We start from the raw sequence: 144,179 nt of genomic DNA, 5'->3' as shown, positions 1-144,179 counted from the left end.
AGAGAGCAGGGTGATTAGACACAGGTGGAACTAATAAACTCATGGAACACAGGTGTAGTGGAAAACACACAAAACAACTGTAGAAGCAGGCTGTACAAGGCTGAACAAGACCAATGCATTTCAGCTTGTGGCCTTCATCATGAAACACACATAGCCAGTGGTGTATCTACAAAGGTGGGCAGCATAAATGGTCATGTGGCTGCAGGCCAGTTTTAGACTGGCAAAGAGTCAAGGGGGCGTCCAATGAGGGAGCTGGGTGACAGACTTGTGCTCCACAACCTGGAGACTGATTTGTTGTTTTAATTTTTTTCTTTCTCCATAACTAACTGAATGCAACAAGGAAAAACTGAAGACCCGAAACCTAGAAAGCAAAGTACTCATGATCACTGAACATGTAAAAAACAAAAACAGGTACTAATGTAAGCAATTAAAAAGATATATTGTCAGACAGTCTGAGGTTCTCTGGATGTCTCCCAGATGACTGCTGCTGACAGTCTGCCACGTGGTCGCTACCTTTTTATAAAGCCCCAGCCTCACCTGAGCGCTGTGGGGGTACACGCCCATAAACATCACAAACACATAAAATAAGAAGAAAATAATAGCATATTTCCAGAGGCAGAGTCTCTGCAGACAAAATCCACCATCACACACCTCTAGTGGGTCATAAGTGATGACTGAGAGGCATTACTTCCTGTATGAGTCTATACATTGTTTTTTAGGAAAATCGTGCTCAGTATATCTTGAAACTATGTCTGAAAGTTTTTCTTTTGTTCTCTTTAAATTGTTTCTCACTTTCAGTCCAACACTAATTGTATAGTCAACAATATCCACACATGAAAGACATGCAGGCCAAGGATTAAAATTCTATTTCCAGACCCCATCTGTTACTTTCAGTGCAGTTTGGCATCTGCCTGAATAGTTTTTCATCTGAAGGAGTTGCAGACATTTTTCTAAATGAAGTGTGTGCAGTAAATATTTTCTTAATTAAACCTTAATGTGGTTCCTGCTGCTCACTGCGTCAGTGAGTCATATGTACCAAAAATAAGCTGTCATAAAGTGCAGATGTGCAGTTTAAATGCTCCCTTTACTGTAACTTGTAGCTGCTCAGGTGATCATCTTGTCTCTATAGAGACTCGGTGCTGGTGCATCGCCTCCAGCACGAAAGGAGTCCACATAAACAGGCTGTATTGGGACTAATGAATGAATTACAGAGAAACCCACAATGAGCATCTGGCACAATATTGATAAAGAAAACAGAAATTACATTTCTCACTGAAAGAACAAATTAAATTAACATTCATGAAATTCCTGCTCTTCGCCCAGTGATCCATTTTTCCAAGTGATGATTTTTCTTTCGCACTCACAGGAAATGCCATAATGCGACCAACAGATTTCATTTTCAGCACCAGCAGGTTCAGCACCACGGACAGCTCCACATCTCATGAGACGGTAATAAACAAAACCGAGGAACAGAACAGAGCTGCTCTGTCTCATTTGTATATTCCAGCTCAACCTGCTTGCTGTGCTTTTGCAAAATGTTGTTGTTCTCCACACGAGCCAATTAAAATGTTGCCTTTATCCCAGCCGGTAAACTCAACCTTTCCACCAGCTGCCATGTTTACACACATAGCAAACGGCCTATAGAGTTCTTCACATTTGCAATTTGAATAGAAAAATTCTTGCATATTTATTTATATCCTGACTTTAAATGTGACTTAAAAGATGCTATGCTGAGTTGGATTCACCAGGACACTTGGTGGAAGGAGCACAAATAGATCACACTGAGAACAGAATAATGCAGAAAACAGGGCCACACACAGAAAAACAGTGCAGATATGTATTGTTATTGACTCAGCAGCAACACTGAAAGATCTCGTCAGACTTTCTCTCAACGTTACCTCTGAGAGAAACACTGACCTTTAATCATAGTATTCAGTTTTTTCAGTAATCTCCTCACTCTTATGCTTTCTGATAAAATTGGCCCCTTTGCTAATGTTGTATTTTCACCACAAAAAAACATGCTGCATACAAATGGTTTTCAATCTTTTCATTCAAGGAACCCCTTTTCTACCATTAACTAAACTGACGACCCCTCACGAAGTGATATATTTTATGGATATTTTATAATATATTCAGTGCATGATAATATCAGTACAGAAAACTGATAAAACTGTACTATTAACCCAACAGTGAACACAACAACTGCAGGAAGTTTGTGTAAAACAAGAGCTTCGGGTGAACTTTAAGCAGGTCTTAAACTTCTGAGATGATTTTTCCTGATATTTGTGGGAACTTTTTAAATGATTCTGTCAATATTATGTATTTTTTCTTTTCATTATTAAGCTGTCATACACACTTGCTAGGCTCCTTCTTCTTTTTTGACAAATCCAGAGTTGCCTACTCCCTGACACTTGGCCATTATTCTACCAGCTCTTTTGTTGTTTACCTGGGTATTTTTCTAATGCAGGGCAAGGCTGTTCAGCAGAGAGTGTAGGCGCTGTGAATATAGCTTGTGTTCAGGTCTTCACTGTGCCTTATCCTGTGAAATTGAGGTGTTTATGTTTTGAATAATAAGCTTAAGTTGCAAAGTAACTATTCAATTTAGTTTTCTTCACAGAAAAGGATGGAATGCTGAGATATAAGCTGTATGAATATACTGTATGTTTTAAAAAAAAAAGGTTTTCTCATATCCCTTAAACCAGGGGTGTCAGACATACAGCCTGGGGACCAGAACTTCATGTAAAGTATACTTCATGTAAAATGCTGCCTTGGGGGCTTTTCCACTCAGACTGTAATACAGTTCCCTGAAATAACAATGAAGACATACTATGTACACAAATGTAATGAAAGTGAGTTGTAGACTGACTGAATGTGGAAAAACTGATACATACTGTTGAATTTGCACATATTCTTCTTAGGATATCACGGGCTGTTCATCATTTGTTTTGTAAATGGATGAGCATTTTCAGAATGCACTTGTACTTCCTTACACTAGAAAAGGGGAACACATTTTGGGTGGGGGTTTATTCATAGGTTATTATGCAATGGTTTTACTGGTCCGGCCCACTTGAGATCAAATTGGGCTGTATGTTGCCCATGTACTGCAGTGAGTTTGACACCCCTGCCTTAAACTCAAGCAGGCCTTGTGTCCCTCAATGATGCTTTTGCCACCCCTATGGAGATGGGGTCAGGGCACACCACGACATGATTGCATTATCTGACAGCATTAGCAGAGAGTAATTCTACATATTGTCATTGTCATAAAACCAGTTTAGTCACATCTTCAGGGGCTGAGGCTCAGACTGTAAATCATTTTACTTCCTCAGAGTGGAAACTCCTGATTACTGAGACACATCTTAGGATTGTAAGATGCATTCAAGTGTGGCTGCCCGTGTCAGAGACAAATCCCCGAGTTAAGACCACAATGCTGTTGAAATGTCATTTTCATAGCGATGTATTTGATCATATAATTACATTATTTATTTAACTATTGGGCTTTAATGGGTGTGTTTCAGTGACAAGATCAGCAGGTGTCTCGCAAATCACATAGTGGTTTGTACAAGACACATTTAAGGTCACACATTGAAAACATATTGACTACACCACAGACATTCAACTGAAATGTCTGGCAAATAGTTATCATCGAGTGGCAACCTTAAGGGCTGAAAAATAAAGCCAACGGGGAAGGGATGAATAATTAAGGGCGAATCGCTTTGACTGACAGGTTGCCTGCCGATAGTGTCCTCAGCTTCTCAGTCAGATCCACCCCTCGCTCCTCCACAGCGACAGCCTCTCACCCAAATATGGTCACTTCTGGCTCCAAAAAATCTAGATGGCAAAGGCTGTAATGCCGAACTAGAGGCTTCGAAATGGGAGTCCACAACTAACAGGTGACGTCACAGCAACTATGTCCATTATTTTTAGTCTGTAGTTAACACTGGATGATTAAAGACAAATAAATATCTATTTGAAAATACTGGTTTTTCATTTGCGACATGTTCTTCAACAATGATTAACATTTATACACAACAGTAAAGGGTCCAGTGTGTAGGACTTCAGGGGATATATTGGCATAAATGGAATATAATACAATTAATACATTTTCTTTAGTGTGTAATTACCTAAAATTAAGAATCAAAGGGCCAAAAAATGCAAAAAAACCCACCATATAACCCACCAAATATCACCATATTGGTCCATTGATCCCAATTACCATCATTTCATTTACTGTGTATCCCTCTGCTCACCAGTTGAATTTAACCAATACATTTACTCAAGTACTCAAGTACAAATTTGAGGCCACTGCAGTTAGCAGCCCCTTCACGACAAGCAGTGCTGGAAAATACTACAGCGACTCCCACTAAAAACCTGAACGTCTGGCTCAGAAAAAGGTCAGCACACATTAGCAAGTGCTGTGACAAGCCGAATAGCATACATTTGTAATTTAAAACTGCTTCATTCAGAGTTTTTACATGTTTAAATCACCTGGTGTGTTTGTTTTGAGGAGGGAGAGATATCTGCAGATAATTCCACTTCTTGTAAAAACCTCCTGAACAATGAATGCTGAAGGAATTCTAACATAGAGAAGTTTCAGCTGGTTGCAATCTTCAATCCTCACTGCTAGGTGCCACTAAATCCTTCTAAATCTTACTTACTCCTCCTTAAAATGGACACTTACCTGCACTTCCCTAAAAGTTTGGGACTAACAAGACTTGTATTAAAAAAGCATAGTAAAAAATCTGTGCAGCAGATTACTGAGTAACAGAGCCAAAATTATCCTGATTTTTAGTCCCTAGTATAGGTCAAGATCCATAAGCTAGAAACTACAATTCCCACAATGCTACTTAATAGTGATTCTCCCTGCATCTCCCTACATCTTACAAACTCCCGCCTTGTAACACAAGCTTTCTGTTAAGAATTTAAAGTCTCAGAGGCCATTAAAAATGAAAAATAACCCTGACAAACAACTTCAGGGTTATTTTTTAGACTCACTTCAGAGCTACAGAAGGCACTCAATGACTGTTTTCATAGCCTGAGAAGTACTCTGCGAGGAGTAAACTGATCTTGATGAGTAAAAACCAGCAGATCAGTGGCCCATTTAAAATGGTGTTATGTAGTGTGTGCATGAAAAGAAAAAAATATCCAAATGCACATTATTTTTTTTAGATAATATTTGTACTGCAAGCGAACTAATGTATTGACACTATGGTAACATGCCTGTTTAGCCCTCTTGGGAAGCATAAGTTATTAACATGAATGTGGTAGCAAAGCTTATGTTAAAACAGGCCTCTAACTCAGAAAGAAAAGAAAAATTGCTCCTCATGGCAGAAAGATGATAATGGGCTGAAGATGAACTTTCTCTATGATGGAGTGGCCACAGAGCAAATCCTGTTTGCTGCACAGAGGAACAAGGCTGGTGGTAATTAGATACTGGATGGGTTCTGTTCCTTCAGGCATACAGAATGTAGGTCGTCAACATTTGTCCGAGGCTGTTTCTTTGGTGTGTGGCCACTGTCATTGCTCCCTTGTTACTGGGACACATGCACACACACAGTCCACACTATGTGATGGGCCTCTAATGAAGCCCACTATACAGCACATGTTCCAGTAGTCTGGAGCTGGAGCTTGATAAAGACGGCCTGAGCAGAAACCAGAACAGCTTGCTGGCTCGATAACGCTGACAGATCCAAACCTAGGAAGACAACTCCAACTACTTGTATGTAACAAATGTCACCAAAAACAAAAACATACTGTAGCAGTACAAGCTCTGACATATGCAAACTGCACATGCAGATCCATCTTTCTTCACAGCCCAGTGAAGCAAAGCAAGATGTTTAGATTTGTGATTTTTTTTTTCTATTGGGATAACAGCTTTGAGATCTCATCTGAAGTCTTCAGTAACCAAATAAAGCTAACAGCTGTGGCTGCAGAGGAACATCTGTTGGCTTAACAGAACAAACTTATCCAATTACTCCCATAAAGATTGCCTCAGGCATATATGCATGGGGAAAACACTGATGTGCAGTTAGATTGTTGAGGAAACTTCCCTACATGTGTTACAGACAACGCTATTAATTTATTCTTTTATTTGCTAAACTCTGGACAGACTCCAGTGATGTAAAGCTGCCTCGGCTGGTGAGAATTAAATCTCTGTGAGCTAGGTGTTAGAAAAGACAGAGGTGTCCATTTGACAGAACAACCTCCATGGGTGTTGCTGTGGAGATGTTCGAGATCACAGTAAGAGTGGCTGTACAGTAAATGTCCTTGATTATGTAAATCTATCACACGGCCCCAGCCTCCACGGCACAGCACGATTTGTTTGTCTCCTAAGATGCCCTTATTGTGGTGCGCTTGTTACCAAGGTAACTGCTGTTTTCACAATGGGAATGTGTAGGATGCCAGAAGCAATGCCAGAATTTGGTTCAATATAGATAACCCAGGCTTTACTTGCACATTGCAACAGATTTGTAAAAAATGGATATGAACTACAAATGGCTCCAGTTATAGTAAGGACATGCAGCCAAGTCAGTTGACTTGTGAAGGAATTTCTGCTCAAAACAGATCAAAAAAGGCTGCTCTGGCTGCTTCTGTGAGAAGAGATGTTGTGAATAATGAATTAGGATCAGTATGAGACTGTATATTGTATGCGCTTGGACAATCTGAACCCCTGGCGAAAATGCGCCCCTTCTGAAATGCTGATGTTACATAAGCTCCATTGGGTCATGAAATGCATTTTTCCCAGCAAATGTAGAATAAATTGGAAAATGGCAAAGATTACAAAGCAGTCCAAGAAGTTGACATGTAATGATTGCTTTGTTGCACTCTTTCCTGGAAGTGTTCATGAATTATTAGGACTGAGGAAAACAACAATTGTAACAGTGATTAAAGGAACTGGCCTTATTATGGTACAGCCCAGAAGCCATAATATGGTGCAGATTTAAATCATTTACTTATTGTTTTACAGACTTCTTTGTGCTGCTGGGAGCTGGAGCCTATCCCAGCTGACAATGGGTGAGAGGCAATGGCACACCCTGGACAGGTTGCCAGACTATCGCAGGCCTGACACACAGAGAAATTCATGCTCGCATTCACACCTATGGGCAATTTAGAGTTACCAACATAACCTCCATGTCTTTGGACTGTGGGAGGAAGCCGGAGTATACCGGAGAAAATCCACGCTGACCTGGGGAGAACATGCCAACTCTTGCTGTGAGGCGACAATGCTAATCACCTCACTGTGCTGCCCGCAAGGCTAACAGCTAAGTTAAATTAGCTGATCTGACTGCCTCCCCAGAGAGCAGCTTTGCTTGAATCAGGTTGTGGGTTGCCAGATTGCCAGGTTGTGGGGAAAGATGGCTTGAAGTTAATGTGAGGGTTGTGTGAGTAGATTGTGTTTCACTGACAGTCCTGCAACTTGGGTGATGTCAGACATACACAGAAAACTAATGGATCCATGTATGATAATTATTCATAATAAAGTTTGAGGGCCCTGCTACGGGAGTTTCTCGGGAGAATCAACAAAACAAGAGGGCCCTGGGAGATGACATTGAAATATGGGAGTATACTTTTGACTCTTGCCTTAACTGTGTATGCTTAAAAAGATTCCCAATTCACATTATCCATCTGTGTTTACAACCCCTTGGTAACAACACCAACCACTGACTAAACCACAGCTACTGCAGCTGCCGATGTAATCGCATAGACTCAGGCCTGCGATCCAAATCAACAAGCAGGTACCCACAGAGGATGAGCGATTCACTGAATAATTCAGCACAATCAGGCCAGTTTAAACATTAATGGGTGAGTGGGAGTTCCTCTCGGCACCTCCCTGGGGACATACAGTAGTTGAGGAGACGCTCTAATTGCTAACTCTTGTCCAGTAGAAGTCTTTAATTAAAGTGAGTGGAGAGTGCTGGAGCTTCCTGGGCGCTCAGCTTGTCGACCTTTGGAGAGTGACAAGCAAAGTGGTCCCCCCTTGCCTAGTCTCTCACAGCCCTGTTAAAATTACATGGAGGGATACTGCCCTTGACTACATTAAGGCATATTAACTGTCAGCTCCGATGTTTGAATCCACTCACACCGAGTATTCTTGTGTGACATGCCACATGTACCCACAGTTAGTGACAACCTAAGGTTGTGTCTACCATTATATCTGCCTCCTTAGATTCCCTTAATAGCAGTATATCTTTTCAAGACTTCCTGTGATGAAATAGATCCATCCTAACACATATTTAAAGTGGACAAACTATATGAATGATGATGAACGTTTTTATTTTGTATTTATTAAAACATTCCCAACAACAGAGAAAAAAATACATCACATCCTCATTAATACAACTGAAAAAGACCAGTAGTTAATGAAGCAACAACAGAATCTGTACCTATTAAAGCCATGATGCAGTTTCCTATTGAAATGTATGGTGCTGGCATGCAATGCAGGCCTGACTGTTGGGGCGGGTGATACCACAAAACCTGGTCATGATTTGAACACAGTACAAAAGACGCATACATCCCAACGTCTAATGGAGTGGGTGCTGGACCAAAGAAACATCTGGCAAATAAAAAACATATAAGACACACACCAAGTAGCTTCCGTTTAGAAGGCTTTTAATGCAGAGTGATGTTTCGAGCCACACACCTCTTCTTCAGATTTGTTTTATACTTAAAGATTTGAATAAAGCTAAAATCAATACAAAATACATCCTGTTATTAAGAGTGGCTAATGAACTATCATGTTGGAAAGAGCCATGTATCATAGTTTATAGAGATATGAATGACGAAGTTTTTATTAATGTGTCATGCAAATAATTATGCCCAGCCTGCACAGGCTTACAAGACACTATAAAATCAACTAAACCAGGACCAGATTCTAGCATGAATATTTTCAGAAAACATTAATTGATGGAGGTACCAGAAACAGTAACAGTGGTTTTTAACAAAATGTTAATTCCTACCTGAAGAGGAACTTGAAATCATGTGTTTCTGAATTCCTCGAAATGTATCTAAGTGTGGGAGACAAAGCTTAAGAAAAACACCTCAATGTCTCACTGCAGTGTTGATTGACAGATAGATGCATCATCCAGTGAATATCTAAAGGCTAAACCGGGTTACATCTTTTAAAAACCCATTAACAGCACAAATCACAGCTCATAAATTAGCATCCTAAGCGAGACAAATGAAATGGCAATTTTTGCTGTGAAAAAACCCCATCTGGTAATGGCAAATCAATATACCATCTATTATCTCTATACACGGCTGAAACGGTATCGATGGTTGCAGGATGTAACTAAAGAGGGGTAAGAGTTGCAGTGGAAGGCATTTATCAAACATTTTTACTGTAACAACGTATCACAAATATGTGCTACTTTGCTAATTAGAGGAAGCTGTGTTGGAGGCGCTAAATAAAAAATAAATGAGTGATAGGACTGTCATGGCAGGAAATAATTATGGGGAACTGAAGGGAGCATAAACTCCCTGTTCAATCCTACTAGTCTTAGCTCCAGATAGATTTTATGCAGAATATTGTGAAATAAGATGAATGTTTCATGTGACTTTCATATATCACATTACCATAGTCCTATTACTAAACCAAGAGCTATCTGGATTCCAGACATTAAGCACCAGTTGGTAAAAAATATTCATATTTTGCCCAAATAATTGAAATGCTTTTGCTTTTGACATTTTCCTCGTGAACAGATCATTTCAGGTAATGGATTATGTATTCCAAAGTCATGCAGTATTGCTACAGTACTAGCTAACTTTACTATTAATATCGAATTCATGTCACCAGCTTGACTTCACAGCAACTAGACCACCACATTTAGCATGAAAACCTGAGTGCTGGTTTATGTAACTGTGTGGACTAACCTGAGTAATCATGCCGTGGAGTCATTATTAAACTGACACAAGTGCAATGAAGGGCCCTCACACCAACCCTTCCCCCTCCTGAAAAACCATTAGCACCACAATCACCACCTCCGCTCCACAGGTCTGCCTACCATCAGTTCCACTCCCCACCCACCTGCCCACCCACCCCACACCTCCTTGCATTTTTGACCTCGCCAAGGTCAGCTGTTTCCATGGCAGCGTACAATAAATTGCACGTAACCTGAAATCTATTGTTGGGGAATCTATTGATCCCAATCACATTTATCCTCACATTCATCATCATCATCACCACCATCCTCTTCTCTTATTCTATATGTGGGCTTAAGATGACACTCATCTCCTGCTGTTTGTGAGTGGCCACTTTATTATGGGCAGATCTGAGAGCCTCTTGTGAACTGAGAAAATCATCACCGAAAATTGATGCTTGGGAGCAGCTTTAGAGCCCTTGATTACAGATGCCTCTCCAGTGGTACAGCAGAGGTCACTGTGAAGGGCCGCGGAGTCCCCAGGTGGTCCAGTGTGCACAAGAGGAACCGGAAGAGTCGTCCAAAATAAATGATCATTCCTGAAATGAGATGTCCACCTACGCATGAAACACATCAGTGATTGCTGATGAGATTATGAACTGCTGTGTATGGAGATGTTTGTTTGTAAGAGCAACAGCAAATGAAAACTGGGCAATAACCACTGCTGACATTTTTTGATGTAGTTTACTGTGATTAACCTTCAGCAAAGTCAACCTTTACTTCCCTAGATCTCTTGGGTTAGGAGGGCAACGTATATTACCTTGCTTTGAATTTCACTTTGTGGTGCACACTGTATCTTGTGTGGTAAACAGTTTGTTTAGTCTTTCATCTGACAGGGAATAATCAGTGGCAGGTAAAATAGATTGTCCAACGCTGAGTCTAATAAGGTCTCAAAGGTCAATATTTTGGGGAATATGTCTGTGCGTATAGTCAAGGTGATTAGCTGAGCATAAATATGACTGGTTTAAAAATACACTATGTCATTGTGAGCTACAGTAAAACACTAGTGGTGTGATTAAGATGAATATAGCCAGCTAGAACTCTATCAGTGTACTTACATGTACATGAATTACCTGTTTATTAAGAGGTTGTTGGAGTATCTTGTTCATATGTTTGAGCATGTCAACTTCATATCCTGTTTACGAATCTAGCTGTTACTTTGGTTACATGGTAACAGCAATGGCAGCGGCAAAAGTGTCTCATTTCTGCAGCGACGAGTAAACAGAGTTTTGTGTTTCTTTGATGAAAGACTTAAATATAGTTAGTAGCTTGGGTGGTGAAAGGGATCAAAATGCTGACCCATTCTAGTCTATAGTGCAAATTTTGTCTCAATTTGAAATCAGTAAACTCCATCATGACAACTCCGTCCCACCAGTCACAGATGCGGATCTTCATCCACTGCTTCCTTGCTCTGTGCGATGCAAGTAAAAGTGACAGGCAGACACCAGTCCACCTTGAGGACTTGTCTTGTCTTCCAGGTAGAGGAGCCAAATATGTAACACTGTTGGTATGTAACAATGCCAAGACAGATAAAAGCAAAGGTAAATTCATTTTAAGCCACAGTCAAATTATTTTAACAGTTAAAGGGTGTAAGAATGTCAGATTAACAGTTACAAAATTGCCAGTTTGTTTTGTAAACAGCAAAGTACCTGCAATGCAGTAATCAGTAACCAGGATACTAGTATTTATCATACAATCATCATATGAGGATTACTAATAACCTGATTTCTCTGTGCTCATGTAAACACCATATCCTGAATATGATCATAGTTGGAATTAGCGTCATAAATGGGTAATTTACGTACATGTAAATGTGCTGTATGATGTCATTGTGAGCTACAACAGAACACTAGTGAGTTATTGAGATTAACCCTACTGATGAATTTAGCTACAGTGGAAGTCCAGTGAGTCACTGAGAGGTAAACTAGAACATCAATGACATAGTTGTGAGCTCAGTAGAATACTAGTGAGTTATTGTGAGCCAAAGTAGAACTGTAGCGATGTTACGAAGAGCTGCAGTAGAATTGTCTATTATCAAGAGGTAAACTAGAGCTCTAGTGATGTCATTATTCAACGTCATATGATATCCTATGAAAGCTGCAGCTGGAGCAGCTATGTGACACGCCCACTAGCTACATGGCTTGCCTACCATACCTACACCTCATTCCACCATCAGCCCCCTTTGGTGTTTAAACCTTAAAATGGAAGCCCTGACAAAAATGCTAAGTTAGCAGTTAGCTAATGAATTATTAAGTTAAAGAGAGGGTAAAGGAAGGGTAAGGATAATGGTAAGGGTTACATCTCGTTACTTATAAAGTGAATCACATCTTAATGTATAATGAATTACAAAGTGGATTATTGCTACTTTTGGCCTTATATTAATTCACTACAGAATCACGTTGTTGCAGGGTTCAGATAACCGTTTTGTGGTGGGCACAGTTTGTGTACAGTAGAAGTGGAATGTTTCTGCAGCTATACATGTCTCTGAATTACTGGCTCATGATTATGTGGGATAAGTATGAATTTGTGTGCATTACTTTTCACAGGAAAGCATATGGACAGTTAATGAGAACAGCCTGCATTGTAAGCTTCAGTAGAAAAGCAGTGACTTATTTTGAGCTGCAGTAGAACTGTGGTGATGTCAGAGTGAACTACAGAGATATTAAGATGCTAAAGATGGTCAGAGTATGTGCATTGATGTCATTGTGTGCTACAGTTGAGCTTTAGTTATATAAAGTAGAACTGTCGAGATATGTTTCTGAGAACAACAGTAGATTTACACTGATTACCTGAACTGAAAATCTGACTAGATTTTTTTTTTTTTTTTTTTTTGGTTTTGCTCTGTGTGAACCCATGGCTGTGCTGATCTTTGTGAGTCCAATCAGTGACTGCGGGCTACTTATTACACAGAAATTAAACGTGGAGGAAAAATTAAAAAGCAACATTTCAGAACGAAATTGTACAATAATAAAATCACCAATATGTTGAGACAGACAGACAGAGCAGCAAATAGTAAAAAAACTAACAGAGTATTTACAAACTGTTGTTTACCTGCACAGAGTCCCCCGCTCCCCCAGCAATGAAGGAGGGATGCAGAACCTACAGCACAAAAACATTATTTTTTTTGCTATAACATGAATACATTTAGGATGTCTGTAGGCTTTTTTTTTTAACTTAAGAGAGAGCCTGTTTTCTTTGTTTTATGCTTAGATGAACTAAGTCCCTCTTGGCACCAGCTCCATACTTCATGCACAGACATTAAAGAGGTATTGATCTCATCTAACTGTTTGAAGAAAGTGAACGCACTCATTTCGGGAAAAGTTAAAAAGGTTTTTGTTTTTTCCTCAGATACTTCAATAATCCCAGATTCCCTGATAAATTCAAAGCATTTAAATAGTAAATTACTAAATACATCATCCAAAAAAATAAAAATAAAAAATAGAACAAGTGTATTCATGCTGACCACCCCCAGCTTTGCAGATCTGCCTTATCAAACAATGTTGTATCTGTGTCAAGAGGATTGGGTTGCAGATTCTTCTATTGTTATATCATTTCACACACGGAACAATTGGTTCTCAATGAGGCTTGGTTATCACTTTTAAACATAAACCTGAAATAAAAAGAGGCACTGGGCACTGTGTGATGAATCATGCCATTTTGAATCTTGGATTAAGGACACAGTTAAAAATGCAGCCAAAATATTTCAGTGGAGGGAGGGTATTTAGAGTTCTTATTTTTCAGCAAATGCACCATCCATGTCCAAAAATACACTAATCTATTAATGAAATACTAAATGGATAGCATCCAAAACAACAACTCAAGTGGTGTATTCATGCAGCCGTGTAATTTTTTCATCCACCGTCTACTGTTGTTTTTTTAGACAGGATGTTATTAGTGTACTCTGCTGTGCATGTGCACAGGCGAGCTCAACGCAGGAGACTTGTTTTGTTCATTTATTAATAATTTCATCATTCAGCTGTGTTTTTTTTACTGCCTGCCATAACTATGGCAACCAGCCGCAAAGTCTTGAGGAGATTCTGGGTCTATTGTAAGGAAGGAAAAAAAAAATGTTTTCCAATGTTTTCTTGCAGCAGATGTTCACTTGTGACTTTTGGCTGTGTAAGGCAGTCCATCTTCCCAGTCAATGGAGAGCCTCTCATCTCCTTGAAAAACACTTACAGACAATCTGCCCACAAGCAGACGTCAACCACATCTCACCACCTACCAGCTGCTTGTAATGCAGACACTGTGTGGGGTGCAGCGAGCAGCAGGCTAGCTCAGGAGGCTTAATTCATATCCCAGCTCGCTTTCCACTCACTATTACAATGTATCTCATCTCCCTACGATGTCAATTTTCCTGCTTCTCATTTCATGTGAACATTCCCACCCATTCACCCACTGAGTTGTTACAGGACTGCAGCTGTTTTTTACAGTGGGAGTGAACATGCTGAGCACTTACAGTGCGGTAAATGGTTCCTGAACTGTTTTACCAGGTGCATGCCCAGAGGTGTGGGGGCCACTGACCCCCTGGGCATGAGACCTCAAGGAAACACAAAACAACTACTGAGAAGTGCAAAATACAACAAGGGAGATTCAAAGCAACCACAAAGTTGTGTAAAAATGACCACAAAGAGATGCATTACGACCACAAGGATCATCTTAAACAACCACAAGACACAGAATGACCACAGAACGATGCGACACAACATAATGTGATGCAAAACAACTGCAAGGAGATGCAAATTGACCACAAAGAGGTATAAAGATGACCACAAGGATCATCTTGAACAAAAATGAGACAGAGAGGAGGATGTGACGTAACAATAACGTAACGCAAAACAACTGCAAAGAGATGCCAAAAGACTACAGAGAGATGCAAATTGACCACAAAGAGGTGCAAAACAACCAGAACAAGGTGTACAATGACCACAAGATCTAAAACAACCACACAGAGACAGAGAATGACCACTGGAGGATGTGACATAACAACAGTGACACAAAACAACTGCAAAGATGTGCAAAAAGACTACAAAGAAATGCAAACTGGCCAAAAAGAGGTGTAAAACAACCACAAAGAGGTGTAACTGTAGTATCTGAAGTTCCATATGGTGTTTGACATCCTGGGTCTGATGTGGCCAGTGAGGGGCCCAGGTCAAGAATTGATTAGCTAGGTTGAAAGGTTGAATTTTAACTAGAGTGTCTCGCTGTTATATGTTTCATTTTGTCTCAAAGTTCACAAAAACAACCAACATTTATAAGCAGGGTAGTTGGAGCTGTTATTAACAGAAGTTCATATTGGCTTCGAACCCTCTCTCAGGCAATCCTAGGTGCTTGATTTGATGCTGGACTTCTTGTAATAAACCTTTCTATATACAAGCAAGACAGTGTCCAACATAACAACCATAAAGAGTCACATAGTGACCCAGGGCTGTGACAACTACAAAGTGAGAGTTACAAAATGAGATGCAAAACAATTAAAAGAGACATAAAAAACACCACAACAAGGCACAAAACAACTACAACGACACACAACTCAAAGAAACTCAAAAAGTCTATAAAGAGACACAAAATGACTGTAGATGCAAAGTGACTGAAAGGAGACAAAAGAGATACACAGCTGCTACAATGTGTCTTTGTAGTCATTCTGTGTCTCTTTCAGTCTGAGCGTCTCACTCTAGTGTAGAAAGGACGGGAGGCCTTTTGTCTCATAATATGTCCATGCTTAGAGGGGTCTGGTAACATTCAGCCACTGATGCACATCAGAGCTCTCACAGGTGGCAGGGGGTCCACTTGTCGAGAAGAGAACCTCCTGGTGGAATTTGTCTGTCAACATTTGTGCCCCCAGTTTATACCACACAAACATCCTTAGAGGCTCAACGCAGGGAGGTTCACCCAGGATCCAAATCCCATACCTGAAGACAGCACCCCCTGTGGTTGCCATTTGTGTGTTTGCTCATCTTAATAGGTCGCTGGCATTTCTCCTGCAGGGTTAAAAGTGACTGCACTGATGTCAACAAATGTATGGAGTGCAGATTTGGAATATAATGTCGGGTAATTTCTTTGCAACAGGAAGAGTGGACATACAAGAGACATAAAAATATGCTGTTCTGAAATTATACATTATACCCAAAGGTCAAAGCAGAGTGGGTGGTGTATGCAGTGATGCAGGTTAGTGCAGTGCCGTGTGACTCAGATATAATCATTGTTGTTTTACTCTCGTTAAACTCAGCCTCCACCTGCCTCATCAATATTTATTTTATGTTAAATATTTTACTATTTCTTTTCAAACAAATCTGTTTTTTTAGCTGGAATTTTGCTGCAACAGTGAAACAAATGCTCAAATCCTTATCTCCTGCCCACGAGTCTGGCACTGTCTCATGAAAACAATTTTCCCATTAGTCTTAGGTATTAAACAGGCAGGATGTTTTTTTTTTTTTTTTTCAACTTAAGATCTGGAGCCACTTGTGTTTTCCTCATTATAAATGCTTGTGGTTTACATTTTAACAGCTTTAAGCTTATTATTTCAGAGAGTTGGATAAAGGAGTTAAGATGCTTCTTCATGGTTTGGCGTGTCTGCACTGTGTGTCTACAACACTAGTACAACATGCTTTGAAGAAAAGGTTTAATATTATTCTGTTAACACATATAAAACGTGATGATTACAGAAACACAACAACCCACACTAATCTTTTTCATCAGTTCATCTCTTTTTGCCTCTGAGGTAAAACAAAAAACGGAAATTGCACGTGATCGCTGGCATTAAAATTTCATGGTCAGCATCTGTGTGGGGTTTAATTTGCTGGCTTTATTGTGATATTGCATTCCTGATGTCCCACACGGTGAAACATTGGCAATGTTTGAGTTCATCTGTTGCTAAATGTTTGCATCAATATGTTTCCAGTGTGCTGTCATGATCTGCATTTCCCCAGTGCTGAGCAATGTAATAGACAAACAGTGATTCAGCAGATTACTCACAGGATGTGACTTGTGCTGTGAGCAAAAATATGTTTGCAGAGAGTGGCGGGGCAATTCTTTTCCCCACAACACCAACACCAGGCACAGAGCAGCTGGACAGCCCGAGGGGTTAACACCATTTGTGACCAGAAGACGAAAAGCAAAAGAAGACCACAAGTCAACTGGGTCTTAATATCAGCAGAACAGTAGTGACACTGAGGCTTAATATAGATTCTGCAAGGGAGCTCGGATTCAGAAAAATAAGTGAGGTGATGTTGTATGTTGGTGTTGCATGCACGGCTCATGGCAGAAATAGATGAGGAAAAGAGCAGAGCAATAGGAAGAGATATACTGGATAATAGATGATGTTTCCCTGAAGAATGTGTGATAACATTGCTGTATTCCCACAACCTGCATTATGAATGCATTTTGTTCGGTGTAGCTTTAGCAGATCCTGAGGTAATCGCCTGAAAGCAAGCAGAGACAGCCTTTGATTCTTTGAGAGAGAAAGGTGATGATTTTTAGCCTTCTGATAAATAAGATCACAAATGTCTCACCCCAAATTCACCAAAACCATTTCTTACAAAACCTTGACAATAATCATTTTATTCCTCTTCCATGAGTGGAGGTGTGTATGTGTGTGTGCGAGTGTGTACATGCACGTCTAGCCACAAGGTCTGTTTCTCTGATATTCTCAGTGGGGAGCGCTCTGAGGTCCAGTGGGTCTCTACAGGGAGTTAGTGACTGACACTGCTCACCCTGGGGCTTTTGCTAACTAAGCCATTGTGTTCTCCGCTCCCTTGTGCTACAGTCTCTGCTCTCAGTGATTTATCTTTCTACTGAGAGGAGATACAAGGCTGGTACACGCCTCACTTAGCACACGAAGGAACAGCGCGCGAGGTTAAATGGGATCAAGACATCGATAATTATATTCAGCATGACGGTGGGGACCGTGATAACCTTACATTTGTACACTCAGGTGGAAAAATGGAGGTACTATTACTGGCTATTAAAGGCAATCATACATAATTATACCGTGTCAAGAATTAACGTCAGGGCAGAGGTATCCTGTTGTGTGTTTTTTTAAAGCAGTCAAAAAGGCAGTTTTATGTGACGGACAGAACACAATAAGCAGCTAAACAAGCAACATAACCTGCATGGTCAAAGTAACAGTTATCAAAAAACTGTGTCAGAGGGCTGATTGTTAGTCACTACCACTTTGCTCTGTGTGTGAAAATACTCAGGAGGATTTCATAAATGTTACATGAGAATTTAAGAGGTGGGTGGATGGTGTTTGCATGCGCTTCTCTTTACCTACAGTTAACATTTATATATTGATGTTTCCAATCATGCTCACTGTTACACTCACAATTTTTACTTCCTTTTTTTTATGACGTCTTTCCTAATACACACACAGTCGTAGGCGTCTTAATATTACTTTGGCCCTGGGGCTATGGTCAATTAGAAGGCCGTTTGCTCCCTTTACAATACACCACAGTAACATTTATCCAGAAGCAGCTGTCACATAGTGAATAGAATATTCTAATCAGTAAACAGAATATGAAACTCATTAATTTGAGACAATACATCAACAATGAGTCGAGACAAAGCGAGGTCATCAGCCAAGAAGGCCTGTGTGCACAGCAGCAACACAAGGAAATCAGTCTTTTTGATTAAAAAGCTTCAAACATTACAAGTAAAGAACCAGCATAAAGCTCGTATAAAACCAAGGATGCTTTCTCCTGGTCTTCTTCACTGCAATCTCCTTGTTAGCCCTTTAGCTGATGCTATGGCTGTCTGATTTGTGATTAGAGATATTACAACACAGGGATACATTTTGTTGTACACTACAATGCACTGATCATCATTGCTATACACAGAAAACCTATGTGAGCTCCCTGGCCCCAGTGTTGTTCATGCAAATATATAATATTATATAATTTTGAACTGGCCCCTGATACAGAGGGCCAGGGCCCAAGACTTGAGTCCCGGTAAGCCTGTGCATGTCTATCACAGACTGTTTTAAATATTGAACATGGCTACTGTGACATCACCCATCAGTTTTTTGGATTTGCATTTTGAAGCCTCAAGTTCTGCATTTGGGTCGTCACCATCTTGTTTTTTTGCAGCCAAAGGTGACTAACCCCCAAATTCCACCAGATGCGTGTTGATTGCGTCTGCGCTCAGGAACGGCAGTGGAGCCGATCCGTTTCAATTCTAGTCAAGCCCTCCGCAACAGATACGCAGGACTTCTATTTTTGCCGGACGCCGGAGCACAACGCAGCAATTCAGCACAGAGCAGATCGTGCGGGGCAGGAAGTCGTGCACAGAAACAAAATAAAACATCCGGTTAATTTTCAAAATAAAGTACACAGTGTTCACGGCGGATCATATTTCCCTGCACTACACCTTGAAAACGTCATAATGGGCGGAGGCAGGCCTGAAGTCAACAGGTCAGAGGTGACACCATGACAAGGAGATGTTAATCATGGAGGTGCACCGAGATGTCTTCCTACTAGTCCTCTGGTTTTGTGGTTCTGTTTATAGAAACTACATCTTGTTATATCGCGCGATTATGTGTGAATTCGCAAGATGACGCCTGCTGACTTGGGAATAAAGCAAACGTCACTTACTGAGTTCGCCTGAGACAAACAACAATCTGGAGAACTCTGCTGTTGTTACTTTGCAATGAACTTTAAAATTCAAATAATTGTTTCGATTCTAACATATTACATTTACCACCATGAAATTACATCTGCATTTCTCTGTCATTGTTATTTTTATAGTTATGTGCTATTGTTGTTTGTGGTATTTATAATTATTTTGTTTACTTAAGTTAGTCAGTTATTCTATTACTATTTAACTGGTCATCTGTTTGCAGCTCATTCGATATGATGTACCGTCCACTGTGCAGAGGACTGTGGATCAGAATAGCCAGAAAAGCATGCTGGCTTGCAACTGCAAAATGGGACTGGATGTAGTAGTACATCCTGTTTTTTTGGCATACTGCATTTGACATACTTTGGACATACTTAATCTTTTTCTGGCATATTATATTGTATGGTAGTATGGGTATTGGAACGCACAGTAAATTTGGACAAGAGGCTGGAGCCATGGAAGAGCGAGGGGTGGATCTGACTCATCTGTCAGTCAAGTTGCCCCTTTCTTAAATTTCTGCAACTTTAAGCCTTAACAAATGTAAACAGTTGAGTTATTTAACAATTCACCCCTACACAGATTGTTAAAATTAGCTATAAAGACAAAAAACACTTTGTGCACCAGGCTGTAAAAATGTTTATTTCTGCTGTATTGTATTTGGACATTTCAACATGGCGGTCTGGTTGGGACTATCTCAGTTTTGGAGCCAGCCTCAAGTGGCCATTCAAGGAACTGCAGTTTTTGACACTTCGACATTGGCTTCATTTTTCAGCATATGTGGTTGCTGCATCTCAAAATTATTGGCACTAAACATTTTACAGATTTGTACAAAATCCCTTATCCACTACCTTTCTCTTACAATGTATTTTACTGCAGTGCCACTGTTCACAAACACAATCCATATAGGAGATACTGTTGCTGAACACATCATCCATCTTTCTTGGTTGATTCAGTTTTTAGCTCTAAATATTCTTGCCCTCTGCCAGCTCCTGCCCTGTAGGGTTTCTGTATTCTGGAGAAACACGGAGCTACACTATCTCACTGAGACATTTGGCTGGAGGGAGTTTTGAGTTTTACTGCACAGTTTGCTGAGAGGTAAACATGCTGGACGGAAGAATCGCTGAGAATGCACAGCAGTTAAGACAGGTTTCCTCTTCCTATTGTGGATTACAAGCAGATGTGTAATGAGAGTCGGCTTTATTTCCCAACAATGTACACACCAGACTAGATATAGGAAATATACCTGCCCTGTGGGTACGTATATTTCCTTTTTCCTGTTGTCATGGGAAATATAACATGTCTCAGTCATGTCTTTTTTTTTTTAAAAAAAAAAATCCAGTTTATACTCTTTGTTTTTCACATGAACTGTGTGCTTTTGGTGAGACTACAAGACTGTAAAATCCGATACATGGGAAATTCATTGCATAGTTATGTGTGTTTGACCTGGGAGGTGTGTTTGATGTAATCTCCTCTCTTCATGCCGAACTCTAAGATCAATGTGTTTGAGCCAGTAAAGGTTTACTGATGGAACAACGGCACTTCATCTCAGCATGCCTGGCTGCTATTGGATGATATGCATTTATAGATAGGAAATCCATTGTGAGCAGGCATTGTTAGATGGGTTGTGGCAAAATGAAAGATGCTCACTGCCTTAAAAATTCAATTTCTCTGATATCTATAGGAATACAATAAGGGATTACTGCCTCTTTTCTTCTCTCACTCTCAGTGCATGTGCATGTGTATGTGTGCAAGTAAGGATCAGCAATCAAGCTATCTGAATCGCACCTCAAGGGGATGTGTTTGTGAAATTGGATTTAGCCTGTTATTTGATACATTATCTTCAGCGCAATTTGCTCGCACACTGATTCCACTTAGGGCCATATTGAATTTGTTTAAGTATGAAATATGTGCTGCGTGACGAGGTCAGTGCTTCCCAGAACGTCCAGTGTGAGCTGAAATGCATCCAAAACAATCTGCGCACACATATTTATGTGTTTTACCATCTGTGACTTCTTTTTAATGAGAGTCATTAGGCACTGTGGGATGCTGAAGATAAGAAGTACAGCAAGTGTAGATAATCCAGCTCGACATGTAGGAATCATTTCTGCCCCCTAGAGCTGTCAATAAAATCACCTATCACTCTTAGCAACATGCATCCAGTGTTCACCCACCTATCACCAAGATGGCTGACAGCTATAGACCAGTTGGTGAAGGGGGATTGGTTCTCCAGCTGCTGCAACATTATTGGAAGATGATGGGGATAAGGTGCTGATCCAGTCAGTCTTCCCCACCAGCTATGGACCGTGGCACGTCATACCACTGAAATATTCATAAGTAATCCTGGAAGTTGGTGAAAATTCCTGTTTTTCCACAAGAGAATCATTAAATGAGGATGTGACAAAGGGCTGAGGGTGCGCTTTAGTGTGAGAGTGAGAGTTGAGGGGGGTTGTGGAGCAAGAAAAGAAGCCACAGCGCTTGCAGCACAGATGAACATCTTTCCTCTCTCAGGAATCGCTGGTAATTAAGAGCACAGAAAGTGTCCTCTTCTGAGGTCAGCTCCTCTGCTCTCTGTTTCCCTCTCGCCAGTGAACCCCTCCTTATCTCCACTGCAACACATGCGGGGAGACTCGCTTCTTAATAACTGCATCTCCCACAGTCTGTTGTGTATGGACTCTATAAATCCACGGAAGATTCATTTGCTTATGTTGCTGTAAAAAGACGATAGCATCACTGTGAAACCTTTGAATCTCAGCAAATCCTCACCGTGACTTTCTAACTTGTTAAAAGGCCCCTTGAAAATATATAAATCTACAGTCCTCTTTCATGATTCATAACATCCTTTATTATGAAACCCATGCAGTGTCTCTAACAAGGACTGAAATGACGATCAGATTTTAAATGGGTGAAGTGACGGTCATGTGTTAGAGGGAAGGCGCTGCATTTTAAAGTGACATTTATACTCTCATTCTCTGTTCCCCCATCCCCCAACACCCACCCACCCACTACCACCAGCTCTTACACACACACACACACACGTGCACGCACGCACGCACGCACGCACGCACACACACACACACACACACACACACACACACACGTTACTTTTTTCTTCCTGTTCTCTTCATGCTGCTTTCCTCTGTGTTCTCTCCTCTATACGCTGTGGCGCGGCATTGCGTAAATGGAGAGACCAGTCACAAAAAAAAATTGTGACACAGTTCAAACAAGTTTTATTAAAAGAGCACCAGATGGCTTTGACAGAAGCTAAACTCTCTCTGCTGCTCAAGTCTGCTGGAAGTAGTTTGCAAAGTTTTGGGGCTGATCCACCCTGCACACACACACACACACCCACACACAGACAAACATGCACACAGAAACCGACCTTTAATCTGTGGGCTAATTGTTTTCACTGCTGCGTTCTGTGTACTGTTTGAGCGATGGATAGCATCATTAACGCAGATTTCATAAACAAAACAATGCCTGTAGGAAGTATAGACAGCAGTTGATCTTTGACCCTTCTTCCTTTAGGATCTCCTGTCTCACTCTCACCACACTCATCATCACATGCAACCATTTTTTATCCATCGAAAACACATTGCATGAACATTCACTGCAGGTACAAAGATATAAAGAGGAACACATCAAAGTCAAGGTTGAGAGCATTATACAACCAGGCTGCCTAGTCGCATGCAGTGGTGACAGCCTATCAAGATGCTGGATCCTGGATCCTATTCTCCAGGTTGCCATGGTTGCATCATGAAGTTGTGTCATCCATTCTGTGATCATTGCATTTACTGTAAATGTTGACGCTAATGAATCATCTCTCATGCTGGTATATAAACATTAAGTGTGCAATTTGTCTTGATATACAAACTGGGTCACAAGACTTGTATTAAGGCTTTAAATGATGCAAAGTTTGTATGTAAGGTCAGGAAACAGTCCTAGCTGGCTGAAGGAAAGGAAGAGAGAAAGGGAGACAGAAAGTGCCTAGTAAGCTTCCTGGGCAAATATTTTATTGTGAAATGTCATGAATAACAATCAATACAATATTAGATCTTTATGGCATTGCATCTAAAGGACACACTCATCTACATTCAGACTTTTTGGTTTGTTTAGCCCCTTTACCTGTAGTAAATAATCTCTCTTCAAAAAGATAAGAAGTTAAAAAAAATACTTTTTGGAAGTACTTTTCCTAACAAGCTAAACTTGACGCTATCATTTATCATCACATTTCTCTGTGCAGGTTATCATTCATTTCAGATAACTGTCACTCACTCTGACTCTTCCTCATCTTTAATGACACTTTCTGGCAGCACATCAGTGGCAGCACCTTGATGTGAACGCTGTGTACACCGCATGCAATTGGACTTTGATTCACAAAGACGTAATCGCCCTCCGTCTGAAGAAACCTCCGTCACTGTGCAAAACAGACGTCCAAATTGCACAAAGCAGTGATAGAGTTGCTCTCACCAGTTTATGACTTATTGAGTAGGTGGCTTTTTATTCCTCACTTTTGATCGCTTTGAGAGAGCTTATCAAATAACGTTGTCATGGAAACCATCTGTCTGTGAGCCACCTGTGTTGGAGAGGCGGCTGTGATTCAAAAGTAGTTCACAGTAGGGCAACTCGGATCATCCCACTATAAATTCACACATGACCTCTGGTATGAGCCAAACTGTCCTACAGCAAACTTTCTGCATATATGAGCTGCGTGTACCAGGGTTTGATAACAGGTTTGGTTTTACGCTGATTATCTTTAAAGGACAGTTCATGGCTAGCCGACCTTGTTACAGTCAGTAATAAGTTGTCCCTGCCCTCCAAGTAAAATCAAAATCTGACCTGTCACATCAGTGTTCATTACACAGCCTACCGAACATGATTTACGCAACAGTTTTATATCCTCTTATGTCAACCCCACACTAGATGATAATTGGGCAGTTTTGGGTCCAACAGACGTAATGTTAATGTTATCAACTGGAACAGAGTCACCTAGATTTCAAATCGCAAATGTCACACATGTTCATACCTTGGTTACACCATGGAATCCCGCAGTGTGAGAGAAGAACAGTGGTGGAATATTGAGCAGACACCTGCAAACCCAGTGAGAGCAAAGTGACGGGCAAGCGTTTGAGACTAACAATTAAACTTTATTTCGAAATCACATTCAGCCAGCGCTGCCATATATATAAGCCAAACTGATTCTGTCTTTTCAGCCATGACTTCATCCACAGTGTTTTTGTTTTTTTTGTACTTTGGTGCAAGACACAGCGCGCGCACAAGTGATACCAGCTGACAGTGACAGCCCGTCTATATGTTTTTTTTCTGAAGCCATGTGAGTTTCTGTAAGCCCCACTGAAATAATTTAGTATAAACGCCAAGTTTGTGGTCCTGCATCTTACCTGAATTGTCTGGTGTGTGCATTCTCATGAGTAAGATATTAATTGCTTAAATTTGTCTGTGGTTTTTAAAATGAGTTAAGTCCTTTTGTGCCTAGGTCTTCAACAGGGGGTCCAGGACCCACAGAGAGTCTTCAGAGTGACTGCAGGGGAGCCACCAAATTAATGTTTGATAATTTTTCTTTCTTTTCAAAAATTAAAATATGTCTGAAAATACAAAGAAACATGAATACAACATATTTTGCCTTCACCTTCCCTTAAAAACAGGTCGACTGTAGCCTGAGGCTGATACGGCCTCCTGCTTGACAAACCTCCATCCACCCATTTTAATATGCAATGCAAGTTTATATTGTATATGTAGTAGGGGGTTGCTGCTCTGTCTCTCTTTCAGCTAAAAGGTCTTTGGCCTGAAAAACATTAACCTCTGCCTTTCAGGGATTTTTTGTGTTATCTGTTTGGTGGTTGGAAAGAGGGACACAACATCAATCTTAGTCTGTACTGATAAATATGCCTTTGTCCTTAGATTAGCAAACTATAATTCTGTTCAAGTTTATTTCTATAGTGGAATTTATCATCATGTGAATGTAAAATATGCATGGTGTTGATATTTGGCATCTAGTCTCTGATATCATCACACCCCTGAGGAAGCATCAAGCTCTGCACAGCGGGGAGTGAGGAGTGACGATAATGACTTCCCTCCCGCAACTCACAGGTGGATGCTGAGGAGAAGGTGAAGCTTGTGAAATGCTATGCGAACAAAGGCAGTAGCAGCAAGTGTCAGCAGAGCTTTCAGAAGAGCAGTGTGTCAGCAAAAGGGTGAGCAAAGCTCTGACATCTTAAATACACCACTGTGATGAAAAGGGTGCAATGGATACATACTGCAGTGAGAGGAGTATGCCGTGTATGCCGTCTTCACTTAAACTTCTTATAGAGTTGAAGGTGATTTTTTCCTAAGTTTCTCCTAGTTTGAAATGTCCAGTCATCTACACAATGTGGAGAGGGTAAGGAGACATCTGTGAAGATTTATATCTGCCACAGACCACACCCCACTTCACTCAGTGCCCTGAGACCAACCAACAGGAATCACTGAGGCAATGTTCGGACCAACTTGAGCCCTGCGCAAAAAACAACCCCACTGAGCCCTCATTCATTTGATTGAGGTTAGTTGGGGGGCACAGTGGAGGGTGCGAACACAGAGGACTCAGCAAAAAAATGGCAGGGTTGTTGAGCAAGACAAAAAAATGAAACTGAAAATGAACCACATATACACAGTGGACAGATGTGGACAGTACAGGGTGATAACTTTGTAACATGCACACCAAATATCTAGTACCTACCTTACAATTGTCATGACGAAAGCTAAACAGATATAAAAAAAAATAGTTGTGAAGGAAATCCTGTCTGGTAGTAATATAAACTGCTCTGCAGAGTTTTGACATTTGAGAAGCCCTCAAACTCTGAATCTGTCACTCACTGGGTTTCGTGTCGGTACCTGAATCAACACGATCCTACGCACACACGACTGATTTGGGTCTGAATGCTTGCAGTGAAAAGGTCATGATCTCTTTCTGGCTTCCCAACCAAAACACTGCCGATTGTGTTCTTTGGAACACAAAACCAAGCTGGAAGAACTGTTGCCAAAAATCAAACTTGGTAGGTGGGCGTGCTGCTGTCTTGCCAACAGGATGCCCCTGGTCTCTTGATTTGGCTGTGAAAAAGATGTCTCCTGTTGATGGATAAAGCTGTGAGGCCAGGAAGTAACAACTACATGTGTTCCTCTGCCTTGAGCAGCGAGAAGCAACCATTACCACATGGCTGACCTGTTCTTCGCCGTAGGCTCTGCAGATGGTCGCCTCCCAGCAATATGCACTACTTCCTTTTCACAGACCAGTCCCTTCAGAGGAACGCCCCATTTATAGATCCTGACCAAGGGGTTATTTACGAGACTGAGAAGTGAAACTGATGCACTCAAGCCTGCATTCTTACTCATGGCCAGCAGGGAGCAACTCCACTGGTTGCAAAAAGTAGTCAGATTGTATAGAAGTCTATAAGAAAAAGACCCTACTTCTCACTTGATTTATAACCTCAGTAAACATTTCGCTTTGGTCTCAATCACGTTTCAACACTTCTTTAATACATGATGTTCATTTTGTAAATTAAGGTCCTATTTAGAGCCATTATATACAATAAATCAGGGTAAGCTCTAGGGCGCGGCTACCCTGTGATTTACAAGTCGCTACCCCAGCAGTGGTACCACCTCTCGCCCTACAAAACCAAGATGGTGATGGCTGAAATGCCACGCTTGAGGCTTCACAGGGATAGTCCACCAACCAGTGGGTGACATCACATTAGCTATCTGTATTTCTTTTATACAGTGTATGTTCCTCACCAAGGGGCCCTATCATAGATCTATAAATCTGTGTTGCAGTAAGAAGCTCATGAAACTCTCTGCAGTTTTGTTGAAAGCATTTAAGTGATCACACGGGGTTGGTAAAGTAGATGGACTGGGGCCTGGTTACATGATCAAAACAGCAGATGATGAGAAGTAAGGGCTCATGTGTGTGCATCCAGGTGTTAACTGTGGGCATTCATGATGTTCACCTCTGATTCTGGAAGCCTTTGGTCATTCAAATGGTCACGTAAATGGACCGTGTGGCATCATTAATCAATATTGATCTTTTTTGTTAGTTATCTTATTGACGCATGAGATGTAAAGCAGCAATTTCCTTTCCAATCTGTTGGTAATTGCCTCTGGAAACAGCTCTGCATGCCGTAAACAGAGGATGGTGGAGCTGATTGTGTCTAAAGCCTTCACGAGTTCAGTGAGTGAAAAAGCAATGGAATATGTGACACAAGCGAACATCTCTGTCATCGTACTTCCTCGCACACAACATGATTACAACAATGTTGGCATCCATCCAGTCTCGTGGTATGATCTCAGTCTGGCAGATGGACCCGAAGAGCTTGGCACAAGACACCGCTGATGACTTTTAGAGTAGCTCAGCAGAATTGTAGGGGAGAGTTCAAAATCTAGACGTGACTCATGTAGCCGAACATCAGGACATGGCTGGGGTCCTGGCGACGAATGGGCTTTGTATGATGAGGAGGGACAACTTGAGGTCCTGCGTGTTGCATTTGTATTCACTTTCCAATTTACAAATGCCTTTTTAAACTATAAAGTTGTAGTAAATGCATCTGAACAGTATTTTTGTTAGATGACAAAATAATATACTCCATGAAAAATCATTTTAATAATTAATTTTGTTTGACACACTGGCAGATACAAACAATAAAAGAAAACTGCTCTGAAAGGTAACGACTGTCATGTGTAATGTAAGCTGAAGTGACACTCAGATACTCTCTCTCTGTCTCTGTCTCTGTCTCTGTCTCTCTCTCTATCTTTCTCTCGCTCACACACACACACACACACACACACACACACACACACACACACACAGTGCAACAAACACATTCACAGTTGGAGACATGCACATACATCTTATGATAATAAAACCATGTGAAGTACAATGTCCCTCTTTACAGTCTGTATGACCCTACATGGTAAAGAAGTCTATACTATGTGGTGCGCTATATGCTTGTTACTGTATATGATGTTACTTCTAACCACATCACTGATGGACTCTGAACAGCCTCCACAGGGAGCCTGAGGTCTTTTTACAGTTGAATGCCAAACAATGACACTGTTGCAGGGCCCTCTCATAAACCTGACCACAGCTGGAGTTTGCTTCATGACGTTGTGCCAAACAGCCTGTCTGCTGTAGCTTGAGTGAGTGAACCTGAGTATGCATGTATGAAGACTGAAGGATGTAAGAATTGTTCAACATTTTGGAAAATATGCACATTTGATTCTTGCTAAAAGTTGGATAAAGAGATGAACAGCTCTCTCTTATCTGTATGGTAGATATGAAGCTACTGCCAGCATCACGTTAGCTTAGCTTAGCCTATAAAGTGGAAACAGTGGGTAACAGCTATCCTAACAAAATCTGCCTACCTATGTTATATCTGTTTTGCTAAATTCATACAAAAAATTTAAGTGTAAATATGACACATTTCTGTTCTAAGGGGCGCTAGGTGCTGCACTATGTCTGTGCACAGTCATTTCCTGGAGTCTCCGCTGGTTGCCTGGCAATTTCACAGTGATGACAAGATGACAAGACTGTGTATAAAATATACTATGCGAGATTTATCTAAAAAAAACCCCCTCTCAATCATCACTTATGACCCACCTGAAGTGTATGATGCTGCATTTATCTGCCCTCTGCCTGTATTTCCTTATTTGCATCTGATTTTCTGTGTTCAGGACGTTTATGGGCGTGTACCCCACAGCGCTCAGGTGAAGTTGAGCTTTATAAAAAGGTATAGACCAGATGCCAGACCGTGAGTAGCAGGCATCCAAGAGACGCAGTGCTGAAAAATGCAAGTAAAGCAAGGCGAAATGCCTAACCAGTGAATCTGGGATTGGCTTTTACTTTCACTTTCGCTGGCGAGCGTGTTTGCAGACAGTAACTGACAATCCTGTACAGCATACCTTTAAGGTCTTTTCAGATGACGAGCGACTAAGAGCCTGCGTATTCACTTGATCACAGGAGCTCACTCAGTTGCTCATGTGAATAGACAGGTAGACAAGTGCACCTCGAGTTAACGCCAGGCACTTTACATGTGGTAACTATGGAAACAGCTTCTGTGCACGGCTGTATCAGCAGCACAACTTTATTTTCTTTACAGGCAACAGCAAATGAAACCCAGTCTCAGGCTGATTTGTTGACATGGTGCAGTGGCAATCCTAGCCTTTGAGGAAAAGCCCCGACTGTTAACGCTGATTGCTGACTAGCATAGTCTTAATTCTACAACCCAGTTAAAGTTAAAACTACGCTGACGCTCTACCAATGCAAAAGCTCTCCTGTTTATGACGGGGTCATATAGCCTGTGGGGCCATACCTGTGTTGTTTTGAAATGCCTGACAAAGACCTGCAATGGTCGAAACATGCTGGCTCTTTTATGACTTAGCCACTACATTAAAGGCTTTTGAACATTTCCTGGATTGCCTTCCTTTCGGCCCTCCCGTTTATGTCCCGATAATTGTTTAGAAAACATTTTTATCTATCCATCCATCCATTTTCATAACTGCTTATCCTCTTGAGGGGGGGGGGGCAGGAGCCTATCCAAGCTGACATGGGGCGAGAGGCGGGGTACACCCTGGACAGGTTGCCAGACTATTCGCACTCGCATTCACACCTATGGACGATTTAGAGTCACCAAATAACCTGATGTGCATGTCTTTGGATTGTGGGAGGAAGCCGGAGTACCCAGAGAAAACCCTGACATGGGGAGAACATGCAAACTCTGCACAGAAGGGAAATCATATCATAAAGGACAAGGATTGGTCTCACATAGAAAAAAATTCAAGACACTTCAACTCGGGAATGTGCGTGAGACGAGCATGACCGTGACAGTTTCAGTGGATTGCACCTGCTTGTTGCTCCACCTGTCGGATTGCCCGTGCCTCACTAACTGTCTGCTTGCCTAAATTACTGAGTGCGTCAATCACTCCCAGACGTTTATTGAGCTTTAGAGGTGCTGGACAGAGGAAGGCTAGCTGTTTCCATCTCTGTTAAGCTAAGGTAACCAGCTGCTGGTGGTAGCTTCATATTAAACGTACAGCAGAGGGTGGTATCTATCATCTAATTCAACTTTCAGCAAGAAAGTAAGTAAGTATATTTCCCAAGTACTACAATTGATTTGTGATGTTATTATCATAGCTGAAGAATTTTCACCTCACTCACAGCCTTTATCTCTTTTACAGAAGTTGCTTAAGTAAATCAGTAGAGCTTTATCACCACAGTGACCATGGGTATTCATTCATATAATCTAAACTAAGCCCTCAAAGCCTTTGACAAAAATGAGCTTACTGTGTTATTTCAGGATAGCCAGAAATAGCACAGAGAATCTTGGCAAGTACTGATATGCAGTACCTGCCATAAATAAACAGACATGAAGACATTTGAACGTTGGAACAGCTTTTCCACTTGGCTGTATGCCTGCATTGAAAAATCCTCTGAGCTCGGCCAGTCAAATGTTCGATACAAACACATTCACCTGCTGGAGGGTAATCAGCTTTGCAGGAGAGGAGGGGTTAGGAGTACTCCCTTTGATCAGCTTTTCGTTTTAGCATAACAAAACTTTATCTTTTGTCACAATCTAATATTACATTTCTACACAGTCATCCTTCATCCCAAGTTAAACTCTCTTTGCTGCTGGGGAAGTATGAGATATCCTGGGACACTCTGGGATTTGTTCAGCGCTCAGAAACATTTAAGAGTTGGCATGCCTAATGAAGGCATTAATTGAAGGATTAAAAATATGACACAACGGCCTACATTTCTATTTTTACATTCTGACACCAGTTGCAAGATAGACAACTAATCTTTGTCTTACATTGTATAAGCTGTCAATTCATAGCAAGTAAAATAATAAACATCATGCTAGCCAGTTCTACCCACAGTTACCACTCACTGTTGCTACTGCCACGTTTTTGGCACCAAAATAGTTCAGGAGCACTCTCTCCTGATGTATTTTATAACAGAGTAAAAAAAACCAGATCCTACATTTACTATCTGCAGCCTCTCCGTTGTTCTAATTTTAATTTCAATTTCACCATTGGCTATGATGCAGGATGCTAAAAAAAATCCGGCAAAGGGGAAGTGGATGGATCTGCAGGCTTTAAAGAGGCCTCTGAGTGCTGTGATGGGCTGTGATGGGAAAACATTCATCCTTTCTCTGGATGGATGTGACTCGCAATAACAATGTCAATGTCACGGAATCATATAAATTTATACATCCTTTTTACTCCCAGGAATAATGATACACGATTCTGTATGCTGGCAGAGAGGGAGAGAGAGAAGGAAGACAAAACAGCTATTGGTGAGTATGAAGCCACAAAACATGTCATGACTGAAAGCTGAGAGACAGTCAATGTGTGTGTGACAGAGTGAGAGTGAGAGGGAGAGACTAAATTTACTGGTTAAAAACTTTCTTACTTAAAGCATTGTAAAAACATGGTCTGCATGTATCTGTGCTGAAAAAGCGAAACATCTGCAACACTCGCATACATTTATCACAAATATTTTAATTTAATCCTCATATTGTTGTTGATGCCTGCAGCTCTGACCTTTAAAAGTGTCAGTAAAGTGTCAGCAGCACTCCCTCTGTAGGGGTGAAATCAAATCACGCTGTGCCCTTCATGACTTCACATCTCAGAATGGCTCCACTTGAAAAGCTTGTTTTCAGGAGATGCTATCATGCAGTAGGTTTCTGCCAGAGGAACCATCTATTCATGGATGGTCACCAAAAGAGGAGGGTTTTATTATGGTGGTTACATCAGTTTTTCTGGCAAGTTTCCGTAATGAGGAACAGTACCAGACTGACATTTATCACTCCAGCTTTTAAAAGACTGACGTTATGGTGCTGGAGAGCAGTGCTGGAAGAAGTATTCAGATCTTTTACTTAAAGGTGCAGTGTGTAGGATTTAGAGGACATATTGACAGAAATGGAATGTAATATAATAAGTATGCTATTTTAGTGTGTAATCACCTGAAAATAAGAAACGTGTTTTCGTTACCTTAGAATGAACCATTTATATCTACACAGGGAGCAGGGCCTAGTCCAGCAAGTCCACCATGTTGCACCACCATGTTTCTATAGTCCTTTTTAGATAGGAATTGTGCAAATTTGCAGGAAAGCCCAATCAGTCTTTTTTTCAGCATTGGTAGTATAAAAACAAAATTGGGGAGTGCGGCAAAATGCTGTCTACCTAATTATGTTTATACAGAATGCATTTTTTCGGGGCAATGGGGGGCGTGAGCAAGTAACAAAACGTGTTGCTAAGCATGTGATGTAAACAGAGACGTGGGAGGGAAGCCGCGGCTAGTCAGTCCTTCGGCGATTCTCTCGTAAGTCGGCCCGTTCTTTACCCTCCCCGTCATCTCCTGACGGTTAATGGCCTCTTTGTTTGCGAGGGCAAGGAAGGCGTGCAATTCCTTGTCTCCTGAGTTTCTCATCTTTACAGTGTCTGTCAGGTTTGTGTTTCCCTCTTGCTGCTAGCTGCTCAGCTGTTTCCTGTTAATCCACCGCCAGTGGGTGACACGCGCGGCGTCATCAACAGCTCCTCCCACAAGTCATCAACAGCCCCTCCCGTTGTGGAAGTGCTGTTTAAACTAAAAGGGTTCTGCCAATATGACTACCCTACGAGGTGGAAAATTGGGCACCCTGGATCAACTCGTCAATCCAGCTCTGTGTGTCAAAGCTTGCAGCTTGCCTGCATAACAGCCCAACATTCGCAGAAAATCTGGCAGTGTGAAAGGGGCTGATGGTAGCCCAGAACAGACAAACCAGTGGCTCTGGATAGGGTCAATTACATTTTTGCATCAGCCACCATAGTTAGCATCCCCTCCACGACAAGAGCATCAAAAAAGCAGTTTTTAAAAAAAATGCTGCTTAAACTGCTTCATTTAGTATTTTTATTAGTTTAAATCAAAAGATCTGTTTGTTTTGGAGAGGAAGAGACCACTGCAGATCATTCAGCTCCTGGTAAAAACCTCCTGAATGTCTGGATCTTAGGTTATCAGAGAAAAAAGGTGAGCACACATCAGCAGGTGCTGAGCTAGCGGCCCATCTTTGACATGCCAAACAGCATCACAGAAACACTTATTTGTAACATGAAACTGCTTTAATCAGTGTTTTTACTGATTTAAATCACCTGGTGAATTTGTTTTGGAGAGGAAAAGACCTCCGCAGATAATTCGTCTCATCATTAAAACCTCCTGAACACTGAATTCTAACAGGGTGAAGACTCAGCTTGGGCTGCTCACCCAAGCTGAAACTTCTCCGTGCAGAGGTTAGCAATGTCGCCCCCCAGCAAGAGTGTTTGGCAAGCTGTGTGGAGTTTGCATGTTCTCCCTGTGTCAGTGTCTTCACCCAAAGGTTGACTGGGGACCAGATGGTGTGAATGTGAGCGTGAAAGGTTGTCTGTCTGTATGTGTCAGACTTGTCCTGTACAGGGTGTACCCTTCCCAGTGTCAGCTGGGATAGGCTCCAGCGTCCCTCCCCCTGGTTAGTGAATAAATTAAAGAAGTTTTAGCTTAGTGAAATCTGCAGTCCTCACCACTAGGTGCCACCAAATCCCCCTAAACCTTACACTCTGTTCCTTTAAGTTTATGTACAAGTACAAGTAGTGCAGTACTTATAAGTAAACACTGGGAATTCATATGGGAGTACATATGTGTTAGCAGCAAAATATCCTTAAAGGACCAAAAACAAAGGTACTCATTATGCAGAATGGTCAGAATAATTTAATATACTATATCTATGGACTATAACTGGTGATGCAATAATGTGTATCACTTTAATGTTGCAGCCGGTAAAGGCAGGGCTAATTTGAAATGCTTTATGTACTGCTGGGTGTCTCGTCCTATGCTATCATATTATACGGATTTATATTTGCATGAATAATCTCAATCTGCAAAGTAACTGGTAACTAAAGCTATCAAATGAATGTAGTGGAGTAAAAATAACAACAATATTTGTCTCCAAATGTAGTGGTTAAATAGAAGCAGAACGCAGAATAAAATGGAAATAGTCTAGTACAAATACTTCAAAATCGTACTTCAGTACAGTGCTCACAGTGTAGATGCACGTTATTACATTCCACCACTGCTGGAGAGCACCAAATGCTATCTAGCTGGTGACTGATTATAAAATCATCTTTTCCCCATCATCTCCTCAATATGTTCACAAACACAGAAAAATAACCCCTCTGATCACCCGTTGCTATAGCAACTCCAGCTTGAGCGCTGTGATGCTACAAGGCCATGGATGTCGTTGTGATATCAGGCGTTTGCAGTCAAACAGCACAGTCTGTCTGTGGCCAAAAGTACTGGGAAGACTATGGGAAAAAAAAAACATCGTGACAATGGTTGTGGACAGAAAATCATCAGAGAGACAAAGTTTTCAGGTAAAAAGATAAACAGCATGTATACGCCATGTGACGTGAGTGCTGCAGGATGTGTGCATTAGTCAGATCAGAGTCTCGTGTCAATAAGAGCCATATGTCGACGCTCTGTGGCAGAACTGAGAGGAGATAAAACATATTACAGCCAACCCTGACAGCAAGAACTCATCATGATTCTGGAGCTTGGTGTCAATGAATTGATAACTAACTCTATCCTCTACTGTACCTCTAACACCATGTGCCACAGAGAGTGCCCTTCAGTCACAATCAACCGCAGAGGAAGAAGTAATCAGTGAAATCGCAGGTTGACGATGGTACACTTGAGACACGATGAGGAACCGTAGGTCAGCCCTGAAGAACACGACATCCTGGTGACAGATCCCCAGCTGTCGCTTCTGTCCCAGATGACAGTTGAGTCGACGTTGTGCAATAACTACGGCTCGCTCCATTACATCACTGATATTGTCGTGACAGGACACCAAGTGACTGTAAGTGTTGAGCACATCAGACATTGCTGAACATTTTTCAGTTGTTCCCGAGCACTTCAGCATAATCTAATCCTGTCTCGTTTCACACTTGTTAATATTCTGCCAGTCTGTTGTATATTCAAGCTTGTCTTGTGGACAGGCAGTACTGAGTGCAGTGCATTATCATAAACCTCATATAAATGACATTGTCACATCAAACATATATTCTTTTTGTTTTTTGAATCCTTCAATGTCAGCTCTTTCTATCATTGTGAAGCAGTATTCACCAAGCTCTGGACTGTTCACCCACTAAAAGGGAACATCAGCTGACAGGTTAGTTTTACACTACTGATTATGTGGTGTTGCAGTAGCAATCAGCATAAACTGCTCTGATGTGTGCAAACAAATCAAAGTATGACGGTAAAGCTACTAAGCTCTCTTCGAACAGGTGAACTCAGTTGCAACTTTTTTCAAAGACTCTCTCTCCAAATTAAGACTCAATCATCAGTGTTTAAAGAAACAGTTCAACAAAAGCTCTCACGCTTTCTAGCTGAAAGTAAGCTGAAAAAATTGACACACAGACCTGGGGAATTCATTCCAAGATTCAAATGGACCTGATAATTTCTGTCAGAGGAGCCCTTCTGTGGAGTTCCCCCCATGTCAGCTTGGGTTTTCTCTGTGTACTCCAGCTTCCTCCCACAGTCCAAGGACATGCAGGTTAACTGGTGAATCTAAAATGGCTGTAGGTGTGAATGTGAGAGTGAATGGTTGTCTGTCTCTATGTGTCAGTCCTGACAAAGGTGTACGCCGCCTCTCGCCCAGTGTCAGCTGGGATAGAATCCAACCCCTAATAGGAAAAGCGGTTATGGAAAATTAATAAACAAATGAACAAGATAATACAGACCTGGTGCATGTCCAAGACCTCGATCTATTTTATGAACCTGACAAACCTGATTGCTACTAAAAAAGCTTTTCTACTGCTAAAATCATTTCAGACAGAAAATAATGTTTTTACCCATCTTACTCTGTGTAATGTTAAAAAAAAGATGTCTGTTTTTATTTTATTTTATTGTCACTTATTTTGTTGTTATTGTGTGAGCTGCTGTAATGCTTTCATTTTCCCAGGTTCGGGGATCAATAAACTGAGCTGACTGTCTCCTCCTCTGCTAAGTTTGAACTCCTTTTTAAGTTTTCTGGTAACTTCTTTTTCACCTCAGTAAAGAAGGGATCCACCTTTCCTTCGCCCTGCCTCCAGTTTGGTGGTGCTACTGTGCAACACTTTTTCTCCTCACTTTTGCCCTTGTAATCTGACCCTAAGTCAGCTTCATCATCATGGAAGTTATGCATATACAGTAGTACTTATGTGTTTACATCATGTCAGCACAGATCACTGGTCTTGTTGGATCCACTCAGGTATCACCAGCCCATTCTCATTGCTGAATTGTCAAATACCGCCGCTTTGTCAGTGATTTTAGTGTCAGACACCAATGCAAAAAGGCACCTTTTGCAGCGGTATGATACAGCGCCGGGCGGAGTGTCATACTGCCGCAAAAGTTGAGGAAAGTCCTGGAAAGAGCTGGAAAGTACTTATAGGATGGGTGGGAGAGTAGGTGATGTCATGACCTAGGGTCCGTACTGTCATTACATATGAAGCCACTGCCAGTAGCCGGTTAGCTTACCTAATCATCCTGGAAGCTGTGGGAAAAAGCTTGGCTCTGTAAAAACTGGTTTTACACTGGTTTTAAACTGGTTTCCAGTATGATAAGCTGAGCTAACCAGCTACTGTCTGTAGTTTCATATTTAGTGAAAAAGCATAAGAGTGGTATTAATCTTTTTGTCTAACTTTCAGCAAGAAAACAAAACATATTTGCAAAAGTTGAAGAACTCCTTCAAGCCCCTCAAGTAAAAAAAAAATGCGAAGACCTGCACTGTTTATCATAACTCAGCCACCGAAAGTTGGAAAACTAGTTCCCTGAACATATTTCACTGCCTTTTAGAGATGAGCAGCCCCGCTGTGCTTCGCTGCTCTTCTACCACTCCATCATGTGGAGTGACCAAGCCTGGCAAGCACATCGTGAATAGCCGCAGAAGCCTGATCCCGACTGGCAGGAGCTGTAAATGACCAGTATGGCAGCTTGGCCTCTCTCAGTGGTTGCAGATGGCACCCAGCGACACCGGGGTCAAAGCTTTGTCTGTGTCCCGCCAAAAATACTCGTCCCAGGTGGGAGGCTCCATCTTCACCTGCCTCAGCAGATTTCAGCACATGTGGGTGAGGAGGCAGCAGTGTTCGGAGGAGGAGTGTTTGCTGGACGTGATGAAACAGAGACAGCTTTTACCTCTGCGCTGTTTGATGCTCAGCAGAGACAAAATTTTGAATAAAAAATTAGCAATAATCATTAGAAAACCTGTTTCCAGTTTCTCTCATAACAACTGGATTCTTCTGACCTTTGATTTCATCGTTCTGAACATATGTGGGGCATCGTACAGTATCTGTCACAATGCGGAATAAACCATCTGCTCCCCACTGTCTCAATCCATGAGCATCTACTGTTTTCACTTCTTAGTTTTATCTATATGCTTCTCCTTATGCTTCATTTATGATGTGTGTGGACATGTGGCCCCTTGAGGGTTTGGATAAATCGCAGAATGTTAGAGCGTGATTTCATCTCCAAGAACAATCAGAGGCAAGCTGCCCATGCGTGATTTAAAGGGTTGATTCACCAAAACTACAGAAAAACATATTTCTCACATACTGCTAGGATATTCGCCATGCTGATTTTGGTTTTATTTGCCCAGCACTGAGATATCCATCACTGAGACTTCTTCTGCCACAACAGCACAGGCTGTAACTGGACCATTTCCTCTGAGAAAATAGTACCTATAAAAACAGTTGACAGCTTGGTCTATGTATTATCCACACTAACATTTCAGACACCTTTTCTGGAAGGAGATGTTGCAGCTGATTTCTTAAAATACATTTTTCCAAAGCTGCAAGCACCAAGTCAGGGTGATCTGTCTCATCAGTCTTACAGGAAACAGTCCTACAAACACATTTCTGCATTCATCTAAAACTCATAAACAGATCAGCTTGAGGAAACAAGCTTACAAAGATGATTACATTGGCCAATTAGATAAATGAAGATAAATTAATTCTTCAGGTGCAGCCTAGAGAGCAGCAGCATATGATTGGCCAGCTGCTTTTTGGCAGTTATCTGGTTCTGCAAACACATTGGCTAACAGCGTCACCTTGGCCTGAAAAATACCAACTAATGTTCCTGCCCTCCTCTTTACCTCCCCATTTTGCAAACCTCGTTTGCCTTTTTTAATGGAACCTGTTATTGCACTCCCTTCATTCTTGTTATGATTAAGTGTTACTGTTACTGCATATTGTGAGAGGGAAAAATAGGGCACTGTAACAACTCTGCCAGCGCCAGTCTTGTGTTGAGCTGCTTTTGGTCAACCTCCAGAGCTGCTTTTATGTCCACTTGAAGCAGGCTACAGTGGAATGAGTCTATATAATTGCAGGCATGTTAATTAAAACTAAACAAAACTTTTTTCTTAATTATATAGAGCCATATGTGCAAAGTTGCAGTGCAAGGTGCTTTGCAGTACAACAATACAATAAAAATACAATAAAGCAGTGCAGAGGATAAAAGGCAAGGTCATAATAGAGAGGAGCAGATTAAAAATGGATTAAGATAAGGAGGTATTTTAAGACTGTGATGCCCTCAGCTCTATGCACAGGTAAACTACAGGCGAATTGTTATGTCCAATTTGTGCAAACATGAATATTATACAATATTTTTCCTTTAAGGTTTGAGTCTTACAATTTGATTCATAGTGCGAACAACCTCTAAACTATATTTTTGCCGCACGGGTTGAAATGGTGGGTATAAAGTGACGGTGAGCGCAGGTGCATCCTCCACTATATGCTGGTTCCTCACTCAGAGCCCACAGGCTGCACATCGCACGCTGCTTCTGTACACTATAAAATACGGTGCATGTTGAGGACGTGAGGATTTGAACGCGCTCAGTTTGTCTCTGACCCTTCTCCTCCTGTGTGCGCCGTCCTATCCGCTGTGCGCTCCGGACACTAAACTCCCTCCCCTCCCTTGCCTCTCCTCCTCACCGCGCAGAGCTCGACGCGCACAGGCACAACAGATGGTACAGTACTACAGGCTGCAGGCGCGCAAGAATTTCATGTAGAAGTACTTTTATTTCTCCAAACTTCACAGGAACGTTTAGCTTCATAGGAGTAGGGGGGGTTCTCCGAGGACAAACTCGACTTTGACAGTCACTGGATCCTACGTTTAGAGGCGGAATTTGGTGCCAAGGTAAGTTGTGATGTTTTCTGAATAGACCATCAGATTTCGGAATGAACTCAAAGCAGAATAAAACCTAAACAAAAGCACAAAGTGCGATCACTTGAAATGTATTTTCTCCGTTATCGATGTATCTAAATAAATTCATGGCACTAATTCTGTCAATTTAAGTTTGTTACATAATATTTGTACTGAATGAAGAACAATGGATTGATGAAATAGCGCTTAGGCGTCAATTAACCCACCATTGGATGTAATGCCCTGGACAAACATCTGAATGGAATTTACACCATTTGAAAAATCTGTTTTTAGATGTAGTTGCGTTACAGATTTTCACTCTATTGCAACAAAATGTTCTAAAACTAATGTAAAAATACCCATAAAAGAAAAAATGAAATAAAACTCAGAGTAATTGACACCAGTGAGATGCTTTTTGGCAAACTTTACAGCTGCAGCATTAATATGGTCATGAATTCAGGATGAATATAAAACATCAGACCTCTTCATTATCCTGACTTCTTACAGCAGAATAAGTCCTATATATATAATATTTCAGGAGTTCAGTGGCTCCACAGGCACACATCTGTGTAGATGCTGATGTTGCAGCTCTGTGGTGATGCTGCTGATGCCACAACATTCAAACACACAAGGATCATTTTTAGTGACTTATGCTGAGCCTCCCACAGGGCTAACTTTTATTGTGAAAAACCGTTCAGACACCACCATGTGAAAGGTCAGAGATGTTCTCTCACATTGTCTATATGGTGGTTTTTCATGTCTTGTGAGAAGTGGCTGGGGTTAAAGATGGCTTAAAACAGGGCTACCTCAGGCGTGTTAGTATTACTCAACAGTGGCTGATGATACATTTCCTCTAAATATGAATAAAAGAAATCTAATTACGACTTTTACAAAAAAAGAGTCCTCTTTTCAGTCTGCTGAAATGTGTAATGAGATAAAAAAAAGTAACATTTTGTGAGGTTAATGCTTATCAAATAACCAACCACATACAAAAATGTATTTTTTTGTTATGCAAAACACAAGCACTGATGACCTTTGTAGACATTAAAATTAATTAGCTTTTTGGAAATGTGCCATAATTTCTGTTTTGCATTCTGCAAAGGCTCCAGTTCATGCTACCATCAGCATGCAGTGAACAGATAAGGTTTTACTTTAACAGCCTGTGAGACACTGACACTAATCTCTTTGAACTCTCATATGCTCCCTTCCTCAGAAGAACATTAGAGAGCAGACACTCTGACATTTAGGATTTAATAAGACTTAGAATGATCAAGTCTCAATCTGCTTCTTGACATTCATTATTATTAATCGGCTGTTTAGACAGAACTCCAGGTCTGTACCTTTGGCAGTCTAGTAAACCAGCTGAGCCACACACTCGGATTTACACAGGAGAAAAAGCCCTACTGTGGCAGCATTTCTGTCAGAGGTTAATGCCAGTCATCCATATGTCACATCCTAAAGGCTCTATAAGATGGGGGGATGTGAACTGGGTCACTAGTGAGCTGTATGTAATGATTTTTTCAGTCCAAGAAGAGGTCCAGACCTGCGGTGGACCCCAGGTGGCCCCGTGGCAGCAGCAGCCACAGGGAAGCACAGCACATTACCACATAGCCTTGCAATTTGCACACAATTAGATCTCCAGGGAGGGACTCTCAAACTTTGTGTTGCATCTGTTCTTGGTTCTGTGTGAGCTGCTGGCACGATAGAGAACTGTGGAGATGTGAGGATTGCTTTGAAAATGCGACTAGATGTGCTGATAGTGGTGAAATAATTATGGTGAAGGTGATGTTTTAAATGAATGAGAAAAACTGGGAGGACAGTGGAGTAGGTTCTGCTGTATAAATAGCTGCGGGATCAATTTCTTGAAGTCTGCTCATTCAGATCTATCCTTTCTCTAGAAGTACTGCACCAAATACAATCCAATATACAATGTTTTTATTTCTTTCTGTTATTACAAGTCCTGTGGTTCATGTTGTACTGCGTATATGTATCCTTTGTATCTCAGATATTGCACATATATTTTCTTCTTCCTTGCATGTGGCTTTATTTCTGCTCATTAAAATTTTTATGGGACCTTTGAGAGTCCTCAGCCACTAATGTTCCTGTGCAGGAGCCACACGACAAACTAACTTTACCATGTGTGCTCTTACATGGTCAAGAGGTGTACTACGCTGCGTACTTGTACTAGATTGAAACCCACACTGAGCAGCAATATTGGGGCATAAATTGGTATATGCTGCAGCACAGATATGTGAGGGGCCAGTGAGATTATCCAATATCCAAGGTACTCTACTTTTCATTTGTCAAAAACACTCTAACAAGCGCAGACTGTGCATCCAGTGATGCTGTTTGTTTGCCTAACTTTAATGTGCGAGCCTGAGTGGGCAGGATCATTTTCTCTTTGGAGAGTGAAGTGCACATTTTGACACTAAAGCACAGGAATTGTCGCTGGGAGGAGGCACTGCTGCTGACATTATTGGAGTGCCAGAGATGCTCCCAATGTGGTATTTCATTATATTGTCGCCAGAGTTGTGAGAAAATAAGAATAGCGGGCCTCTGAGTATGAGTGAGGGACCTGTATTATACAAGGGATTGGAGTTTAATGACTTAAGTCAGAGACAACATCCCTCAAGTGTGGAAGGGTTAGATCTAAAGTAATAAGACAGGACTGGCTCTCTTTATGAGAACTGTAGTATGTGGACTGCGAGTGTAGTCTCTCGCTTTGAAGAGGAGAATCAAAAGCGTGTGGATACTCCGCCACTGCAGAGGCTGACTGTTGTATTGACTTAACATAACCCTCATAAATACAGATTTTTGCCACATAAACTGTAGATTTTTTATGACTCAAACAGCCGAACATATAAAATGCTACACTGAAGCGCAGAGGAAATTGAGTAACGTGGTACATGCTTACTCATTTCCAAACAGCCTGCAGATGTACTCTGTTTCATAATTATGATGTCATGCAAATGTGAATATGTTGCCTTAAAGTGGAAATTGTTTTGTCTTAATGAAGTTAATGTTGATTGCACAGTGTAATGGCTATAGAATATGAATACAACAGCATTTAGATTTGTTCTCCATGAGCAGCATTTGTTAATTTGTAATGGGGAGAGGGGGGGCAGCTCATATTATGACACATAGTATTTTTGAACTGCCCATGGGAAGGATGATCATGTAAGAGCCTGTCCATTCTTGATGAAAAGCTCTGTTTTCACTGTCTACTTCACTCTCTTCAGGACACGCCATGAGAAATTACTGTGCTCAGACTCTTATTTCTTGACTGTTGTCTCTCGTCTCGTCCCTCCCTTGTGTGAATATCTCATATTCATTTCACAGTATTGGCTCCTTTGAGTTGCTACATGTAAATGTATCGAACATTTTGAGTTTTGATACAGCATGAGTTTCTCAGTGACATTCCATCGAAGTATAGCCTATTACTAGTGTAATGTAAAAGTTTACAGTAATAAAGATAAAATATTCATTTTACACTGGGATGCACTGATACGCCATTCCACTTGTGTGTCAGTAGGCAATGTAAGCTCAATATGATGTTACAAAAATGTCACAGACAAACAATCTGTCGCTGTTGAGGAGAAGGTAGACTTTCAGTTACCACCGCAGCCTTGTGATGCATTCATGTGGTGTCAGAATAATATGAAGAATATAAGGTCCACATCAAATTCCATAGCTCACCTTTGCCCTTCTATATCACCATGTTTTTTAATGCTCTGAGCAATAAAACACAACACATCTCCTTCCTAGCGTCCACGTTGTTTCCAAATCTCAGCTTATGGTGCTTTCACACCCTGCCCTGTTTGGTTCGGTTCAGTCGAACTCAAATTCGTTTGCTCCCTACGTGCGGTTCGTTTGGGCAGGCATGAATGCAGCAATCGCACTCGGGTGCGCCCGAAAACAACCGGACTGAGACCTTCTCGAAGAGGTGGTTTCAGTCCCGTTACAACCAAACTCTGGTGCTTTTCATTTGTGGTGAGAACGTTTTCCGACCTCAATCTGAACCAACTGCATTCGCATTAATCATTGTTTGAGTTAAACAAGCATGAGCATGTTACAGTCCTGGAGGATTATTAATGTGCGCCTCCTCCTGTACTGCCTTAATATGCACATTCAGCACATCCAATGCATCAAAACATTGTTTTTCTAGTTGGAGCCGCACCTCGTTTTCAAACTGTATGGTTTGCCTTAAATGCAAGCAATATAGTCCACGATGACCAGCACTAAAGTCAGCCTGCATAGTTGTCCCTCCATTATGACATTAGAGAGAGTTGCATTCATCTTGCAAGTGTACTCTTCTTCAACATTTTGTTTACTTTCTGGATTTTTCCCACATGGAAATTCTGACCAATCAAGAGCAGCTTTCTTGTGCAAGGCATTTGATCTGGTCAGCTTGTAAATTCTGCTGTGAGAACACGAACCAACTCTTGGCAATTACACAACTTTATAATAAAATTCGTCCCTGATTTGGACCAAAGCAAGGCAACTCTAGGTCTGAAAGCACTCTTAAAGCCCCTAAACACACCAAAGTTAGAACAACCACTATCTGAGGAGCATGTGAATGCAGCATTGACCTTGGCTGGCAGAGGTCTCAACTCAAACTGGGATTCATGAGCACTTGGACACTTGACAGGCTGACCTGATACTTATTGGGCGCTAAAAAGAGTCATTCAAAAACATTTGCTCGTTCATATTTGCCCATCACCTCTAATCACGCCTCAAACTGCCACCAGTTACAGTCTCCTTGGAGAATGAAGGCTCAATTTGCATCACAAAGTAAGTGCATCAACCATTGCGCAACAGTGCAAAGAGGATAAAACTTTTATTTTTCCTGGTAGCTGTCAGTAGCTATTCCCAGTTATCAAATAGTATCAATAAAGTTATTTGCAGTTTCTATGCCCAGTAGTGGGCATGTTGAAGTAACTTGGAAAACAAAATGCAAAGTGTTGTTGGTAGTTTCTAGGCGATCTGGTTGTGTTTGCGACAGTGGCACCGACAGTAACACCACTTGAACACTCAGAAGTGTCAGTTTCCACTTTAAATATCAAACAACATCCTGTAAACTAACAAAATAAGTCATGTAGACATTCAATACTTCATATATGAAATGCTACCACCATTATCTCTGAATCAGTGTGGCATATTTTTGTTAATGGGCTCCATTTGATGCTTCTCCAGTTTCACTGCTTCTGCTGTCCACCCATCAAACCCAGGCCAACGCTGTCCACAAGCAGCCAAGCAAAAATAAGTGACGCCATGAAGCCAGAGACTAACTGCAGCAACACGTGTTATTTTTTTGTAGCCATGCGTGTGCTCCTTCCATTTATAGAGGATCAATACCATGCTGTGAGAAGTGATTGAGAGTAAAATGAAGAGGATACCACAGTGAATAAATCCTGCCGTGATACCTGTAGCAGTTGTTGAGCGGTCGTGCCGCGTAACATCTGACATTAAGCTGTTAATCTCTACATGAAAGAGAAGACGCTCCCATTTGTGACAGAAATGATGGATGCATTAACAGTGAACACATTAAATATACAGCATTTGTATACATTTTTGGTTGCTTGTCAGCATCCTTGTTATAAGAGCTCAATCATGCACATACTGACTTGTTGTCTGCCCGTGTTGTATTAATCATTAAGTGTCAGCTAATGTCACTGCTTCAACACAAGCCATCACTCATCTTCTATCTGTTAACACACCTCACAGCAGTTTATTATAAATATTATCAAGATTTTACTTGGTCTGTGGCGGTGTTTAGGTGGAGCCTAACACCCAAGGTTTCCCAGCAGAACATTGTGTTGTAACAAGATGATCAATGTTATTCACTTCATCTGTCAGTGGTTTTAATGTTTTGGCTGATCTGTGTGTAACTGTATACACACAGTACGCATCTGGAAACTCAATTTCTGGCTACATCTCAGCCTCCACAGGTACATCATTGTTGACTGTGGCCTGTTTGTTTCCCTCTTGGTTTTGCAGCTCCGCTGGTTCATTGCAGATTTGCCAAGTGTGTTTTGCCATTCAGTGTTGGTGAAGGAGGTGGTATAGTGAAAAAGTGATGTCAGTGAATATCCTCTGTTGGAGGGTCAGTCTCTCATCTGTGCTATTCTGTTCTGGCTGGCTCCTTCTTGCCACAAGCGTCTGGGAACAAGTTGCTTAAATTGACGCCATTGTCAGTCATTATGGGTTTTATTCAACAGCAGTTATATTTTAATGGTATGAGGCACAGCCTGTACAGTTTATGAGGGGGGAAATTAGTGTCAATTAAAAAAATCAATGTAATCAATCTTTATTCAAGCAGTGGAACCACTAAAAAAATCAAACAGAAGGAGTGTTTTCTGCCCTCAAACCCTTATCTTTAGTGAAAGGGTTACTTGGCACCATGCAGCTTCAAAGAGCCACCCTGCCTAGCATCCACAAATAGAAAATTTGAAGGGGAATTTTAAATGGAAGTAGATTAATATTTCACCTCAACATTGATTCATGCTGCCACTGTAGACATTCTCTTCTGCGAGCAAGTTGCTTATGCAAAGGATGCAGTGACGATACCGCAGTCTTGATCTGGCACATCCTCTCCTTTCCACTGTGCATTAGAAGTAATGGGCCTCCTATGTGGAGCGTTGCTGTCATCACCACTTAGTTCGTCACCCAGCAGCCTGCTCTGTCATTTTAACATTCACAACAGTAGCAGAGGTAACAGGAGTAGACACAATGAAGGCTGTTGATGGACGGAAGGTATAATTATTGATTTGTGGTGTTTGCCGACTGCGTCCTGAAGAAATAAGATGGCATTTTCCATGATATTTAGAGTGCGCAAGGTAATTTCTCAGGTGACATTTTATTCATCGACTCTGCAGCATAGTTCTGCTCTATGCAAGAAATTGATGAAATGTGTTGAAATTTCCAGTGCCATCTTCTGTTACCACCTAAAATCAAGACAAAAAAATACACTCAAGCTCCTTGAGAGGTAATGGAGGAGATCAGATTATTTTCTGAGGGAAAAATAGAAATGAAGCCTCCACGTTCTGTTTGTCATGTTCCACGTGTCAGTCCCTGTTATTGAATTCTTGCTGCTATTTAATATAGTCTAATCTAAATGTTATACCAGGCTCTACTTCATGTTGCACAGGTGAAGGACAGGGGAAATCTATTTTCATTAAAGTTGCATGACGGACCTTGAAGACAACCAGCAGCTGCATGACTACAATCGATGCTGCTCCCTTGTGCTCTGGTAGCTTGTCACCGTGGTGACACAGAGGAGATGTGCTTTGAGTTGACCCTTGATTCGTGACTTAATGGTGCTTTGGAAACAGCATGCAGAAATAGACTGCTGCTCTGTTAGCACCACCTTGATAGGGAAGCGTGTTTTCTGTTTTTGAGCTGTATTTTAAGCACAATGACAAGCTCAGCTTTGTCAGTTTGCAATTTGGAAAGGTACAGCAGTGCAGTTTTGGCTTCTGGCAAAACAGGAGGAGGAGGAGGAGGAGGAGGAGGACGGGGAGCAGGGGCTTGGTAACAGAGCAGGCAACTATTGTGCAGACAGTATGCAATTAAATCTGAAATCTTAAAGGTCTGCTTCACTAGAGGGAGCAAAGAGTAGTAATTATTTTTTTTTCTAAAGAACACAAATGAGTCATGTGTGCCCAGCAGGCTTGATCCCTAAGACTACACTGTATATTGCAAATTTGTGATTTACAAGTGAAAATGATGATTTAACTGTTTAATTAATGTGTAAGTGCACAACATAGAGGCTTAATGGGCATCTGCCAATAAGTTTATTGCCTCAGTAAAACAGGGCATTAAAACTGGAATTAACTATTTTTGGCCATTTGGGGGCAACAGAATAAGTTAACATATCATCACCTTTTAAAGTTGATATGGTGAAGTTGTGAGCAAACATTTGCTCACCTACACATTCAGTGAGTTCTAGTCTAGGTATGGAGGAATTTTTCATGTTTCTGTCCACCTGATGAATGTTTGTCCAATATTTACTGTTTTATTGCTCTAGTTTTGTTGTGTCGTGTGTTTCTAAATCTTTCTCTACTGGAGTTGCACACCCCACTCTCTCTCTCTCTCTCTCTCTCTCTCTCTCACTCACACACACACACACAAACACACTGGTTGAGTGTATAAATACTTACTCAAAAACTCACTCAGAGCACACTTTGGCACAAACTGGTCCATTTATTATTTCTGTTGGAATATATACCGTCTGATTATTTAGAGCACCACAACGTGTAGAGTGTAGACCAGAGCAGCAGAGCGCCAGTGCAGTGAAAGTGAAACTAAAGTGTTTGTTGATAGAAATATAACGCTCTATATCAACAGTGCTCTCATTTTAGTGTAGACACACACATTGACAACCACTGTCTATTGCTTTTCCAACATACTCTAGATAAAACCAAGAGTCAGCCTCCGGAGCTGATAACCGAAGCCAACATGGGAAGGTGAAAAACTGCAGTTCTTTGAATGGCCACTTGAGGCTGGCTCCAGACACAAGTCAGTCCTCATAGACCCCCATGTTAAAATGCCCAACTCTACAGCAGAAATAAACATGTTTACAGCCTGGTACAAAAAACAGTTTTGGTCTTTGTAGCTAATTTCTCTATTCATGACAACATACTGGGCTTGAATTTTTATATACTCACTCGTTTCCATTCAATTAAGGCTTAAGTTATACATAATCAAGTGCGGGACCACTTTGAGTGACAGGCTGTCTGTGAGGCATCACCTCACATTCTCAGCTCCAACCTCTTATTCAAATATAGTCACTTCTGGCTTAAAAAAAACAAGTTGGCGATGGCCAAAATGCTGAACTTGAGGCTTCACAACGGGAGTCCACAAACCAATGAGTGGTATCACAGTAGTTACGTCCAATATTTTATAAAGTCCATGGATGAAAACAGCTGTGTTCCTATGGAAACAGCACATCCTGTGGTTCATGGCTGGGTTGTGCAACAGCAGCAACAGAATGTTTGCTGATCTGGTACACCAGGCTCCACTATGTATAGAAACTAAATTCAGTAGGAAGCAGTGCAGGTGGTTGTAAGTTTTTGTTGCCTCTGTCTGTCCCACACCTGAGTCCTCTGGTAGCCTGGAAAGATTAACAGTGTACATTACAGTAATACAGTAAACTGTGCTAAAGCCCTGGGCGCATTCTCACTATGTCTGCTCTTGTGTGTGTTGTGACAGAGGGAAGATATTGTTTGGAGAGGATATTGTTTATCAGAACCAGAAACAAGTTTTTGTTTCTCCCCTTAAGGTGATTCATTAATTAGACTAAAATGTGCCTTAATGAGATGCAGCAATATCGCACTGAATGAGATCCACTTTGTAAAATCTCTGTCAACAGATAAGGAGGAGGGAAACTGGGCTGAGGGAACAGGTGGTAGACATTAATGAGCTCATCCAATAAAAATCATTCAAAACAACTGTTCCTACTCCTCTTATGTGAAAGACACAATAGTAACACTCATTCATGCAGTAATGAACATGAATGTTTTTTTCCCTGCTTGCTGTTCGAAGACATAAACACACCTCTTGGACCTCCAAAAGACAAACGAGAAAAAAAAAATCTTCTAAATTTAGCAGCTTACAACATCCTCCTCCAAAGCAAATGATGCTTCTCTCTGCATTGAGCAGAAACAGTACTGTACTATGATGCCACACTGAAGGACTTTGTAACCAAGGCAACTAACAACAGGCGCATAGAATGGTCAGATTAGCCGGTGAAGTGTGAAGAGGAAGCATTTCACATTTTACATAAAGCAAAAGAAGCCAAGCTGCCGTACATCAAGGCAATGTATTAAAAGCTGAAATAAACCATTTCACCTTGGTAGGCATTACTTGTAGCCTCTGTGGTGCTTGTGGGGAGATTTCATGCTGAGCACAGATTCACAGAGGAATATTTTAACACCGGGCTCAAAGGCTGAAGGCATGTAGCTGAACACAGGGCAGGAGATGAGCTAATCACATACTTCAGTAAAAGAGCTCGGTGGAGGTGGATGCCTCCATTAGCAACAAGGATTCACACCTCAGTCATTCATCTCACCACCTCCCACCGCACTGACCCCCTGTCACATGTTCTGAGTCACCTGGCTCCTCGCCATTCCTCCCGTCTTGTTCTCTCAGCGTGGTACGTGAGCTTCTTTCTCTCTCTCCCTCTCTCCTCATAAAGCACACCAACACACCGAGAGCAGATTAACTGTATCACTGCCTAGACAAAGCAAGAAAACAGAGGAAAGTATATTTAGGTACAGACTGCTACTATTGACTGGAGGAAGGCCTCAGAGACGGGCTTTTTTCATTCACGTGGGACGAAAAGAAGCATGTGGTGGATAGTAGTTTTTTTGTAGAGCAGTGAGCCTGGTCTTCCAGCCACGTCACCTTATACGAGAAGGGCCAAGCATGCAGAGGACCAAACCCATAGGCTCTTTATGTATGACCAATTTTCTCAGCAGGCATTCATGTTATGGACATAGATTTAAATGAGTCAGTCAGTTCAGACTGGCTTCATTGTGCCCGCACAGTTGCATGTTACTTCTGCCAGGAACATTATCGTCATGTAGATAAAATCAGAACAGAGCCACATGTCACATATGAAATATGAGGCTGGCTCCAAAAGTGAGTCACTCCCCTTAGACCCCCATGTTAAAATGCCCGACTTTAAAACAGAAATTAACATGTTTACAGCCTGGTACAAAAAAAAGAAAAAAAAGGTTTGGGTCTCTATAGCTAATTTCAATATTCATGACAACTGTACAGGGGTGAATTTTTATATAACTCACCCGATTACATTTTATCAAAGCTTAAAGTTACACATATGAAAGAGCGGGGCTGCTTGAGCGACAGGCTGTCTGCGAGGACTCGCTAAACTCAGTGAGTCAGATCCACCTCTTGCTCCTCCACAGCTTCAATCTCTCATCCAAATATGGTCACTTTTGGCTCCAAAAACACAAGATGGCAACGGCCGAAATGTCAAACTTAAAGCTTTTAAACAGGAGTTTACAAACCAATGGATGACGTCACAGTAGCTATGTCCATTATTTATATAGTCTATGGTTTTCTCCTGCAGGGCTCTAGTCAGCCTCAGTATTAATCCTCTTGGCATAACTAATGTCGGTACAAAATTTCATGGTAATCCATTCAATGGTTGTTGAGACATTTTACTCGAAACCAAAATTATCAACCCAATGGTGGCACCAAAGGAAATTTCAGGCACCGGCTGTTGCCAGAATCTGTACGATTCATTCTCTGAGGACGATGAATGTATCACATTTGTAACATTTAGTCGTTTAGTCATTCTGGACCAAACTGGTGTGTTGACATCTGGACCAACAGACCAATATTGTGATCCTTGAAAGGAAAATTTTAACAGTAGGACAACTGGACAAACTGTACTTAATGGACCTTGTTATGTTTATCTTCTTTATTAAATATTTAATACAATTCTGTGTTTTCAATATGCCATATATGAAAACATATGCACAGTAATCATGGCTAAAATGACCATCTGGCAGACTGGGCTCTTTTTAGTAAGGTCGAAATGCCTTTTGGTCGGACACTGTCTTTTTTTTTTTTTTTTCTTTTTTCTCGTCTGACCGGCTCATAAACCAGGAAGATCGACCCCTTTTTTAAATTGACACTGGGCTGGTCCAATTACAACTTTAAACCCCTCCCCCTTTGGGCTCAGTGCCTTCATTAAGTAGCGCATCTGCAAAACAGAGTGCCAAACAGGCAAGACAAGATGCAAGGGAGGCATGGAGAACTTGCAGGCCAGAAAACATAGCTTCAGGCAGATCAGCGGCGTTGTTTGTCCTGCCACCTGGGCATCTGAGGCTACAACCCTGAAGGGCTCATAAATAGCCCCGCACTTTTCAGATGCTTTTAGGGACTCACTGCTCAGAGTAATCTTAGTCAGTGACTCCTGTGGTAGCAGAGTCGCTCCTTTTCCTCTCTCGCCGTGCGCACGCAGGCAGGAGTGAGTTACTATGGTTACTGCAATCAGCGTTTCCAGGTCATTTTGTTGTTAGACTGTCACAGCCTGTCAAAATACATGCAGGTTTGTATGTGTGTGTATGTGTGTGTGTGACTGATGGTCACAGGGGACACTTCCTCCTAATTATTTAGAATGTGCATTTGTCCCCTATTTGTTTCCTCCGTTAAAAACATGAAAGTGACAGAGGTCTTTTATTCTGACGAACTGCCAAAACGCAACTTGTAGATGCAGCAGTGCCACCAGTTAAGTAGGTGGTGACAGTATGCGACCTCAAAAGCAACGGGTGCAATCTGCCATAAAACACAGAAGATAAAGCAACTATGCATAATTCAATCAGGAAGTATCATTAATAAATTGATACAGGAAAGACAAAAAGCAGTCCATAAAAATTAACCAGAATGCAGGAAATGCTCAAAATTTCTTGGAGGAGAGCCCCCAGACCCTCCACTGAATGTGTACCACCAAATGATTAAAACTTAGCGCCCAAGTATAACATAAAATATGACTTACATCTGTGTGATTAGCTGTGGTTGTTGGGTCTGGGCCAAAATGCTAGGGGAGATTTTGTTGTACCAGTCCTGCCCTGTGTGTAATAAAACCTTATAGAAAACATAGGTACATGATAATATGGTATGAAATGAATATAAACATCACGTAAAACAAAATTAATACAGGATATTCATGTTAATTTCAAAAGTATGTGTGATTTACACGTGCTGCCTTTATTTTGCTGAGTGAATATAAAATAGTTGGCACAATAGTAACCGCAGCAAGCGACTCTATAGCCCGGGGAGGACTAAAGTTGGGACTGAGGTCAAGTGTGTGTGTGTTTGTGTTCCTGCCAATTGGCTGAAGGGGGCGTGGTCATGGGAGTGGCCTAAAAAGACACATAACTTCCAAACAGACTCACAGACTTGCCCAAGATTTTGTGGAAAGAGTGGTTACGAGCCAAAGAAATACTGATCATGGTATTGGGCAAAAAGGGGCAACACATGAATGCATGTGGGTACATGGTTGCAGCTATTGAGAATTTGCCCATTTTCTCTCTCTTCCCACTACTTTCCTGGTCTTAAGGATGATTTCCCCCCAAAATTCTGAGTCCTAAAAGTAAGTTCTTTTGGCTCTAGCTAAATGTGAAAGAAAATTTACCTCATGGATTTATTAACAAAAAACATCCATAGCCACATACAAGACAGTAAGTAGGACTGAGTTGGAGTGCAGCACAGAACCAGTAAAGGTTTGGACCATGTTTTCTTCCCCTTTAACAAGGACAAATGCGATCACACTGAGGGTGTGAATCATGCATGGATGCCTAAAACAATTAAAGCATTGGCTGTAATACAAACTAGATGATGTTTTTTGGGCAGTTTGGTGTTTGCATGTGTGCAACAGGAAGTGTAGCCAGCATGGGGAAAGGCTTTGCTTGGCTCTGCTGAGGAGCAGGTGGGGCAGACTTGTGGACAGGCGGTGCTGTGATTCCACTGGGACCATCAAGGCCATATGCAGGACAGCTCACCACCATTCACTGGCTCCGTGCTTACAGTGGGCCGCAGCACATGCACTGTACTCAACCTTGTCTGGAAACGTGTGGCAAGTAAAGTTCTTTCAAGTATATGTCACCTCTTAGAGATAGAGGCAGTCCTCTTCTGCTGTTTCACACATGACCAAGTTAAACCATAGAGCGGGCTGTTATCATGCATTTATAATCATTTGAAACGTTAAAGCCACTGCAGTGTTAGTCAGTCTTTATTCAGTTATGATTTTTTTACAAGCTACTCAACAACATCTGTTTACCTGAACACAACAAGACATACAGCTGTTCCACTCTACTGTAATTTATAAAGCAGCTAGAAATTCAGTGTAAGCTGGCTTCTCTTCCCTAGTATCCAAAAGCACACAGCAGTGACACGGACCTAATTTTCATGAACATTCTGTCAAGAGAGATTACGCTTCCCTCATCCTGCTGGGTTTTCTCCCCCAGAGAAAATAGCTTGTAAATATAAAGAGGCTGTGGAGACTTACATCACATATTAAGCTAAGGTTAAAATGAAGCTCACTAACCTCTTTATGTTCTTGACAAAAATAGACAAAAATCAGAATTATAATGTCCAAATTTTAAGGACTGCACTGGTGTGGTTATTAATCCTACAGGAGCTTTTTTTTGCAGCCAAAGCTTTATAAGCGATGCATAAAAATGAAGGGAGTTATTATTCTCAAATATGACACAAGCAGTGAATTAACCTGCTCTCACTGCACTGCACATGTCTGAAATCATCAGGGTATGACAGCGTTTTAAAAACCTCTGCAAACATCTTGAATATTTATGCCTGCAGCATTCTTTCTGCGGGGCGTCTGTCAGGTCATGTCTGATCTAATTAATGACTTTGCAGCAGTTTACCAATGGCTCATTTGCACATGGCTACTCAAGCCCGCACGTCATAGTTTGTGATGAATGGCTAACTTTGTTTATTCATTCAGTTAAATCACAGCCAGTATTTTGTTTGAGCAGCACAGATGAAAATTTTCACTAAGCTCCACCCTGGGAATTTACAGTACATCCATGATGGCAACCCCGCCTCCGCCCCACCCCCTCAGCACACACACACAAAAACCGAGGAACCACTTATTTGATGCTTATTTGTGACGCTTTCTTGTGCTCACAGTTGTGCCAGGGGAGAGTGTGGCTGTCAGATCAAGGTACTGTACTTTACACAGTTATTTCAAATTCTGTCGGCAACACATGCATACTGATCAGCCTCCAGTATTCCCTTTTAAACAGAACTATGTCAACAGAAATCCTTAGAGAAAGAGATATTTTTAAAAAAAAAAATACATTTTAAAATAACTTTGGACCTTATACTACATTCAACCTATAAACTACATTACTGTACATGTATGTTTTATATTTTCCAGAAAACATATAATTCTATTTATTCCAGCACACCAATGCACTAAAGGTTTAGAGGGGTCGAGGTTATTTTAGTTTCTTTTTATTGGTTTTTAACCTTTTTTTATGTTTAGTTTAAAAACCTTTTCTATTTTTTTGTTTTTTTCCTGACTTTTAAAAATGACTTTTTACTGTATTTTTGAAACTTATTGCAGCTTTGTTACACACTGCAGTATACACACTCACACACAGACCATTGTAAGCAGTCCACTTATATTCTTTAGCTGATTAATTTTAAAAATTGCTGACTAGTAATGAGTTTGTTTTTGCTCCAGTTTTTCATGAGTTAAAATCAAAGATCTAACACCTTTTGTGTGGACACAAAAGATTGATTTATTTCTCTCAAATTCATTTAATCAATGTTAGTGATCACTTGCACATTTGCCCAGATGATCCATCCACCTGGCAGGTGTTGCATATCAAGATGCTCATTCAATAACATCGTTACTACACAGATGTGCCTTGGGATGATCACACAACACAATGCCACACATGTTGCAAGTTTTGATGGAACGTGCCGTTGACTTCCTAATGACAGGAATGTCCACCAGAGCTGTTGCCCATGAACTGAATGTTCATTTCACTACTGTAATCCGCCTCCAATGTTGTTTCTGTGAATTTGGCAGTACATCCAACCAGCCACACAACTGCAGATCACATGTAACAACATTTACTCAAGAACTCCACATCCAGCGTCTTCACCTGCAAGATCATCTGAGACCAGCCACCGGAACAGCTGATGCAACAATTGACCCTTCACTTGGTCCCTCTACACACACACTGCAATGACACATCTGGTTGAATATTTGCGAAGTTTCCCTTTATATTCACTGTCCTCTGTCTGGATTGCCAGTAATGTGGCATTTAACTTTTCTGTAGCCTGTAGTTAGTCTTCAGCTTCTACCTTTCTTTATCATTTTAACCTGTGCATATTGTAGAACCACTTTTTGCTTTTCCAAAAATTTGACATTTCTTCAGGGAGTTACAGTGTTGGTTCCATGCTTTCTCTGACAGCTTGACAGATTATCACAAAGGGGCAGGGCTTAGCAAAGGGTTCATGGCTTTGCACAATGGAAGAATGTCTGCACAAACTGTCCCAAACCAACCTCCTCAGGAAAGCTTTTCTGTGTGCTCGTCATCCTCAGCTGGTTCTTGACTTGAGAGCACTTCATTGTCATGAGTGTCTTGAATGGGCAACAGTTCACCTTTGATGGTGTCTTACACTTTAGAGAAGGGTTCTCTTCACAGATGAGTCCTGGTTTCCCCTGTTAACAAGGTTGTGAACAGAGTCCTCCATGATGGCAGTGCAGTTGTGATTGGGGTTGGCATAAATGAAGACAGGTGGTGGTTACATCAGATAACAAGTGATTCTTAACCAAAAATGCATTTCTTTAGACCCCGTCATGTGAAATCCTGACAAACGCCTTTTTTCAAAATAAAATTATCCATTTTGGAGAGGCCGTTTATTGTGACCATCCTAGGACACACCTGTGTAATGATGTTGTTTATCGTGGTAAAGATGCAAGTGCTCACTTGCATGCACAGAAGAAGTATTCACTCTTTTATTTGAACTCATGAAAAACAGGAACAAAAAAAGTGTGTTCCGATATTTTTGTTTTGATAGTGTCAACCCAGACACATGCAGCCATAAAAAATAAATGACTTGGTGCATTGAAATGTGGGGGCTGTGAAGCATTTCTACCAAAACAAATGCACTGAAAAGATCCCTCTGAAGAAATGTGAACTCTCCACAATGATTTATATTGATCAACAACCCCCTGATACACAGTGTATTGGCACTTGATACAACAATGCAATAAAACATGACTGATTATTCCTTAAAAGCAGAACAAGAATTTCCTGAATGTGAACAAAAAACACACTGTTTCACAAGAGTTTGCCTCACCACTGGCAACAAGTGCAGCAATAAGGCAATTTAATCTTAATACAGTCAGCTGGAATACACATGTATGAGCTTGCAGAGCTTAGATGGTTACAAAATGTACATAGAGTTCACAGATTTTCATTCCCAGTGGCAAGTTAGGGGAAAAATTTAAGGAAGGATTAATAAAGGACATGATCTGACTGCTTTAGATTTCCATCCTTAACTGGGCTGCAGCATAAATTAAAACAGGAGAGAGAGTTGAGACAAGCATCACATTAACTAACACGAACTGATACAGTATCATTGTTCCGTTTTCTAGGCTTGTCTCCAAAGCAGCAAGCATTAGAGAGAAACTTCTCTTTGATTTCACACCAAGCCCTTAGACAACAACAGCTCTGCAGCAGTCCAACCCATCAGTTTCTATCCCCTCCAAGAACCTCGTACAGTACCATACTTCTAACAAGCAGCGGCATGGTGCCCTGGCCATGAAGTCTCTTCATGCTGTTGAGTTTTATTTGCTCTCTTGGAATATGAGAGACTTTAAATGAACATGCGGATGGCCTTCACAACTGGACTTGGATGCAGAGCTGAGAAAATCTAAAACTGGTTAGCTTGTGGACAATGAGGAGGCCTGTGTACAAGACTGAATCATTACCTCTTACTGCTTTTCATCTGTTACACTTCACTGTGCTGATCTGATGCTGGTTTCAGCTGGAGAAAAAAGGGTGGAGTGAGCCAGGTCGATTTCATACACATGAGTTTGCCCTGCACAACAACGTTAAACCTTCCACTGCAGTATTCCTGTTTTTGCTGACTCACTGGTTTAGCTGAATATCAAAATCTATTCCACCAGAGCTGGAGTTATGGCAGTTAGTCACAGGACCAAGAACAGCAGATCTGTACTGCACTGTACTGTAAAACATTCACTTCACGCCGGATGTTATTGACCTGACTTGAATTAAGAATTCTCACAATTATATATTATTGTTAGCTTGCTTTTTCTTATGCATATTTAAATACGTTTCAGCATAATTTGATCTTTCACATAACATGTTTTGAAGTATTTTGCTAAAAAGTGCAGCCTTTGCACTGCCCCACTCCCTGCAGATTGAGGCTATTTCATTAGCAAAAGCACATCACATGGAATGAATCTAAACCGTACTGATACCCACATCTTCATCACACATGCATTGCCTTTAAGCAGTGTATTCATCATAGCGCATTCGGTTTCAGTTGTGCTGGACTTCAGACAAAACCCTCCAGATCTGCCTTGTTTTAAACATCAGGCTCTGGGTGCAGCAGCGGCAGCCTCAGCCCCCCACCCCCCCCTCTGTCAAAGGCATTTTCATGCTCTGAACTTCCTATTTTCAGTTCAGTGAAACGATGATATAAGAAGCCTCCTCTCCCCGGTGGAGAATAGAGCTGTTCAAACTGAATGAGAAGAGAGAATAAAAGATGGAGCCAGCACGCAATGCTACGCCGAGATACAGCGGAAACTAATGAGAGCATTAGACACAATCTATTTACTTTACAGAGGGGAGGGAAAACACAACAGACTGTGTGAGAGCACGAGGAGGACGGTGCTGGGAAGAATTTGTTGTCACATTAAGAGTTAAGGGAAAATGTGGTCTATTTTGGTGTCTGCAGAAAAGACCTTGGTCTGTTTGCCAGAGAGATGATGTCAGCCTTGTATGGCTGTCTTTTTCTCTCTCATGAGACCGTGTTGCATTTTTATGGATTGCAACGTCGGCCGGTCTGTCAGTCGTTCAGTGGATTGATAGGTCCACCATTTTAGTCCAAACTGCAGTATATTAGCTATTTGTTTGATCACTATGACCTTTTATGCATTCATGGTTCTCAGAATGAATCCTGATGACTTTAATGATGCTCTGTCTTTTTATGTTGTGCCACATCCAGGTCCAAATTTTCACTTATCCACTGAAATATCTCAACATCTACTTGACGGATTAGCACCACATTTTATACAAACATTGAAGGTGTCCGGATGAATTCCACTGACTGTGGTAACCACCTGAAATTTCCTCCAGTGCTACCATGAGGTTTACATTTTGTCTTTTTTTGTGAAATATCTCGACAACTATTGGATGGGTTGTCATGTATTTTATAACAACATTCATTCGTCCCGGGGCCGCATGGTGGTGTGGTGGTTAGCACTCTCGCCTCACAGCAAGAGGGTTGCCAGTTCGATCCCAGGCGTGGGAGCCCTTCTGTGCGGAGTTTGCATGTTCTCCCCGTGTCAGCGCGTAGGTAAATTGTCCATAGGTGTGAATGTGAGCGTGAATGGTTGTCTGTCTCTATGTGTCAGCCCTGCGATAGTCTGGCGACCTGTCCAGGGTGTACCCTGCCTCTCGCCCGATGTCAGCTGGGATAGGCTCCAGCCCCCCCGCGACCCTCAAGAGGATGAAGCGGTTAGAAGAAGATGATTTTGATATTGTGAAATATAGATAGCCTACAATGTAATTATGAGGATGAATATATTTTTATACTAAAACACAGCCACAAATCATTGATTTATGTCATTCATTACAGGGTGTGTAATATTATTAACTTTGTATGTAGGCTACAGCACAACAAAGTAGTGAAGAACAATAAACACAATTGAGATTGCCAAAAAATAAACCATTTAACTAAATATCAAGGAAAAATCACCAAATCAACAAAATCCACAAGTCAACAAATCAGGCAGGCAAAACACTCCACTTTTGAAAAGCTCACGGTGTGGTATGAAGCTGTGCAGCAGATGGAACAAAGCTGGGTTGCAGCCAGACCGCGAGGAGCTTTGGTCAGTGGAATTGTCCCTCCTGGCTCCCTTACAGTCTACATGGCAGTGAGGATGGAGATTTATTCATCTCGTAACGTGCCTTAGTTTAGTGGATCATAAAATATCAGGTATGGAATCAAACTTGCAGATGCTTTGGTTCAAAATGAGACCAAACTTTTCTATTAATGTCAATTTTGAGCCAAAGGCCAATACGTGGCCTGCAATAGACAGTAAGGCTTGTTGTTTTTGACCGAGACGATTTCTGGAAAACTTGTGGCCCTCTCCAGTCGGATAGAAGAAATGAGAGGTCAATGACAGTATAAAGCAGTCAATGAAACAGGTCCCATGAGAGGACCTTGAGCATACAGTCATACATGTGCACACAAAATATTATTCTGATTGGTCCAGTAGTGTCCAAGATTAGCTGCAGACAGACAGATACATACACTCACACACGCACGCTTGCACACATGCACACACGCACGCCCAAACACATGATCCTCTCCAGGCTTAGACCTGACAGATAAAACCAGAACTTCAATTATTTCTTTTATTTTCTTCCTCCTTTTTCCTCTTAGCAGATTCATAAAGCCAAGGGATAAGTGCAAATCTTTTGCTACAGTTGAAACATTTTCCCAGGTGCAGCTACTGGAGCTCACAAAGCAGTGACATCCTAGGCTTGAGCTTTTCTCCTTGCTGGGCTATCACGGCTGAGACTGGGAAAAGCAGATAAGATTAGAGTCAAAGGTTGCTGTCGCTGCAGATGAAGACTTGATGGAACCCAAGAGTGTGAGACAAAGGCATACAGTATGACTGCTGTAAGAGTTTCTCCATTCAGCTGGTGTGGTTTTACATCTTCCCAACATCAAGAGAGATTAATCATGGTAATATTATCGCAGACTGAAAACTGGTGATCTGAAATCTCTTAAACATGCTCTTCCTCTTGCATAAAGTGCAATGTGACTATCATTTGGAAATCTCACTGCGTTAATAACCTAGAAGATGTATCTGCACTCTTTACACCCTCCACACACACTATTAAACAGGGACTCAGGGTGGATGTCATTAAAATGACTGAGACTTTATTGTACAGTGAGTCTAACAAGACAATTATGTAATACCAGATGTGATATAGAAATGTCATGAATGTGAGCTTGTACGTACATGTTGGATGATATGGCGATGGACTACTGCACTGGAGGCTACGGTTGCCTTCTTCTGCAGTTCAGCTACAGTTCAACACAATTTCCCTCAAGATTATTGAAGGAAATAGTTCATCCCACAATGGGGATTCATTCATGGTGGTGTAGTATTGTTTGCTTTCAATTTACAGTCTCCTCCTGTCCGTTTCAGTGATGGGCTGCCTTGAATTTACTGCTCATAATTTGTGTCGCTTTTGCGCTATCAATTTCACAGTCAGCATTCTGAGGGGACTTTCAATTAGTGTGAGCTCGACATTTAAACTGAGCCCGCTTTATTTATCCCTGGCTTTAGATGATAATATTTCATGTAATGTCGATTTTATGCATAGCAATTAAAGTTTCTGTCCACTGAAGCAGCACGGAGGAACTGAGAGCTAATAAGACTGGCAGTGCTGCAACACTGGGTCTCCTCATGTAAACAAGAGACCTGTTTTTTGAAGTCAAGACGACATTGTGCTCCCTTTACATTACGGATGTGTTAAAGACACACAGTGAAACTCAGCTGATCATGAGACTAATGCAAGAATTCACATGTTGGTTTATAACTGCCTGTCATAACATAAAATATAGCTGTTAACCTTTAGGGTGGCAATCTGAAAGATTTTAGTCCTAGTTGATTTGGTGTGTAACAGCAAACAGGTGACAGAGTTCTGGGGATGGCAAAACAAGCTACTGTTGTTTTAGTAAAGGTTTCAGGCAATAATATTTCAATCATTCTGTGAGCAACCGTGACCCTGCACAGTGAAAGGAGGTTACATTGCTAAGTTGGAGGTGTATACATCTCTTCCTCCAACAGCTCACTGTGGCTCCTCCTGACTGCTCCATAACTCCATGTTTCAAACGAATCCACTGTCAAAAACTTTTGTTTCATAGATGAATTTTTGATAAACAACAGTAGTTATGCAAAGCTCACGAAAAAACACATTGCATTGCCCGTAAGTGCCTCATAATAATGGTCAACTCATATTTGCCAGTTAAATACTTTTAATGTGAAGCTGCAGCTGTAGGGAATGTTAGATTTGCATTAGCAGATACCTATTGCAGCATGATTTCCATGGATGTCATCCTCGACACCCAGTTAACTTCAAATATAATGCAGTACTTTCATGAGTGCATCATGGGCTCAGTCACCATTGTGTGACCTCATTCAGCAATCGATAGTAACTTAACATTAATTTCAGTGCAAATCTTCAAGATTATTACTCTAAAAGTTTCAAACATCACAACAGCATCTTTATATATATAAAGAATGCACCTTTACAACCACTATATAAATTAACTTTGATATGATTGTAACATTTTTTAATATGTTGTAATGGTATATTTTTGTATGTAGAAAATGAGATGGTGACAGTCAGAATTGGAGCAGCCTGTGTTACTTTAAGCCCATTCATCTCAGTGTCCTTGCTTTCTTCCAAAGTTTGAAATGTTCAGATTTTATTGGCACATTTGGCTGCTCTGAGTCAAACTACGCCACGTTGATTTGTGTTTCCATTACCAGATTAAACGTGCCAATTGGGCCAAGTCACGCTCAAGGTGGACCAAGTGACGTCAGATGGGCCTCCTCATCATTTCGGGACAATTCAGTGTCAACTTTCAATAATGATTCAGCAATATCCCATCCCTGTTTTTCAAGCAATAAATGGTACATACCAAGCAAAACTGTAACAACAGCCCTCAAATTCTCGACGATATGTTTGCTGGCTACTCACAACTGCTGCACAGTCCAGTGGTAAACATCTCTAAAGAGGGCACTGCTTTTAAACTTTACTGACTCAGGTGCCTCATCAGTTAAAGACACACCTTAAAGTGGGTGTATGGAGATGCATATTCCCACTGTGTTGGGATGACACACGATGACACACTCATATGAGACAGCTGTCACCTGCTTCTCACTTCTAATTAGCTATTTATTTTTGCATGAAAATGGATACATTAGATCCAAGATGTTTAACTATCAGTATATTCACTTTACACTTAAAATCACAAATACAGCAAAAATCACAGAGTAGCTTCTTAACATTTCTTTTTATTTAAGATAGTATGCATTCTATATGAAACCACATGTACTCCCCTAGAAATATATAAACAACACAGCAGAAGTGATAACCTGTTGTTGTATCGAGTATTCAGGTTTAAACTTTTGGTGCCTGTATGACATCTGAGGATTCTCAGGTCTCCTGTTGTTTACAGTGCACAAGTAATAGAGGCACCATGCATGGTAAATGATGTTAGTGTAGCAATGTGGACAAACTATCTGTCTGTGTGGATGTTTGCCTATTTGCAGACATGCTGAGGTTATGTACAGTGCTGTCAGGCAGACATGAAACCAGGCCTCTCAGCAGAGCTATGGTGTCAGGCTGGTAGACACTTCCATCCTCCCTAACCCTGCTTTCAACATACGTTCTCTGAGTTGTATCTGTAATTAGGGCATTCAGAATCTGCTCTCACGACCTTATGTTGCAATTCACAACACTCACACCAACACTCTCCTGCATCGTGCTAAAAATGACATAAAGGTACAGGAGTTTTGACAGCAGAGACATTTCTTGGGCTAAAATTAGAAATAGTGGCCGTATCCGTTGCAAATAGGAAAGGACAGAAGTGTTCATAGTAAAGTGCAGTATATAGATTCACACTGTAATGCACACATGCATGTGTGCATTCAGGCATGGACTAATGTCCATGCACTCAGACACACTGTTCTCCCTTAGGATGGATTGTCTGTAGCTGTTTTATCAAAACAAGCTCACATTTGTTCTCACACACTCTCTCTATAGGGAAAACACTTAGAAGCAATCTTACCTGGACAGTAATAAACTGTATATAGAGGCTATCCAGGTCACATTGAAGCACCCTCAGGCAGCCATAGTGGGGGTCAAAAGTGGCCATGCAGCCGTGGGTGGACTGCAGTTCTAAACCTACAATTTGCCGTTTCAGCAGGATTCAGTTATCACAGTGATTTACTTTGTCCTGCTTCTGCTGAGTACCTGATTACTTTGGTATTTAATCAGTTTCTTTGCTTGTAAGCTGTTTGCTCAGTTTACTAGAACTGTTGCCATTAGTGTTGTTTTTGGCAGCCTGTTTTAATTTTAGTTTTAGTCTAGTCTTTGTGTCAAACTGTCATTTTAGTTTTTATTAGTTTTAGTCACGTTCATACTCGTTTTTGTCTAGTCAAGTTTCAGTCAACTAAAAGTCTGAACATTTTAGTCTTATTTTAGTCAGAATAATCCATGACTGTTTTTGTCTCGTTTTAGTCGACGAAAACTGATGACATTTTAGTCTAGTTTTAGTCAATGAAAATTGTATTTTAGTTTCTTTTTAGTAATTATACCCAGTCAATATAGTATAAGTACCTAATATAGTATAACCAAAGCTAAATAAATCTGGAAATCCATCGGTTAAAAAAAAAACAAAAAAAAAACTTTTTTGTGTGTGTGTGTTTTGTGTTAGAAATAGTGACCGTATCCGTGTGTGTTTTTAGTGTGTGCAGTCGCTGAGGCTAAGCTAAAGTTAGCAGCTGGATGGTCAGTAAATCCCAAGTGGTAACCTGCAGGGCTCAAAAATAAAGCCAACGCAGGAAAGGCAAAAATCTGCAGCTCCTCAAATGGCCACTTGAGGCTGGCTGTCGACAAGTCACCTCAGCTATATCAAGTCACTCATCTAATTATGGTCACTTACTGCTCCAAATATCCAAGGTGATGACGGCCAAAATGCCAAACTCCGCTTCAGCACTGGAGTCCACAAACCAATGAACTAGTAAAGTCAGTAGTAAATCCCTACAAACTACATTCTACCTTGTTAAACTACAATGTCTCATTGTCCATTCCTGCAAATTAAATACAAAAGATGAGACTTGTAGGTGTGGATGATTTGTTGTTGTTTAAAGGAACCTTTGATGGAGCTGGGTTGAGTTACAAAAGTTAAGTCATGAGTAATGTAACCTTCACTACGGAGAATAATAAATTAATTTCATTTCTTTTTAAAATGTTCAAGTATCTTGCCCAGCACTGGTAATAACCCAGGCATACTGCTGTGCATTTACAATTATTCTCATCTCATGGACACACTTCCTGCTTTGCTCTTTAATATTCTGATTTATCTAGACCTACTTGTTTTTTGTTTTTTTTTTTTAATATATTTGTAAAATGAGCACAAGTCATGAAAAAAAATCTAGAACAAATGCCAAAAATCTCCATACAGCACATTTAAGATGCAGGAAATGAAACCTGTCCCCCAGCAAACCAAGCCAAGCCCACATTTACTATTCAAGCACTAGTAGCAGTGTCAGCTTATCCACTAGTTTGAATCAGTTTGAGCATCGTATATTCAAAGTGTCTTCATGACTTATAAGTTAAACAGACAAAATGGAGTAAACAGTATTACAGTTCACAGTGAGGTGCCTCTGCTGGGTTATACAACCTTTGTGTGGTACAGACAGATGCTGTTGGTGTTGACAGGATTAACGAAGACACTAAAGACAGGTACAGTCATAGGTACACAGTAGACAACTGTGTTCCAAATTGTGAAGTAATTTTCAGTCAGCTGTTTGCAAGTACTTATTCTGTGATTATTGTCCAAGAATACTGAGCCAAAAGACTCACAAAGCTGCCAGCGCATGTTGCCGTCCTGCTAGTCAGGTCTGAGACAATGTTTCTTCAGGTTTCAATGCACACAGGCTCTGAGCAGCTGTTCAGTGGCTTTGTAATCACATGAGTATAGTTGATAACAAAAGTTCCTGTGTACTGCCCTGCCTAATTAAGACTGTGCTTTTTGTGTCCCTACTCTGGAGCAGAGAAATAATGGTATGGTGGGCAGCATGTGCACAAAGGCCAGTGTGCCAGTCCTGGGAAGGCGGCCGACATACCAACTAGGGGAACTGAGACTGTACAGTATGTGTGACAAGATCCTGCAGTCTCGCCTCCCCTATAAAAGCTGTTGTAAGAGGCAGCTGTAATTTTCCCTGTGATTGTTGCAAAGAGGAATGGTAAACCCGTTGTGGTGTTGGTGCAAGTGATTCGCCAATGAGGGACTCCAAGTGTGAATGTGAGAAAGTCATGGCACAGGAAGACAGAAGGAAGTGGAGAGGAAGCAAAGCCGAGAGGAGTGAGAGTTTTTCCTCAAGCTCGCTCTCTCTACTGCTGAAGAAGCCACTGCAGTGTTTTCTCATTCAGTGAAGAGTGCAGCAATATGAGTCAGATACAGAGCCTTGTTTTAAATGAATGACAGCACGTAGAGTGTGATTGTGATCGTTTTCTAAAGGTGACCGAATGATTAGGATCCCTGGCCTTGAATAAGTCCTATAAAAAAAAGTAGATTGCAGAGGCTCCAATCCTCCATGATGTCTAGCACACAAATGTAATGGATTCTTGAGAGATTTGATGTGTGTGAGGCTGACGAGGACACCGACAAGCAGTGCAGTGCACTGAACTGGGATTAGAGAAAGGCTGAGGAGAGAGGGCTGGTATTTATTACAGCACTGCCAGAGCTGGCATGCTTCTGCTCCTAGCACACTGTTAAGCAAGCGCCCCGGGACACAGTGATTCCTCGATACAAGAAAGACACGAACCGCGGGCCCAGTGAGACACACTGTGGAAAAGAAGACTGTCAGCCATGAATAATTAATTCAATTGTATATGCGCCCACTTTTAAAAAACCTTTGCCACCATTCATATGCTGCACGCTGCCGATTGATGCAACTCTCCCTCTCTCTATTTATTTCCTCACTGCTGTTGTCTCCCTGCTCGTCTCCCCTCATTACTGACCTCTCAGCTCCATGCTCCTGTGCTGGCCCTGCAAAGGTTGAAACAGCGAGACTAATATGCTGCAATGCAACTTTAATTAGTGTGGTTAAACCCCTCCGAGAGAGAGCATGCAAACTTTTATGTCAACATTTCCAAGAAGCCATTTCCCCTTTAAGTCAAATGTAAGAAGACATAATTCTTGTGAGTTGCAGTAATGAGGCAGTGCGGTGATGTTGCAGAATGTTTCTTCTTCCCCAGTGAGTTTCTGAGAGGTGCTTCCATGAATACATTGAATCGCCACTGAATTAATGCAGTTTATGCTGTTTACCGTGAACTAATATACATTAAAGCACTTTGATTTGGTCTTCTCGTCCATTTCTGTTGATTGTATAGAAATGTTCAGGGAACAGTGCAGCCTTGTCAGTGGCAATGCCAGCCAGGGTCATGCACCGACAGATTTAGATTTATTGCATAACATCAATATTGCACCTTGAGTGTAGCATTCATAGAGAAAATCTCAGCACTAATGGATTCTCTTGGCCCTTGGTTCAACCCTTCATCCATAAAAGTTCACTCAGAGTCCGACAGCTTTGACGTTAATGGGATTTTACTGTTACTGTACAGAAAGCAATAACAGTCATTAGCACATTCATATTTGCTTGTTGTTGTACACTTGGAGCTTAATAGTTACAAAGTACAAAAATAAAACCATCTAAATAAATGATATGGTTTTGTATAGGGACTTTATTGTAGCAGAGTTATTTGCAAATCTGTGCGGAGAGTTGTCTAACTGTATCTCAGTTCATATGTGCATAATCACATAAAAAAATCTCTAAAACTGTATTCACATTTGAAAGTGTATTGAGATTTTTAAATACATAGATGGATATGTAAATGTGTACGTAGATATTAATTTATGACTAAGAGCTGGAAATACAGACAACTCACTCAAGCTTCTCAGTTGCAGGGGTCGCGTTAACCGGATATTCTCAGTCACTGACCGGTTTTTTACAACAATGACCGGAAAATCTGAAGGCCATCTGTCATTTTGACCGGTTGCAATTACCACCCCTGCCCACTTGGCTGCAGAGTGCACAGTACTGCAGAGAAAAAGTCATTCGTCTGCTTCATGTAGCATTGTTGACATAACGCCCTGGACACACCGGACGCGATACTGAGGTACGGCGCCCAACAGCGGAGGCAGTTTTCAGTCAGCGCCCATGTTAACCTATCTGACTGTCCGCACAGGCCGCTGAGCAGAGCGGAGCGCCTGCGGAGTAGAGGCAGCGCTTCAGTTCGGCGTCTGGTCTATTTTTCACGGGAGCCGCGAGCGCTTTTGTCAAGCTGGATCGAGCGGATCGTACCAAACAGGAAGTCGGACACAGAAAAGACAAGATAATCTGGCCAATTTTCAAAATAAAATAACAACAGCACGCACTGAGGAACGTGAGGAGAAAATACCGTGTTTATAATTTAAAATACCACAACAGTGCATAACCAAACACATTTTTCAATACCATAATCACTTCATTACAATTTTAATTTTGTGTCACCGAGCCTACAGGCATAACTACATAATGCCCTGGACACACCGGGCACGTTAGTGACACGTTAGTGCTATCCGGTGTGTCCAGGGCGAAGCCTAATGGCTCGGGTGTGTGGATGTCTGTTCATCTTTTCGTTCATGTCCTTATTGATGCACACTTTATAACTTGCATGTTGGATTTATTAAAAACGAACGAATGAAAACTAAATGTCTTTGAATAGGCTATCTTTATTATCATTTAAAAACGAAAATTAAAATGACCGGTAAATATAGATTATGACCGGATTTTCATGACCCTGTCGGTCAAAATGGCCGGCGACGAAAAAGTCTAGCACAACGCCTGCTCAGTTGTCTCTCTTTTTAAACCTGACTGTTGTTGCACTTCTGTCGTGGCAGCAATCTGCACGTGTGTGAAGATACCACCAGTCGGCAGTAGCATCCAGTGATTTTAAGTGTGACATTGACGTGCCATTGACATAGCGTATATGCATTGATGCCGCATTCACTGCTTTGATGTAATACTTCAGTGTCGCTGCCATACCGCATTGGGCAGGACTGGCCTGTCAGTAAATACAGTTATACAGGGGAGCTGCACTTTTTCCTGGATAAAAGCACTTTAACGTTGACATTTCTCAACTGATTTCAACGAGTTGATTTTATACTCAGCAGTTTATACTCAACATCTCCTTGCTGCCCATGTATCAATGTGTAATTTGGGCTTACATTAGCTGAATTACTTAAGTGGTGAAAAATAATGCTTGCACATAAACTGTATATAAAGATGGACGACATGACAGGTCCCTAAAAATGAAGCCAAAATATTTTGATCACCCCCTGGTGGCTGACTGCAGTATAGGTCATCATTAAACCTGGCCCCTCCATGGCGGATAGAGGATGAGCCATGGGCCAAACAAAAACTCAAAGTACACATCAAATTAATTTTTCCAAAAGACCACTTCTTTAATTTTATGTAGTTATGATCACGGTGAGGTTTGTTCAAATGTACATTTTTCTGATAAGTTTGGTCATAACTAGTTATTTGACGCTATACAAAGAGGGGTTTCATGTCATGATTGACAGCTTGTGCCGACTGGTGTGCCCGATCACTGGTGCTGCTCAGGATTGGTTAGGCAGGTGTATGGGTAACAAGTTGATATCACAGAGATCATTACAGTGCAGACTCCAGCACGAGGTGGCATCTGGGACATTTTGGCTTTATTTTTGTACTGCAGAAGTAAGGGGAGACGTTTCATCCACCTAGATTTACAGTCTATGTGCTTGGACTAGTGCAGTGACATGGTGGTGGTTTAGCAGTTAAAAACATATTAACATGATGTTAGAAAATAGTAAAAATATAACACAGTATAAATAGTACAGAATATATAACAAGGTTAAGCTTAAAATCACTGGTTACTACTGAGAAATGGTGCTTTGTGGGCTGTATAGCTACTCAGGCACAGTACAGGCAGAGACTAGTGCGGTAGAGACTAATCCCCACACACATTAGCAGATCTCTGTCATGACAGAAATGTGGCATAAGTCGCATGTAAAAAGGCAGCAAATTTAGAGGCCCATCTGAGTTGTAGGTTTCAGCCCTTGGAGCCATTAATACCTTTGTACACATACAGATTTGTCTAGACATGTACATATCTCAATACACTTGCAAATCTTAAAACAGATTTCAATTTTTTTGTTATGAATTGACAAATCTGATTTTACACACACACACACACACACACACACACACACACACACACACACACACACAAATTCTGAATACACAATGGCAGATTCTTGCACAAATTCACAAACCTCAGTGCACATTTAGAGATTGTTGTAAGTCTGATTATGTGCACATGGACTGAGATACAATTACAGAACCACTTTTAGTTGTATGAGCATCACTGCTGTGCTGCCTCCGTGTTATTTAAATCACCTACCTTGGACTGTGGATTAATTCCCTGCCCCGTGAATGCCCTTCACACCCAACACTTCTTTCTGGGAACACTTGATGTCAAAATAATTTGTTTACCAATTAATGGTGTCTTTAAAAATCACGACTCCAAAATGTCATGCTCCTACCTGAAGCTGTTTTCTTTTGGCACATTTGGTTTGTCACATATATAACACAAAAAGCAAGTCATGTCAGATGAGCTTGTGTTTGAATTGCTATTCAAATGACATCTCTGACATTGCAGCTCAGTCTGACCTCTCAGCTCAGGGTCAAGTGTTGTTAATTTTTTACCCCATGCTGAAGAGATGCTACAAGCACACACTCAAGACAGGGTTAATCATGAGTTTTCACTTCTGCTTAATTAGCTAAAAATATGTGAAGTACAACCAGGAAATGTCATTAACGGCCCTCCATGAAGCTAGAATTTTAAATGAATCTTGGAAAATCAGATTTCAAAGCACAGGTGGAAGCTGTCTGCTGTCTGAACACAGTGCCAGCTTTCTGTTCATGGTCAGAATCAAAATCAGACTGCAGAGCCCAGTTGAGTCTGTTGCATAAACATCCTGGTGCAATTGAAACATTATTGAAACTTAAAGTGTAACTGTAGCCCATGTATTATTTAAAAGCTCTATTACTTGACCCTAGTTTCCTTCAGCATTGCCTAAGTAAAAGGCTTTCAAGTCAAGACAGAGCTGATGTGCAGAAGCCCGAAAAGAAGTTGTTTTCTTGTTTTCCATCATCCTGCGGTCCTCATGTTTGCTTCCGCTTTAATAAGCATAGCTTCCTTGCACCCTTCCCTCACAACTTTTCTCACAGGAAGAGATAGCAGGAGGCAACCGTTTGAGCATCTTTCTCACCCTGATCTCTGTTAAGACTTACAGAATTGTCACCATGCCCATCTGTGTTGACCTTATCTCCTCCTTTCAGCTGAAGGCAAAGTGCTATCGCAGTCTCTTGGGCAATTCCAGGAGATCAGCAGGGATGAAAGAAAATGAATGTCAAAGATGTTTATTTCCTCATAGCTGGCAAGTTTGTCCTTGTGGCTCTGAGGCTCCAACCAATCCCCAGGAACTGAGACTGAGCACAGAGAGGCAGAGATGGTATTTTAGATGGCTGAGCTGAGCCTTGTCAAAACAACATTACCAGTTTGTTCAAAAACACTCAAGAGTGGAGTGTGCTCAGGGGAATCAACACACTGCAGTACTATGAAAACATGCTCACTTTTACCAATTATTACATACAGTTGGTCTGGCAGTGCTTTTTACCTGAAAACAGCTGCCTGAACCAAAACAGTAAAGTTTTGGGCTGTCAGAGGAAGAGCAGTGAGGCTTCAGGTGCTCCAGCCCCGAATGTTTCCTCAAAAGCCCAGAATCTTTGCTATTCCCTAAATTACTCTAATATAACTCAGTAAATGTTCTTCTATTGGCCTAATATTCAGTTCAGAGTACACATTTAATACATCGTTGGGGATCCTTGATTTGCAATTATAGTAGCTTAGATTATTATGCCATGGATTCAAATTAAGGAGATTTATCAGCTAACGTTCATTCTCTGAACTCCAGCACAGTATTACAACAAAAGGTTTCAGGACTAGTGACTGTTTAAGCCATATTTCTTCTCTACCTACGTTATGTAACTTGAAAATAATAACATGCAGCATTTTTTCCTCTTTTTAGGGTGCAGGAGTGAACATAATTCATTCTAATATTTGTAGTGTTTTGGTTTTGTGAAGAATGATAAAGACAGTTGGAGAACAATTAGATGCAAAATAGGATGTATGATTTAGAGGATGTTTTTTTCTTTGGCAACTTTCATGTTTGCCTCAAATTATGTGCTGATTTGTTGACATTCTATTTTCTCAAATGGCTTGATAAATAGTGCATATAGCAGCTATTGATGGAGGGGAAATCTCCTTGGGGGAACATGCCCTTTGCCACCCCCCCATAGGTTTGGGCTGAGCCCTGAATGTTTACAACATCTGGCTCCGCAGCTGTGCGGAACTTTTTACCATTTATAAAACTGCCCCTAATTCGTGTCACGTTCATTTTCGGATACATTGCACACTCTTGTACAGTAGGTGTTGGTATGCACCTGGAAGCTGTTTGCGATCTGCCAATAAATTGAGAGAAGAAGAAGAGCCGTGTTTACAGAGAGTGTTCTTCAAGTAAGCGGTACGCAACGGGCATTGCTGAACACATAACAGTTTTACCAGATGTATCTATAAGGACTTGGTTGTACTTTCGATGTCATGGCGGATAACTAAGGAGCACCATCTAAAAGAAAAAGAACAGAAGAAGGCTAAACAGGACAGTGATAGGGCTCGAGCCCAAACACGTGTAAACCTCGGTCGGGCATTCACCAAGTGGAGAGAGCTGAGAGATTTGACAAGTTTTAAAACTGATCCCGAGTTGGCCCTTTTCCTAATCGACAGGTCTGTAATTTTTGTTTTTATTTAGAGAATATACCACAACTTGTTAGACGTTGTTTCACTTCAATATATGACGACATGGAAGTTATAAGCAAGCTAAATGTAGCAGATGTGAACCACTTTTGTCTAGTAACGTTACAACAAACGCCACAAAAAATAAGAAATTCAGAGCTACACCAGAACATTTATCTTTTTTTTTTTTTTTACAAATGAAGCCGAATGCTGGCTGCAGTCAGAATTTTGCAACACCAGGCTGTGGGTGTCATACCGCTTCAACCAAAGGGGGCACTATAGTCAACGAAAACGTAAAGTTCCGCACAGCTGCTTTAACCAACTTTACCCAACAGGCAGGAGGCTGGCTATCACATCACCACAGATGATGATCATATCATCATCACACTATCTCGACTGGAACCCGAGCAGCGTCAGTCCTTCAAAATGCATTTATCAAGGCAAATTAGTCTGAGGTTTTCACTTAAAGCTGGAGAGCGGAGCTTTTGTCTCCCTCCTTTGGTAGTAGCAGTAATTGCATTAACATTGTCTCCGCTTGCTTGTAAAGAATGAAGGTGAACTTGCTGCATCTCCCATGCCCCCAGGGGTGCTCTCTTCAAGTCTTTTTTTTTTTTTTTATTTAATCCTTCCTCTTAATGCTGAGTTTCTTTTTTATCTGGAACATCCACTTCAGAAACTTTTCTTCAGTGCTTATAGGTTATTCAGATATAGCTTCCGCCGAATTATAATAATTTCAAACTGTCAGCATAGACAGATAAAAAAAAACATACGAAGCATTGTGGAAAAAAGCAGTGCCAACCAAAACAAACTTCCTGTGCACCTGCGTGGGAAAGTTGGCAAAGACCCCAAACAGCAAAACTCTGGACTACTGGAAAATACAGAGAGCTTTCCCTTTGGCAGTAGGCTCAGTCAGCATTGTGTGAACACTCGTTTAACAAGGGCTGTCCCGCACTCAGTGGTACCTTAGGATGAAGAACTTGAAGTGAAAACTGATCATCCATCAAAATGATGTGCTGTACAATTACTACAGCATATTTTATTTGATCATATTTTTTATCCTGCTCTGGGGAATGTTGTATGTAAAATATAGTTTGTACATAACTGTAGAGGCTCAGCACTGCTTAGGTTCACTTCAGTGAATCTGTAATGGCCTACAGTCAGCACAACTGTGATGCATGGGGTCTGATCTGCCCTGTGCATCCTCATTTAGTGGCTGCTGAGCCAGAAGGGGAGCACGGGGGATGGGGAGGGAGGGGAGACAGAGAGAGAGAGCCAAAACTAAACCAGTAAACGAAAGATTTAAAAAAAAAAACAGGGAACCACTTTTCTGTCTCTGAAGTATTTCATGGTGGGATTAGTTCAAACAGCTGCTAACTAAAGGCTTACCATACCAAACAGATACCAGTAACTTCTCCGAGGTGTAGCCCAACATTACACCGTAGCAGCAGGTAAAATAATCCCCTTTACTGCTGCATTAAAAAGTCTTGACACAGTGCACATAAACACTGCATTCAGCCTAATCCTGAGCTTCACCCAGACACAAGCCCGACAGGAGTTTCTCATCGATTTCAACGGACACAAGGAAAACCTCATTTGCTCATCAGCTCGCCTGACTGGAGGAGATGCTGTGCTCGTCTATTAAGCCCAAGATCTTTATCACTATTCATCTCCCGTTCTGTAAATCTTCCCTGCATCTGCAGAAAATCAGTGGTGATAGAGCACAGTGGCCCAAGCCGGCCCAGCTGGCAGACCCAGGTCACACACTGGGCCATAAAGCACCGCGGGCCATCGATTGGTGCTCTCGCAGGGCAGATAACAGTCAGAATGTGTGGTGATAATGCTTGAATGTTGCTGATGGTGGTCAGCCCAAATGGGCCCATTATGCAGAGCCTCTGTTATACGATCCTGCCAGCATCCTGCTCTTTCTACTTGAAATGCTTTGCAAATTCTTCATCCATTACAGCAAGTCACACTTTTTTTTAAAAAAAAAAAAAGAAAAGGGAGCGGCTGACAGATACTCTGCACTTTTAGATTTCTGGTAAACTAATCTGGCTTTGGATCTCAGTGTGAATGTTCGTGTCTCCATTGTCTGCTTCTTATTTTATAGATTCTTCATGAACCTGAGTGGGCTCAGAAAGCTTTTCCAAAACCACAAAGGCTCTGTTATCAGCTGGATTTCTTCATTAGATTTATTAGATTTCATCATCATCAGAACGGCTCTTTCACTTTCTTTTCCCTGAGCCTATTTCCCCCCTATCCACAATGCAATGACTCTCTTGTGGACTGTTATAGCTACTTGCAGAATATAAATGTTTTCTAGTGTGATATAGATTTTTCCTGACAGGCTTCCTAATGCCTTGCTTCCAGAATTACCTCCATTTAAGCCACTGGCCCTGCAGAACCTTCCTCTCTTCTTTGCTGCATAACTTCACTGAGCCAATGCACTTACCACAGACAGACATGTACAGTATATTGAGAGTGAGAGCGCAGCCAGGAAAGGTCAGCCCCTCTCCTCACACTGACTACACAACACAGTATTAGATGAGAAAGGGAAGTTCAGAGAGAGCACGGTTTTCTCTTGGCAATTTGAGACGTCTCTGTGCTGAGCCTCATTCATTTAGATTGGATTACAAGTCGGTTCGTGGAGCTACAGTGAACAGATTGCCCTTCTTACACATAACACTATACTTCTTATACTGGCTGCTCTCATTTACATGTTGACATCCATCACCCAGACTGTTGGCGCAGATGGATGTTGTGTGCTTGGGAAATAAATATTTTTTACCCTTTATTCATCTGGATAAATTTTGCTGTGCAATCGTTCAGCACACTGAGCTGAACTGCTTTACCTTCACGCAGCTTCACATATAGATATTTACACCATTTCAGAGCCCGTCAGTGAGGCTGCAGTGTTGTACTGTCGGCCCCTGAGTGACGTTACTGGCTTAGTGCCTTTTACAAGGACACATTAGTGGTAGTCGTTGAGAGATGCAACAACTGTTTTCCCTCCAGTTTTTCCAAATCTGTCCAGGGATTTGAACCAGAAGAACATTTAATCACACACTCGCTTGTTGTAACAGATCACACATGGTTTTTTTTTCTTTCTGCCTTGTTTCATTTTTGCAACCGATTTCCTTCCAAAACAATTTACTCACATTCAGATGCCAGCTATTTGTGAGAGCATTCAGTAATAAATCACCTTTTTGTTTGGTGTTGAATCTCATGATGATGAGGGTTGGACAATATTAAGATACTCTTGTCAAGAGAGGTATAAAAAGATTTAGCCATCTGTACCAAGATGAATATCACTTGAATATGTAGTAGTAGTATTAGGCCATTGTAGATAGTATTGTATCAGTGAGCAGGTCTGTTTTATATATATGGCATTGCTGGATATGCAGGGTTGTTGTGTCAGTGTGATAAAGTACCTTCATTCGTCAGGTATTAAAATGCACTGAATTAGCCAAAAACAGACAGTTATCTATAAATGATTTTTCAGTTGCAAGATTGCATGAGTTTATCAGTGTCTCCCAACCCTACTGATCTAATGATGACGTGTGTGATGTTAAGTGTGATTAGTTAAACAGTAAGTGTGTTTGAGATCAGACTTAAATCTATTAATGAAACAAAAATGATGTGTACTGTAGAGCCTGAAAAAAATTGCTGTGCAGATACGCGAAAGAAATGTCAAAGTTTAAACCTCTTCACTGGAAGTAGCTAAAGAAATAGCTCAAGATTTGCTGTCTGGCATTGTATATTTGGAACAATTTATTTGGCATGTGGTTTGATATTTTAGTTTGGCCCATCTCCCATCCACTAACATAAAGGGGGAGGGGTTTATGGGCTGTACTGCAGTCAGCCACCAGGGGGCGACCAAGATATTTGGTTTCACTTTTAGGGAGCTGTCATGCCGTCCATACAGTCATTGATGCTGACCAGACTGCTCTGCCCCAGAAGGTTTCAGGTTTCTTTGTCGGGGTTGTGATGGCTTTTGTTCTCCTGTTGGATAGTGTTTTTCCGTATTAGATAGTGATTGACTTTCCTTTCAGTGACTTACCTAATCTACGTAGTATCTAGCTTGTCTGGTGTTTGTCTGAATCTCAGATTTCAGGGAAGTACGTAGACATCGCCCCCATCAGTAAAGGAATGTGAATACATTTCTCTAGTGACAAATTTTGAACGAATACTTTGAGAAGAAGGGATCTTTGACGGATTTTATACAAAAATATGTTTTAAAAAAATGGAGCTATTCTCAAACATCTTTATCAATCGACCACAAAAACACAAAGTATGTGGAATTTTCTGGCTATTGTATATGGACAAGATTCAAGATTTTACCCAAACACATACACACACAAATACACACTGCAGGTAACCATTAATGTTTTATTGTTGCACACTCCAAAAACTGCTACTTGCCTGCCTGTTTTGTTGTCTCTGTTCTGGACTCGACAGCACAGGGATAGGAAAACAAAAATAAAGAAACTTTTCCTTTCCCTTGAAACACAAAAATAACGACTCCAACCAAGCTGAATATAAAACCTTTAATTCTTGGTCTCAAATTTCACTCCATGCTATCTGAGAGACACACAGTGAGGCTGCACAATTAGGTGTTAAAGTGTTGGTGCAAAGCGAGTAAAGTACTTTAAATCCTCTCAGAGTCCTGGGGTGCTGTGTCTGTAATTACTGGCTCCTATTCTTGATTGGAAGAGCTTCACATGTTGCTGTGGTTGCCTCTCTGGGCTCTTGGACCATATTAGCTGCTTTACTCGGGCTCCCTGACCCCTATGGTTTGCAACTTTCACCACACAGAGAAGTCCAAACTTTTGCTTCACAGCAAAAAACATTCCCCTCACTGTTTTATTACTTACATAAGTAAGATATTAGCATGAAGCTGAGCCTGTGCAGCAGACTCCTCCATGGCTCTGCCCTTAAAAAATGCTAGATCATGAAAGGCTCTGTTACAGTGAGTCAAACAATGCACTGCAATGATACTGCCTCTGGTGGCTCCTTAGCTTTAACTTTTGAAAGGCTTCCTCAGCATTACTGGAGCAATTCTTTATGTCTGAGGGAGGGCCGTGTTTTTTGCCAAGTCATCATGGAGTGTAATATTATGGCACAGTGTGACGCCAAATTGTAGAGAAATTATCAGCTAGGTGGGACGCCAGGACACAACACCCTGATACACTGATGTAAGAGTTATTATTCATTTCACTCTCTCCCTCTTCTGTCTCTACCCACAGGTCAGGAGTGGCCATGCCATTTGGCTGTTTAACAATCGGGGAGAAGAAGGATTATAACAATCCTTCGGATGTGACAGATAAATATGACCTGGGTCAGATTGTCAAATCGTGAGTATTTCAACTGCTTTCTGACTTTTGATCTGTGTTTCTATCCCTGTAAATAACCTCAAATGCCTTTTTTTTTGTTTTCAGGGAGGAGTTCTGTGAGATATTCAGGGCCAAGGACAAAACTACGATGAAAATGTATACATGTAAAAAGTTCCTGAAAAAGGATGGAAGGAAAGTTCGCAAGGCTGCGAAAAATGAGATCCTCATCTTAAAGATGTAAGTTATTCATCGTGGTTAATGTTCTCTGGAGTGTCAATTTCTGTGGTAAATAGTGCATGATCAGTTTTGTGATGAGACTGTCAAGTTCTTTGCTTTTTTGTTTTCCCTGTTTATCTTCTGGGCGGCACAGTGGTGTGGTGGTTAGCACTCTCGCCTCACAACAAGAGGGTTGCCAGTTCGATCCCGGGCTTGGGAGCCCTTCTGTGCGGAGTTTGCATGTTCTCCCCGTGTCAGTGTGGGTTCTCTCCGGGCACTCCGGCTTCCGGACTGGGACTAGGTTAATTGATAACTCTAAATTGTCCGTGAGCGTGAGTGGTTGTTTGTCTCTATGCGTCAGCCCTGCGATAGTCTGGCGACCTGTCCAGGGTGTACCCTGCCTCTTGCCCGATGTCAGCTGGGATAGGCTCCAGCCCCCCCGCGACCCTCAAGAGGATGAAGCGGTTAGAAGATGAATGAATGTTTATCTTCTTAAACAAAAGTTCACAGACAGTTTTTGAAACAAAAATACAAAAGGGAAAACAAATCGTGGTGCTCGCTTTAATAAGGAAATGCAAACAAACCTCATTTTGCTGAGCGATCACACGCAGCATCTCTTTCTAAGAACCTCGTTTATCTCAACTTCTCTGTGATTATCTAACTTTCAGGTAAAACCCACATTAGCATAACCTGGCCCTTATCAAACAATTTGTCGCTGACAGCAGAGGCAGTGGAGCAGGATGAATACGAAAGTGTGATTTCTTTATAAGAAGCCTTTCAAGACATGAACTCATATTCCTCTGAAAATTACACTTCAGACACCTCAGTAACAGAGATGTGCACTGCTCCTGTTTTTAATGGTTTAATCATCAGTGGGGGGTTTGAGTGAATAATCAGATATGATGACATGTCAAAGGCTGAAAATAATGGCGGGCAAAACATCAAATGCAGTGTTGAATATAAAATGCTTGAATATAGACATTAGAAAAGAGGTGTTTATTCAAGTATTAATCTCGATACATTTTTTATTGTTTTATTGTTTATTGTTACTCAGAATGAACCAAAAAAAATCCTGCAAACTGTCAGTCATTTGTACGATTTGGTTCCTCATCTGCTGAGTTTTTCTTATCACTGATTTAAAGTTACCCCCCTCTCTTAACTTATCGTTCATCTAGATGTTGTGCATGTGCTGAATTTGACACTGGGAAGCTGTTTTCATGTTTATCTGCTGATGAGAGAGGTTTTTCTGGGCTCTACTTAAATCTGAATTGAATTCATAGATATGCATAGTAAAACACATAATTTTGAGAATATTTAATGAAGTAACTGAACTTTTTTGTGGAAAATAATATGAGACACTTTTTTTTCCCGACGCCGAGGATTTTCATGTCTCAACGCAATACTTCACCAACAAAATTACCATTTGCATATGAATAAGTCATGACGTAGTACTATCAATTTGTGAGGAAAACCAGCAAAACTATATCAAAACACTTGATTATAAACTCTCCCACAACTTGTGCATATTAATCCAAGTCTCATTTATCCAGTTGTATCCTTAGTACTCCCCAAACACATGCATATTTGCGGAAAAAAACCTTAGTATTGGAGTCTGGCTGCAAAAACACAAGTTTCACTTGAAATTTTAGATAGCAGCTTTTTAGTGGAAGTGCATGTCTTTGGGAAGTACTGATCAGTGTTGGGTAAGGGTTACTTTAAAAGTAATCAAAGTACGTTACTGCGTTACTTTTTAAAAAAAAAAAAAAAAGTAACCAGTTACTTTACTGCGTTACTCCCTGAGTAAAGTAACTCAGTTACTTTAAAAGTACTTCCAACATTACTCACTGAGAAAAGTAACTCAAGCACTTTTAAAGGACTTTTGAGTATTCTACATTTCCTATTGGGCAATGGACCACAGGGCGCTAAGCCTACATTTTTTTGTCTCCAAAATTAAAGTTATGGACCACTTGCCCTTCACTGAGATCCAATTCTCCCATCACAGCTGTCACTTTGACCAGTAGAAACACAGAATGATCTGCTGCCATAGACAACTGTATGACAACAACACCCCAGCATTTTTAATATTTCCTCTAGGGATGTTACCACACAGAGTAAAAGGGGGAAATGATGGTGTGAAACAGCAGAGGCACTTTGTCAACCCACTGAGTTAACGTTACTGTCATTAGCATCAAGCTAGCAAGCAATGGTGCATCCTTTTACGTATAGCGCTTCAAATGTAGCTCCTGCCATCTGCTGACGCTTTTAGGTGACTACAACAACATGTCGGCTGGCACATGAACAAACACAAATAATAGTAAAAGTGATAAAAATAGGACAAGAATAACCCGATGACATCACACACGCCGTGAAAGACGACCGGGGATAATTGGTGAGTACCAGCGTGTAGCATGTACCAGGCATAATGCAAGTCCTGAGTCTGAAATATGTCTGTCATCGAGTCCTACTCCACCTATTTAGACTCCACCGTAGACAACGGCAGCATTTCTCCGACCACGTAGCGAGCCACAAGCTCCGTGCCTTCTTTCAGACTGATAGGTTTAACGTTATCTCCGTTATTAGAACCAAACGACAACCGTTGCTGTTTCGGAGCTGAAGGACCAGTGCTCTAAAAGTAACGGAAGTAACTGATGTCTTGTTTGAAAATGTACTGAAGTATTTGATTACTCAAACAGCAAACTAACGCGTTAGGTTACTCGTTACTGCAAAAACTAATCAAAGTACTTTGTAACACGTTATACCCAACTTTGGTGGTATGCACGAGTTGTGTGAGAGTTTGTAAACAGATGTTTTGATATAGTTTTGCTGTTGTTAAACCTGGTCCAGAGTCAGTCAATAAATCAATATATTGATTCAATTTTGCTGGCATGCGAAAAAAATCATGTGCGAGTTTTGTTTTTATTCTGGCAACACATAAATTAACAGACCAATCCTTAGGGAAAGTATGGTTTGGTTTTAGATGCTAATAGCTGACGTCTAATTTGATGCTTGTAACATGCATTGTGTCTTTTCAAAATACATTTCTGTTTTCAAAGGAAATGTACAGTTTATGTATGTTACATGGATATAGTCTTTTTCAAAATAAACTTATAATGTAGGTAAAACACTTCATTTTTGAGTTTGTTTTTTTTTACTTAAGTTTAGGCAACAAAAGTCCCTGGTTAACTTTAGAGAAGACATCATGGTTTGGTTTAAAATAAGGATGGGTCTTACTAACGTAATGTAACACCACATGACGTCATATGACATAGGTTATTACGCTAGCATGCTACACATACTAGCATACTACGTTGTTAGTAAAATAACTCTGAACAGCTGAAATGAACAGTGACATGTCAAAGTATCCTTGGGCAAGATACTGAACCCCAGATTGCTCCTGGCTGTGCCATCAGTGTGTAAGAGCATGTAAATGGTTAACTGAGTAGGAGTTGGCGCCGTGTAGGTAGCCTTGACCACCAGTGTACGAATGTGTGAGTGAACGCACTACATGAATGTGACAAGTAGTGTAAAAGCATTTTGAGTGGTATGAGGACTAGAGAGGTACTATACAAGTGCAAGTCCATTTACCATTCACCATCCATTTAATGTATGTCCACAATCTCTCCCCATTTGCTACCGCCCGAACTACATTTACTTTCTGCCATTTTATTTCCATGTCCAAATTTTGTTGAAAGGACATGCACTACTATTTGTGAAAAATCCCATAATGCAATGCTTGTCCTTGGCTCCTGATGTAACAGACATGTAAATTACAGTTATGCAACACTGCACCTGTCAGTGGTGACACAAAATGATAATGATGCATAAGTGTCCAAATCTCAGTTTTCCATTCACTAAGTAACTTAGTGACTCCTGTATGAATAACGGACCAATTTCACAGACCCAGCTTTATTCGGACACTGTTACATATTCAGGAATAATCGTGAAAGCAAGACAAGGTTTTTTCCCAACTTCCTGTAGAATTGACAAGCAAACACTCTGTAGCATCAAATACTGTACCTTGATGGCTTGTGCTGTGGTTGTGGAGCTGCTCATCACCATGCTGGTTGTTTTTATGCCCACATGGATGCATCAGATTACAGACATCTGGTTATTTATGGATGGGCAGCTGAACATGCAAATCTCAGTGTTGTGAAGTAAAGTTAACTGATCACGCTACCTCTCTCCAGCTCTGTGAAGACTGCAGTGTGTTATTCATGAGCAGACATCATCTCCGATACAACTCCTGACATTGCTCGCTGTCTCTTTTTGTGTTTCTCTCTCTGTCTTGTGCTTTGTGACACATCTCCTCAGGGTGAAGCATCCCAATATTCTCCAACTGGTGGACGTCTTCGAGACCAAGAAAGAGTACTTCCTCTTCCTTGAACTGTGAGTTCAGATGTCTGATGAGCTGGGGGAAAAGGCTCTCTGCCTGTCTTTGCGGTAACTCGGGCCTGCTGAACTGTATATGTTGATTATACACTCGTGGGGAATGAGCTGTTGTAGCCTGAGGCCCTGTAGATATGAGAACAGCTCTGAACTCCACTCATTTGGTATTCAGATATGATTGCCTGCTAGCTGCTCCATTCTCATCAGCATGTGTTCTTGGGGAATTTGATGCATTTCCATGGGTATACTAAATGCTAGATACTCGTCTTGTCCTTCGAGGACACTTGATTTGTGGGTTTAGGAATTCTGGTGAGAAAGAAAATGATGAAACACAAGAGAAATGTCTGTGGGGAAATTATTAAAACCATTTCTTTTTGACAGGTGGAGTGTGTTGAGTAATCTTGACAAAAAAAACCCCGTTCTTCTTGGAATAATTAATATTTCACTATAAATATGCAATGTAAAATTACAATTAGATGTCTCTGTATCACCAGATCTCTTTATTTCTTGCCTTTGCCTGGGTAGCTGTAGCAGTAGAAAGCAGATGAAAACATGGGAAGAGAGTGGGGGATGACAGAAAGGTTCCCAGTGAGATTTAAACTGATAACATTTCAGTGCAAATCTTCATATGCTGAGACATGTTACTCATTATGGACCTTCCTCTTCCACAGTGCAACAGGCAGAGAGGTATTTGACTGGATCCTGGACCAAGGCTACTACTCAGAGCGGGACACCAGCAACGTGGTGCGCCAGGTGTTGGAGGCTGTCGCATACCTCCACTCCCTGCATATCGTTCACAGAAACCTCAAGGTAACAAGCTACAGTAGTGCAGGACTTGTACGCAGAAGTAAACAAGACATTTCACTCTTAAAGATACAGTTGGTAAATTTTATAATAATAACTTTTCGTCAAAATTGCTGAAACTTTTACTATATTCTGAAAGAAGTACGTGAGACAATTAAATTTAGTCCAGTTCTAGTAGATAGTTAGAAATGTCTTTCCACCTGAAAACCACCAAAACCCATCCTACTGTTCTGCAGTAGAATCCACAAGACTCCGCTCTATGAAATTAATTTCACTTCAACCAAACAACCTGCCTGTAGTACACACAGCCGATTGTCTAGATCAACGGTTGTGCTGGTGTCACACTGTGATGGCTGCGTAAAGTGTGCTGTTGTCAGCTGACAGATCTCTTACTAGCTGGACCAAAATTTCACTTTTTCAATGTCATGAGTTTGGCATTTTTATTAAACAGTGTGTTTCATCTGATTATACTGCAAGAAATTATTGTCTGAAGGGTTATTAATTTAAGATCATAAACTGGCAGATAATGATGGCTCACACAGCGCTTCCAGTAAAGTTCGGACAGAAGAGTTACGTTATGTTATTTTTAGCCATGATGTATCTGAGCTCATTTTCATTTTTTATGGATGGCGATGTCAGTCTGTCTGTCAGTCCACTTTGGTCCAGACTTTAATATCTCAACAACTATTGGATGGATTGCTATGGAATTTTACAGACATACATGGTCCCTAGAGAATGAATCTGACTTTGGTGATCTCTTGACTTTTCAACTAATAACAGAAATAAGAACAAAATAGTGTTTCTTAAAAAATCCTAATTTATTCGTAGATCATTATCACTACTTAGGTTGTTGTAATATGAAGAATAAAGAGGCAATTATTTTGTTCCTAGTGTAATTATTATGGCGAGTGAAACGGTGTAAACCAACTGAATGAAAAATTAGTTGAGAAATAAAAGAAATAAAACATAAAGGGACTCCTAAACATTTTTTAATTTTAGTTTTACTGTATGCCACTGAAGAGGTTTTTAAGCCCCAGATGGATATTGCATGCATCATTGTGATGAATAAAGTGACATAACATTGCTTACTATTACATATGGAAAACATAATGACCGTAGGATATTCAACATGTCTAAAAAAGTGAATCCAGTTTTAAAAGAGACATAGTCCTGTTGCTGAATTCTGAATTCATTTGAAACTCTGCACATCACAGACAACACTTAGTTTGCTCTGAGGAAAGCATTCTACAGTTCATAAACTGTTAGTGAGTCATGTCGAGTGGAGCTTGATAGTAGTAGTGTAGAGGCACGGTTGGATTACTGAACAGGCCTAGGGGCCCACAGTGTCACAGGGCCCCCTAGACTTCACTTCACTCAGGAAGAGACTCAAAATGATCACAAAGAGAATCAAAACCACAAAAAAATGCATAATGACTACAAATAGAAGCTCAATACCCATGTGCAGGAGAGGCAGCAGGGCCCTTTGTATATCTTTGCCCAGGGGCCCTTTGTCTCATAATTCACTCATGTGTAGAAGTAGTAAATGTTATTGGCCATGACTGTCACAACCTCTAACACACCTACCTGTAATATAGGATAATATTTTCTTTATAATCCCCAAATTCAAGTGTGCCACATGGTGCGCCAGGGGAGCTTGCCAAAAGTACGCTTGGCAGTGGCACATCCCCAGCACACTGGGCAGGACACGCCTGACTGTGATCTGCACTGCCACGTCACAGGGTTCACGCAGATATAACCCTCAGTACAGATTCAAGATGACAAACTAGTGTTGGAGGAAAAGGTCATTGTCATATGATTACTATTAATGGCAAAAACTGGATTAGTCTCTCCACCTTGCTGCTGAGGGATGGGATGGGACTGTCAGCTTACATGAAAACTAATGCATTAATTGTCAGACTTGTTTGAAGTATTTCGTTTTTGTCCAATCACTTTAGAATGACAAAATTACACTGAATGTCTCTCGTTTTATTTCTTTTATTCTTCAGTGGATAATTAAACTTTCAGATGTCTTCAGTCTTCTCATTATATTTCTGTCAGAAAATGACCTCACAACTGAAATTCAACCTCCTAAACGGTCACCAGATGATTAACTCTGAAAATCAAAGACCGTAATTATGAATATTACATTAAGTGCTCTCATTGTAATATGCTACTTTATAGTTGGAGAACTTGGTTTACTACAACCGCCTGAAGCACTCTAAAATAGTCATCAGCGACTTCCATCTTGCCAAGCTGGAGAACGGACTAATCAAAGACCCCTGTGGGACGCCAGAGTACCTGGGTGAGAACAGAAATTTACTAAGTGGCAAATAAGACATTGTGGAGAATAGGATGTAGCAGCTTGTTGCGGCTTTCAGACTCACAGAGATTTTGATGATGTTTTTCTGTACTCATGTGCAGCTCCAGAGGTGGTTGGCAGACAGCGATATGGCCGGCCTGTGGACTGCTGGGCAACAGGGGTTATCATGTACATACTGTAAGTTGTGACATAAAACATACAGAGAGAAGATCATTATTCTAAACATAAGATAAGGTTGTTTTTCCTAATGCTCTACATCACTGGCTCCCAACTGGTGGGTATCTGTCTAAAAGTGGGACTCAAGTGACTTGCAAATGTGTCAAGTTTGTATAAAACACACTTTATTTTTAAGTACGGTGAATTTCTGGCACAGAGCTTTCATTTTAAAGTGCTGTCTCCTGTTGTAGAGTGAATGAATAACAGACAGCTACTTGGCAGAGACAGCAAACTAGCTCAACAACATGGCCAACACAAGTATGACGCTGGATGTATTTAATTGTGTGGACCTTGACCTAATGACCGAGGAGAAATTTTGGACCCCACGGCTGGACCAGTTGAGAACCACTGTGCTACATGTTATTTAAAGTCACTTGGTGGCTTCAGACTGATAGCTGATTTGGTAAAGACTGTACATTACATAGTAGGCCTTGTTTAAATATGTAGATTTTTTTGACTCCTGATGTTCTTTTTTCCTTTGCTACCTAAGGCTGTCAGGCAACCCTCCTTTCTACGATGAAACTGACGACGATGATTATGAAAACCATGACAAGAACCTTTTCCGAAAGATCCTGGCAGGCGATTATGAGTTTGACTCTCCATACTGGGATGAAATCTCCGATTCAGGTAGCTTTAAGGATAAAGTCAACACTGTGAATGAACACAATGACAGCTCACTGGGTAAACATTTCAAAATCAATCCTTTCTTACCCGTAGAGTGGCCTCACACATCATATTTATATCCATCAGGAGAACAAACCCTTTTTTGTTGAGTTTCTTCTGTGTGATTTTTCTCTGACAGCCAAGAGTCTGGTTGCTCGTCTGATGGAGGTGGATCAAGACCAGAGACTGACAGCCCAGGAGGCTATAAACCATGAATGGTGAGCCATGGAGCTTTGATATATTGTGCAGACTATTTAAACCAGAGCAGTGTGATCAGACTGTATTCATGTGATCAAACCAACTGGGCACCAAAAGGGCAGACTTTAACTCTTGCTTGATATATCTCTTAAAATCATGTTTACATGCACAAAAAAATAAAGTTTTTGCCCTTATTCTGAAAAGACAAACCTACCAAGCTGTTCACATGGCTAATAAAAATGAATATTCCACCATTGCAGCCCTGCATCTTGATTCAGTTGGGCGGGGATGGTCACCTCTTGGCAATGCCACTGTTAAAAAGACACGTGTTAATCACTTTCTCAGTTTGACTGTTGGCACTGCCTAGGTGCTACTGACAGAGGCACTTCTAGCAAACTATACATTTTGAACATGCATCGTTTCTCACGGGGACAAAAACTAAGAGGAAAAAGGCCCACGCTGAAAAATAATCAGAATAATCCTTAAAGGTTAAACAGTACCTGCAGAAGTTTGCCAGTCAATAAAATGAACAACAAATTGAGCAATATTGTGTGCAGCAGCCTGTGGCACCCAAAGATAGGGGAAGCATAAAGCTCTGTTGTGAAGTTGTATTTTTTCCATTTCCTACAACAGGATCTCTGGCGGTGCAGCTTCAGATAAGAACATCAAGGAAAATGTGTGTGCACAAATAGAGAAGAACTTTGCCAGAGCTAAATGGAAGGTAAGCCCTTTTGTTCTCTCTTCCAGGACGGTCTTCTTCACAACGTTGAACAGCGGTTGTCCTTGAACGTGGAAGTATACTAGTGCAGTGTTGCATAACAGTTAAGGCAGTTCAATAAGAGTTGATGTTCCCTGAGCAAGTTTTCAGGTTACAGCACCAGTTTGACTTCAGTCTGTTCTTTCTCCTCCTACAGAAAGCTGTGCGGGTCACCACCATCATGAAGAGACTGAGAGCACCTGAGCAGAAGGACTCGAGGGCAACCAGCCCCGCAGACGCCACAGCTCCCCAGGCTGCCACCGACCCCTCTGCACCCTCATCTGCCGCAACACCTGAGGAAGTGCCCGCTGCCGTCACAGAGCTCCCTGCTGGGGTGGAGATAAGCCAACCGGCGCCGGAGGCTGGAGCTGGGGCAGCAGCCTCGGTTGCGGAGCCACAGCAGCCGAGCCCTGCCCCGCAGGAGGCAGAGCCTACATCGCGTTGTAACGGAGAAGCTTCAGCTGCTCTCCATGCAGCCACTGAGGCCGGGGACGAGCAGGGTTAGACCCCACCACCCCTCCCCGTGTGACCTCTGCAGTCCCCACCAACTCCTGCACACTGTACATTAGCTGCTAGCATGGTGACACTGACTCTGCTTCTCTCTCACTTGCAGCATTAGTATCATCTCATGGAGGCTGTGTGCTACCTTTCCTGAGTGCTGCGTTGCATTGGCTTTCTTTTTACATGTATTGTGTCTTTTTTCACTGACCCTCCGGCATTTTGTGTCAGATTATAGAAACCAAGACTATCTCTGCACACTTGAGTTTTAGGGCCAAAAACAGATTTGCTGTCAAGCTGTGGCTTACAGCTAAAGTCATCTTTCTTAGTCTTCTCTTCGCGATAAGAGAATATAGGAAGACATAATTGTGCTGAAAATGGCTTTGATTCCGTTTTAATGAGCCGACTTGGGAAACTTCTCTCTGCCAGTCTTGCAATTAAAAGTATTTGTTCTTAGAATCAGTAGAAAAGTTTTGCTTCTGAAATTTTGACCTTGTACCGTGATACTCAGTAAGTGCTGGTTCTCGCACATGGAGATGATCACATATTCCTGCCACAGGGGAAATATGGTCCTTATCTGTTCTTGTCTACACTAACCAGTTATTGTACGTCAAACAATGCTGAGACTGGGAGTTATTACGCCCAGTACTGTGTTTTGAACTTGGCAGCTTCACACATAAGCACACACACCGACACTATGTTTCTTTGCTAACTTCCTGCTCAGGAAAGAACCTCATAGCTGTAAGTGTAAAGATTCTGTATATAGAGACCTTTGTAGAAGTAGCCAAAACAGCATGCATTCCCACTTTTTGCTGTTCATTTTACATTTACAGCCACTTGGTGGATAAAGACGCGCTGCCGCCAAACTTCGTATTATCACAGGCCACAGCACTTTTGCCTCTTGCCATAAGCCACGCCGAGGCTAATGTTCTTTTCAAAAGCACACAAGACATTATGCTGTCTAGTACCACCCTTCATTTAGCACCCCTGCTGTCAGTGTAAGTTGTATGAAAACAGTAACAGTCTTCATCACATAGCGGTTCTATGCATCCAAATTAATTTGTAGCTTTTCTTTTTTAGAAACTTCATGACATTTTTATTCATCGCGTTTTATTTATTGATTTACTCATTTATTTTTGCTGTATATCGGTCTACTTGTATCTGCTCTGGTTCAATGTCCTTTCTGTTAGGATATCGACTCAAAATGCCACATATGTCTTAATATTTGGTTGTAATTGTAAAACAAAATGTGCATTAACTGACCACATGCAGCTTTCAAGGGAAGATATGCTTTATTTTAACTTTGTGGTAACTAGGGTCATCTTCAACAATTCAGCTTTGTTGACCTGTATTGAACTGAAAAATGTATAAAGCATATATCTGACATTTCTTAACTTATTTATTTATTTATATTTTTTATTGCCATATCTCTTTGCTTTCTGTTTTGTTGCTGTTTTTTAATGTGTTTATTCCATAGATTTTCCTCCTTATACTTGATAAACAGTAATAACAATCTTTCCTTTCCTGTCACTGGTCCCCTCGAGCATTAATAATGAGCTACAGACAGAGTTCTCTGTAATCACTCTAGAGGAAATCGAGCAATATTCGAACGGCTGCAGAAACTGTGATTCCTGGTGTCCTTTCGATAAAGTCCATGTCCCTGTAAGTAGAAGTCTATAGTCCTCGCCAGCTGTCAGGCCCATCAGGGCTGCTCAACAAACACACGGCTGCTGTCAGATAAGTGTGTGTGTGCGTGTGTGTGTGTGTGTGCGCGTGCGTGTGTGTGTGTGTGTGTGTGTTGGGGGAAGGGTGAATACATCATATTTGCTCTTCTGGCCTGTGAGTCCCCACACGACTGCCTGTGCTACTGAATCTCGAGTTTTCATCCCCTGGTCACATAAAGCAACCCTGTGTCTTAGAAATTACATTTATATGTCACCAAACTGCTTAATTAATTATGTGAAATGGTAGTAAGTCACAACAAGTGGATGCTGTATTGTAAGATTGCCTATTTTGATGGAAAACAACTTTCATTGAACACTTTGCTGATATGTAAATCATCAAAGGTTATGATGTTGTAATCCTAGTTCTATTAGCACAGTCGCAGCCCTCCACCAGACACTATTGGTAATACTGTAATCCAATCGCGAGCACACTTTCATCCACTGAAATTTGCAGAAACGTAGCTGGCCAATAGGGACGTGCCTACCTGAATGTGTGTGGAGCCCACAGTATATATAGGACCCACTATCCTACACCCTCCTCAGCGAGCAGCATAGGAGACTACATAGACTACAGTTACAATGTTGTAACTTTTGTTCTATCTCACGCATGCCCCACCCTCTATGGGTACATTTGGTTGCGACATAACATTGACCCACCCAGCCACACTGATACCGACCAGCTAAAGGTTAGCCGCCTACTTCTTTGTAACCAAGGCCACCTCAGTGAGGAAGTAGAGAGCCCCAGCCAACTCAGGTGGTAAACAACCAAGGTGATTGGAGCCATGGCCCAGCCTTGCAGAGGTCAACAGACAGTGAGCAGTCGCTGTAACTGAAGAGTTAAAAGGAAAGCAGATACTCTTCCTATGTATACTGGGGGCTTGGCACATATTCAAGTGGGCATGTCCTGATTGGCTGGATACATTTATGCAAATTTCAGTGGGCAGATGTGTGCTTGGGATTGGAGGAGAATATTTCCAATAGTTCAGTAGAGGATGGAGCATTTTAGCGAATTGCCAGATACGTTTATGAGCAACATTTCCGCATAATGTTGATAGAAACCATAATTAGTTGTATATAAACTTAATTTCTAGGAGACAGGGCTGCATAAAGACAGCAGCCACATTGTCGATGCGATTATTAGATGATAAAATAAAAGTATAATATGTTATGGCTCGTGCACGGCCACTTTGTCTGACTCTTCCCAATCTGTTGTCAAGAGTTAACTGTGAACACCTGTGAATTTATATGAAAATGTGCATTTCCGATTAAAAAAAAGGGGCTTTGGAGAAAACTGATTTATAATCCGTAGAATCTCAAGTTTGACTTTGTTGTCACAGAGTCTTTTATTTGTACATGTTTCTCCTTTTAATTTGTGCTAAGGTAGATTGGTAGACACACCAATCATTCAGATTATACCACTATATCATTTCTTACATTGTTTAAGATGAATATTTTAATGAGAGGCTTAAACATATTATCAGAGATTTTTATGTGAATAAATTATTTCATGTAGTCCGTTCTCTTTGTTTAGATGGCAAATAAATACTGTTTGAAACACTGTTACACAGTTTAAAGCAATGCTTTTTTCCAATACATTTCTCACTGTATTTAGTATTCCATGTCTGTTCATTTTGCCATGCACTTACAGGTGTATTTGTAGATGTGATGTTTGCCAGGACCAGTGGTCACCTGTAGGTCCTGTCTTGCATTTGTGAGCTCTGTACCGTTCTTCTTGACTGAGTTGATGACTTTGATGGTAATAAAATTCGAATTCATCTGTAATCCTCATCATTTTCTCTTCTTCATAGACAGTCTGTGGACAGAGGGCGTGTAGCGTCCTTCAAAAAATGATGGCTCTATTGACGATCGCCAGGATTATTTAGAGAAAATGTGGGAAACAGCCTGCGTCATCACACTCTGCTTTCCCCCTAACCCGGAGGAGAGCATCTGTGTTGCACACTCTCAATTAGCACAAGCTTAGCAACCATCCTGGTGGGGTGTGAACTCGTGTTTGAAAAATCCCAGCAGTGCCATTTGGTGACACTTTCTAAGACACTTGAATTGCGTCTTGTTGGAATACTAAAGCAGAGAGCTCACTTTCTGGGCTCTCTGGGGGTTTCAATAGGCTCTCCTCCTGGGAGATATTCTCTTTTTTATGCCTATTGTACAATGGTATGCAGCCATCCATACACTCATCGGGGCTCAGGGGGATCTTAACTTTGTTGCTGGATGACTTCATTAAGAATGGTAGGGTTGGAGGAGTGTCAGTTTCCTGTTTCTCTCAACCAGCAATCCAGAGATGAAAGGCTACTGATCAGAGCCTGTCCTTGCCGGGAGGAAAAGAGAGTTTTACAAAATATCGTATCCTCCTGGCAAAAGCAAACTCACACACTAACTGAACTAAAATAGACACATTGTGGACTGAGTTATGTAGTGCAATCGATACAGAAATACTTGAGCAACAGCAAGCAAGAATGGATCTACTTACACATCTCATTGAGTTTAACACAGCTCTGCTTGTAATATGTGTTTCCATACACTTCTATTGATGTTTCTAACCCAATCAGACATCAGATGCAGAGTGATGACAATGTTCCAGGAGAAGAATTATGACAGTGATGAATGGATGTAGTGTGTGTGGCATTGATTAATTGGCAATGTAGCAATCAGTCACAGCAATTCCCCTCATCAGTTTACTGCCTCAGCTGACTGCCTGCCTGCAGAAAACACATGCCTTTAATGTTGCAGTTTCTTCAGTAATTAACTGTGATCAATGTCAGTGTAAGCGGCTGTGAGCTTCACCAATATTGAAACATGTCAGAAAATCCAGAAGCATCAATAATGAAATCAGCCTATAGTAATTAAATTTTGTATTTTAAGACAGGTTGGTTTATAGAAGGTCAGTGACAGGAGACATGATATGCATTAGAATGCTGGAAAATGGTTTTTACATACAGTGTAATTATAGTAAACTGTGGAAATGAAACATTTCCCAAACACAAAACAAAACCTTTTAGTATTTGATAGTTGACTGCAACACCTAGGTCCAGTGTAAAGTAATGAATTACAATAACTCAAGTACTGTACTTTGTGGTATAATGTATCAAAGTAATAATACTTTGAACAGTTTCTTAAGTATTTTTTGGGCGTATCTGTACTTTACTTGAGTTTTTAATGCATACTTTTACTCCAGTACATTTTCTCTAAGCATCTTTCTTACTACAAAATAGGGAAGTTAGACAGGAGTAAGGGACAGACGGACAAATGAAGAAATGGGAGGGGAGGAAAAACTGGATTTTGTACTTTAAACCAGTACAGTATGTGTCAATCACTGTAAGACTTTACTCAAGAAATATTCTGATAAATGACTTTAAATTTCACCAAAATCATTTTAAGGTAAGAAATCTGTACTTCTATTCAAGTATGACTTTCAGGTACTTCATCCACCACTGAGTACACTTTTAAGGTTCGTGAACATGAGTATGTATATCCATCCATCCATCCATCCATCCATTTTCGTAATCGCTTATCCTCTTGGGCGTTGTGGGGGGGCTGGAGCCTATCCCAGCTGAGATTGGGCAAGAGGTGGGATACACCCTGGACAGGTCGCCAGACTATCACATGGCTGACACAAAAGGCCCATTTCCACTGAAGAAGTTCCTGGTACTATTTTGGGGGCAGGAACTACTACAGGAACGCCCTCTCGCTCGGCCCTCTCAATCGCTGTGTCTCCACTGAGAGAGCGGAGTAGGAGGAAGGTTCCTGTAAAGTTACCAGGCTCTGGATGTGACGTAATCGTTGCATGACCATTTTGACTGGGGCGACGTAGGGCCGTAGGGACACCGTTAGCCGTTAGCGGTGTCTGTAATAACTCCGGTGACGGTCTGTGAAAAAAATATTTTTTCCAGCGGATGTCTTAGTTACAATATGATTGAGCTAACTGGAGTAGCTTCATGTCGTATCCGACAACCGGAGGCTTTTAACAGATGACGTCCTGATGTTAGCTTTGCTGCTGCTGTTAGCTGTCCCTGTCAGCTGATGCTTTCTAGACATCGTGATTTCCCAAAACTGAATAAATACCACACATAGCAACACAAAACTGCATTGCTAGTTCAATCATGTTGTAACTAAGATATCCACTGGAAAAAATATTTTTTTCATGGACCGTTTAATGAGTTATTACAGACGCCGCTAACAGCTAACGGTTAGCCTAGTTAAACTATGATAACCATGTTGTTATTTAAAAAATGTCACATCCCGCCTTGAGTATATCCAATCAGCACCAAGCCCCAGCCAGGAGTCTTTCGGGGCCGTTCTGAGTACCTACTCCGAGGCAGGGACTTGTTTAGCCCCTGTAAAAGTTCCGGAACTCTGTCCTTCGGGGGTGGTTCCTGCGGTGGAGACACGCACCAATGGCCCTGGCCCTGTAAAATTACTCCTAAGTTCCTGTGGTGGAAACAGGCCTAAAGAGACAGACAACCATTCACACTCACATTCACACCTACAGCCAATTTAGAGTCACCAACCTAACCTGCATGTCTTTGGACTGTGGGAGGAAGCCAGAGTACCCAGAGAAAACCCACGACATGAAGAGAATTTGTAAGCTCCACACAGAAGGGCTGCCTCCTGGGATCAAACCAGGAACCCTCTTGCTGCAAGGCGACAGTGCTAACCACCACACCACTGTGCTGCCCCATGAGTATGTCCATTTTGTGCAGTTTTATATTTCTACTGTGCTACAATTCGGGGGAAATACTTTACTTTTTACTCTACCACATACAGGTTAGTGCTTAGATCAAGATTTTACATACACATTTGAATACAAAACAAGCAAACAAAAAACCCAAGCCATTGTTGAAGTTGAAATCAGTTTCAATGTTTTTGGTTTGTGGCAACGTACAAAACATTTTGAGGCCACTTCTTACGTTTTAGATGAGTTGTTACCAGCTCCACCAATGAGAGATTTCCCCTCTAAACTGCTCAGATAGTTTCCTCTATACAACTGCTCAAAGAGACCCAGAGAGTTAAAATTATTATCAAAATTTCTGTCGGAAGATTAAAGAAAAGTCCAAAATCATCTCATGACCGCCATACTTATTTTGAGACCCTTTGGGGGAGGGCCTGAACCTTAGGTCGGCAACTACTGTAAAGAAGTAAAAAATAGTTTGTTAGTTAAAACAGTATAATATTACTACTCAGTATAAAACTAATAATGGCTTATTAAATGACACATCACTCACAGGAGTATTTAAAGGTTTAGTGTGTTGGATTTAGCAGCATGTAGCCTTGAGGTTAACTTAACCTTCTCCTGTGTGCCAAGCATGTAGGAGAACTATGGTGGCCGACACCAAAATAGGAATGGTCCCAGAGCCTGTTTGAACTGTTTCCATTCTGAGCTAAACAACACAGTGGGGTCTATGTAAGAGGACCTGCTCTGTATGTAGATATAAATGGCTCATTCGCAGGTAACGAAAAAACAACATTTCTTATTTTCAGGTGATTAATAACGAATGAAAACATAGTCTTTATGTTATATTCCATTTCTGCCAAAATATCCTCCTACATTCTATACACTGGACCTTCAATGCAGTTCTATAATTGATTATTTTTACAGTGTTATATATTTGTACTTTTATTTAACTAAACTAAAACATCTGAGTACTTCTTCCAGCACTAACTATTTCCATATATTAACACATTATAATAAATTGTCACAGCTTCATATTCGAGGGCCTATTTATTGTTCATGTTTGCAAATGGGCGTTTTGTTTGCATAGTAATTCTCAGTAGAATAGACTGACTATTGCACATGTGAGCAGTCCAGTATACACTGTTGCATCCTGCCATCTGCTGGTTGACACTGTGTAATGCAGCTCTGAACAGGACTCCTGTTGTGACCACATGGAGGCGACAGAGAGCAGTGTTGCTGCCTCTCCCCTCTGCTTCTCTAAAGAAGGCGCCCGTGGTTGACAGTGGCTGTTTCACACTTTGAGTCTCATCTACATTTAGTTACTGCACAAAAAAGTCTGACAACATGAGAACTGGGAGCTCATCAAGGTCAGAATATGATGTGATGCATCACTCAAAGAGCTAAACTCTGTAACCTAGTTTGTGACAAATCCTAGGTTCCTAGGCATTAAATTAATGTCAGTTCATCATGTCTGCAAAGGACTGGGTGTACTATTTAAAAGCGGCCAAGTCTTCAGAAGGATGCCTGTGAGCCATTTTCTAGGCATGCCAAATGTCTGCCTCTCACAGTCCAACTTTTGAGTGTCTCTGCTCCAACAATGCAGTAAGTGTCCGACAGCTCTCACTGTGAGAGACCAAACAGATAACCAGATAATGCCACGGCTGCCTCTGAGCCATCAAGCACCGGATTTGACTCAGTGATAACACAGAGCTGGATTCAACATCTGAAAAGTCACTTCAACGATGTCAGTGATGTTGATGCTTGGCGTCATGTAATATGCCACTGTGGAGATAATACCCCACAGAAATACACCTCTGTTGTGTTGGGAAGAGTGGTGTACAGAAAGGTCTGATAAGATTCGGGTGGGTCAACCTTTGTTGAATTTCCAAAATGTGGATCAGCCTCTTGTTGTGGTGATGGTGCAGATATAACTTTAACATCCAACGGGAGGGAAGGCTGATCCTGAATATTATTGTCTTCTATTCAGAACTCCCTCCCTGACTTTCCTCGTCTGTCCTGCTGTTCCCTGGCATCAGAAAAGTGAAGGGAACAGAGCTATGGGGAGGAACAAAAAGGGGGACAACAGCTCTCTAAAGCCCAGATGTCATCTGATGCCTGGAATGCCCTGTGATGGTTTTCCAAACCGTCTGGCACCTTCCTGCCTTGTCCTGAAACAAACCCACACTGGGGGGAAGAGGTGTCTCCAGACATGTTCTCATCTCCACTTTTTACAGTATGTCCTAACCTTTGTCATGTGCACAGAACACGAAGAGCACACTCAGATCCCCAAACAAGGAGTTACATGTTGTCCATGTAGTGCACATACATGTGAAGCCACAGTCAAATACAAGAACACATCCGAACAAGGAGAAAATGCTACCTGCATTTGCATCTGGTTTTATTTATAATTCATGCAAGTAAAACACAAAAAAAACTTGATTTGCGTCACTGCTTCCTCTGCTTTGCTTATTACGTTTAAACTTCCATGAATTATTAAGTATCTGAGTTTGTCTTACAACCGTGCAATCACTGGGTTGAATTTCATTTAATTTTCATTACCTTTGTGGCACAATAGAGACACTAGCACTGTCAAAGGTGTGCCATGGAGCACTGGTTTCCAAACTATTTTTTGCATGTTACCCATTAATATGAAAGCATGTTTACTGCAGACCCCTCCATACTTACAGAGAGGATGTTTATGAATTATGAACAGGTCAGTTGAAGACTGTTAAGAATGTTTTGAGGCCAGTAGAGATAAAATGAAACAGTGAAACAGAGAAAGAGAAAAATCAGAAAAACTAATACAATTTTGTGAAGCAAGATTTTGTTTTTCTTACTTCCCAGTCATACTTCCCAGTTCCTTGTCTTATGTTTGTTGTCTCCTCTATTTGTATTTTATCTATTTATCTGCTGTCTCCTCCATTTGTATTTTATCTATTTATTTATTTATTTATTAGGGACTACCGATGCAAATTAGCAGCTTTGCTACAATCCGGCATGTTTACAGAGATGTATGATCGATGTTCATTAATGTGAACTGTCTCTATCCAAATAGAGAGAGAATAGAATATGTGAATGAAAATGGAGGCACATCCTTGATGAAGTGAAGACCACATTTACGGCAGGTCATGGGGGGGCTGGAGCCTATCACAGCTGACACTGGGCGAAGGTGAGGCACATCCTGGGCAGGTCACCAGACTATCACAGGGCTGACACATAGAGACAGACAACCATTCATGCTCACATTCACACCTATGAGCAATTTAGAGTCACCAGCTAACCTAACCTGCATGTCTTTGGATGGTGAGTACCCGGAAAGAGTCCATGCTGACACAGGGAGAACATGCAAGCTCCGCACAGACAGTTCCCCCACCCCAGCGTTCCAACCAGGAGCCCTCTTGCTGTCAGAGGACAATGATAACCACTCTACCACTGTGCCGCCCCCTTTTCATTCTACACAAAATTACTTCTTTACTGCTGTCACATGAACACAACCAAGTGCAAGTAGTTGCTTTTTAATCACCTGGATTAGTTTTGATACGGCAGAAAACATTTGAATCTGATTATGAGCCAAGATCTGGTGTTTTTTATATGATTTTAAACTGACTGATGGATAAATCTAGGCTATGGAAATCCTAAAACCACTGAGTAAGTTATGGGATTTTGACTGAGTTATGATTCTGGAAACAATGGGTGTGATGTTTGGGGCAAATTGTGTCAGTTGGATTTGGATGCTATTTGACCAGAGCACATTATCTGCCTTGTATCTTCACAGTCTTTTATATCCCTAAATGCAACACTATTAATGCCTTAGAGGACACACAAAAGTGTGTACCATTTCCTCATTGGTGCAATTCTTCCTCTTTGTGATGTAGGGCTTTGAGTTTATTCGGTACAGGTATAAACATCTTTGCCTTGGATGTTAGTTTGCTTAAAGAATACAGTGGCCTTTAGATTCTCCCAATGACCCCTAGCTGGGGGAGGCTAACAGTATCTTTTATATTCTAACATTTCTTTGATTAAACCAAGGTATTACAATTAATGCTGCATATCAGCACGTTTCAGTATAGTTTTGTGTATGCATTTTCTCTGTAGCAACATAAGGATGTTTTGTGTTTCAAACCACTTAGCCCTGGATTCAGTAATGACATGAGGTTGTCCTCTTACGCCTCCTGTGCTCTTCCCCATTCCTTCTTTTTCTCTCTTCCCCTCTGTCGCTTAATTTCTGACCTCGATTGTTGTGGGAGAATGTGAGTCACTCTTGGAGTGATCTGGGGTCAATCCAAGGCTTTTATGACCCTCATGGGCTTGACTGAAACACACTACTGTGACATGACAACAGCGTGTTTCCCATGTTCACACAGTGTAAATATTTTAATATATATTTAGTAATGTCCTGTGCATTTTGGTGATAAAATGATTATCTTTATTTGTATTGCACTTTTCAGAGACAGATTTACAAAGTGCTTTTAAGAGAAGATGTTCAGGCATAGAAAAGCTACTTTGGAACAACGCCTCTCTTCTTGATGACGTGCTCCATCGCAGTCTTTTCAGAGGTGTCCAGGTTGATCTTGTACTTGGCCAGGATTTTCAGGATGGGCCTCAGCTTTAGCCACCACTGTTCCTTTGGAATACGATGACTGTGGAGGACAAAATTCATCAATGCACAGAGGAAAGTGAAAACAAAAAGAACACTCTTAAAGTCTATATAGCCAAAAAATGTATCCAAGATATTTAAATATAAGATAAATTAAGTCTATCTCTTTTTTTTTTGAGGCAGAACGACTCCAAACTCCCAACGTGGAGATTTTGACTTTAAAGCTAACACGTTAACATTCACAGGTCTATAAATATACAGTCCACTTGTTGTTATTCCCGTCCTCGTCCTCGTTAGCTCTCAACTCAAAAATAACATTTACTCAAGTTTTAACCCTGGTAAATACAAAACAATGCAGAAGAGAAGAAGAAGCAAGAAAATAACTTGACAGGATAGAAATAAAATCTTACTCAAAGTCAGTCTCATCTTTAAGTTCTGCCAGAGGCTGGAAGACCAAAGATCTCTTCCTCATGCCCAGCATACAGGCTGTATCTGGAGAGTTGGCAAAGATACGACCTGGAGGTTTGGGATTAAAGATAAAGCACACATTAGCACAAGTAGCACGGGATCCATTACACCACAATTGTGTACAACATGTCCTCACCATGTCTGTAGCATTCCTTCAGCTTCTCAGTCAACCATAACACAGACTTGATGCCCATCTTGGTGCCAAAATTCCTGTCGAAGGGACTGGGCGTTCCACCCTAATAACACAGGATAGGTTTCCTTATGTTTGTGAAATTGAAACTGGAGGCAAATATACAGTCTGCACTAGAGGTCTTCGTGGGCCTTCCCATACCCTAGAGCCCGAGACCCAACTTGGGTAAGGGTTCACATTTGAATGGTCAATCAAGTCCAGGTGGGGTCCCACATTATTACTGCTGGTCCTGGGACCATTTATCATAATGTGTTATACCCAAGCGGATTAGAGAAGACTCGTGGTCAGTGCTGATCATGGGAGAAACACATGAGTACCGTGTGTGTATGTTGGTGACGATTAGGCTGATTTCGGATCAGATCACAAGAGCTAAAGTAAAGTGAAGAAACGTTGAGGAGCAGCGTCACTGAGTTGGAGACAGAGCGGAGGAAAGATGAATAGTGAGCCTGACAGTATTCACAACTTGGATTATTTTACAAAAGACCCTTTTGATTCTATTGATCGTATTGTGATGTATTGTTACTGACTTAAGGAATATAAATGATCAAGGAATGAACACATATTCAGACTTAATGACGTCTTCAAAGGTAGAGGGTCACCATCTCTTTTTCCAGATACATTAAGATGTTGTATCTGTCATGAAAAACATGTATAGCAGCAACAGTATTTGTCGTAGTACTTTAATTACAGGGTTTGTCAGGTCCATAAAATAGACAGCAGATGCGTCCTGGGCCTCTCTCTTCTCAGACATGCACCAGGTCAGGTCTCTAATATCTCAGGCAAAAACAGGTCAGGTAAATATATATTTTTAAGTTTAAAAAAATTCAGTTGGATCTTTTCCAGGGTACAATAGGGTTCAGGTCTGACTGTTATGGACCCGTGAAGACCTCTAGTGTGCTCTCAACAAATTGAAGAGCTGTACCTAGTAGCTCACCTGCTGCATATGTCCAAGTACATTCTTCCTGCAGTCAAACACTCCCTTGCCCTCCTCTGAGTACAGGTTGAAGATAAAGTCTGTGGTGTAGTTGGCATTGCATTTCTCATTTCTGAAACAGACATAGAATATTGGATGAGGTGAAGCCACAATGAGCTGCAGAGTGTTAATTGTACTAAGACTAGAGAAGACAGCAGTTCCCACAAACCTCAGAATCAGTCCTCTCTTCACTGTGGTCTTCATCTTCTCCACCAGATGTTCCACATTCACCTACAAACAAATCAACCATCAGACCACTGATGTATGTCATCAATAAGCTTCCTCCCCTCTGAACATTCATAAGTACAGACCTCCAGGTCATGAATGTTGAAATGATCCTCGTAAATGTAAGCAGCATCAGCTCCGGATGCCAAGCCAGCCATGGTTGCCAGGTAGCCGCAGTATCCGCCCATAGTCTCAACAATGAACACTCTTCTCTTGGTGCCGGCAGAGGACTGTTTGATCCTGTCGCATGTCTGGGAAAGGAGAGAGAGGGGAAGAAGAATATAATGATGGTTTTTTGAATTGTCTGATGTTTGTTTTGTATTCCATAAGAGTTTTACCATGGTTATAGTGTTAAGTGCAGTGTCGGCGCCGATACTGAAGTCAGATCCGGGAACATTGTTGGAAACAGTAGCAGGAATAATGACAAGTGGAATACAAAGCTCCTCGTACTTCTCTCTAGCCTGGACCATTTCCATACCCCCAACAAATGCCTAATGAAGACAGGATGGAAGAAGGAAGTTAGAAAAATGTCATCTGCAGTCCGTGTTTTAATATAAGGGCTGTGCTAAGATAGGAGTTTTACACCAATACAAAAGAAAACAAAGCCTGTGTAATTCAGCTGCTCACCTCAAAGCCTCCAATAATGATCATCGCATGAATGTTGAACTTAGTGATGCTCAGACTGATCTCCTCCATAGACTTACTTGGCAGGCCCCTTTATAAAAGGGAAAGAAACAAAGTCATGGTAAAGTCCACATGCTGAATGCAACAATGGCAACTGTTGCATTGCCTCACATTGCCTATGTCTTTGCAAAAGCGTTGTACTTGAACACACAGCAAAGACCACAGCCAAGAGAAATAACTCTTTATACCAGCAGGTGGCGGTAGACTATATGTCATAAAAAAGGGAAACTGGAAGACTGACAGGACGGATTCAAGACACTAGTTAGCTAATTAGCACATCAACAACACAACTTGATGTTGGAAGAACAAAAGACATTTATTGTGCGCTAGCAAACAGTAACACCAACGCTTACAAACCATTTCTGACAAACAGCTCAGTGGCTAAAAATATAATATAGCAAGCTTGTTTTGATGTCAAGCCTTCTTGACTTTAGCCGTTTGTTTGCTTTCCTTACTTCTGTTACTCTTCTCATGCACCGAGCTAAAATGCCAGTCAGAGTGATTTTACTCACAAATAGGCTCTGCCACCTCTGAAGCCGGTTCAACATGGTGAATCAGCCAAAAAAAAAGCTGATGAGGGCCAATGAGGGCTGACTGGTGCCTACGGTGCGGGACACACCGCAAAAACTAGGGCAACAGATGCTCACTGGCGCGAACAACGGCAACAATGCTGAAAGAGCTAATGGTGTTAGTGGTGGAAACTGAGGGGTGGGTGCTATGCTTCTGTGACGACACTGTCCCAGTGCCAGAAGTAACTCTGTATGGGATAGCCAGTGGGATAAACATGCAGGACTCACATACACTAAGATGCACATATGGCCAGCACCACAACCACAGCAACTAGAGGAGCTAGAATTGCAATACACACAGAGGGAGCGTGACTTTATTCTCTGCTCAGGATGCCATTACTTACCCCATATCTTTACACAGCCAAAAGTGCTTTGCTGCTATATTAATGTTCTAAATGTTGCATATCGAACCTTTAAAAACACTGAAACATTGCACTGTTATTATTACTGTACCAATCAATAGGTTTATTGAAGTATCTCACCTCTTTGTGCCCAGGAAGGAGCCCCCCTTTCCAGTCCAGCCTGCCACTCCAGACCAGCCGATAGGCTCAATCTGTGCAGGGAGAGTGCGTGCTCTATCAAACTCTGAAAGTAAAAGTGTTCTTGGCTGTTTATGTCTAAATAAGGAGAATTTACCATTCCTTGAGCCAAGCCCTCAAAGCCGTCGTGCACTGCCAGCATCTGGTGGCCCTGGAGGATCCCGATCCTGACAGCCGAACGGACTGCAGCATTCATTCCAGCACACGGAGCTCCCACGTTTAATATGGCAATGTTGATATTACTCTGGCATGGGCACATTCACAGAGACATTTTTAAGGAGAAATGTATTTTCCACTTGGAGTTGTTGACTACGAGACAGTTAAAGGGACCTATTATGCTTTTCCTTATTGTTTTGTCTTATATTGCTCATTATATAGTGTTTTATTTCATTTCAAACCTTTTTATAAGACTTTGGAAATCAGCTAAGGGAGAGCCTCATTTTCAATTATGCCAAGCATAAACAAAGACCTAAAAAAAAACAATCATTAAGGAAACCCCTAAACCAATATCTTTACATATGTAAGCAAAGATGCTGAGATACGGAAGACCCAGAATAGCTGACCAATCAAAGCAGACTGTGCTTTTTTAGAGAGGGCCTTAAAGAGACAAGCACTAAAACGTAGCATCTTAGACAGAGGGTGAAAACAGGTGTTCCTGCACAGACAGTATGAGCAAAATGAAGTGTTTTTGAACATTAAAGCATGTAAATGTGTTATAGTATAAACCCAACATAAGAGTATGAACCTGAAAATGAGTATAATAGGTCCCCTTTAATGTACAATAAGACAGTACAACTGCAGTTCCTGACCTTTGTGTCTGGGAGGTGCACGTGAGCCAGCATTTTGTAAGTGTTCCAGTTGTTCTCAAAGCTCCTATTGCCCAGAAGAAAGCAGAAATGTACAGCTTTTTAAAACTCAATAGAGAACTTGGGAATGTCAAATGAATAATGCAAAAGTGCCTGCCTCACTTTCCCCTGAGCTTCACAGCATCTTCAAACCTCCCTTCAGCCATGGCTTTAGTGACGTCTTTAGTCTGATATGAGAGAGGGTGAAAAGACAATAAGGAAACTAGGAATTGAATCAGAGCAAAGTGTCACTTGTTGAAGTAACGTTAATTTGTCCATGTTGTACAAACTGAAGACAGAGGACTTGTTTGGTATTTGGAAAATATTTAGCTCACCACTTGCACACACTCCATGAGAGGCAGCCTGACAGCCATGTTTCCAGACAAACTGACCACACATGCGGGAGTGTCTGGTGTGGCCTCCAGCAGGGCCATCACAGCCTCCACACCCATCCTGCTGGCCTGAATCATGACAATCAAAGAACAGACACTTGGAGAAGCTGGTAAACTTGTATATAGTTATAAATAAGATTAACTGTTGAATATTTAAGATGTTTATATATGGGACAGTGGTCGTATTACCAGGATTCTGTCAAAAGCAGAGGGGGTTCCTCCTCTCTGGACGTGGCCCAAGATGGTGGTGCGGGTGTCAAAGCCTAACTTCGCTGCTACCAGCTGGACAGAGAGATTATAAATGTATTTCTCATGTGAAGAGTCTGTGTGCATACTGGTATATTGGAGATCTGCTATTACTGACCTTTTTGACATCTTCACATGTGATAGCTTTACCGTTTTTGTCAATCGCTCCCTCTGCAACAATGATAATATTCAAACGGGAGCCGCGGCCTCTTTGCTGAGAAGAACAGAGAAAACCTTTAAGATGAACAAGCCGACTGTTTTTTAGGAGCTAGATTGGGATTCAGTCATTGAAGAGGATACAGGACAAAACACTTACATCCATCAGTCTTCTGCATAAATGCTCCTCCCATCCGTCATCTGGGGGCATCTCTGGGATGAACACCCAGTCAGCGCCACAGGCCAGAGCTGTCACTAAAGCCAGGTAACTGTAAGTAAAGCATCATACGTTGGCATCTCGTGCAAAACTAAAATGTATTCAAAGATTTCAAATCAGAAATTTGACTTTTGTCATAAAATGAATTCTTGGTAGGATGAATAATCCTCTGAAGTAACATTTAGACCATGGACAATAACACAGTAAATATGTCATCAAATAAACTGCATCATTTCATGATAAACACCATCTTAGAGGTGGAGCAGAATATTTTTTTTAGGGAAGACCAGTGGGGTCACTTTAAAGAAAGAAAACAATTCTAGCGCCATTATCAGGTCTCAGTTATAAGTTGTTCAGTACACTGGTTTATGATACCAAAACTAAAACCTGCAAAACTAACATTATCATCAGCCTCATCTTGACTTTGAGGTAATTGCTAATTAGCATGTTAACATGCAAGATGGTGAACATGGCAAACATCAATGAAGGTTCAGGAACAAGACCACACTTCTCACTAATTCAGTCTTTCGCAGATGTTAGTCACAATTTTCACGACCTTCCCCCCAAACCCTGCTTTGCTCTTAGTATGATGGAACGGTGACTCAGCATTAGCACCACTGCCTCATAACATGAAGGTCCAGGATTTTCCAGGATTTTAACCTCAGAGTGATGATAAATCAAAACGATCATCGAGAAGTGCCCCCACCCTGAATTCTTGTCCCCTGGATTCCAAGGCACTCCAGGCACCCCATTTGTCTTTGTGCAATCAACCCCCTTTTACCCTTCTCCTCAACCTTCAATCATCCCACTGACTACCACCTTTACCCAATCTTTCACATGGTCCAGTGGCATGGTAAGTGGATAACCTGCTAAACACCAGGACTGGGTTGCGCCAACTGGTCTTTACCAAGCCTAGTCAAAACAGCTGAGTTGGTCTTTGTTAGGACCAGTCTTTAGAATGGATTTAACATTGGTTGCACCGATCAAACCAAGCCTAGTCTTAACTACACCCAGTCTTGGACAAAGTCCTGGACGAACAGTGTTAACGTTAGCAGTCTTATTAAAGAATAAGGATGACGGCAGCATCTGAATGAACCAAACGGAGGTGCCATTTGCAGGTAAGTTTAAAGCTTCCTGCTGCTTAAGTGACCAGCTAATTTGCTGCAGCTTGATAACTGACATTAGTAGTGCATTTTCACTGGTTAATGTTGGTCCCTCGTTCAACAAGCTGAGGTGAAAGACAAGACATGTGTTTATGTTTAAGTTGGCTAAATAACAAAGAGACTTTGGTGTTCAAAGTTTGTGGCTCTTGTGTTGTGTATCAGGCTGCTGATACACAGATACAGCAGAGATTTTGACTTTATGCCTGCTCCTGACTAGATGTAGTCTGGTCTTATTGAGAAGGCTTAACACCAGATGGTTCAACAGCATAACTATGAGGTCAGACTCAGAACGCCAACTTATGATTGATTTAGCTTAAGGCCAAGCGGAAGCCCTGTTGGTGCCAAAGCATTTTAGCATTGTTATTGTTAACATGTTAGTATGTCGCTGTTAGCATGGCTACAGACTCTTAATCTTTTGAACCTGAGATTTCAATGTAGTAAATAGGGACATTTCACTTGCTCCTCCCTAGATAGTAGTGTATAACCAGCGGTTTAGCAACTGTATCATATTATTTTACAACCACATACATAAATGAACCTCTAATCCATACCTGCTCACAAAACATACACAGGCTGGACTCACCCACAGTGCCTGCCCATCACCTCCAGGATGAAGGTCCTCTGGTGACTACAGGACAACAGATATCACGTTAAGACTCTTAAAATGACACAGCAAGTCTATCCAATAAATAAATGCATAAACAGTTACATGCATACCTCTGTGCTGTGGTGGTGATGGCATCCACTATTTCTATTATGCGATGCAGTGCAGAGTCCGTGCCGATGGTCATGTCGGTGCCACAGAAGTCATTGTCGATTGAGCCCACCATGCCAACAATATTGAGATGGGAGGAATTCTTGGCCTCAGTTGCCGTGATCCTACCTGAGATCACAGGTTAAAATGACAACTCAAATTGGGGCTGAGGTCTGAATTAGCAACATGCCTAGACCAACATTAACTTGTAATATACAGCACGTCAGTACAGAAAGGCAGATATGTGCAAAGAGATATTTTTTATTTGAGGTCGTGTTACTTAGAAAAGTGAATTTTGGGCTCATTTGTCTCACCAGTTTTGACCAGATCTGCCAGCAGCTCACTCCACTCAGTTCTGAACTGGTTGGCACCCGTCAGACTGCCATCACCTCCAATCACACACAGGTTGGTGATGCCCAGCTTGACCAAGTTACAGGCAGCCTTGGTGCGTCCCTCCTTTGTGCGGAAATCCTGACAGCGGGCACTTCCAATAACAGTCCCACCCTGATGTCGAGCAAGAAGACAGGGTTTCAAACAAGGATCACAAGGGGGCAGATAAGGAGAAGGGGTAGGATTATCTGAAACTTAGGACTGGAGTGGCCATCTGGCAGACTGGGCACTTACCCAGTGGGCGGATGTATCTTTTGGGCTGACACCACTGTCTTTTTTTGTGTTTTTTGTCTGACTGGCCAATAAAACAGGGGAAACAGACCATTATTTTTTATCTAAACTGATACTGGACTGGCAAAAAAGGAGTGCCAAAACGGACAGGCAAAAGACAGGCACGTCAGGCAGGATGGTGTTGTTAGGCCTGGGTGTCCAAAGCTACAGCCCTGAATGTTTTATGAATAGCCCTGGGCCTCTAAAGACCCTTTCAGTTACTTGCTGACTAGACAAGTAACTGAAAGACTATCACACATTCTCACATTCCTACGTGTGATAGTCTTTGTAGCAGCCTGTCAAATTAAATACAGGTCTATGTGTGTGCATTTGTGTGTATAGATACATACATATATACAGTACATATTTTTATTATATATAACATCATAGGAATAGATTTTGGGGGACACAGGGGAAAGGATATTTAGACTATGTGCATTTTCCCCCTAATAAAAATGTAAAAGTAGCAGAGGACTTTTGTTTCAACTGACTGCTAGAGCACAACCTCAAAAGCAACAGTTACAATCTGCATGAACTTAAAGACAAAGCAACGATGCACAGTTGAATAGGAAATTACATCTCCACCATTACTTGATGAGTAAAGGGCACAAATCGGTGTTTAAAAATTCACCAGAATGCAGGAAATGAAATGTTTGATGTTCAAAATCTCTCCCAGACCCCCTGCTTAATATGTGCCCCCCAAATGTAAAAGAAAATAATATATGATTGACATTCATGTGATCTCACATTTGTGTGATTGATTGTGAAAGCCCAGGCTGGGCCAAATTACCAGGGCCAATTTTTTCTCCAAGTCCAGGCCTGCTGAAACCTAAGCACTCATGTCTATTAAGTGTTAAGCTATTTAAATGAACTTTAGCATTCAAGTGACCTTTTATGACACTGATCTGACCTACAGAACTGCAGTGTAAAGGTATAAGAGTTGCTAAATTTACATGGATCATCCACCCCCTTCACTGATCATAAGTTAAAAACAGAGTCGTGTTAAAGAACATGCAGATTATATGTTTTTGCATCTTTGTGCTTGTTCTCACCAGCTGTAGCATCATTGACACACTCTCCCAAGTAGCAGGGCGAATATGGTCTCCTCCATCCACCAGACCCTGGTAACCCTGTCAACAAAAACAAAATACCACCTCCTTGAACAGGGATCATTGCTGGGAAGAAGCTCCAGGCTTAATTATCCGGGCATATTTATACTCTGACATGTGCATGTTATTTCAGTCCAACAAGTGGTGTGTTAATTATATTGGGGATTTGCTGATTATTTATAGGCAATGTGGATTTGGTGTGATTGGCAGAGGAATACTGCTGAAAACAATTGGTTGGTCAAAAGAAAATCGTGTGACTGATGAACTGCTTACACAAAAATGGCAAACATTTACTGGCTCCAGCCTCTCAGCTGTGAGTGTTTGTCATTTTTTCTGTTCATATTATTGTAATTGAAGAACTGTTGGGGTTTTGGATTGTCGGACAGACAGTTCATGCAAACACAAAATAGCACCTGGAGCTGTGGCAACTTGATGGTGGGCATGGGCACAGTGTGTGTGTGTGCACATTAGCCTTTATAATTATATGAGGACCTCACACAGGTGGAGAAAGAGTGATTGAATGGAATAATGGGAAAATGGTGGTAAAGTTGTCAAACAGTACTATATTTTATTTGACTGAACGTTCATTGTAAGTAAGAGTTAAGTTGTCAGTGATAGTGGGGAGACTTGTATTGCAAGAAAGGAAATTGGGCTTCTGCCTGCAGTCTGAACAGCAAGCGGGTCGCTTAAAGGACAAGATGTGGATAGATTAACCTTCATGGTGCCAAAAGCATCTCCACTTACAGTGTAAAGAAGGAGAAGGGAGAGAGGAAGTAAAGGAAGGCCCTCTCAGTCTCACCTCACTACTTAACAAATACATGACGGAAAGGTCAAGCCTCTAAAATTAGCCCTCGTGGCAGCATTAGAGAGAGGAATAAGGAACAGAGGAAGAAATTTGGACTAAAGGACTAATAGATATTAAGGAGACTAACAAGGTAAGGTTTAATCAGAATTATGTATTTTGGAGAGGGTAAAAAGAAGAAAGGTGGAGGTTAGCAAGCTGTGCAGTTTTGTATTTACACACTTGCCCTTAAGTCTCATAAAGTTCAGAGAGGCAGAAAAACAGACAGATAGAAAGCTCACTGTCTCACATGCTCGGACTCCAGGGTTGTGTGGGGTCAGTGAAAGGTCACGGTGGAGTTATTCCTCATCAAGTTAAAGGTCAGAGGAGAGGCTGTCTCAGTCTGTGGTCGTAGCAGCTTTAGCTGAAGGAATTCATGCTGCCCTTTTCCTTAAGTTAGCTCAATGAGATAGATAGCTGAGATAGCTCTGAGGTCATTACAGTATTATTATCACTAATGAAATAAAAATCAAGAGTTGTCAAATTTGATATAAACAGGAGCTGCAATCATGCATGACTGAAAATGACAGTGAAAATGGGCTAGACTTCTGGCAAAAAAGCAGGGTTACTTCAGATGCAAAAGGAATTTTAGCACAGATCCTACACTGTGGAGATATATGTATGCACTTTTCCAAGACAACCACAGACTATTCAAGAGACATCAAATCCAGTATTTCTAGGTTTCTGACTCACGACACGTCATTAAACCCTGCTGTTGAGTTACTAAGTAGTGGCTTCCCACACACCAGATCCTCTCAACCACCTGCTGAGGCAAACAAACAGCAGACACGCTCTGACTTGGCAGTCCACACTCACATACCACCCTGGAAACACTTCACATACCCTGAGCATCGCCTCCCGAGGTCAGCACAGCGATCGCCCGACCCACTCCCATCTTGGTGGGGTCGATGGTAGCTGTTTGTGCCATGGTCCTGGAGCTGAAGCCGGCTGGGGGAAAGAGGCCTTGAGTGTAAAAATCCTGCTGTACTGTGTGGAGTACGAGCAGCGTCTCACCTCTAACTCAGCCTGCCTGTTATGGAAAGTAATACCAGTTGCAGAGTGCACTGCATAACTACCCTCTTGGCAGACATGAAGACACACATAGTTGCACATACATATTTAGATGCATGCACGCACTCACGTACGCACGCACACACACACACACACACACACACACACACACACACACACACACACACACACACACACACACACACACACACACACATGTGTGCACAGTGCCTATTAAAAGTATTCAACGCCCCTCATCTCCCACCTCCTCTGTCATTTTTCATATTTCATTTTACAAGATTGAATCAGAGTGGATATTTTTAGGCTTTTTCACACTTCTCACAAATACAAATATCTAGAAATTTATATAAATGAAGTTCAAATAAAATGCACTGCACTGAATTATAGACTGTGAAGATTTTAAGATGCATGGGGACCATAGGTGAACAGCAGTTTCCACAGTGACCACTGCAGGGCATTAATATCGCTATTTTTAATCCTCCCCCGTTTATCTTATGAGTTTTACATTTGGGGACTTTGTCATGCTGGAAAATGAATCTTCCTGATTCAACTTGTCTTGCAGCAGCAGGTTTTCCTCCTGGATTTCTATGACTCTATCTGTTTCAGGAAAATAACCTGCTCTTGATTTTCACAAAGGGACATGTAAAAAAAGCATATAAAAAAGTGTACTTAAATTTTGTTACATCTTCGTCCTTGGTATGTTTTGGTATCTTTATCACAGGTTTGTTTAAAATCTTTCCTCGTCTTCATTATGTGCTCTTTGCCAAAAAATAAGTGGCTGTTGGCATGGGTGCAGATCCCAGGGGGGATGGGGGGGACATGTCCCTCCCCAAATTCTGAAAAACACAAATTGCGCCCCCCCCAATTCTAAATAGCCTAAATGATTGAAATTGAACAAATGTATACAATAGTCCTATATACTGGGAGAAAGGGAAGATGATGAGGAGAAATGGGAATCCGTGAGAGGCGAGAGATGAGAACGTGAGTGGACATAACATGCCTGAGACCCTGAAACTAGAAGTAGCATTAACTAACAGCAAAGCAGTGAAAAGGAGGGTGATGGCTGGTTCCATGTACTACTGGCTGTTTAAGAGAAATAAACAGTAAAGGTAAGCATATGATTCTCTGTGTAGTGCTTTTTGAATGACTTGGTGATGGTGATGAGCCTCTATGAAATCGTGAAATATGCTGGCAATCTCAAGCGCTCTGTGGGCATGATTTGCACGCGTGCAATTAAAAAAAATCACAACTGATTGTGTCCCCCCCAGACTTGTCATCAGATCTGCACCCATGGCTGTTGGACCTTTTAGATGAAGCTGTTGAAGCACATGTCGTAACTTGATTGCACCTCCATTCAGGGACATCAAATGGTTGCCGTGGTGGTGAGTGTGCGTGTGTGTGTGTGTGTGTGTGTGTGTGTGTGTGAATGTGTGTACTGTATGTTTGCATGTGTGTGGTGGGGCCCTTGTCTCCGTTCTGCGTGCTTAAAACAATGGATCGATTTAGATGTGTCATAGTGAAGAGGGCAAACACTTATGCAATACATTGTGTTTTGTAGCACTTCAGTTCCATTTGTGTTATTTTTAACATGAAAGTGGGTTTTTGGATGATCGGCATCAAAAATTTTTATTAACATCCACTGTGATTTAGTGCTGTAGCTATATAATATCTGTACTTTACTATCTGTCACAGCTACTGCAGATACAAATCAAACAAATATAAACATGCTTTTTGGCAGCATTATTAATTAAATTATGGTGAGATAATGACTTTTAGGTCCTCTCCTACCACTGGCCTCATGGGGACACTACATATTCAAACTGATAGCAATAGTCCTTTAGCTGCAGCCGAGCTTACCAGCATCTCTCGGTGGATTAGAGCTCGTGGTCGTCTTGTTTTCACATTCAGACGCAGAGAGGTCATCACCACCTGAGGAGCGAGAACCATGACACATTACCCAGCATGTGGCTCAACTGTACTGTTATGTGACCGTGCTGTGATACATCAGCTTTTATTACAGAAAACCTTTCATAAGGCACTCCACTGTACAAAGCAACTCACTCACATGATAGACCTTTTCTACAAAAGACAGCGTGCTCAAGCATTATTCCTCAGCATTTTCAAGCATCTGTGATCGCCATGTAACATCCTCTGTCTGTACATGGCAGGTTAATTTACTCCCACTGGCCTTGTTGTGTTTTTTGCTGTGAACTGCAGCTAATAGGCTGGTGACTGAGGTATACATACAGATGAAAAAGCACATAACCATATTCTTTATTCTAACAAAGAAACAAACAGTCTCCTCTGACTCCAGCAGGTCACATACGTCCAGCTCAATAAAGATAAATGCATTTCTCACTAAAAGATGAAATTGGCTGCACACAAACAAGACCGCTGGGTATTGTAAATGGATGCCTCCTGCTCACAAAGCCTATAATTCAGACAACTATTTGTACTTGTTTGTAATTTCTTCATGTAAGTAATTTGTGTATGGAGGAAAATCTAACCCCCATGATGCAACTGTCAGTTACTTTTTAATTGACTCCCCGTCCAATAGCAGGCACATTATACTGTGTTAGTCCGCTATTCATGTCTGGAATTATGAATCAGTTGAGTAATTAGATACAGCAGTACTACACCTCGATGTGGGTATGAGCCTGTGTGTGTGTCTGGAGGGTTTTGTGACTATTAAAGTATTTGCACAGTCACTGCAAATGAAGCTGATTTAATTTAAGTGCCAGCAATGTAGAAGTAATTACTTTATTTTCTGTCTCCTAACCAAGTATATCAGTGCATATTATAGTAGCAGTTGAACATAAACAGTGTGAAATCAAATTTAGGTAACAGCACAATGTGGTCAGTAATTGATAATATGTCTGTATAAGTTGATTAAAAATGGAAAAAAGAATCAATGGGACAGCAGTGTGGGTGGGAGGCGTGTCGTTTGCAGGCAGCTCACTGGAGTTGTCTTTAAATAGATACAAGATGTCTGGATGCAGATACATTGCTGCTATCTATAAAACACACAGGAGCCCCTCCCCTTTTTTACCGCCATTACTGTGAAACTGCAGAGTCATCTCAACAACTGGCCATGTAAAACTGGTCATAACTGTGTGTTTAAGACCTCTTAAATATACAGTATGACAACTAACCAACAAAAAAGGCATGGTGCAGTAAAAGTTTCCATAAGCTAATGCAACTTGTTGACAACAGGAACAATAACTTTCAAATATAAAAGGTGCACAGACCGAAATGACTCATCACAAACAAACACACAAATACCCACTCTGAATTCATACCTTGATTTTTCTTCTTGAGCCAGAGCAGCAGGCAGACCAGCAGTGTGACAGAGAGGAGCCACTGGGCTGAGAGGACGCCCGGGTACCACATCTCTCCTCTGTAGGAACCATTCTGCATCTGATCTATATTAATAGCTTTGATATCACTGTTGCATTGTGCATCGCTAAAGCATGGCGGGTAATCAGATACAATCCACCAGTGTCTGTACTAATCGGAGGGCAGTATTGCTGAGGGATGTGACACAGCAAACTGAAACTCTAAACTGTAATAATACAGTATTGTAAGTGGTGTTGATATTTAAGATTTTGGACTCATTTAAAAGCACATGCCCCGCCCTGACAGTCCTTATAACTTGGTGCAGGTGATGACAGGAAACATGAGATTGATAGTACATAAGGAGATGCACTTCTTTTAATTTAGACTTCATTTAAAATGTTACATTATAAATGAAGTCTAAATAAAAAGAAGAAGCGATTCATCTTGTTTGTGGTGCATCTACTTATTTACCATTGAAGATTTTGGCTTCATGTGACACAGCTTGACCACTTATGCCATCTTTTTTCAGATACACAAATATAATTGGCAAACATATGATCAGGCTAAATTTACCGTGAGTGGTCTTTTATTCCCATATCAGTTTGTCATATTCAAGGAATAAGTAACCCCCTAAAAAACCATTTGTATATCAGTTACTCACCCTTTGTTACGTTGAACTTGTGAAGAAAACATATTTCTTGCCTGCCTACTGTAATGGTCAACTGGGGTTTGAAGTATATCGTTAACACTCCCTACTGTTTATTCATCTATGATGTCCTTTATTAACACTATGCCTCACGACTATATTATCAGCGTTTGTTAAAAAATGATGTGAACTCCACTACTGTATCTCTCCACAAACAGTGTGCGTGACAGTATACACGTGGCTGTGTGTGACATGATATGGGGTCAGTGTTTATTTAAATCGCTGCTGAGTCACACTGCAGCCACTCCACAGCCACTCCACAGACAGTCAGCAGACTGTCAGCTATGTGGCAGCGTGGCTCTGGCACTGGAATGACTATTATGCCAGAGCAGGCTGAGATTACAATGCTGAGGCACAGGCAGCCTGACAATGTGGAAGCACACAGACACTTCTTGCAGGCCCTGTACACACATTTACAGTATATCTAATTGCAAGAACCCTCACTGACAAAATGCACAGCTGAGGCCCTAATCTTTAACGTGGACCTACATGTACCATGCATGTAAAGGAAATGAAATCTACAGAGCGGTGCAATCATTTCTAAGATTGCCTGTTGATATTAGACTTGTCATGACCTGGACTGGAACTTAACAGCAGAGTAAGGAGAAAAATTTAATTCTGCAAACAATGGATCCTCTGGGTCTTTATAAAAGTCAGAATCATATCAACACATAAAAAGTATTAAACACTGACCACCTAATGGAATAAAATACAAGATTGAAATTGATGAGTCATAGTAGTACTAGGGTTGAAAGCTCTGTCCAATCTCTTCCTCTAACTTAAACCTGTTTGGAGGTGGAAATAGTTGGTTATTAGAGCTCTTTCACCATAATATGACCTTTGACCTCTTCCCTAATCTTAAACTGTTTGGATATGGTAACAGTCAACTGTTGGAGCTCTTTCACTCTAACCTTAACCGAGACTTCTTCTCATGATTTTAACCTGTTTAGAGAGCTCAGTCTCACTCCGAAGTCGTCAAAAACCAACGAAAAAAGGCATTCTTTAACGTCGGCATGATATGTGACCAGTTGCCAGCGCCTGGCAGCAGCACGGGGTAACATGGCAGGACAAGGATGAAAGTTAAGACGATGAAAGTCTGAGTGGGACAGGCGGAGGGGTGGTGGATGGGTCCAGCCAACACTGATTTTCACCTGAGGGAGCGGTGTCCGCATCCCGTAAGATTATAAAGCCAAACGTTGTTCTTTTTTCATAAAGCTAACCACGTGTGTTTGTTGTTGAAGGGAAAAAAAAAGTAAATTCACAGTGTTGTACTGACGTAGCACCTTTATTTTGAAAGAGACTGTATGTAAACAGTAAATTTCCTGTGAAAACAGAAGAGTATCTTGAAAGAAGACAATGCATGTAACAGGCAGAACTTGACACGGTGTCCTAGAACGTCAACAACCAACACACCCAGGGAACGTTGTATGTGGACGTTGAGAGTCCATTACCAAACATAATACGTGACAAGGCCGAAGTGAGAATGTGTTGGTTCAGAGATGGTAACAGTCAAAAACTACTGACTTCCTAATCCTTCAATGTTTTTCTTTTATATTCTTTTACCGGCTTAAATATTTACTTGACTAATTTTCATTATTTAAGTATTTTTATATATTTAGGGCTGAGATATGTTTAAGAGTTGTTCTTCATACAAACAGACTGTCATCATCCAGATTAAGACCTGTGACAGTACGATTGCATGACTCACAGTCATGATTGCAGTCCCCTAACCTAACACCAAATCTTAACTCTCAAGCTGCCCTTTGACAAAGTGAGAACTGGTCAGTGTCCTCACTCACCAGGTCTAACATTAAAATTGGTCCTCACAGGGAGAGAGCGCATAAGTGGAAGAAGTATTCGGATCCTTTATTTAAGTGAAAGTACAAATACCATCCATTCATCCATTATCTGTAACTACTTATCCTTTACAGGGCTGTGTACTGCGATACTGGGCAAGAGACAGGGTATAAATTCAAGAGGTCAACAGCCAGTCACAGGGTTAATACTACCACACTGTAAAAATAGTCCACTATAGGTGGAAGTCCTGCATTCAAAACCTTACTTTAATAAAAGTATCTAAGTATCACCAGCAACATGTACCTCTGTACTTGCATCATATTCTATAAGACTGGCATATGTTTGTAGAGTGGCTGTCCTGTGAGAACCGTGTAGTTGTATCTAAAAAAAAATAATCAGCTTTTCATGGTGTCAGAAAAACAGCCCTGTTTTCAGCTTTGTGACAATGCATTTTCCATCTGATCCAAGAGGGTTGTAGGGAGATGGTTTGGACTCGATAGCAAGGGTATGAAAAATAGTAATATAAAAATGTTGCTGAAGCTGTCAGACAATATAGTGTAGTTAAAAATACAATATTTGCCATTGAGCTGAATAAAAGTAAAAAAATAAAACTGAACCTTGAATTTGTATCTAAGTACTTGAATAAATGTACTTAGTTACATTCCTCCACTGTATACACCCAAACAAGCACTAGCATCGTGATAGTTAAAAGGCTTTGCTATTGGTGTGATTCATCAGCTCGTGTCATGACTCTCCGTTAACACCACCCTTTCCCACCAGCAGAATGACCTCTGGAGCAGATACATCACTGTGGACAAAGGGCAGCGTGTCATAAACACACGTCTCAGGTGGGGTTTGTTTGTGCAGCATCTTTCCAATACTGTGTGCCCCTGGTGGGGTTGAGCGACGTGTAGCCCTCTCTTGAGGCAAACCCCCGATCGATAGCACCATTTCCAGGTAATCCCCCCTCCTGTCTTCCCGGACAGTATCAAGTAACACTCGCACAGCCTGTAATAAACCATATGGATCAATACAACACCAGTTCAACACAAAACACTTCCACCTCGGCTAATGCAGTGAAATGTGGACTGGATATTGTTACAATCTGACCCCTCGCTGTCTCCAATTATGTGACACATACAGTAAGTAATTAGATCATGCTGTGTGAAAGAGAATGGGGTTATAAGATAATGACTTATGGCAACACAGTTCTCAATGATTGCAAAATGGTTTCCACTGGGAACGTGTAATTCAAATTTGCATAAAGAAACTGCTGTGACATTTAGAATATGAAGCTGCATATTTAACATTACATTACAAAACCTTTTTCTAATGACTTCTACGCTTCTTTGTCTTCCTCTTTCTACCTACTTAACAAACTGTTACAAGTGTTTTCTGTCCTTTCCTCACTTTTCCTTGTCAGTCCTCCTCACACATGCACTCTAACACACAATTGCACACATAAGACTACATGGTTTTGTGCAGAGATAATTTCGACGCCCTTTATTGTTAAGGTGAGGTTTCTTAAATAAATTCATTTGCCAATTCTTTCTTAATTCCCTATTTATGTTTTATTCCACATGCTACAACTTGGGAGAGTCACTTGCTATGGCTGCAGCAGACAGTTGTGAGTTAGTATCTCAGTCTCTTTAAAAATCGCTAAGACAGAATGATTATACTGGATCACCTTGGTGCGTTAATTCAGTCTAGGACAGGGTTGCACAACGTGGTTTTTCAGGAGGGCACATTTGTAAAATGACAGGAGGCCACCAGTCAGTTAATAATCAATATATAATATATAATATACAATATAAAATGATGAGCCCAGAGCTCTGTCAAGAAGTCCACAGGACCCCACTTGCCACCCAGGAACCTACTGCAAGCCAGATTTGTCCCAGATGGCCGTAAATCACTGGTCTAGGATCTTTGTCTAAGAGCTGAATTAGTAGCTATTGATTAGTTGATTAAATAAAAGATCAATTGCATGATTTTCATATAATTCCAACTTCTCGAATATGAAAATTTACAGTCTTCTGTGACAGTAAAGTGAATATCTTAAAACAAGCAGTCTGAATACGCCAACATGGGCTTTATAGACCCAACAATCAGTGTATTAATCACTCAGCACTCTGTAAAGTGTGCAACAATTTATTCATTTATTTATTTGTAATAATTTGAGGCATTCAAGGCATATGCTGGCACTGCTTGTGTTGCATATGTGTGAATGCGTGTACGTGCAGTGTGTGTGTGTGTGTGTGTGTGTGTGTGTGTGTATGTTTAGAGTATAGATGAATGATAACTTATCCCCTCTTTTGTTACTTATTTATTACTTTTATAATGAGTTCTGTTTTATTCTGTGCATCGAATTTCATTGCATTTATTTACAATGACAATAAAAAGGAATTGAATTGACAATGATTGACAGAATATTCCATAATGAGAATATAGTAGGTTCTTAGTTCTGTCTAAGACTAACTATATAATAAAGCCAAAATGCCAATTTGACTAAAAATTAATTAATAATATTATTAAACACATTGCAACATAAATGCCACTGTACAAGTGGAAACTGAAAAACAGTTATGAAATCCATTAATTTTGCTGAAGATCTCAATTTAAAATACCAAATAGATATCAACATTACAAGAACAAATAAATCAAGTCTGTTCTGACTTGGCATTGCTTCCATGGGATTAAACTGATGTTAAAAAGTAATCAGAATCTTCAATACAAATTCTGACTAAACCTCCTTCAGCTCACAGTCAGCCAGCAGGTGGCAGCATCTGATCTTTCCCCTCTCTGTGTTTATCGGGGTTGGAGAGGCATATGCAAAGCCCTGGCCATAATAAATCATGCACTGAAAGTGTCAGCGCAAATTTTGTTAGATTTTATTGCAGTTTAATCATCTCAATGAATGTTTTAATAGGCTGATATTTCAGAGAGCGAATGGCAATGCAGTGATAAATTGTGTGGGGTGCATTACCTCTCCCCCTCTCTCGCCTTTTCGCTGCAGAGAATCACTAATGTAGACCTGCACAGCTATTTGTCCACTTATTGCAGGGGAGTCTTGTGTGATATAATTAGATTATTCATATTCATTTGAGAACAAACAGAATAATCTGTAATTGGCCAGCAAAGCTATAAGAGCTACTGGTTCTGATTTTTCTCACTGGTAGCGCTCCAACTTTTCCCTTTTTCTTATTTTAGTTTTGCATTTTCTTATTGTTTTGCTTTCCTTCTCTTTCCTCTGAATACATTTTATGAATTCATCAGGTTGGACCAACGTGCTCCACCTTACTCACAGGCCTCCCACACCATTTAACATGTCCTTACCCCTCCCCCTCTCTCTGAGGATTGCTCTACTTCTCCATTTGTCATCCCCCTTTCCCCCTTTACCATTATGTACATATCTTAATCGGCCCACTTTCCTCCTCTCCTCGATTCCATCCATTCCTTGTTTTAGGTTTTTTCTAGTTCTTCCTTTGACCTTCAGTTCCCTGGCTTCATTACTCTCCCCCAATTTCTGTTTTTCCTCCCTGTTTTCCTGACCATAAGGTGGTAATGGAATGCAGAATCAACATGGCTGTGACATTTTGGGCACCGATCCTCGCCCCCCTCCTCAGGCGTTGTCTCATATATACTGTTGTCCTCTGCCAGCCTGGATGTATGATGTGTGATATGACTCTTCTAATAAGGACATGGATGAGAGAATGGAGTAGGCTGGGGGCTGTAATTAAAGACCGAAGGGTCCCTGTGAATAAGTAGGGAGGGAGGGGAGGTAAAACGTTGGCTATCTGCTGCTGGAACAATAAATCAACCTGCCCCTTTAGCCGCCCTCAACACAATATCACGACACACCATTCAGCCCCCCTCTTTGCAAAAGCAATTCCGTCATGTCTTGTTAGCTCATTCGTCTTCATCAGCACCAGTGGGAGGTTTGGACCCCCCCAACCCCCCCAACTCACCTCCAGCTGCCCCCCCCTCCCAATGCCAGGCGCCACTGATCAAAGCAGAACCAACATCAGCATGGGCATGGGTGTCATATCACTCTAAAACACACACACACATGCACACACACACACACACACACACACACACACACACACACACACACACACACACACACACAGTGCAGTGCAACAGCTGAAGTGGTAACAACAGTTAAACTAATCTTAGCTTGGCCATGCAGATCCGGGTCGCGCAGTAATGTTATTAATGAACGCATGGTTAACACACACAGCGCGCTAATGGCATTCAGGGCCAATTAAGGGATGACTAATTAATGAGACATTTCCTATAAGGCTTATTGATATGTTAATTTGCAGTCATATAAATCACAGTCTTAATTGTACTGCCTTCAGATAATAAGATTTTCATTACACATAATGATGAATTGTTAAACCAGCTGAGTGGTTTATTCACCAAATGATTTTTTTTTCTCTTTTTTTTTGAAGAAACAGAGCAATCCTACATGACAATATGAAAAACATATTTTTGATTGTATTGTTTGAGTTTATTATTTGTTACTTTGTTTTATTATTCGAGCCAATAAATAAGTTAAAACTAAACTGAACTGACAGCACACTTCTGCTGTCTCCCTCACATTTTTTTCACGACTGGGTGGTTCCCAGTGTGAACAGTCTGTTTCTGTGGCTGGGTTTTAGTGTTTCGGTTCAAGTGCACCTCCACAGTAGCTGTCAAGGGAGGGGAGGGCATCGTTTTTCCCATCCTCATTTTCCCAGATGATCCAGGGACTCAAACTGGGAACTTTCCCATTACACGTTTTCATCTTTAACCTTGAAGGCTCATCTAAAGCTGAAGGTCTGATATGAGGAATGTGTGGACAAAAGCTTGAGGGCAAAAGCTGTGCATCTGTTATATATGCATCTGGAGCACACAAACAGTATCTTAGATCATCTTTACAAAATTTAATTCATGAGAGCAGTTTTTGATATTTTTACAGCCCTCTGTGATGTGGTGCATGGTAAGGGGCAAGACAAGGTCAGAGTGGATGTAATTTACTATAAAAGTAGCTACCACTTTGAGCTCATTGAAGCATAAGAATTTAGATATTCTGACAGTTTTTAAGATTAGAAGATAAGATTTAAGATTAGAAATTTGTCCAAATGCAGGATAAAGGCCCTTTTTTAACCAGTGGTGGGTTATAACTACGTACATACTCAAATACTGCATTTGAGTATAGTTCTAGAGTACTAGAGTATTTCTATTCTAAGATACTTTATACCTCTACTTCACTATAATGCAAAGGGTACATTTGTACTTTTTGCTACTTTTTACAATATTAATTTAACAGTAATAATTACTAGTTACTTTTAAGATGAAGATTTCATACAGAGAAATGTGATCAGTTTACAAAGCACAGTTGTATCTAATTGCCAAACAGTATATACAACTGGTAAAATTAGCTTCATCTTGACATAAAATGCTGCTGACATGTTAAAGAATCAGATCAATCAATCAAATTCCACAAATATATTTATGATAAATGAGATGTTCTAAAATGGCTCTTTTCGCATCATGAGTACTTTTGCTTTGATAGCCTACTAATACTAATGTACGTTTATGTAAGTGAGATTTTTAATTTACTTGTTATGGAGTGGACATGGAGTTTTAACTAGTGCTGGAATATAGCTAAGTACATTTACGCAAGTACTGTACTTAATTACAATTTTGCCGTACTTGTACTTCTCATTTTATTCTACTTTGTAGTTCTACGCAAATCTTAGCGGTGATATTGTACTTTTTACTGCACTACATTTATGCGAGCGAGAGCTTTAGTTACTAGTTACTTTGCAGATTTAGACCACAAATACATTAAATCAACTAATAAATTTGGATATATTATCACAGGTTAATCAAACCAGCAATATATAAAGTATTTCAAATGAACCCCACCTGTACCAGCTGCAACATTAAACTGATAAACACATTAATGCATCAATAATTATAAGTGAATGCATTCTGCATAATGCACACTTTTGGTATTGTAAGTACATATTAACAGTTTTGTACTCTTGCTTAAGTGGAAATTTAACTGCAGGACTTTTTCTTGTAGCAGAGTATTTTTACGCTACTATTATTAGTAGTGTATACATATTATTATTAGTATTATAGAATATACAGTGCAGAATATATTATATATAGTACTTTTACTGAGGTAGAAGAAGTGAGTCCTTCTTCTACCACTGGTTTTAACATTGTGGCATTGATACTTCTTCCTGCATTCTGCGTTATGGTTGAGGGTGTCTGTTACACTGGTGTAATTTACAGAACATACTGTTCATTTTGAGTGTAGTTTTTATTGCTAAATTTAGATCCAATCTACATATTTAAGCCATGATGCTCTAGTAGAGAAATACTTTTAATAAGGTTGGGATTTTTTCTTCCCGCCTTACACAACAGGGTCACAGAGTTCAGCCATTAATTCATCCACACAGTTGCAGAATATGACACGAGTTCCATCCTGGCTGCCATAAATAGAGGGGTTTGATCTGAATGCTATGTCATTAGTGGTTTGGTGGCAATGGAGAATAATAATGCAGATAAACAATGGATGTGTCTGCTCCCACACAGCAAAGACAGGCGAGCTGAGAAATCCTCGCTGCTTTGCTCTTTTGCCACCGGCTACAAAACATTCAAACGTCTGGAAATGTTTGTCTTACTTGATAACACAACACAGGAGGCGTGTTTAAATGAACAGAGCTCCTGAGCTGAATCTCACCTGACTGACTTTAATGACTGCTCCGTCATTAGGATGTTAATCACACAAGTCTAATTAAGCTGAAGAGATATTTAACATCACATTGTTTTTATACGACACATGTGTCAACAATGAAAGTGATGAATATTTAGGATTTTTTTTACAGAAATATCAGAGACAATGAATCCCTACAAGCCTGAATAATGAGCCTTAACAAAAATAAATTTAACTTTAACAACTCTGATATTAAAGGAGTATATTATTGATGAGTGTAAACACACACGCACAAACATAGTGACTGTCTATCAATGCTTCACCCTGTCACAACGCAGCCCAGACAATTGACTGACAGCTGTCAATCCAGCTGATGAGAGCTGACGGAAGGGGTCAGCCATGGTACCAGGGGGCCGTCGTCAGACGTGTCGTCAGAGAGGGACGGGGTGGGAGGGGGATGGAAATAGACAAGGTCTGTCGTGGTCCACTGGGCTCTCCTCTGCCCCACCCCAGAGGGACAGGCTGGTCAGGGGGCGAGATAGATAGAGAAACACACAAAGAGACACAGAGAGAGAATACGAAGCCTCCTGGGTTACTACATGTTCAGCAAGAGATAGTCACAGCTATGGATATGCATGAATGTAGACACCTGACACGTGCACTCCACTCAGGAGCATTGTGTATGAAAACTCAGACTTAAATGTCTCTAAAATATCTGTCTGTCCATTAGTCTGATGGATAGAAGACGGAGAAGGGAAAGAACATGATAAAGAGGCAAATACATTAAGTAATAAGTTAGGAGGAGAATGCACCTCACGTCCCTGTTCTTACCGGGCGGATATAAATGAGTAAAAGAAAGGGAGAGAAATGAAAGGAGACATGAGACGAGAGAAAAGCTAAATGGCTGCAGGGAGGCATACAAGCATGCTTTTTTTTTTTTTATAAATAAGACTGTATATTTTGGTGACCGTCTCTGCAGAGGCGAGAGGAAGGGAGACAAGACGAGGGGAGAGGGTTTATAAAGCAGCGGGAGAAAGTGTCAAAAACAGACAGCTACATAGACAAAAGTAGGATGCTGAAATTATTCACCTTTATAAGGGTAAGGAGGGGAAAAAAGCAAACAGACAGTCAGAGAAAAGACTGCTGGTGTTGACAGAGGCTATTAACAGTCGGATGGTACTCTGAAAGACTCAAAGGAGAAATGGAGGGATCAGGCTGTATTCACAATGAAAATGGAGAGCAACAAAGAGGAGCCAGAGTGCAGAGAGAAAGGCAAGGAAATGTACAAAGAGAGGTGAGGAAACGTAATGGAGGAGAGGAAGCCAAGCTGTCAGTGGTCTTTGGTCCATGCTAACCAAACTCTCCAACATGGCTGCTGGTCACACACACATACACACACACACACACACACACACACACACACACACACACACACACACACACACACACACACACACACACAGATTCATTCCTCTTGCAGACTGTCTGATCCTCTCTCCTCAGGGAGGTGTTAAACTAGAGGAATCTGAGGGGCTTCCTTTGGACACCAAAGTGAGGGGAGTAATAATTCTGTCCCCCCCAGCACTCAACACAGACACACCCTTCCAACCAAAACACACACACTTACACACACAGCAAACCACCCACAGGCAGAGGTGACTGTTAGATTGAATACAGCACAGGTGAGTGTGAAGCAATGAGTGTTATCACGGTGGTCAGCTCTCATATCAGATCCAACACAAATCCCTCTGCTCTTCACCCGAAACCCAGAGTTGACAAACAACAGAGCCACGAGGAGGAAGGCTGCTGAAAAAGGACAGAGTTAGAGGTCAGTTACAAACAGATTTTTTAAAACAATATAAAGACATTTAAGTATTGATTTGAAGAAAAGGTTGGAACATGACAGCCAGGAGACAGAAGTAAACATTAGCACAAAACTTGGTAAAGAAAATAACAAGACCAAAGGCCTTCCAAGCTGGTCATCAACACGGTTAGAGGTTGGTATTTGGTTGAATTTAGGTTGACATCAGGTGACCACAGTGTCAGAATACATCAAATGCCAACGTTCATTTGATTTAGAATACTGGTGACAGATGATGTTGGTATTTTGTTGGTTTTAAGTTGTGTTGTTAAGTAATCAAAATCCAATGTCTTCCAGTCATCATAACGTGTACATCTACACAACATGAAATTCTGTCATGATCCAAGATTTTTTCTTTTCTTTTCTCTAGGATTGTGTTGGGTTTCCTGTTTGCATTCTTCCTTGTTTCATGTTTGTTCATTTTAAGCTGTTTCCTGTTTTATTTTGTTGATTCACTCCTTATGTGTCATGTCTGCTTTAATTTCCTGTCTTTGTGTGTCTTAGCCTTTGTCAGCCCCGCCCTGTTTAGTGTCACTCACCTGTTCTTACTCCCCCAATCAGTGCCTTTGTTTCATTTACCTACACACTTGCCCTGCGTTAGCCTCATTAGTTCTTCCTACTCCTGAGTTTTTCCCAGCCAATCAGCTCCCTGCCTGTTCTTCTGCTTCATCACTTGATTCCCCTCACCTGAGCTTCTCCGCCTTTTATCTCCACCTGCACTACATCCCCTCGTCAGGCTAGTGTGTAGGCTATTTAAGTCCTGGGTTTCAGTTCAGTCTTTGCTGGATACTTGATTTTGGTGATGTTCAGCTGCTGTATCCGTGAACTAAAGCATGATCTTTTTTTGAGCCGCTGTGGTCTGCTGTCTCCTGCGTTTGGGTCCACCTTCTCCACGCCACATAACACTGACATTGGCTACGGTTACATGATAGCTTCTCATTCGTAATGAAATAAATCTGAATGAAATAATTCGGAATTAAAGTCTTTCCAGGTAGTTTACATGGGAAATATTCATTCCGAATGAGGGTTTACATGGGAGATCAGTTTAAGCACCTTTATTCAGGTCTGCGCAAGGTTTGGGGCAGGGAAGGTTTCTGATTGGATAGGGGGCGGGGCGGATGTTACGTGTTTACGTTTACCGGAAGAAAACACTGTAGTCCTCGCTCTGGATAACAAGATGTTTGATGACGCCGTTCTTAGTGCCTTTTTCGAGCGTGTTTTGCTTATATTCTTGAAGCAGCAGTACGACAACAACCTTGTTCTGCTAATGCTTCATCTGTTGAGGAGTAGAAGGGAGGTAGAAGGTCGAAGAAGGGAGATAGAAGACCGTGCTGTGGCGAATGGAAACCGGTGAGTGCAACAAGTCCGACTGCTCTATCTCAGCCTGTTGCTATGTAGCCCGTTGCTATGCGCGCTATATACGTCATCGCGCCAGAAGGGCAAGGAAACGAGCATGCGCAGGAAGACCGGAATGAATTTAAAGAGGAATGAGTGTATACATGCACACAAAATTATTTCATTCGGAATGACAAATGGAATAAACCACCCCCTTTAATCGGATTTAATTTTCAATTGGAATGACTGTTTACATGACCACTTTTAATCGGAATGGCCTTTCATTCCGATTAAAAGTGGAATTAAACTGTGCATGTAAACGTACTGACTGTTAGATATTTAAAATTAAGACATAAAAAAAAACTAAATTTAACATCTGTCCAACATAAGAGCCCAACATCTTTCACACTGATGTCCAGTGCCAGCTTGCACTTACACATTAAGTCTGTATTTTTTGTATGTGTTCTTTAGTCCGTTATCTAATGATAATAATTACACACAAACACCGCACACCAAGTCTGACGCATTTTATTCTTCTGTTCCTTTCGAAAATTTGCAATACAAGACAAAATGGAGTCGTCAAGCAGTTAGGATGATCTTGTTGTCCTCTCATTTCTTTAAAGTAGATAAAAAAGGAAATGATGGAATGACAATGAAATGAGTTGGCATGTGAACATAACTGACACAATGTGAGGTCATATTTATTTTTAACGTGCATCAATTTCAGTTTAACTAGCAATGCAAAAAAGAAAAGTTTTGGAAGAAAATAGAATTTAATTGTGCATGATGAGATACGTTTGCTTTCACTGCCAACTCTGCAAAGTTAATGTTCCAAATAATCATAAAACCCCAACTGCAGTGCCACCTGGTTAGTTCTAATAGGCTGTGTTACCTTCATTATAAGGCCTAATATGTTTTGCGGCTCCAGATAGATTCTTTAAAATAATTTTTGGTCAAAAATAGCTCTTTTGACAGTGAATGTCGCCAACCCTTCACGTAGGCTCTGCAGTTTGAGCTATAGGCTAACTTTAGCATGGTAACGTGGTCACAATGACTATACCAAAGTTGGGGAATTGTGCACTCTTGAATCCAGGGTTTTCAAAAGCTAGTGTCAGGTAGGTGTGGCCAAAATCGACTAGAGTTGGCTCTAAAGATGCAATGAGCACTGATTTATTCCATGTGTAGAAGGTGACACAATGTTAAACAGTATGACAAGAGGTGTTGTTACTACAACTTTCAGAAAATATAGGTCATTACAGTCTATCAGACAGTAATGACCTATCAGGAGAATGCAAGTGACACATTACCTGATTTTCTCATCTGGAAGGAATACTTTTTCACCAACACCCCAGTAATAATTACAGCCGTAACTTTCTCTTTGCATAGCCTTGCCCCTTTGTTGTTAGCAGCTGCTACTCCGTCAAACTGTTGGAGCGAGCATGGGGTCCACACTGTCACTAACTGAAGAAATATTAATTTTGTAAAACAAAAAAGTGATTTCAGAGATAAGCTGACAGAAGAGTCTACAGTATGTATTTGAAGGATTTGTCCAGGATGTCAAACTGATTCAGCAACAAAAACAGGTCAAAAGATAAAGACAGAAGCTTGAGCCTACAGATCACAGTGTAAAAGTGAACCATCACGTCAACTGGCGATCAAGACAGAAGACAGTGAAACTGAGGAGCAACACCATTCCTGTAGAGCAGGCTGAGTCTCTACTCACTGTTACAATCATCAAAAGCAGCATGTGTATAAATTCAGTATAACAGTATAGTACCTTCAACAGCTAGCATAGCATACAAGTGTTAAGTTAGTGACGTAACCTTTAACGTATATCTCCTTACATTGTCAGTGGGTAACAAGTATCATTATTACAGGACAACCTCAAAAACCACAATACCAGCCTGAAAATGAAATAAATCTGAGACAATTGCACGGGAGTCTACAGAGCACAGACATAAAGTTGTTCGACCCTGGTCTGAGCTGGCTGATGCTATGCCATGATTGACCAGTCTGCATTTGAGGGTGGGACTTAGTGAAGGGTCAGTTGCTTATATGATTCCTGAGTAAACTCTCTGATTCTCCTGTATTTCAAAATCCCCAGAGTGGATCTGCTTGTCCATGACATATCAAAACATACACCAACATATAGGCCCATTTGGGAACAATTTTGACTGCGGATTAAAAAGAACTGGTTTTATCGTTTTAGCCCCGTTTTTATTTCCATTTCGCCAAATCTGAACCGTTCATGTTATGCCCAATGAACTATTAGTTGCTGTTAATTTATAGTAGATGTTTATTTGCGGTGGACATCAGAGATAATTATATCCTCTGTTAGTGTAAGTCACACAAAATAATATCAACATGTGTATTGTGTCTGTGTATAAAGATCAGAGGAGACAAAGCAGGAGTATTAGTTTGACTCAGATTCACCTCACGCAGTCTTTTTACCTCATGTCTCCCCCTCTGGCCCCCCGGGAAGGTTTTCGACTTTCTTGTTTGGCTTTTTCCTGTGAAATGTCCGTGCCTATTATACACCATATCCTTTATTGGTAAAAAAAAAAAAAAAATGCCGTCTGTAAGGATGAGTTAAATTCCAAGTGAATATTTGATTCTCTACCTCTCCCTGCAATGTTAATCCTGTCTGCATGGGGATACAGACAATGTGCATGCATTCAAAAAGTACTTAGACCCCTTCACTTTATTCACGCTTTGTTATGACTGATATTTCATCTTTTTCTTTTTAATAAATGTGCAGAAATGTTGAAAATCTGTGCATCCCTATAATAACTTTAATAATATTGACTTTTCAAATCAGGGTTACAAAGTGCTTCACAGGTTACACAAAATTACTCCCCAACCAACCACATATCCCTCTCTCCTCATAGACACAACCAGAATGCTAACATGCTAATGTAAAGCAGGGATAAGGTGTACCGTGTTCACCTAAGTGTGTTAACATGCTTAAATAAGCTAATAAACACAAAACAGCTGTGTCTGGTGGTATTGTCATTATTTTTGTAAGTTCATGGTGGAACTTTATGAAACGTCAGAAGATCATTTAAGTCATTAGGATTCATAGTTATAAGAGATCTGTGTCTAATCTATGCAATTCAGCAGTCAACAGGATGGCCACCCTTGACTTCCACTAAAATGGATAAAAGTTGAAGAATATTTGCAACATATTGTCCTTTTAAAATGGACATTTTTAAATGTGTGCACGACCAGAGTTGGGTATAACGCGTTAGTTTGCTGTTTGAGTAATCAAATACTTACATTACATTTTCAAACAAGACATCAGTTTCTTCCGTTACTTTTAGAGCGCTGGTCCTTCAGCTCCAAAACCGCAACGTCTGTCGTTTGGTTCTAATAACAGAGATAACGTTAAACCTATCAGTCTGAAAGAAGCCACGGAGCTTGTGGCTCGCTACGTGGTCAGAGAAATGCTGCCGTTGTCTACAGTGGAGTCTAAATAGGTGGAGTAGGACTTGCTGACAGACATATTTCAGACTCAGGACTTGCATTATGCCTGGTACATGCTACACGCTAGTACTCACCAATTATCCCCAGTTGTCTTTTACGGCGTGTGTGATGTCATCGGGTTATTCTTGTCCTATTTTTATTACATTCATTATTATTTGAGTCACTGTGCGTCTGTTCACGGGCCAGCCGACATGTTGTTGTAGGCACCTAAAAGCATCAGCAGATGGCAGGAGCTACATTTGAAGCGCCATATGTAAACTGTCAAGTTACTGTATCTTCCACAGGAAGTTCTGACAAATGTTTCAGAATAAAAGCCTATTTAGAAAATTGAGGGATTCTCTAGCCAAAGTTATAAGGGGCTTTTAATTTGAAACAAGTGTTGAGTTTGAAATGACGGTGCGATATGTTAACTTTACAAAGACAACGGAGCGGATAAACAGTAAATATATAAACACACAGAGGGATTAATAAATCACGGACCGTCTATAATGTGTTTGTTTCAAATGAAGCTGGGAGCCTCTGCAGTTGTGGTGAGTAAAAGCCCCGCCACTATTTGTTAATGTTATTACTTTATGTCCGACCGTGAGGATGTACCATTGTTTGCTAGCTTGATGCTAATGACAGTAACGTTAACTCAGCGGGTTGACAAAGTGCCTCTGCTGTTTCACACCATCATTTCCCCCTTTTACTCTGTGTGGTAACATCCACAGAGGAAATATTAAAAACGCTGGGGTGTTGTTGTCATACAGTTGTCTATGGCAGCAGATCGTTCTGTGTTTCTACTGGTCAAAGTGACGGCTGTGATGGGAGAATTGGATCTCAGTGAAGGGCAAGTGGTCCATAACTTTAATTTTGGAGACAAAATAATGTAGGCTTAGCGCCCTGTGGTCCATTGCCCAATAGGAAATGTAGAATAGTCAAAAGTACTTTAAAAGTGCTTGAGTTACTTTTCTCAGGGAGTAACGCGGTAAAGTAACTGGTTACTTTTTTAAAAGTAACGCAGTAACGTACTTTGATTACTTTTAAAGTAACCCTTACCCAACATTATGTACGATCTTAAGAACACTGATATAGCAGGAGACAACTATTTGCTATACAGTATGTGGTGTAATGTATTAACAATGGGCCCCAGTACACACCATTTTGACGGGGCCCAGTGCATGCTATTGTGCGTATATCGTCTCGTCACATGATCAAACAGAGACTTGACATTGGACAACATAAACATATATTTTAGAGGAATCATCATTTCAAATCTGTGTATGACAAAAATACCAAAGAAAATAAGAAATAATTCATTTAATTTAATAATTTTTAATAGTTTATTTATAGTTTATGTACAATAGGCATATCATTTTGTTACAGATGCTACTGGCTGTGTCACCAAAAAAAAACAGATGATGGGTTTTCCTTTTTTAAGGGCATATACATATTAATTTAATGAGAGTTCATCTTTTAACAAAGGCATATTTCCAAAGGGGCAGTGTCTCATAAGGGCCCATTCTCCATCCAACATGTTGCTGGAGCGCCCACTCTCTGTATGGCCCCCTGCACCTGTGCTATATACAGATGTGGAGTAATGGTGTCCTGAGTAAAGAAGGAAATCTGTGTCTGTAATCTGTAATCCGAGTTTCTCCGTTTATTGTCATGGTAGATGGTCCGGTGGCACATGCATGTTAGTGCAAGTAGTCCCTGTGTTTAAATCCCACTGGCTCACTAATTGCTGCCACTCTGCACAGCACTCATATGGTGATTACTGCTGATATTAGGAAAGTATCGCAGGAACTGTAGAGCCCAATCTCTGGCTCCACCAGGTTATGGCTGTTAGTTCTGTCAGCACTGTTGCCACTGATAGTGCTGTTCCCGTTGTTAGCACTGTTAGCTGCTAGCTAGCAACTCAGCCACCTCCATGTTGAGAACTGAGTGTAGTCAACCTGAATCTGGCTCTGAATTATCCACCCAATCACCAGACTACATGTGTACATTGTATGTTTCTGCAAACAAGTAACATTTGTACACTTATATAGCGGGTATGTTGAAACTTTACATTTCTTTATGCTTCAGCAACGCTGTGGTTAACATGTGGTTTAGTTTAGGCACAAAACCCACTGCAGTTGGGAAAAGATCATGTTTTGGCTTGTTGTTTGTCTTTGTTGGTCTGCTGCTGTCTCCAGTTTGCCTATTGTGCCTGGGTGTCACGCAATCCACCAATTCCACCTCCAAGTCAGGTCATACATGCAATCAGAACTATGTCACTTTAAAAATGTTGATATGATAGATACAAATATAACATTGGTGGTTTGCAGAAACAAACAATTCCAGCATTTTCTTCTGGTGACTGAGCTGGATAGCTGGATATGCTCTGAGTGTCATACACAACTCTTTTCAAAGTAAGTCAATAAAAGGTAAATCCGAGCAGAGTGACTTGGACATAGATTTTAAAAAAGAAGCTGCAAGGTTGAGATGGAAAAAAGAAAATACTGGAGTGTGTGTCTGTGTGTGTGTGTGTGTGTGGCCCGATCAATATCAAACAGTGCTGTGATACCACATTCAACCTGGGGGCTTATCAGAGAGAATGTCAGCACTCTCTGGTGAGATGATCCCACCAACCATCGCCACCAAACATACACACACACACACACACACACACACACACACACACACACACAAACAGTCCCTGCGTCACCTTTTTCCCAATTCATTATTATCACGCTCGCTGGGCCTCATTAGCAGCAGGCCAAACAATGCTGCTTCCACAAACAAAACAAAATGCTCCACAACAGTAATTGCCTTCTCCCTCCATGTCTCCGCCTCCAAGCCTCCTTCTTCAGCTGACACCTGCTGTGGAGAAGTTTAGCAGGAAACAAGTCCACATGCGTGCGCACACACACACACACCAACCAGAGCTGCCTCTCTAGGACCACTCTTTCTCTCCTTACAATTTTGTTCCTACTTTCTTAAGTTAATCCCACAATAACTACAAAACAATAACAACCAAATCAATAATGGTCTTGAATAATAGTTTCTCAATATTTCTTAGAGGACAGGGGGTGTTAAACACACACGCGCACTCTATACTTTCAATCCCTTGGATTCTGCCACACCCTTTACCATTTCTTCTCCGTTTGCTTCCTTTCCCATCTCCATACTCTGTACACTGCAAGCTGTGGACTTTAATTTTTTTCTCCTTCTGAAAGTCTTTCTCTGCAACATCCTTAACAAAAACCAATAGCATGCTTAAAGGGATAATGTAAAACAGAAAGTATGAAAAACATAAAGACGAAAACAGGAAAAGAGGGATGAGTGAGAGAGGGACAGCAGGAGAAACAACAAAAATAGGTAAAATAGACAGAAGGGATGCTCCACTGCTTGGCTGACACACATGGGGTCTCTGCAGACTGAGAGGATGCTAGGAGAGGAAGGGGAAAGAGAGAAAGAGAGCTGTGTGGTGTGGTGAGCAGCATCCACTCCCCTCCTCCCTCACTTCAAGCCTCCACATCCCTCCACCCCCACAGTGGAACTGTATGCTTGGCTTCTCCCGGTTTCTTTAGCATTCCTCCCCATCCTCTCCCAAAGCCTGGGAGAGGACCGAGGCAGACAGCAGGGCTTGTCATAGTCACAGGCCTAGGTCCAAACAGTGTGTGTGTGTGTGTCTGTCTGAGTCTCTGTATGTGTGCGCGTGTGTGTGTGTGTGTAGGTGCATATGAATCTGTACTGTATATAAATGTGTTTGAACATTTGTATGTGTGCATGTGTAATGTGCTTCTTTATGCATGCCTGCCTGAAGGCAGACCTCACTGGTATTTCTTAATTATTTGTCTGGAAAGAAATGTCAGGTTTACAGGTGGACACTATCTCAACTAAAATAATTTACCATAACCTAAACCAATCCTTACCAAACATACCAAAAACAAAACAAGATGTAGAGCCCCAGCTTTGTCACAGAGATGTCACAGCAATTTAATATTTGACAAAAATACCAGTATGCAGTCACTTGTATGTTTATGCATGATATCACAAGAAAATATGTGCATGTGTCTAATCACGGATGACTGTAGAAAATTGTTTATATACAGTAATACTAACTTGCAACAGCAAATACATTCAGAGGTATATGTAATGCCAGCCACCTCAGTTTGTTATGTTTTTTTATCAGCATAGTGAGGCTTGTGCTAAAAACATGAGCATGTTGTATTTGTGGGGAAAATGTGTCCAGATAAAGACAAATGTAAATATAATGAAGCCAATTTGTGCACTCATGTTTGAAATTGTCGCTATTTAGCCATGTTTAAAGTGTGTTTTGGGTGTGTTTTGAATCAATTAAACTTTACAGCACTTCACAGAAAAAACGCTGACTACTAGTGTTTGGGAGGTGTGACTGCAGAGTGACAGAGTATAAGTGCTCACAATGGCATAGGCCACGTGTGTAGGCTACAGCATAGGCTCTGCATAGAGCTGACACACAAGTATAAATCCCACTTAAACTTTAATAACATGCAACATAAACCACAATCTACAAAAAGTACCGCATGTTCCATTGAAAAACAAACAAAATCCAGGTAGCGCTTACATTTTCCCTAACAACAAACACTAGTATATAAATGTAATTTCTACAGGGAACAACATTTTAATGTGTCTATATGTTTGTGAATGTCTTTTTTTCATGTGTAAGCACCCATGTCTGACTCAGCACAGTATGTGTGTGACTATATATATATCCACTTTGTGTGTGTGTGGCCTGTCAGTGTAAATGAACAGGAGATCTTAGCTGCATGGTGGACAGTACTGGCACAAAGACCCCCATGACTTTTGAAAGCTTAAATCTCACACCAGGGACTTTGGGCTGGAAGCACACATCCTCTGCCAACTATCTTCTCTCCAATATCTATAAATTATTCACCAAGCCCCGATTGACCGGGCAGAGATCCTAATGAGAAACATGTTGCAGGGAGACACTCGGCCGTGTCAGTGCGTGCACGTGAGTGTGTGTAAAGTGTAAATAGACACCATGTCATTACATATGTAGAGGGTGTGTGCTTGAAAAGTACGTGTAAGGGTGTGCAGGGTGCGTACAGAGAAACTAATTAGCATCAGTGCTGCCGGACAAGAGGAATGATTAAGTCTCTGTGTAATTAAGTCATGGTGGAATAGGAGAAATTCACTCAGATCTTTAACACTCACAGTCTTTAACGGGGTAGATCACACTGATGCATAAAGAGTTAGCAAAATTTCTTTGGCACTTATATATGCAAATTTTAGCTGCTGCTTACATGCAAAAAGTTTCCAGCTAGCTTAAAGCTGTAATGGTAACAGTGGTAAACGGCTCTCTCCAAAGTTAAAAAGTACGCCTTCCAACAACTCAAGCTCGGAAAGTAACACATTAAAATGTTTGATTTTAGAGGGACAGTGTTCCTATGTTTTGGCTAACAACAGCAGACTGAAAGCGTCACATGCCATATGCACTGAGAGAGTTACTATGATCATTTACTCCTGTTCACACTGGCAGTAAGAATAGAGGACAATCAGTCCACAGTCCCTGTAATGTGCAAAGGAATTCTAATGTTCAGCTTTAGAAAGAGATCATTTTATTGTCAGGATAAAGAATGACATGATTACAGTAACCTATAACTAGATCAACGTGCATGTGGGCATGTGTGTATTGTTTTAAGACCTACTTGAAAAAAAATCCAAATTTATCTTTAACACACAGACATAAGATGAGTGCCACGTTTTATTTGTTGAACTTTATTTTTTTTAATGCAACCTCTTGCTTGCAAACAGTTTTGCAGTGGGATGCAACAAAGCAAACAGACAGAGGAGCAGATGACACAAATACATTGAAGTTTCTATCTCCCCTACCTGTCGACTTTCTCCTTCTCCTCCCAACAACCCCGCACACCTCGCGCTGTCTCTCTCTCTGTTACCTTGGAGTCTGGCCGTCATGCTCCTGTGGCTCCACTCTAAAGGTTACGCTGTGTACCCACCGTCACTGCCTGTCACTCCCCCACCACCACCACCACCAGCCACACACACACTCTCTCACACACACACATACTCCATCAGTCCCAGGCCCTGTCAACGATATACTGTCCATAGAATCAGTAACTTACCCACCGTATGCCTTTGCAAAGAGGACGTTGCAGTGAAAAGAGTTAGACAGGTTGCAGGTTAACAGCTCTGGTGATGGAGTAGGTGGAGTGTTTGTTGTTGTATTAAGAATATCAGACAGATAAACTGAGAGACCGAAGGAATGTGCATATAAAAATATGAGAGTGTGCTTGTGTGTGCCTGTCCATCTGCAGTCTGCTGGCCTTGGCACATGGAATTAAAATGCTGCTCACTTCACAGAAATCAACGGGGTCCTCAGAGGCCTCATCTCCTTCCCGCCTCCCTCTTCCAAAATTACTCCCCTCCTTTCTTTCTCAAAGATGAATCCTCTGCACAATGAGCTGAAGGGAGTGTCTGGTGAGGAAAAAGGAGTGAGACAAGAGGAACATCGTATTAGTCAGATGGAATAAAATGTACAATAAACTTGTTTCAGATGTGAGACTGGTGAGGTGACAAGACATATGTTTCAATTTCATTACATTTAGTACTAACTGAAATTGTTGACATTGTTTGAGCCACTCTTGCTCTATTGGCTTGTATCCTGAAGATTCTTCCACAGCTCATTCTCAGTTCCTGTGAGACTCACTACTGCACATGGAAGCTGCATTCACGCAGCGTGGGCTGAATAGGAAGGACAAGAAAACCTCCCGTTATTCCAGTTTGGGAATGTTCACGGATTATTCAAAGATGGTTTCTTCTACTGCTAGTCTTTAAATAGCTTAAATTAGCTACTTTTTAAAACTGTTATTTATTTGGAACAATTCGTCATCAAGTGAAACCTGATGCAGACAAGAGAGATGTTATTGCTGTCAGATATTCCCAATACCTTGGACTTGGTAACATAACTCAGAGGCTGATGAGAATGCGTTTTTTCCATTTGCTCATAATGTCAGTCTAAAGGATCTGATGATATGAATGCAGTCTTTCAGTCAATATCTGAGGGATCTCTAAGCAGTCTTCTCTAAAAAAGTAACAAACATACATACGCTAAAGTTGCCTATGTAAGGCGTTAAATGGACAAACCGTTTAACTTCACTTGGTCAGTTGGTTGTCAGTCTGCTGCTTCTGTTCAGAGTGAAATATCTCCAAACCTACTGATTGTCATTAATATTTGTACAGACATTCATGGTTCCATTCATGGATGAATCCTGAATCTGAATTTTCCTTCATCATGTGAACATTTTATCTATTACCGTATGTTGGTAAATGAGCAAACTACATATAAAACTAGTGACATTCCTCAGCGTACTTTGGGTCTCACTCATGAAACGTGAGCAGAAGGAATTTGTGTGTAAACTGTTCGCAGACGGAAATTTACGTGCATGTCCGCATTCATCAATATTTTAGTAGTTCCGATCTTCTCGTAGCTACTAACAAAATCTACTCCTGCTCCTGACCACTCGTAGTGCTTGTGTAAATTTAGTAAAGCACATTAATATTGCTTGTCACTATTGGAAATTACAATTTTAATTCGTATTACGCTCTGTTGTGTACACAGTACACAGATGCCTTTGAAACACGTAATCTAAACATGACAAAATATTAAAAATATAACACATTTAGTTAAATTAGTTGGCAATCAGCATGTTTAAGATCCAGATTAGGTTCATGATTGTGAATTATCTATGTAAATCGACTCAATAGCTTACACGTTCTTTCTACATGTTAAATGATGATAATAAAAATATCCGTAAGGACAGCCGGATCACAGCCTCTTTGGCCTCGGTGCCTGGGTTCAGCAGGGGCAGCAGGAGCAGCAGGTGGTGGAGCCACGAAGGAGCACGTGCCAGCTGAAAGAATTATTTGAGACAACACGTTTTGTTTTTTTGTGACTTTTTGATCATTTGAATGAATAAATCTGATTTGAAAAATGTTTAATTTATGTTGTATAAAACAGAGCTTTAGGCTATTAAGATTCAAATAATTTGAAGACGATGCATACAAAACTGCTGTAGGCTATATGTTATCCATATCATTTGTTAAAATAAATGTTAAATAGCTCTACATTCCAACAGCCATCACTGATTTAGAGTTTATCCATTACACACAAAACATCTCTGGTTTCCCGTTCCCACTTCATTCAAAACCCCCAAAATGAATCTTCTGTTTGTTTGGTGACTGTTGTATTTTTTGTGTGTGTGCGCTTATGCGTTTCTTTGCCTCCAGTTTCATATCAAACCATTTACGCTTCACCTCTGACATGGTTCTTTGTACCACGGAGACAACATTAACAGCATCTGTTACCTCCCTCCAGGCCTTCTCTTTGCCTGTCCCTGTCACACCACTACTAACTGAAGAAAATAAAATGTTTTTTCTTAAGTCCACTTCACCCAAAATTATTTTGATCTCTGCTTCGGAAAAAATCTTTTTTTTCTCTCTCTCTCTCTTTCTTTCTTTGCGCCATGACTGTCAGGTCGACTGGATGCACCTACACCTCCTTATATGGTGGTCATTGGCTATTCATGGGTGGGGATTTATGCTAATTGCTGATTACCGGGAGCGCTGTCACTTTACGATGGATTGCCATTCATGATCATACACACGTGTTTACGATCAAATTGATCAAATCAGCTGAGTTTCCCGCAGCGTATGTGCAAATCTACACACAGATTTACTAACTTTTCATGAATGAGACCCAGTGTGTTTAGTACTAATTAACAAATGTTAGCATGCTAACACACTAAAATAAGATAATAAACATGATACACCTGCTAAACATCAGCATGTTAGCAATGTCACTGCGAAACATGTTTGCATGGTGGTGTTAGAATTTCGGTAAAAGTATCGCATTAAGTACAGCCTCATATTTTTCACTGTATATTCTGTCTTGTAGGGCTGCCACTCGAAAGTCAGAGATTCAAATCGTCAGTTGGAGACCAGTGCAGTTCTGCACTGTACTTCTGTGGACGCTTTGGTCGCTATATTTTGCTGTGGAGTGAGCACTCTAGACTTGAGAAACTTTACACCCTAAGGCTCCGAGATAATATAATCTTGTTACATAATCAAGTGGTGAATTTACAGCCCACAGATACTTAACACGACACAGTCCATGGCTTTTGTTTGATATTTAGTGTTGGCAAAAAATGTTGCTGCACATTTCTGAACTCTCGTTAGCGGCATTAGCTTGTTTACTATATTACATGACTGCTGTCACACTGAATGTCCTGCTGAGCCCCGTTTAAACTTTAAAACTTCATATGGGAAAAAAAAAAAAACATGAATTGTTGAATATAGCCCTGGTGTCTTATTTATGTTTGACCAGCATCATGGACCCGCTTCACACCTTGCATTAAACAACGTTTTAGGCAGTATTGGATAGTGCTTGTAATCTGATCAGCCAGACCAACTCTGGAGGTTGTCAGGGACACAATGATCATAGTAAAAACAAGCGTAAATTCAAATGTGTTTTATAGATACAACAACTACATGGGTGAAAACACATAATTGCGTGTGACTGTTTCAAACCAGCGAGGCAGCGGCGATTATCCCTCATGAACCTCACTGTTGCCTTCTTAATCTTTCTGACTGGTTCTGATGTAGCCTATTTAACAAAGAAAAATATGAACCAGCAAAGATTTTGTTTTATATTACGCCTATATTGGCTCTGAAATTCATACAGTTTTATGAGCCTAACTAATTCTATTTTCAATAATATACATATTATACATATACATATTATTGAATTATTTAATAATATACATATTATTAAAGCATTTTTTTTTTGTATTCCTATCATAATCGTATTGACAGGCGGGGACAAGTGCCTTTGGACTACAGACCTGCCTGCCTCGTGGTGGCTACGGGGGTATTCTTTATGGACCAGAGTCAAGACAAGAAAAAGTTTCAATTTGGTTTGACAGAAGTATACAATATTTGAGCTGGGAAAAGCGATCCAATCTCAATTTGGAACTTAATGTGGTTACCACTGGTGAATGTTATTACTAGGTGTAAATGATAGACAGGGATACTATCTGGATACAAGATGCATTCTGATGCAAAGTGTAAAGCGGGGTCATATATCCTACACCAGCCTTGTATAAGGTTTTTTATTATAATAACTGATAAAAAAAAGAAGACTCAATTCATCTTGTCACGATCTTGCCTTCACTGGTTTATTTCAACGACGAAATATTATACATTCAGAAACTGAAGGAGAAATAAAGAGTGGAAATGCTCTTTCCACATTCACAGACCAGTGTTTCCATCTGTATCTGAATACAGACTGAGACTACAGCTTATATATCCTATGTATAATTACATTTTTCTGTAAGTAATAATTAACCAATGAATGATATTCTAACTGGGTCTAATGAAACTAATCTGACCTCAGTCCTCAAACACACACAACCAAACAGATAAAATGGCTCTTAGACAAATCACACGTACAGTATCACAGCTGCTCCCTCTGATATCTTTGTGAAGTTCTCTGTTGTTTAAACAATAAACATTGTTTATTCATTTATCTGTCTGTCTATCCTTCTCTTTTCCTCTCATCCTTCTACCCCCTTCTGTCTCTCCTTCATTCCTCCTCTCTGTGGGCCATCCGTGGAGCGTTCAAGCGCTCTGACGACATGCACCGCTGAGTTCTCAACATCTTGTCTCGTCACGGCAATTACACAGACACACATATACTCACACACATACACACATTTAACATACTCACTACACTCAAAACATGTTCCAAAGTGTCTTTTTATATTGAACAATACAGTATACTCTTATCACTCATACAAGAATTACCTATTTTTGATGATTCAGAATGGGAAAAACTCCTCGTATCTCAAAAGCTAAACCCTCATGCACTGCCTCACAGTACAGCATTAGAGATAGTCGAATTCAGGATTGAGAGACTGAGGGAGGGAGCAGGTGGTCTGAGAGGTCAGGGCAGGGACCAGTCACTGACCCCCTCCATACCACTGTGAAAGGATAAGGGTTAATTAACAGCAGACTTTAATCGCCTGTGATGAATGATTCATAGCTTCCTGGTCTATAGTCAGTATTTAAAACACATGGACGGAGCCGGAGCAGGCATGAATTATTCAGGTCCTATGGTACCCAGCGCCACTTTTCACTCATACTGAGCAAAGACAGAGCTGAATTTCAGGCTGCGAGCATCTCGCTAGCCTGTTGATAAAAAGCAAACAATTAATGTTTTGCAATAGATAGCAAAATCTGACAAACGCAGGGAGAGGGGTTAAATAGATAATGACAACGGCAATTTCCTGAAATGAAGTAATCGTGATGCATAGTCATTATTTGGCAAAAGGAGACAAAGACAAAGAGGGACACGAGAGAAATGTTACGAGACTGCCTCTGAAAAAGATAGATGAACAGAAAAAGAGAGAGGGACTAAGTTTGGTCAGCTGAGATTTACTGTCTCGACTGTGAATGCAGCAAATAATAAGTCACCAGCTAAGCAGCTTCGATATATTCTTAAAATCCATGGCCGTCTTGTCTCTGCTTTTTCAACACATCATTCAACCCCCTGTTAACGCCAAAGATAAAGTGCGCCTCAGCCCACAGAAAGATAAAGGTCTTCAGTGAGAATGTTTAAAGGCATGGTAAGGTACAACAGTGACCAATAAGTCAGGGGATGGAGTGAAAGGAAGATTCTTTGGTCTCAGGTCTGAGGAAGATGAATCAGTCAGGCAACAAAGGCACGTTTTTAATTCATGTATACATGGCGACGGAGCACAAAGTACAAACACACAAAGAATGGCTGGGTTTATGTAGAGAAATTGATGGCGTACTTGCCGACATGAAGGCGTCTATGTTTATGTGTGCATATGTGGATGTAAGCATGTGAGGATGTGTATGTGTCCTGTATGATGTGAACAGTGGCGATTGCTCTAAGACTGCAAGGGAAGCTCAGCTTCCCCTAAAATGTCAAAAAATAAGTGGTCAAATATGTACTGTTGTGTTTACATTTCATTGACTAACGGCCTCATGCCTATGACCAAATCACAGCCGTGATGATATACGAGTATAACATCACTCCCTCTCGTGTGATATTGCTTAAATAAATGAGTGTCAGTTTATGGAGCCAGCATATCACTGAGGACCTCACAGGTTCAAGACATATGATGCCGGCCACTTTGATCAAGCAGTGCCACACAAATTCTCCATCACTGAACAGCTTACAAAGTAGACTGTTTTTTTAAACAAGTTCCTGTCTCTGAAACATGCTATTTAGACCTTTTGTCTGTGGTTTCTCAAGTTGTTACAGATGTTCCTGAAAGTTGAGCTCCCGGCATGACATCACAGGTGCTCCCAGGACTGACCAGCATATCTCCCATGGGCCCAGCTTTTGCCCTGTATGCTCGGCCAAAGCTGCAAACAAGCTCTGAAACTCAGGTCTATAGCGATGCTACATCAATGTGGTTGTATCATGCACACCTAGGGTCCTTCCAGGCCACTTCCTAAGGAACCCTTCTCCACTTCTGGACATGTTGTCTCCTGGAGCCTATAGCAAGTTTCGACTTGTTATTACCCATGGGGCCACACTCCTGCCCTCATATCACTAATCTTCTGGTTGTCCCCCCTGCTTCTTAATCAAACAATTTCTCACAAGATGAGGGATACGTGTAGGTAGATTTTGGTTCAGAGATGGTTTCCACCTAAGAGGAAACAGACAGGAATGTCATGGATAAACTGTAAAAAGCTAATACTGCTCGGGCTAATGACTAATAGGGGGCAGCAGTACAAGCAGGTTACTAATCAGGTGATGAGGAAAGGGCAGAAAACTCAAGGACAGTGATTAGTGGAGAACTGAAGGTTGGCAGACTCTGGAAAATTCTGCAACACACACTGAAAGTGGGAAAACAGACAGTCAGATGGTAAAGGAGGAAGAGAAACACAGTGCAGGAGCCACAACACCTTTGTTGAACATTTTAGGTTGGATTAAGAGTTAATTTTAGAATAGAAGACAGACTAATTTCCTGTCTAGATATAACATGTTAATGGCGACACAAATAGAGTAATTTCTCCTTTTTTGGCTATTTCTTTTTCATTTCAAATTTAATTCCTCCAATAATTCCACTTACCATCCACTGGCCTGTGGTGTTTCATCCCTTGTTCTCCTGTACCCCCACATCCTGATTTCCACTGCAGAGTCTTTAGGTGGCATTTCCCTTCGTCATAGGCCTGGTGACCATTCAAGGATGAGGAATTAGCATCCACCTTTGTCCAGCTTTTTCAATAAGGGCATCAATCAGCCCATTAAACAAGCCTCAGCAAAGCACTATCCACAGTAAAATGTGCCGTGTTGAAAGGTTGGCATCATCCACTGATCATCTGAAAAGATCAGTAACCAGTCATGAACTCGCGGGAGCCATTCATCCTTAAAGCTCTGACATGAAGGAGCACAATTAAGCAGAGAGTACTGAAAGAAATACTGCTTCTTTGCAGGGAATCAGAATAACTAAAGCTCCAGCTATGATCAATTCCTGCACAAGTTTTTCTTATAGAGAAAGATGAAGAGTTTTTCGGTTTACCAACCCACCCAAGCACAGGCTAAATGAAACATCGTTAACCACAAGATAAAAACAAATGAGGCCGCTGCACTTGTGGTTTGTGGAGTGAAAAAGGGAGCGAGGGTTGAAGGTAAAGCTTGAAAAGAGGGAGAATGGGTGAGACTGTGTGGGAGGAAAATAGAAATAGTGCAGGGGGGAGATTTGTTACTGTAATTGTGTCTGGAGCAGTTGTTTACCCAGCAGTGAAGACAGGTAGAGGCTTCAGGTTAAGGACACAGATGGATAGATCAGTGTGAGAGAGACAGATTATGAGATGGATAGCTTTTCACTGTTAGATTGCACATTTAACCCAAATGGTGGAAGATGGATGGCTGGTTTACCACAGTATATAATGTGGATTCTTATCTAAAAAAAAAAAAAAAAAACCCCACAAACACACACACACACACACACACACACACACACACACACACACACAATGTACAAGTGTGTCTACATGTCTACACATCCTGATTTGGTTGAAAACTTTGTCCCTGTTTGACTTTTCAATGTTTCCAGCTAACTTTTTCAAGGGTTCCTAAATAGACATTTGATATCTACGTACCTTAACATGCCAAAAGACATGGTAAAGCTAAAAGCAAAAAGTCAGTGTCCTAACCCGTCAGTGTGTCCACATACAGTGGTTCGTATGATTTACTACAAAATACACACACAACAGTTCATATGATGTCTTACGAATTAGCGCCCCACAAATAATGTGACATACTTTACAAGTAAAGTTACACAGGCTTAGCTTTTGCTCCTTGAAAACACTTCTTATCTTGTATATTTGTATATTTTGCCAGATATTTAATACTCTCTTGTTTCTAAAACTGGGCCCAGCGAGTGACCCTGACCCAGGGAACACACTGGTTGTTCTGGTTGTTTCTGGTTCTGTTTCTGGTCAACATTAAATTGTGGTTACTGCTCGAGTGTTACTGTAATTTGAGGCATTCTCTGGCACAAGAATTACCTTCAGAATATATAAGGTTGAATTCAATTCAACATAACTGAATCGAAACATGGTGAAAACTTAGGTTAAAAAAACTCAAAGTTCACTTGGTTTCACATGAGTCCAGACACCAGCCTCCCAAAGGGGAACTCTTGTGTTGTTTGATTCATCCACCAACCCAACCTGTCCCTTAACACAAACTTCACAAAACACAAAATTCTTTACTCCCATCAGTGTATTTGTCACATGATACATTACATACATGAGTTATCTACAAACCATGATGCATTACTTTTTATAGGTATATGTACAAACTGTGCATGAGAGCAGCGTAACCCAGTTAATGGTCCATGTAGAAGACACAGAAATAAAGAAACAGCATTATTCTTGTAGAGCTATAGTCAGCATAATATAGATGAAAATGTAATCAAAATGTTATTTCATTCTATAATAACCCTGTTTTTGAATGTGTACTATAGAAAAAAATGCTACTTAGACATCAACACAAATGTGAGATTTATGCTTTATTTTTTGTATTTACATTTTTATAAGAGAAATACTTTTCTTCAAGGGGAACTGTGTCTGAGTTTGGCTAGAGTTGCTGGAGTATACACTTCCCCAGTCTAAATAAAGAGCAGAACAGA

At 41.0% G+C, this 144,179-nt stretch overlaps 2 protein-coding genes across 2 annotated transcripts; one reads left to right on the top strand and one right to left on the bottom strand.

Moving 5' to 3' along the window:
• Positions 1–39,355: 39,355 nt before the first annotated feature.
• Positions 39,356–91,106, top strand: LOC125893010 (caM kinase-like vesicle-associated protein). Its single transcript, XM_049583418.1, has 11 exons — positions 39,356–39,747; positions 77,513–77,620; positions 77,705–77,836; positions 82,127–82,201; positions 82,873–83,011; positions 85,187–85,307; positions 85,427–85,502; positions 86,032–86,168; positions 86,344–86,422; positions 87,036–87,123; positions 87,317–91,106. The coding sequence occupies exons 2-11, from the start codon at positions 77,526–77,528 to the stop codon at positions 87,662–87,664; spliced, it is 1,290 nt and encodes a 429-aa protein (XP_049439375.1). The 5' UTR covers positions 39,356–39,747; positions 77,513–77,525; the 3' UTR covers positions 87,665–91,106.
• Positions 91,107–98,474: 7,368 nt separating this feature from the next.
• Positions 98,475–107,913, bottom strand: pfkmb (phosphofructokinase, muscle b). Its single transcript, XM_049583413.1, has 20 exons — positions 107,802–107,913; positions 106,404–106,593; positions 106,053–106,218; positions 105,919–105,963; positions 104,116–104,224; positions 103,918–104,013; positions 103,743–103,835; positions 103,497–103,622; positions 103,285–103,349; positions 103,126–103,189; positions 102,414–102,560; positions 102,260–102,330; positions 101,152–101,239; positions 100,863–101,015; positions 100,611–100,775; positions 100,469–100,530; positions 100,261–100,372; positions 99,273–99,372; positions 99,079–99,184; positions 98,475–98,711 (listed from the first exon to the last, which is right to left on the bottom strand). Exons 1-20 carry the CDS (start codon positions 107,814–107,816, stop codon positions 98,570–98,572), a joined length of 2,115 nt encoding a protein of 704 aa, XP_049439370.1. The 5' UTR covers positions 107,817–107,913; the 3' UTR covers positions 98,475–98,569.
• Positions 107,914–144,179: the final 36,266 nt, after the last annotated feature.

Source organism: Epinephelus fuscoguttatus, linkage group LG1, assembly GCF_011397635.1.
Source record: "Epinephelus fuscoguttatus linkage group LG1, E.fuscoguttatus.final_Chr_v1".
NCBI classification, from domain to species: domain Eukaryota; kingdom Metazoa; phylum Chordata; class Actinopteri; order Perciformes; family Serranidae; genus Epinephelus; species Epinephelus fuscoguttatus.
Note: the sequence above shows the minus strand (reverse complement) of the source record. Positions and strands in the feature narration are given on the sequence as shown.

What these genes read in the sequence shown, in the direction of transcription:
- pfkmb (XM_049583413.1), bottom strand. An exon ending in TCATTATTGGAGGCTTTGAG is followed by an intron (nt 101,016 to 101,151) that starts GTGAGCAGCTGA and finishes TGTCTTCATTAG; the next exon opens with GCATTTGTTGGGGGTATGGA. An exon ending in AAGAGAGGACTGATTCTGAG is followed by an intron (nt 100,373 to 100,468) that starts GTTTGTGGGAAC and finishes TGTCTGTTTCAG; the next exon opens with AAATGAGAAATGCAATGCCA.
- LOC125893010 (XM_049583418.1), top strand. Translation starts at nt 77,526, where the DNA reads ATGCCATTTGGCTGTTTAACAATCGGGGAGAAGAAGGATTATAACAAT. An exon ending in TCGTTCACAGAAACCTCAAG is followed by an intron (nt 83,012 to 85,186) that starts GTAACAAGCTAC and finishes GCTACTTTATAG; the next exon opens with TTGGAGAACTTGGTTTACTA. An exon ending in TTGCCAGAGCTAAATGGAAG is followed by an intron (nt 87,124 to 87,316) that starts GTAAGCCCTTTT and finishes CTCCTCCTACAG; the next exon opens with AAAGCTGTGCGGGTCACCAC.